The sequence below is a fragment of the Canis lupus genome, chromosome 28 (assembly GCF_003254725.2).
Source record: "Canis lupus dingo isolate Sandy chromosome 28, ASM325472v2, whole genome shotgun sequence".
NCBI classification, from domain to species: Eukaryota; Metazoa; Chordata; class Mammalia; order Carnivora; family Canidae; genus Canis; species Canis lupus.
The window spans coordinates 30,913,771-31,057,949 of NC_064270.1; the positions used below are offsets into that span (position 1 = coordinate 30,913,771).

The 144,179-nt window shown below is 44.4% G+C and overlaps 1 protein-coding gene across 2 annotated transcripts; it reads left to right on the forward strand.

Annotated features, from left to right (window-relative positions):
* The first annotated feature begins 13,097 nt into the window (after positions 1–13,097).
* WDR11 (WD repeat domain 11) lies at positions 13,098–72,334 on the forward strand. 2 transcript variants are annotated; one of them, XM_025467439.3, is made up of 29 exons: positions 13,098–13,251; positions 14,954–15,065; positions 20,237–20,390; positions 21,265–21,438; positions 23,467–23,653; positions 25,816–25,981; positions 26,641–26,755; positions 27,609–27,804; positions 28,093–28,196; positions 31,575–31,751; positions 34,912–34,996; positions 40,768–40,874; positions 42,866–42,941; positions 46,715–46,823; positions 48,506–48,630; positions 49,328–49,475; positions 53,913–54,019; positions 54,634–54,748; positions 55,053–55,224; positions 63,035–63,143; positions 64,433–64,495; positions 65,710–65,775; positions 66,569–66,746; positions 67,741–67,836; positions 68,370–68,535; positions 69,049–69,146; positions 69,616–69,761; positions 70,551–70,630; positions 71,389–72,334. In XM_025467439.3, exons 1-29 carry the CDS (start codon positions 13,166–13,168, stop codon positions 71,544–71,546), a joined length of 3,675 nt encoding a protein of 1,224 aa, XP_025323224.1. In that variant the 5' UTR covers positions 13,098–13,165; the 3' UTR covers positions 71,547–72,334. The 2 variants fall into 2 exon arrangements, 1 of the variants encoding a protein (XP_025323224.1); XR_007406727.1 differs by lacking the exons at positions 68,370–68,535; positions 70,551–70,630; positions 71,389–72,334 and having other exon boundaries at positions 69,616–69,759.
* Positions 72,335–144,179: the final 71,845 nt, after the last annotated feature.

Genomic DNA, 144,179 nt, shown 5'->3' on the forward strand with positions numbered 1-144,179 from the left:
GATGAGATCCCATGCTAGGCTTTCAGGGTGAGGGGAACTGGGAACAATACAGGTCCTCCAGATTCCTTGCTCCACACCAGGCTGTCTGTAGCTGAGTGCTTGTACCTATGTGTCAAAAAGCATAAGGCAGAAAATAAATCAATTTTGGATACTTCCCATGAGAGTAATATAAATTAACATGTCATTTTAATAATATCAAAACAATGTGATATTATAATTAATATGTACAATACATATGGCTATAGTAATTATATAACAGCTAACATTTTTATAGAGCTTACTATGTGCCAGATGTTCTAAGTATGTATTAACTCATCCAGTTTTCACAATAATCTTATGAGGAAACTGACCTCCATTTTACAGATGAGAAAACTGAAGCACAGACAATTAAGAAATATGTATTGATATTGGGGCATGTGTATGGCTCAGTCGGTTGAGCATCCAACTCTTGGTTTTGGCTCAGGTCATGATCTATGGGTCGTGAGATCAAGCCCCAGATTAGGGGTTCAATAAACACTTCATACTTCCTCTTCTTTCTGAGCCCCAGGCTCTGCAGTTTGCTTTCATGTTTTGTTATAAGGAACCTCCAAACCTGGAGACAGCCCAGCTCTCATCCCTCCAGGAAGAAACCATCCTTTCTTGGAGTCCGGCTACTTCTTGAACATCTGTGTCCAGTCCTGGGAGGGGTCTGAGATATCAGGAAACCTTTTAGGGCCTAGAGCTGAGGTCACTGTTGGGTCTCTGGCAAAATTCAACTTCTCTGTCTGCCTCATCCTGCTTCTGCTCACCACCTGACATGGCTGTTGATTTCTGGTGAATCTCTGGTAGGCCAAACCCCATCTTAGCATCTGCTTTAGGAAAACCCAACTAGATCAGCAGAGGCAACAAAGATCAGCAGAGGCTTCCTAAAGAAATGTCTCTTCAGGTAAGGGTGGGAAGGCTGATAGAGAGAAATGGGCAGACAAGTGAGGGAAGGAGGCCACAGCATGTGATGGTTAATACAAGTTCAATTCTGGGGTCACCTGGGGCTCCTCTTGCTCTGAGTCGAAGGCTATCTTGCTAGAGTTTGGGAGAAAATGTGGTTCCTTCACGCAGTTAATGAATACTGAGATGATGTCACAGGAGGACTGGGGAGAGATATATGGGTAGACCTCTATGGCTAGACCCAGAATATGAGAGTATTTGTGCCTTGTGAGAGTTGTCATCAGAAATTATCCTCTGTGATAGAGGCTCTCATTGGCAGAAGGAGGCAGTGGGGTAAGGGCCCTAAGGATGTCAGCTGACTTCCTTCCTCAGCCAGCCTGGAGCCTGCTCATGAAGCAAAGGCTCTGTATGGGCTCAACAATGTGAACTTCCTCTCTCTGGAGGTGATTGTGACGCTGCTGTTGCTGCCTGCACAATCTGAGAGCAACAGCAACCAAACCTAAAAACCCAATGGGGTAAAATAAGCTGGCAGTAGTTTAACTACACCAGACTCATTCCACTATGGAAAAGTAGAGCTTTTTCCTCACTGCAATAGGCCTCTTTCTGAGTTTGGATTTGTTTTTCCTGCCCACGAGTCTTCTGCTGGTACCAACCTCCATGACTTACTGGATGTATCATGGTAGCCTACACAGCATCGCTCCTATTCAAGGAACTTTCTTCTTGATGAGAGAAGTGTCCTTGGAAGATACCAGTCTCAGGAATCAGTATCCCATCTAACAACCAAGAGTTCCACTAGTTTGGAGAAATGGGAGCTGAGCATAATGTCAGTCTGAACCATATGAAAATGATCATAGTCAACCATTTTTTTGATTAAGAAGAATGGCAATTTCATATGATTCAGTCCAGAAACTGGGGAGATTTGGGTGAATCCTTCCTCTGAGTGTACACTGTCATTTTGAGTTAAAAGGAGTGGACCTGCTTGCCAGGAGCCATTATTTATAAGTAGAGGAAGAAGTGCTCACATGTACCTAGAGGAACAGACCATGGTAGATACTTGCTGTTTTTCAGCCTCTAGCACCCAAGCAGACTTTCTGTGTTGTGGGACTACCAAATTCATGACTACGCATGTCCAAGTAGAGGACTGAGAGAATTTTTTCATAGTGGTAGCTGTAAACCAGAGTCTACCATGTGGAGGTGAGTCTTGTAGCAGAGACAGAAATGTCTGGAAGTGGTGGCACCGGTGGCAGTGAGGGGCCAGCTGGGGAGCAGTGCAGTTCTGGGCAGCTTGCTGGAATGGTTTTGGTTATGCTTCTCCTCCTCTACATTCTTAGTCAAACCTCATCTCCCTATCATCTCCTCAGTGTGCTAGTCTTCTAATGCTCTGGGAACAACCCCTTTTCTGGTGAACCACAGAAGGTTCTGTTCTTTGCAACTCGAATGTTAGTAAATATACTATCTTTGGCCATAGGTTTTATAATGGCTGCTGGATAGTGGATTTTATCAATTTCTTAAAAGAATTCAACTGGCAGCTACTCCCAGGTGGAGGAGAGCAGGCTCATTTCTTTGATTCACTTTTTTCTTCTTATTTACCTTTTCTGATTTAAAAAAAGAAATTTACTGTGATGTCAATTTGTATTTTTCAGAAATACCATCGATTTAATTTAGCCTTTCAAGTTGATAATATACACATATGTATGGTACTTAAAGAATTTTAAATGTTTCTATACCTACAGTTCATTCATGTTTCTATTATTATTTGTATTTTTTCCTCATTTTTTTAAAGATTTGCCAAAGGTAATCCATATATTTTTTGGTGTTTTCAAAAGAAGATTGTTTTGATTTATTAATGACACTCTCTTTTTTACTTTCTCTTTTGCCTTTATTATATCCCTCTATTTGGTGGAAAGAATTTTTGTTTCTTTCCTAATGCCCTAAACAAAATGCTTAATTTCTCTCTCTCTCTCTCTCTCTCTCTCTCTTTCTCTTTCTCTCTCTCTCTCTGCCTCTCCCTTTTGTAGCCATAAGATCATTTAAGTGAATTAATCTGGATCCATTCAATAAACACGTTTTGAGGGCCTATGTGACAGGCTGAGAGCTAGGTAGAGAAAAGCATCAGATGAATAAGACATGAACATATGTCCCCAAAAGGTCTGGGGAAGGGAACAAGCAGTTTAAAAGTTTAAAGAAACTTTTAAAATAACATAAATATAATAGTTATCGTTAGATGGGATTAATACAATTTTTTTCTTTCATGCATTTTTATATTTATCAATATTTCAAGGATACATTTTTAAAAATATACCAACATTTCATTCATGAACACATGCCATTTAATATCATCAGAAGAACACAGGAAATACACTTAATATATATATAAACAGTATAAAAATAGTGGCATTAGGCCTTGAATCTGGAGATTTTAGAAAGACCTCCCAGAGAAGAAGATACCAGGTCTGATTCTTAAGAGAGAAGGAAGTGCTAGTCAAAGAAATACAACAGTGTCCCAGACAGAAGAAACATCATGAGCAAAGTTCTGGCAGTGGGGAAAAAAAGAGCATTATCCTGGTTGACAGCGAGGTCCACGCAGCCTGCCACACTGCTGTATCCCCAGCTATCATGGATGAGTAGATGGCCTCCAGCTGGACCCATAGCGCCAGCCCTAACAGGTGCTCTGTGAGCATGTGTGACATTGAATGAGGATGGATGAGGTAGAGTGGGAGAAGAAGGGCAGTAATCAGGGGAGAGCACCATTGCTCCGGGGATAGATTTGATCCAGGAGGGCATTGGGAATGCAGTGTTCAGAACATAAAGGAAATTTTTACTGTACCTGTAATGCTGTTTTAGAAGAATAGGTACTGTTGAGGGATGGAGAATTTCCCCAGTTTAAAAATTGATGTTGTGTTATTATCACTTCCTCGAATCATTAAAGTACATATGAAAGCACCTACTATCTCCTGTTGTAGATTAATGAGCCCTAATGCAAATTCTATAATACCAATATAACGCCGACATGAACATATTACCATGTAAAGACTGTTCTTATGGGCTAAATAAAGCAGAGAAGCGGTGGATTCCTCAATCATAGACACCATAAATGTCTTCCATAATGGCCACTCTCTTCACCCTTTCTGTTTGGGCTCTCAGCAGTAACTCACAGCCCCCACTTCTAAGGCCCCCAGAGAGCACTCAGAGAGGAAAGGCAAGACTTAAAACAAGAACATTTTAATATCACTGCCATTTGCCATATGGCAAATTATGGTAGGAGTTAAAACATTTTATATACATTTTTTATATTTGTGATTTTATACCTATACATATATATAACATATATATAATCAGAAGCACGAATTTCCATTTGCTATACTGCTCCTCAGTAAATACCAGTACTTAGCTCATCAAGTTTTATAGAACACTCCTTTCTACAATTGTGCAAGAATCCTAGTGGCTCTGAAATTTAAGACTGATCCTACAGAGAATTAACTTTTATAACCACTACATTCTACTACGAGAAGATTAATGACCATACTCCTTCTCCACTTTCTGTTGAAACCGTCATGCAAATGAGACAGATGTGAGGAACTTGACACAGCAGAGTCAGGTCTGACTTTCCTAGTTGATTTGGCTGGAAACCCCTGGGCATTAACTTCACCCTCCAGAGAGCATCCTTCAGAGGTAGAAGCCAGCTTGTCATTAATCAGCTTGTTTGGCAACCACCTAGCTAGATGTGTATCAAGGCAGATGCGTGGGTCTGGTGGCAGTCTCTGGCCACCTGAACCAGCCTCACAGGCGAGGGAGAGGCTGTGAAGCTCAGGATCCCTGCAAGGGTCCATGTGGACAGTGACTACGGATTCTGAGTTACAACTCCTGTTACACTAATGCCCCCAGGGGAGCTTGAATAGGCCAGTGAGAGGGGCAAGGTGAGAGGGGAGGAGGGATAGCACCTCCTACACCTGCCACCTGGCTCGTCACCTGAAAATTTCAAAAATGGCTCTTGTTCATTAGTTTCTGTGAGTGACACCTGGCCTAGAGTCAGAAGCACTCTGAACACTGTGTTGTCAAATGGCAGTGGGGCAGTCGAGCAAAGAAAGATTTGCTTCATCCGAAAAGGGCATATAATGGGCAGTGTATTTTATTCCATTAAAAAACATTAAACCTCTATATTTCAAAAAATTTCACAAAATAAAAGGCAGATTAAATTAGGTAAATACTTGTAAATTATGGTAGCTGGTTACCTAGTGGAATATGTTTACAAATGATTACATCTGATTGTTGATTGGGAAAGAGGAGAGTAAAAATATTGCTTGTAGTATGACTGCAATTTTATATATATAAAAAATGTATGCAATTTAAAAGGAAGACATAATCACTCAAAAGAAGCCAACCTGACCAGTGATTATATAATCGACTTTTGTTGCATTCATGCTTTTCTGAAACTCCCATATTTTCTACAATAAGCACCTATTTGTGCTTTGTGATTTAGAAATTTTTAGTAAAACAATGATAGTTATGCTCGCTCCTGCAAGTTATTTTAGGGAAACAATAGAATGAAAACCAACTATAGGTATAAAGATATTTACTGCAGCTTTAGCTTCATTACTTAAAAAATTGGAAATAGCTTAAATATTGGGCAATAATGGAGCCTCGGTGTCCATCGAAAGATGAACGGATAAAGAAGATGTGGTATTTGTATACAATGGAATATTCCTCAGCCATTAGAAATGACAAATACCCACCATTTGCATCAATGTGGATGGAACTGGAGGGTATTATGCTGAGTGAAGTAAGTCAATCGGAGAAGGACAAACATTATATGGTCTCACTCATTTGGGGAATATAAAAAATAGTGAAAGGGAATAAAGGGGAAAGGAGAAAAAATGAGTGGGAAATATCAGAAAGGGAGACAGAATATGAGAGACTCCTAACTCTGGGAAACAAACTAGGGGTGGTAGAAAGGGAGGTGGGCGGGGGGGTGGGGGTGACTGGGTGACGGGCACTGAGGGGGGCACTTGATGGGATGAGCACTGGGTGTTATTCTATATGTTGGCAAATTGAACACCAATAAAAAATAAATTTATTTAAAAAAATAATAAAAAATAAACCATTGACTTGTAATACAAAAAAAATATTGGGCAATAATGGACTAGTAAAATAAGTCCATTCTACCAAATATTGTGGAATTGTTCAAATGATAATTATGATGACTAACAAATATTATAGGTATGATTTTGCTAGAATGTTCAAAGAAAAAGATTGACAAGATGTATGTGTATTACTGCAACTATGTAAAATACATCTTCATTGAACAACTGGGAGGAAATGTGTAAAATATGATAACACATTAGCAAGTATCATTTTAGATATATACATTTCTAAAAATCATATTGTTCTTCACATTTCAAAAGAGTGAAACAAGATGGTTTTGAATAAACACTTTCCATATAGGTCAGGGTGCTAGGAACTCCCTTGGTTTTATGCTGGCATCTGAGGCCTCCTAATTCAGTCCATCCATACTCAAGCCCCATTTACAGAGCAGATCTGAATTATAAGTCAATCAGTCATCTACCCTGGGCAGAAATGAAAGTGTAACACTCAGAGATTCTAAGTTAACAGAGGCAAACCGGCATTTATTTTTAATTGCAACAATTAGTGGATCCTGTGAAAGACAATATTATAGAGTCCCTTCAACCTGTTAGAGCGGCTCACAATCTATTTCCACCAAAGTCCAAGCTTGTTAAGAGTAAGAAATCAATAGAATCATTTTTCCCCCCAGAAATCATGGTCATGTACCAGACACAATCTTGTTAGGTTAATCTAATTTGTGAAATGATATTCTGTGAGCACATTGTTAAAGCACTGTTTTCTTGGACTAATAAAATTCTGATGAAGACACCAAATGAGAAAGTCCTCTAGTTTATTCTTCCTTTAAAAACAGCCAATAAATGGATAAACATGCAATGACATGACCTACATGGCCCCAGGATGCTGGCAGGTCAATTTTGTAGAGCAGCCAGAAAGACATAAAGGGCCAGAATGAGCTACTGAGAGGCAAAGGATGACCTGGGTCTTCATCCTCACTAGCCAGGACAGCCACTGCATTGGAGAATTTTACATGCAGTATTTTTATCCTCTAACATCACCAAAAGTCACAGAGCTCAGGGTGGCATCTCTAACTGCAAAGCCCTCCCCATTCCAAGCAACAACTAACTGCCCCTTTTGTGCAAAGGGTGTAAGAGAAGCACATCCCTCACACTACTTGCTTGGGAGAAGTGCGTTTCACCAGGACTGCTTTTCTCAGAAACGACCTTTCATCTAATAAATTTCTATTACCATGTCACAAAGTACATCAACTAATCTATTGTACTGTCATAAGGACCTGTGGTATGTAGACATGAAAGGCGATCAGTAATGACAGGAGCCAAATGATAAATCAGGCTGACGATCATTCGCAAGGAAGGAAGGGATAGGCAGAAGGTGTTTAAGGAAAAATCCAGGGAGAGACACAGAGATGCCAAGTCTAGGCTGTCATTCCAGTACTCCCCACCATGTGGCCAGTCACCCACTCCCCTTCTAACTTTACCCACATAACTGGGTATGTTTCCTTTGAAATGTTTTCACTGTGTTCAAGTGTGTACTCCCAGTCCCAATTTCATCCCCTATGAGAATTTCACAAATATGCCTATATGTCACGTGGAGCAGCTCTGTAGCCTGGACAGAGCCCTGGCTTCAGAGTGAGAAAACCTGGTGGAGTTTCACCTATGTCACTGGCTAGAAATGGGATCTTAGGTAAGTCAGGTTAAGTTCCTCCATAGAGAACTTGGAGTTGGTGATACCTGCCACTAACGAAACAGGTTGGGTTTGGGATTCAAGAGCTTTTGTTCAAATAATAGAGGATTGATCAATTTAAAAATACAAATATATTAACAAAATAACAAATGTCTTGGCACATATTGATGCCATAGCTGAGTGACCAACGTCCAGAGAAGGTTTTGAGCCTTCACAGCCTGTGTAGGGAGGCTCAAAGGACCCAGGCCTGGAAGCGATATAAGGTAACGTCAGCCTGAAAGGTACTCAGGCTGCAGCCCCCACCCCTTTAAAAGCCAATCCCTGTGACCATGGGAGGCGAGCCCCAAGCAGCATCTGCTGTGAAGCAGGATGTCCCTGTGCATGGCTGCTTGCTAGTGGAGCACAGGTTGGGGCTTGCCTAACAGCTCTAACAGCCCATGTCTTTGCCTGGGTGAGGACAGCTTCACCTTTTAGAAAGTGCTGATCTGGCTCCTCCAGGCCCACTTCATGCAGTGTGCTCTGTCCAGAACTGTAATTTCCAAAAACTGCCTGTTGTGGTTCACTGCTATGACCCCTTCAGCCTTGGTTTTAAAGCTGGTCCCTGTGGTTTTGGCATCCTGATGACTGACAGCACATTCAACTCAACTTGTACCCAAATCCTTATTACGACTTCGCTAGCAGGCTGCCTCACAGAGAGGGAAGGTGTTATAGCTTAGACAGGCCAATGCTGTCAATGAATCAGGAGATCTAGATTTCTTCTTCAACTCTGTCAGCAAATAAGAAGGTGCTTAAGAATCTAAGTGCTATGCTAGGCTCTTAAAATCTACTGTCTAATGTAATGCTTTTAATCATCCAGGGATACTTGCTTCCTCCCTCTAAATAAGAGAAGAAAAAAAAAAGGAGGTTTTAGGTAGTCAAGTAATCTGTCCATCCAAGATCACAAAAAAATACCTTTCTTTTCCTGATGATAACCCTTCATGACTTCCCCCAGAAGAGGGGGGCTAAAAGAAGAAAATCCAGAGCAAGGGTTAAAAGTTTAGCTAACATAGAAAGTCCTTAGCTCCCTGCCTAACACATGGTTAAACCCTCAACAAATGAGACCTAATATTAGTAATAGAAGGGCATCAAAAAGGCCTGTAAAAAAACTGCACACAGTGCATGGTTTCCATGGACTCGTGCACACAGAAGTGCTAGAAGACGTGGTCAAGTGTGAAGATCAGGAATTGAGAAGGACTGCCAACAGCGTGCCTGAAGTCGATCATGATCCTGCCATTTCAAGTCAAATAAATTAAAACAAAAACACAAAGTAAAGCTGCATAAATAGTAAAATATAGAAATAAAACATGATCCGCAGATTTTTCTCTTTGCTTAATTTCATTATTCCTGAGAGGGTACCCTGTTCTTATACACAATGTCTTAGCACCAGAATGATGTTCCCTTCCCTTTCCATAATTAGAACAGAACCAGGCCACCGCTATCTTTCTTAGTTTTGGAAATAAGATTTTGACTGCAGTCCTTAAACTTATTGGCAATATTTGCTCAGCCAAGTGGCTCAAAGTCTATGTTGTCACCTACAGAAAGGGAGAAAGTTTCTCAAGTCTAATAAGAGACTATGTATCTAGAGTATAAAAGAACTTTTACAACTCGGTAGTAAAAGGACAACCAAATCTGAAAATGAGCAAAGGATTTGAATAGACATTTCTCTAAAGAAGATATATAAACGGCCAACGAGCACATAAAAAGATGCTCAACATCATTAGCCATCAGGGAAATACAAATCAAAAACATTTCACATCCACTAAAATTGCTATAATAAAAAAAAAGACAGAGATAAGTAATGTTGGGATATGGAGAAACTGGAATTGATGAGAATATTTCCTCTTTGGAAAAACAGTCGTGCAGTTCCTCAAGAAGTTAAACATAGAGTAACCCTATGAGTCAGTAATTCCATTCCTCAGTATATACCCAAGAGAAATGAAAAGGCACGTTCACACAAAAAAGTTTACAAGAATGTCCATAGCAGCATTGTTTGTAATAACTGGAAAGTAGAAGCAATACAAATGTTCATCAATGGATGAATGGATAAATAAAAGGTTGTATATCCAAACTATGAAATATTATTCAGCAATGAAAAGGAATAAATTACTCATGCATACTTCAACATGAACACAGCTTGAAAATGTTATGCCAAGAGGAAGAAACCAGGTGAAAATGGCCACATGAGGTATGATTCCACTTATATGAAATGTCCAGAAAAGACTTGTGTATGGAGACAGGAGGTCAGTGATTGCCTGAGGATGGGAAGGGGGGCAGGGAAGTTGGGGAGAAATGGGGAGTGACTGTTGAAAGGGATAAAGTTTCTTTATGAAGTGGAGAGAAGATTCTAAAACTGATTAAGGTGATGATTGGAAAACTCTGTGAACTTCACCAAATTGTGCATGTTTAGCAGATGAATTGTAGGGTATATAAATCCTATCTCTATAAATCTGTGTCATTGTTGCATAATCCCATGCTTTCAGGCAGTTGGAATTCACTGCCACTGGGCTGTGAAGTAGGTTGTGGCATGGAGGGTCGCGTGGTGTTGCCAGTAGTTAACAGAATGAATTTTGGAATCAGACTCACCTGGGTTCCAATGCTGGCTCTGCCTTCTGCTGGCTGAATCACTTCAGAAAACTCTGTGAGTCTTAATTTTTGTTGTCTATAGAACACTTGTGATCATGGTCTTGTGACTTTTAGTCAATTTAGTGAGATAATACGGGTAGAGGTAGATCATAGTACCCGACACTTCATGAGTGCTCAGTGATAAGGTATTGACTTCATCATCTTCATCCTCAACCTCTCCATCCATGCTCAAATTTATTTACCTGTGCTCTTTCTGATGTGACCTTGGAAGGTTTATGAAATAAGCGGTTTGTTCAGTTACCTATTATTTCCATCTTCATCCCTGAGCAGAACAGCAATCAGAAATATCACCATTGAGGTGCCTGGGAGGCTCAGTCAGCTAAGCATCTGCCTTCAGCTCAGGTCATAATCCCAGGGTCCTGGGATCGAGCTCTGCCTCAGGCTCCCTGCTCAGCAAGAAGCAAAAGGACAGTCTGCTGTCCTTTTGCAAAAAAGGATAAGTCTGCTTATCTTTCTCTCTCAGCTCCTGCCCCCCTGCCCCTGCTCATGCTCTCTCTTGCTCTCTCTCTCTCTCTCACCTTTAAAAAACAAAAGAAATATCATCATTATTCACTTGATCCTTGAACAATGAGGGGCTTGGAGTGCCAACCTCCCCCATGCAGTTGAAAGTCTGCATATAAATTTTGAATCCCCAAAAACTTCACTACGAAATAGCCCACTGTTGACCAGAAACCTTACCAATAACATGAGCAGTTGATTAACACAGATTTGTATGTTATATTGTATTATATATAATATTCTTACAATTAAGTAATCTAGAGAAAAGAAAATACTACTAAAAAAATTATGAGGAAGAGAAAATACATTTACAGTACCATATTTACTGGTAAACATCTGCATATAAGTGGACTTGCCCAGTTCAAACTCATATTGTTCAAGGGTCATCAGTACTCTTATCGCCACCAACTTTATTTTTTTTAATTTTTATTTATTTATGATAGTCACAGAGAGAGAGGGGGGGGGCAGAGACATAGGCAGAGGGAGAAGCAGGCTCCATGCACTGGGAGCCCAACGTGGGACTTGATCCCGGGCCTCCAGGATCGCGCCCTGGGCCAAAGGCAGGCGCCAAACTGCTGCACCACCCAGGGATCCCCTCGCCACCAACTTTAAAACAAAGAGGGGAAAAAAAAAGTTGTTCTAGTTTAGGGATGCAAATGATATAGCAGTGGATGGATGTGCTGGGCCCCCATTGCCACACTTCAGAGTTGATGTTTTCTGGCATTGGCATGAGGCGAAATAGATTTTCGGGCATGGAAGAGGAGCATAGGTTCTGTCCTATTAAAGAGATCAATAGTCTAGCATATCCAATATTCTGTCTCCACACTGGCCAAGACAGATGCTCCAGAGAAGGCCATAAAAACCCATTAACATATTTAATTCACACTCTTGTACCATGGGAGACATATTCCTGTCCCAGCCCCAGCTGGTCATCCATCCTTGCCCTGAATATTCAACATTCATGTCCTCAAGGTAGCTTACAGACTTAAACTAATTAATCCTCTTCTTCCAAGAGGGTTACTTGCTGCTGTTCTCCATCTGTGAGCACCATCACTGACTCCTCGTTGTCACCCCAAGCCCGATTGACCTTATGCTCGTGGCCATTTAAAACTCCTGCTCCATTAAGAACTGAGGACCGACCGCATGCCGGAGGGAGTGGTTGGCATTGAGGAGACACAAAGATTGGGATTTGGTTCCTTTCCGAAAGGGGTTCTAAGCCTGGTAGAGTGCTATTTTTTTCTTCCTGGATTACAGTTGCCTAAAAATATGTTGGTCTCCCCTGCTAGCCAGGCATATACACACAAATGACACTCACATGGGGGTGTATATACTGAAATAACGCAGTAGGGCACAGAAGAGTGATTTCTCAGAGCCCACAATACAATGGCTCCACTTGCATCACATTGGCCAGAATTTAGTCTTACAGGTTTGATCTCGTTGTGAGGCAAGCAGGGACATGTATTCATTTAACGGAGTGACAATGTGCTCAGATGCAAATTGTGCTTCTGTTTCTATGAAAGAAGGGGACCAATTGGCAATTTTTGTCATGGGAAGCATCAAAGATTTTTTTTTTTTTTTTAGCAAGGGAGTGACCAATTCAAACCGTTGGTTATTGGCATTTCTGGTTGCCCCCAAAAGGCAGCAGTAGGGCAGGCCGTAGGGCTGGAAGAAGACCAGCAGCTGCAACAGCTGCCAGAGAACAACCAAGAGACAGATGCATTCGTTGGTTCAACAACTAAGATGGTGTTGGGGGGGGGGGGGTGATCTTTGAGAAAGCTGTTTCCCAAGAGTGACAAGGTGGACACCAAACCCCTAAAGGATGGAAAAGCACCAATTGCTTCGTTTCTTTTGTTGAACGTGTCGGAGAAGAAATGGACCCGACGCAGGATTCGATCTCAGGACCCCGGGATCACGCACAGGCAGATGCTCAACCCTGAGCCCCCGCCTCGCCCCGGGCGTCCCCGTTCTAGGAACTTCCGGCTCGCTCCCGCCCTGATGCCTACGACAGCGCCCGGCCTTCGGTCCTCGTCCTCAGCGGGCGGGTCAGAGCCGGAAAGGTGACTGGGACTCTCCGCTCCTGCTTCTCAGGATTTCCACGCCCAGGCAGCCCCGGAACCTGCAGAAGGCGGAACCCTGGGACGGGTGGCAGCGCGCCTCCCGCGGAACCAAAAGGCGGCGCTCTCGGAGCCGCCCGGCCCCTGTGGGGTGGGGAGCGGAAGCGCGGCGGCCGCCGCTTCCTGTTGCGGGCGGGCGCCGGGGGCCGGCCGTGGCCGAGGCGATGTTACCCTTCACCGTGAACTTCAAGGTGTCGGCGCGCACCCTCACCGGGGCCCTCAACGCTCACAACAAGGCGGCGGTGGACTGGTGAGGGCGCCGGGCTCGGCCAGGAGCGGGTCGGGGAAGGGGAACCGGCGGTCTCGCCCCCTCGGGACCTTGGCCTCGCCGAGCCTGGGTGCTGCGCTCTCGCTCCAGGGTTTCTTTCAGCGCTGGGTTTGTTGTTACCGTGACAGGGGTCAGAGCGCGCCTGTGCGAACCCTCCCCGTGCACAGCTGCCAGAGGACAGCTGCTGACGCGCTTCTGTGCGCCCTTTCCCCGACCTCCGTCCCCGTCCCGGCCGCCTGTCTTCACCTCGGCTCCAGGCTCCAGGCTCCGGGCTCCGGGCTGCAACCTCTAGGCTCCGGGCTCTAGGCTCCAGGCTCCAGGTTCCAGGTTCCAGGCTGCAGCCTCCAGGCTGTGGGCTCCCGGCTCTAGGCTCCAGGCTGCAGGCTCCGGGCTCCAGGCTGCAGCCTCTAGGCTCCGGGCTCTAGGCTCCAGGTTCCAGGTTCCAGGCTGCAGCCTCCAGGCTGTGGGCTTCCGGCTCCAGGCTCCCGGCTCCAGGCTGCAGGCTCTGGGCTCTGGGCTCCAGGCTGCAGCCTCTAGGCTCTGGGCTCTAGGCTCCAGGCTCTGGCCTCCGGGCTCCAGGCTGCAGCCTCTAGGCTCCGGGCTCTAGGCTCCAGGCTCCAGGTTCCAGGCTGCAGCCTCCAGGCTGTAGGCTCCCAGCTCCAGGCTCCCGGCTGTAGGCTCTAGGCTCCAGGCTGCAGGCTCCGGGCTCTAGGCTCTAGGCTGCAGGCTCCGGGCTCTAGGCTCTGGGCTGCAGGCTACAGGCTCCGGGCTCTAGAGTCTAGGCTGCGGGCTCTAGGCTGCAGCCTCCTGGCTCCAGGCTGCAGGCTCCAGGCTCCAGGCTCCAGGCTGCAGGCTGCAGCTTCCAGGTTCCAGGCTCCAAGCTGCAGGCTCCAAGCTGCAGGCTCTAGGCTGCAGCCTCCAGGCTCCAGGCTGCGGCTTCCAGGCTCCAGGCTCCAGGCTGCAGGCTCCAGACTGCAGGTTCCAGGTTCCAGGCTCCAGGCTCTAGGCTGCAGGCTCCAGGCTTGCGTCTCGCTCCTGCCCACTGGCTATCCACTCTGTCTTTTCCTCCTCTCCCTCTCGTATCCCTGTTTCTTACCTTTAGTCTTTGGACGGCTGGCCAGACTGTGCTAGGCACCTGTTCCTCACCTGTCCTCCCACCTTGACCGTTTTCACTGGAAACCCTGCGACTCGGAACTTTCATGCTTAGCTGTAAAGCTGGGGCCGCTTGCTGCGAATAGCTGGCAGGATGGACGAAACCTCTTGTCCTAGTGTTTTGTCTTTTGATCTGGTTGGAAGGACCAGAGTCTCGCAGAAACAATTTGGGCGCTTTGTGGGTGCTCAGGGTTCGAGGTTGAATAAGACAAGGGGGACATGCCCTTAAGGGCAAAGAGATGGAGAGTCCTAATGGCTGTGCATGTGTGTCTCTTAGAAGCAGTTCTCCTTTATATGCACATAATAAACGAATGTCAACTTTTTTTTTTTAGTTAGGTAGACATTTTATTTAAATGGGATAAGGTAAAACAAAAACAAAAAACCAAAACCCTGGCCTTTATGCTTAAATAATCATTGTATTAGTGGTAGTATGCATTAGTTAGATTTACGATTTATCTTAGCATGGCTCTTGGCAAGAGAGAAGTTACGTCTTTGTTTTGTACTTGACTTCTTAACATCACTGTTTTGTTAGGGGCTGGCAAGGTTTAATTGCTTACGGATGCCACTCGCTTGTGGTAGTGATCGATTCCAATACAGCCCAGACCCTTCAAGTCTTAGAAAAACACAAAGCTGACGTAGTCAAGGTAAGTCAAATCCAGTTTCCACCCTCTAACAGATGGCCTGTTCTGAAATTTCAGGTATCGCTAGATTCTCGTTAGGTCGTACGTGTAAATGTTGAGTAGCTTCTAGAGATGATGATTCATTTGGGGGTAGCCTCACATTTCCATATATATGTGATTTCACAGGCAACCCAGGTTGAGCTATGAAATACTGGCCCTTAGGTGATTTTTTTTTTTTTAATTTATTTACGAGAGAGAGACACACACACACACAGAGGGGCAGAGACACAGAGGGAGAAGCAGGCTCCATGCAGGGAGCCCAACATGGGACTCCATCCCTGGTCTCCAGGACCACACCCTGGGCCGAAGGCGGCGCTAAACCGCTGAGCCACCCGGGCTGCCCCCCTTAGGTGATTTTTAAAGCTGATGGATGGCACCAATTCTACTGTTTACCAGATCACTCATTCATTTGTTAGTTTTGAGCACTTAGTATGTGCTAAGGATATAGAGATGAAAGCCCTCAAGCAATTCATTGTCTTATGAGAAACAAAACACACAAATACGCTATGATAAGTGAACGCTGTGGGAAGGCAAAGGAGCTACCTAACACCTAGTTGTGTGTGGGGTGTTACAGAAGTCTTTCCAGTTTAGGGACCACTAAACAGTAGTTAGCCAAGTGAAGAATTGGGGGAAGGAGCACCAAAGGTAAAGAAGACAACCAGACACAAAGGTAAGTAGTTGTGTCTAAAGATGGCTAAAAGGTGGGATGTGCCTAAAGGGTGATTGAGAGGAGGCAGCCAGAGAAACTCCTCCGTCCTGAAAGTGTTAGAAGATTCTGAAGGAATTTGGATTTTTAAGCAGGCAATTGATGAGGTTGTATTTGTATTCGAGAAAAACCTACTCTGGCAGCTGTGGAGGATTTCTTGGAGAAAGGTAAGATGAGGCTGTGAGATCATTTAGGAGACTTTTGAAGAAATTTTGGCAGGGAATTGTAAGGACCTAAAATAAAGCTGAAGAAGGAAGGAGTCCTATTCAGGAGCTGCTGAAGAAGTAAACTTGATAGCCTTTTAGTAATCAGTTTAAGGACAGTCAGGGACTAGGATGATTCCAACTTCTGTTTGAATAACTGAATGATAGTGTTGCTATGACAAGGGGAGTAGGTGTGAAATCAGTGAGTCTTCAGTTTTCAACATGTAACGTCTGAGACGCCTGGTGTAATTAAATTACAGTGATCTGGTGCTCGCTTTGGCAGCACAGATACTAAGATTACAGTGATCTGAAATTTTAGAGAGGATTAGAGCTTGAGATTTGGGGGTTTGGGTTTGTCTGTTTTAGATAATATCTTTATTGAGATATTCATACCATAAAAACCACCTGTTTATAGTATACAAGTCCATGGTTTTAAATACATTCATAGAATTGTGTAGCCAGCACTGGAATTTCATCACTCTGAGAAGAACCCCTGTACCTGTTAGTAGCTGCTCCCCTAACCCACTATTCCCTTCACCCTTAGGCATCCAGTAAAATACTTGCTATCTCTGGAGATTCACCTGTTCTCGATATTTCATATAAACAAAATCACATAATACGTGGCCTTTTGTGCCTAGCTGCTTTTCCTCTTCTTTCACTCAAGGTTCATCCATGTTTTAGCAATGTCAGTACTGTTCTTTTTTATTGCTAAATAATATTCCACCCTACAAGTATACCACATTCATGTAGTGATCGACCACTTTTTAGACATTATGAATAATGCTGCTATGAATGTTTATGTACAAGTTTTCATGCAAACATGTTTTCATTTCTCTTGGGTATATACTGAGGAGTGGAATTGCTGAGTCATATGGTGACTGTTTAACTTTTTGAGAAACTTCCAGACTATGTCCAAAGAGGCTACACCATTTTACATTCCTGTTAGCCATATCTGAGGATTCCAGTTTCTCCACATCCTCACCAACGTTTGTTATTGTCTGTCATTTTGATGCCAGCCTTCCTACTGTGTGTAAAGTGGTTTTTATTGTGATTTTGGTTTGCATTTCCCTGGTGGCAAATGATGTTGGGCATCTTTTCATGTGTTAATTGGCCATTGTATATCTTCTTTGAGAAGTGTCTATTCAGTCCTGGCCCATTTTAAAATTGTCTTTTTATTATAGAGTTTTTAGAATTCTTTATGTATTCTTCATAGGCGTCCCTTACCATAAATATGGTTGGGTAAATATTTTCTCTCCTTTTTTTTTTTTTTTTTAATTTTTATTTATTTATGATAGGCACACAGTGAGAGAGAGAGAGGCAGAGACACAGGCAGAGGGAGAAGCAGGCTCCATGCACCGGGAGCCTGACGTGGGATTTGATCCTGGGTCTCCAGGATCGCGCCCTGGGCCAAAGGCAGGTGCTAAACCGCTGCGCCACCCAGGGATCCCATTTTCTCTCCTTTTATAAGTTGTCTTATACTTTCTTGATGATATCCAATAAAACATTAAAGTTTTTAATTTTGATATCCAATTTATCTAGTTTTTCTTCTGGTTTCTTTGTTGTTAAGATTTACACCTTTGTTTTCTTCTAAGAATTTTATAGTTTTAGCTTTTACATTTAGGTTCCTGATGCATTTTGAATTAATGTTATATATAATGTAAAGTAGGGAAAATTGCAGTTGATTTTTGTATATTGACCTATATCCTGTGATCTTGCAAAACTCATTAGACCTAGTAACTTTGGAGGGATTTTTTTTTTTTTTAAGATTTTATTTATGTATTCAGAGAGGAAAGAGAGAGAGGCAGAGACACAGGCAGAGTGGAGAAGCAGGCTCCATGCAGGGAGCCCGAGACTTGATCCTGGGTCTCCAGGATCATGCCCTGGGCTGAAGGCGGCGCTAAACCGCTGAGCTACCCAGGCTGCCCTTGGAGGGATTTTTTTACATAGGCAGTCATGTTATCTGCAGATAGTGACTGTTTCTTCATTGATAATCTTTATGTCTTCTGGTTTTTTTCTTGTCACATTGCATTGACTGGGACTGCTGCTGTAATGAGTAGGAGCAGTGGGACGATACTCTTGTCTTGTACTTGAGCCTGTGGAGAGGCATTCAGTCTTTCACCATTAAGTGGTGTTAGGTATAAGGTTTTATTTTGAAAAAATATATTCTCTCTCCTACCCATTTCCCTGATCTTTTTGGCATTTCTGGAGTTTTCATTTCTTTGTGTGGATCCAAGTTTAATTCTGGTATTATTATAGTCACTTTCCCTGAAGAATTTTCTTAAAGTTCTTGAGGTGTATATCTAATATAGATTAATTCTCTTGGTTTTTATTTGTCTAGGAAGGTATTCATCAGTTTTTTCTCATAATACTTTAAAGATATTCCACTATCTTCCAACTTGCATAATTTCTGAGAGAAATTATGTCTTTGTTTCTTTACATACAGTGTATGTTTTCTTGTCTAGTTGCCTACAGGATTTTCTCCTTATCCTTAGTTTTCAGCAGTTTGATTATGATGTTATCTAGGTGATTAAAAATATATATATACACATACACACACTGCTTTGGGTTTTAAATGGAATTCAAGCACTTATATACATACAATCAGTTCTTATCCATGGTAGTTTTATTCTGTAAAGTTGCTGCAAACATTAAAATTAGTAAAAACTAAACTGTTGATTGCTCATAGGGGAAATACAAGTTAGGCTCCTGTGAGCCTCTTGTCACAACGTTTTCATCAACTGATTGGTATATAGCCTTGATTTGTATGTGTTTTTGTTGATTCATTAACATTAACCAACAGCACTAAAACTCATGCCTGAACAGAGCTTATCTCATGTTTTTTCCATAAGGAACATCACAACTTCTTGTGCTTAGAACCATTAGACAGCATGTATTAGATATATTAGAACAGAATAAGGCTTATCGACACTGAATTTCAGAAAACTTTTTGTTTCCTTCTTTTTCGTGAATAGTGTAGGAATTGGTTAGCATACCTCCCTGCCTTAGCATTAGAAATTAATGTTGTTGTTGTTTTTTTTTAGAAATAAATGTTTTACGTATATATACACACACGTCTATATATATGTATATATTTGAAGATTCTATAGTGTTGAGTCCATTTATTAAACACATACTTGTTGAGCACTAGCTTTGGCACTACGTTAAGGTCTGGGAATAGAAATGTGAAGAAAGCCGGGACACCTGGGTGGCTCAGTGATTGAGTGTCTGCCTTTGCCTTCGGTCATGATCCTGGGATTCTGGGATTGAGTCCTGCATTGGGGTCCCTGCAGGAAGCCTGCTTCTCCCTCTGCCTATGTCTGCCTCTCTGTGTCTCCCATGAATAAATAGATTTTAAGAAAGAAAGAAAAAAAGAAACAAAAGAAAAGAGAGAAAAGAGAAAAGAAAAAGAAAAGAAAGAAAAGAAAAGAAAAGAAAGACAGAAAAGGTGAATAAGGCCTGTGTGATCCTGCCCAGTGGAACTTACAGTTCATGGGTTAGTGATAGGTCAAGATGGGGTAAATACAATTACAAATTGTTATTTGGTAAATGCTTTGAAGAAGACAAGCTGGATGCTGAGCTAGAATGGAGGAGAGGTTCTGTGTAGCCACAGAAGGCCATGGCCTAGGGTGAAATGAAGATCTTGTGTTTTATTCAGGACTCTGTCAGTATTTAATGCTCAGGATTAACCTGATTTGTGCTGGAATTCTTACAGTTTTTATTGTAAATATTCCGTCCTTATGTTGTTGCTAGAGGTATGAAGCCTTTTTTTTTTTTCCAGAAAAAATTAACATTTTTTTCCAGTTTTATGAAAAGGATAGCTAGAGTTATTTTATTTATTTATTTATTTATTTATTTATTTATTTATTTATTTATTTATTTATTTATTTTTTGCTTGCATTTGTTTTTTTCCCTATTTTTCCCTCTGCAAAGCTTCGGTAGTTCTAAGTTATCTCCTTTTAATTGGGAGAGTGGAGTACAGAAAACCATTCTGCTTAGCAATTTAGGATTTTAGATGTTTTGTCATGATAGTATTGCAACTTTTAAAAAGTATCACAAATAATAAAAGTCTGATTTTTGAGATAGAAACCAGTTTCCTGTTTATTCTTTCTAAATATTTTTGTAACGTAAGTATAGAATGTAGTTTGGGTTCTGTATGTTTTATGAAAATTGTGTTTAGTTTCATCCAGTGCAAGTATTTACTTGATTTGATTTCTTCTTGATACTAGGTTAAATGGGCCAGGGAAAATTATCACCATAACATTGGCTCACCATATTCCTTGCGCTTAGCTTCTGCTGATGTCAATGGAAAGATCATCGTTTGGGATGTAGCAGCGGGAGTAGCTCAGTGTGAGATCCAAGAGCACGCCAAACCTATTCAGGGTGAGGAAAGTCTGTGCTCTGCTAAGTGTTTATATTAATACACTTACTCTTAGAGTGTTTTTCCCCCTTTTAATATCATCACTTTCCAGTTAGGTCTTGTGTTTAGTATGTTTTATTGATCTGAATCTAGCTTTCTTTTCCTTATCAGTATATTTCTGTGCATATTTCCTCAAATCTCAGCTGATTTGTGCTTTAATAAATTCCATTAATTTTAGCATCAGCCTCAATCAAGCATGAGAAAAATTAAGCTGCTATAAAAATCTTTTAATCTAAGCTACAATAAAGTAAACTTGGCTGAACTGCTATTTTGAATTAGCCCTCAATGCTTACTTTCCATTAATAGAGATGATCCAAATTTTATTTTCATTTTCATATAGAACATTTGTTTATATTACTGACTTAAAACCAATGTATTATTCTTTAGACTCAAGGCTTTGATTGAGTGGCTGTCTTCACTGAGTGAGAGATATTTATTCTGTTTATTATTGTGTAAAAAACATGAAACTGCAAAGTACCGTTAAATAATACCATAAAAATGTTAGGAAAGCCTGACATTGATCATCGCCAGGATAGTCTTTGACACAAAGTTTTAAGTAATGATTAGTGAAAATTGTCTTGTATTTTCTTTGAAGTAATTTGAAAATGTTAATCTTGAGATTCTTATGTCCAGGCAGCTCATTTTAATCTAAAATTGCACTTTTCCTATGCAGTCTTGTCATATATACACACATACATGCAACATAGAAGGAGGGGAAGTTAGGACTTTAAGGATTATGAAAAAAAAAAAAAAAAAAACCACAACTAAATGTCAGGGACGTATTAACCAAGTGTTCTGAAGTGACTTCTGAATTTTGCCTTTATCTGATCCTTACAGATGTTCAATGGTTGTGGAATCAAGATGCTTCCCGAGATTTACTTCTTGCTATCCATCCACCAAATTATATTGTGCTCTGGAATGCAGATACTGGCACCAAACTGTGGAAGAAGAGCTATGCAGATAACATTCTTTCTTTCTCTTTTGACCCTTTTGATCCCTCACATTTAACTTGTGAGTAATAGTTTCTTGTGGAAAATGAGTTATTTATAATATAGTTAATGTTCCATATATAAGGTACACATAACCCACATCATACATCTATAATGTTAAAACAGCTGAGCCAAGTGGAGAAGTCCATATATCTGCAACATCTAATACAGATACTAAATCATAAGCCCATATCATTTGCAAGTCTTTTGATGGTTAGTAATTTAAATCAACAAACTATACCTTCACTGTGTTGAATTTGTAAATAGATTAGCTGGAGAGAGAGTTGCTGTGCTATTCTAATTCAGGCTTAATTAAATTTGTTTTTCTAGGAACATTTAAAGAACCTGAATCAAGGGTTTCATTTAGTATGTGGCCAAATTCAGTTCTTCCTTTTAAAAAATCATTTAAATTCATGTGTGTGTTTTGAGTGCCATAAACAAACGAATATGAGGAGCAGAATAAGCCCAAGGGAATTTTTTCTTGCAGAGGTTGTTTTTGCCAGTGTGCTTTTGATGTCTCACTGAGCTGCTTGTTCTAAAAATTCGATTTGTTTTTAGACACAATTTTGTGACTGAATGATTTGGGCAATATTCTTTATTCATCTAACAGGTATTTCTTGACTATTACTATATGCCAGGTATAAAGGGAATGAAGGGAAATGATGGATGTATTGGATAAAGTGGTCAGAGTAGGCTTCATTTTGATTTGATCAAAAACTGAAAAGAGGTAGGGGAATTAGCTGTGGGAAAGAATGTTTCCCCTGAATTTGAATGACTCAGAATTCTAACTTTTATCTACCAGCATTTGTTATTACTAGTATATATCTTTGTGCTGAACATGGAAGAGAAGGGTGTACAAGCAGAAACTAAAATGGGAAACACGGCTGTGCAGCTACAATAGCATGTGGTTAGGCTTTGTATGTATATACATGTATATGGTCTGTGTATATGAACATGTCCGTACGTGCACTCCCTAGTTTGCTATGAAACACAGTGCTGTGGGAACACAGAGGAGGGCCGCTTTAGCTGATCCAGTGATGGAGGGAGGGCCTCACAAAAGAAGAGGAATGAATGAGACCTTGGAAGGTGACTTCTGTCATCTGAAAATCTGAAAAGGAGACAAGGCCTCAGGCTAACTTACTGCATCTCTGTAATTTAGTTGATGAAAGCGCAATATATTTTAAAGCGTCCATTTACCTAACATCTTTGATTTACTCATATTGAATGTGCTAGGGCTGTCATAACTCATGAATACTTCTTTGCTCCCTGTGTTTAAAGCAGCCTCACTAACTGCAGGGAGCCAGGATAGATGAGATTTCTTTGCTTAGATACCCTTATATTATCCCCAGTTTTGAGGAAGATTATTTTTCAGTCATAAAAGGGCGTAATTTGTATTACTAAATGTGGTGCTGCCTTCTTGAATACTTCTGTTTCCTGTACACTTAGTAAGCCAGTGTTGGCACTCTATTTTTACTCTAGTTATAAAGAGAAAAAGAACACTCTTATACTTCCTAAGGTTCAAGCTGATGCTCTAAAAGAAAAATATATATATATTTAGGCTGAGTAACTCATGATCATCATAAAAAAATTAGTATCACATCAAATATTTGAACTTGAAGTGTGATATGCGAAGCCTCTTATATATAAGCCTCTTATATATATTTTTTTTCCTTCTTTGAATTTTATATTCTGAAAAGTCTTTGGGATTTTGAAGTTACGGGGTATAATGAGGAAATGTTTTTAATGAAAGTCTGTGCACTGAATTTATTTGGAAGAACAAACATTTGTTCTTTCTACCAGTAACCTTCTGATATCTTTTTAATATAAAACATTAATTTAGAATGCTGAGCTTGGAGGCCTCTGGTGAATCGTAATGGACCACCTGTTTCACTTCAACTTGGAGAACATTCCAGTTATGTTATGACTACGTTACACTGCCAGTTCTATATTATTAAAATTATCATTACCTTGCTTTCAAAATTGTATTGGAATAAAACTCTGTGCTAAACTTGATTAAACTTTAATCAGAGTTTTGCTTCTCTTAATATAGTACTCACCAGCGAGGGTATTGTGTTCATCTCAGACTTTTCTCCATCCAAGCCTCCCTCGGGCCCTGGGAAAAAAGTTTATATATCTAGCCCACACTCCAGCCCAGCTCATAACAAGCTGGCTGCAGCCACGGGAGCCAAGAAAGCTCTCAATAAAGTAAAAATCTTAATCACTCAGGAGAAACCTAGGTAAGTTATAAGTGTAAAACTAACCACGGTTCATCCATTTATTTATCATCCATTCATGAAATGTCATTTTTGAAGATGTATTGATACTGATTTTCTTCTTTGCCTTACCCTTTCTCATTTCTAGTTTTGAATTTGTGTAAAGGAGAAGAATGTTTTGTCTCTTATCCCAAAGAGGAGATTCCACTTTTGACGTGGTTCCTTTGTTGCCACTCATTGTGCTAACCTCTCCCCCACTGATTTTTGCAGACTTCTGAGTTTTCTCTCAGAAAATATAAGATGATTCCACAGTTGGCAGTTGAATACATTCAAAAATTGGGGACAAAAGCTGGATTTTCATTTTTAAATACATTTTCCTGACTTAAGAAGTGCTGTGCAGTCTCCTTAGCTAATAAAATATGGGTGTTTTTCTTTTGCATGTAAACATGTTTCTCATACTGGTTAAAGGCCAGGATTCTAGGGGAAATTACAGTTATGTGACTCAGAAAATTGTTTAATCATGCTCAAATTTCACTCTCCCAATCTCTAAAACAGTGTTTTACAGGATTTTATATGGTTGTTACAAGAATTAATAGATACGGTAGTTTAAGTACTTAATGTGGTTGATGACTTAGTAAACATTTATTTGGTAAATGCTACCTATTGTATATTTCAGAAATCGCAATTAAATAGAATTTTAAGTAACTAATTTTATGCATTAGAAATAGATTTCAGTATTTTTTTTTCTGGAGAGCTATGATTATTCTTCTATTTTATTGCTTTGGCAGTTTTTTGGCATTCATTTTAAAAAGGCTCTTAATATGCTGAAATTATTCTGTCTAGGTTTTGTGGGTAGTTACCTGAAAAATACATGGTAAAATACAGATTGCTCCACAAATATATTCTGAATTTATATATAAATAATCATATTTATGTATTAAACCATTGACAGGTTAAGTTCACTAATTTATCCCCCACCCTGTGCCCAAATAATTTAAGATTGCTCCTTATGTATCTTGAGAATTTTCTATTTATTTTTCATTGATTCTGTTACAAATTTTTTAAAATCTAAATTGTTTTATATTATGATTTATATATGTTACATCTTCTCATAGGAGTCATACATTCATTTTAAGTTTGGGGGAAACGAGTTATTTAATCCCTTCAAATAGCACTGCTCCAGGTGCCTTTACATGTGTTATCCTACTACAGTTCTGGGCAGTAATACTGTGCCTATCTTGTAAGTGAGGAAATTGAGCTCTAAATAATCCTCAAGCTTCCCCAACTAGGAAATGGCAGAGCCAAGATTTTAATGTAATCCATGCCCCCTTTTTTAGTCCTCTAATCTAACTTTTATTTTCAGTAAAAGAGGGTGTTTTTATTAAAGCATGAGGATAGGACCCATGGGCAGAAAGAGGTGCCTAACTTTTTTTTAATCATTAGGTAAAAAGAAAGTAGCACATAGTTATATATTTATCCCTATTGAAATATGTTTAATATAAAAGGTTATGATTGAATATAAGTGAGTCACAAATTGCTAAAATGATTCTTGAGATTCTTGAACAATCTACAATCTTTGTAGAGTTTTATTAATTGTATTTACATAGAAGAAAATGCTGTGATAAGTGAATAAAATACCCTACTTTGTTTCAAAAAAGATTTAAGACAGCTTAAAAGTGAATGAAGGCAGAGGGGAGGAAGTGACTTATCCAAGGCTATACAGAAGTTCCATTGACTCCTTATCCAAGGGCCCTAATTGCCCACATTTTTACTAAGTCTTGATTTCAGCAGTCTGCTTGGTACTTCTAATTGCAAAATAAAAATAAAACTATAAAATAAAAGCACTAAAAATATAACTATATAACTAAAAATAAAAAATAAAGGCACTATCTTGTGAATGCTGGTGTAGTTCTGTCACTTACTACGTTATAGACTTACTATTTAAATTTTTCAAAAATGTAGAAAAGTATCTCTATCCAACATATGCAATACTGTTGACATAATTTGGGTTTTGGCACATAGTAGGGATCTGAGTTTTAGATGCTATTGGTCTGTTCAGGAAACAATTGTACCTTCTCATCGACCATTATGTGGAAAGGACAGAATTCAGTCCTTTATTAGCTTTTTCTGTTATGAATACAGCCTAATTCATTTCTTGATGCCTAAAATATCTTTACTTTTTTCAGCGCTGAATTTATAACGCTCAATGATTGCCTTCAGTTGGCATATCTGCCTTCCAAAAGAAATCACATGTTGTTACTCTATCCTCGGGAGATTTTAATCCTTGACCTTGAGGTGAATCAAACTGTGGGAGTGATTGCAATAGAACGAACAGGAGTTCCATTTCTGCAGGTATCTGTGATTTATAAGTTAAATATCACCCCAGGTTGATTGTGAATGTTATATAGAGAAAAAAACATTATCTTCTAAAAGTCCTTAGTTCTGCTTTTCTCTTTTCATTTAAAAATTAACAATGTTACTGTATATTTCTATTTTTCTGCACTTTTGATTAGTTTGATTTACCCTAGAAATTCTTCTGACTGATCTGGAAATATTTATTGAACTATTTAAGTTACCTAGATAAAGACAAATTTTTTTATGATTACAAATGGACAGTTTTTGTTTGTATTTTAGAGATTTGAGAGAGTGTGCCAGTGCATGTGCCAGCAAGCAGGTGGTGGGAGGATGGTAGGGGGGTGCAGAGTGTTTGCTTAGAATCCTGAAGCAAACTCCCTGCTAAGCGCAGAGCCTCATATTAGAGCTGGATCCCAGGACCCTGAGATCATGACCTGAGCAGAAACCAAGAGTCGGCCGCTCAACCAACTGAGCCACCCAGGGGCCCCATAAATGGGAGTTTTTGAATATTCATTTAGTTTTAAAGCTTGCGGACTATGTGTGTGTTTTTGTTTTTGTTTTTTGCCCATATTCTCTAAATACGAGTTTATGAGCTTCCCAGCATATGCTTTTTAATCTTTTGTGTTTTTTAAGATGAATATATTATCTGTTTAAAGGTAATACCCTGCTTTCAGCGTGATGGTTTATTTTGCCTACATGAAAATGGTTGTATAACCTTACGTGTTCGAAGATCTTATAATAGTATTTTTACTACTTCAAATGAGGAACCAGGTGAGTTTATATCTCAGAACAATGTTAATATAATTTTCTTCAGAATTTCATAAACTTTTATGTGGCAAATACCAGCCAAAGCATAGAGTTAATGGTAATCCTGGCCTTGAGAAAGTAGAATATAGTTGTAATATGGGGCATAAAAAAAGCAAAAGCCCAAGGTTAATTTCTTGGTGTTTTAATAGTGCACCTCCTATATGCAGCAAAGAATGTAATATTTTGTAATTCCTTAATTGTATCCATGGGCCAAGTAGATATCTTTGTGAATTTTTCCTCAGCACAAGTAGAACCTTGTAAAATACCTGTATTATTATTCCCCTGACTTCTCTGCTTTAGGAACTTCCATTGTAAAATGACATAGGTTAATAAGTCTTCAGGGTATTCAGTTGTCTGTTTCAGTCTTATCCTGGAGAATAAAAGCTCTGTTTTGTAAAATGATGTACTACATAAAAGCGAAAGTGACTTTCACATCTTTTGTAGAGTACCATTATTTTCAGGCTTATTATAGAGCACTATAAATTACGATGACCTATAGCGTACTGTACATTATTCAGTCATATCACTATTGGTCCTTTTTCAAAGTTATTTTCATTTTTTTAAAAATATTAAAAAACAAGCTGTATTGATTGTAGTTTTTATTTTGGAGCCTAAACTTTGTATAGACAGCCATTAAATTAGTTATATTCTGAAGAAATTAGTAATAATTATAGAAGGAGAAGGCATTTTGGACAAACTTCGCACTAGTGAAGGAATGATGTTCTTTTTAATTGAGGTTTTATTTAAATTAAAGCAAGTAGTAGTGATTTTGCTGTGTTGCTTTCTAATATTTAAAAGAAAACAATGCTATGTTAAGATCCAGATCCTGTGCAGGAGCTTACCTATGATTTGCGAAGCCAGTGTGATGCAATCAGGGTGACAAAAACTGTCCGTCCCTTCAGTATGGTGTGTTGTCCTGTCAATGAAAATGCAGCTGCCCTCATTGTGAGTGATGGCAGAGTCATGATATGGGAACTGAAGTCTGCCATTTGTAATCGAAATTCACGGAACAAGTAAGTGAATCAATAGGATTGTTTTCTGGGTTGCTTTGATTCCTCTTTTTAAAAAATTGCCAGAATCATATGAAAATAGCAGGGACTTTAAAAAAAAATTTAAGTGAGAATTCAAACTTTAGATTATTAGGAAATTATGTAAACCTGCTAGCATAGTATCTATGGGTAAGATTAATAAATAATGTAAAAATGGATAGAATGCCAAGATCTGAAGTTAGTAATTTGGGTTACTAAAATGTGACATAGGTTTTAAATATGTAAAATTATGTAATTATTATGTCTTTGCAGTAGTTCTGGTGTATCACCTTTATATTCACCAGTGTCTTTCTGTGGAATTCCTGTAGGAGTGCTACAGAATAAACTCCCAGACCTCTCCTTAGATAACATGATTGGTAAGCTATTTTTTTCTTCTAACATTTGTTAGGTATTCTTCTTGAAGGGCAAAATTAATAGAAGTAACTGATTTGCAGTTATTATAAAGTCAAAGTTAATACTTGAGAAAACTAAAATATGGGAACATCTTTTCTCAATAAATCAGAGGGTATGAAATATTTAAGCATAAAAGCATAGATTGGCATTAAAGCTATTGGAGTTAGAAAATGTTCATTCATGAGAGACTGATTTAAATGAAGGTGGTGACACTAGGTCTAGCCTACAATGAGCTGTACCCTGCCCCCTCAGGGCCGCCCATGCAGACTGGTCCCTAGGCTAGGAACTGAATACAAACTTCCTCTCTCTCCCTTTCTGCTACTCTAATTTAAAATTCAGCTCAAGTATTGCTTTCTTTAGTGTCCCAAGCCTGACTTAAGTGTTCTTCATTTGCAGTTCCTAATAGTTATCAGTTGATTGAGATTGAGATTTTGTCTGTCTCCTCCAGTAAATTATAAACTCCATGTGGGACATTTGATTCCACTTTGTATCCCTAGGCTCTCAGCAAAGAGCCTTGTACTTTGAAGATGTGCAATAAACATTTATTGAAGGAATAAAGAAACTGAACAGTATTAGAAAAAGTTATTTTAACATTTTGACATACATTTTAAAACTTTCATTTTGGTGATTCTTTCAACAAATATTTATGGATAAAATATTGCTTCAGAGTTATTGAATAATTATAGGGTCAGCATATATTAAAGGAAGAATGGGGATTTGTGACTTAAAATATTGTACAGCTAGGGCACCTGGGTGGCTCAGTGGTTAAGCATCTGCCTTTGGCTTAGGTCGTGATCCTGGGGTCCTGGGATTGAGTCCCACATCAGGCTCCCCAGGGGGAGCCTGCTTCTTCTTCTGCCTATGTCTCTGCCTCTCTCTGTGTCTCTCATGAATAAATAAATAAAATCTTGGAAAAAAATATTTTACAACTGTAAATATGCCAAGCAATTTTGATGTCTTAATTCTTTTAAAATTATGGCTATGGCTTATAAAGGATTTTCTTTGTCATTATTTGTTCTTTCGTAATGTAATTGAAAATACTATTTAGTAAGTTTTTTATTTAAATGCTAAATAGATAATTCTAGGAAAAGCATTACCTTATTAATCTTACTCAGAAGTGACATTTATTGGGTGCTTAGTACAATTAAAATGATTACTTTAATAACTCTACAAGGTAGGTAATACTATTTCTATTTTATAAAAGTGGGAACTGAAATCCAGAGAGATTTTAAAAATTTGCCTCATACCACACAGCCAATAAATGGAAGAGCTAAAATGGGTTCCCAGTCACCCCAAGGGTGAACCTCCTTGGCCATGGTCTTTTGTCCTGGCTGCTCCACTGTGATCTTAGGCAAGATCTGACCTTTTCAGGCCTTGGTTTCCTCATGATTTCTTGCCAGTTGTAAAATCCTTCTGCTCAGTGATACTAACTTGTATATTTAAAGTTCTTTCTCTTCACTTTCCAGACATAAGTCTATACTTATAAGTCCAACACATACTTGTTTTGCAAAATTCATTTTATCAGTGACACAGTTTTCTGAGTTAATTGACCTTGTCTCTACTTAATATAAAATATTAAAGTGAAAAAAAATTAGAAACACTCATGCACAGAACTAATCAGTAATGAAGCCCACAGGAGGTTGAAATTTCATGCTGTTTAGGTGTCTAAGTGAAATGAATTACATTTTCTTAAAAGACAAAAGGATACAGATTGTATACAGTTCCTGACAATGTAGTTGATTTAAAATCATTAAATAAATAATGCTTTGTTATTTGAAAACATTTTAATTAAAACTTTCAATTAAACTTTTAATTTGAAATTCACTGTGGCCTTAATGATAATTGAAAGCAATTCAGTTAAATATAGAGGCCTGATTTATATTCACTGGGTAAAGCCTGCTGCTTTTTAAGGCCTAATCTGCCCTCCCTTGTGAATTGCCTCTTTTTTTTTTTTTTTTTTAATTTTTTATTCATTTATGATAGTCACAGAGAGAGAGAGAGAGAGAGAGAGGCAGAGACATAGGCAGAGGGAGAAGCAGGCTCCATGCACCGGGAGCCTGATGTGGGATTCGATCCCGGGTCTCCAGGATCGCGCCCTGGGCCAAAGGCAGGCGCCAAACCACGGCGCCACCCAGGGATCCCATAAGAAAAATATGGCCATTCCCAGGCGTCAACTCCAAGCTATGGAGAGTCTGTAAACATGGTACCTCTCAGTTGAAATTCACATTCTTTAGACCTCATCTTTTGTTACCAAAGATTGATATCAATCATATGGTGGATCCTAAGGGATTATCTTATTTGGATTAAATTGATGGTCATATTTTCTGTACATCTTATGAATTTTAAAATAACATTGTTATTAAAACAACTATATAACCTGAGGAGGTTAAGGTATTCATAGTCCCATCACCCATTTATAGTAATTATTTACATTTTTTCCCTTTCATGGGTGTGTGTGTGTGTGCGCGTGCATACACACTTTCATGTATGTTTTATTATATGTTTTGACAACTTTATTCCAGTATTCAAGTGGTTTATAGGTAGGAAATTTGTATACCCTTTTTAGTGAATGGTCTTGATTTTGTTTGTTCACATTTCGTTAGAATGGTTTTACTGAATCCTTTTAGTTTGAGACTTAATAACCTAAGTACAAATACTGTATCTGAAAATAATGCCCATTTAAGATTTAACTATCAACAGTGACAGTTGATATATTCTTATATTATGTATTTGTATATTCTTATATTATTTATATATATACAGTTTATTATATATGATGTATTTATATATTTATATATGAAGTATTTAATTATGAAGCTTAGATTTTGTAATTACATTGACACATTGAGAAGATTTCTGATTAGAAATCTAAATAAGTTCTTTGAACCTGCAGTTCGTGATTACCAACATTATGTATATTTTGTAAAGTACATCACATTGAAAAGCAACCCTTTAGAAAGATAGGCAGTGAGGTGGGAATGTGCGGCAGCACCCTGCTCCACGGAAGCTGGTCTCTGACTCAGGTCCCGTGATTTGCCTTGTTTAGTACATAATACCGGGAAACTTTGGCTAAAACAGTACTCTCTAGATGACAAAAGTTCCTGAATTCTGGACAGCAATAGTCTGGAGTAATCTGTCCTTTGAGATGGCAGACAGTGTGGTTTATGACCCAGAGCCAAGAACAGCGTCATTGCTTAGCTGCAGCCCCTGGAGTGCTTCCTGGTACCTTGTAGGTCTGAAGAGTATTTCTTCTAGACCTGAAGAGTATTTCCACTGAAAAGTTTCTGTAAATTTCAGCATACATTATAAGTAATGTGTTTGTACTTTGGATCATCAATCAGGACAAAGTGCCATTGCTGGGGAGGAGCATCCTAAAGGCCCCATTCTGCAGGAAGTGCACCTCCGATTCCTGCTGACGGGACTGCTTTCAGGGCTACCCTCCCCACAGTTTGCCATCCGTATGTGCCCACCCTTGACCACAAAAAACATCAAGATGTATCAGCCACTGCTTGCTGTTGGTGAGTATTGGAGCTGTCCTTTTTTTAATCCTTCATGCGTACTTTACGTTTTATAAGACATTTAAGTTTGCTAGTTACTAGAAAACCCTTTCTTTGAGGATAAAGAGGAAGAGGCCCAGTGAAATCAAGTATATACTCATCTTAAAATATTTTTCTTCCTTTTTGTTTTTCTGTCCTTTAAATCCACCCATCTTTTTATTCATTTATTTTTAATCCCAGTGTTAACTCATTCACCTGACACTGGATGATAGAGATCCTGACATAGTGGGTACCTTTCTGAAATGTTAGGAAGGTAATCCTAAATCCAGATTCCTTGTGCCTTTTTTTTTTGGACCACCCCAGGCTTATTCTGTGCCTATCATTTTATATTGGGTTTTTGTTAACTAATGATATGATCATAGTTAGTAGTTTAATAATAATAATGGTTCTTCATTTGCCAAGAATTATGTGAAACATTGTTTAAAGTGGCTATGGTCTCAGTAAACCAAGATTTGCCTTTTGGGTTGAAATTGCATAGTTTTATGTTGTAAATAGAAAATTGGTCTGAGTTTCACCTTGCTGTCACATCAATTTCATAGTAATATGAGTAATCTAATTTCCTTCATAGAAAAAAGAACAGATTTTAATTTGCTATTGTGTATATGAGGTTAAAAGTATTTTTCAATTTCAAAAAGTATATTTGTTTAAAATTGTCAACATTTTTTCTTAAGATGCTATTTGTTGGCTTCTGACTTCCACTCTGGGTCTATAACATGATTTGTGAATTTTTTTTTCCTAATATGAAAACCTGACCCATGTTTATTTTGTTGCTAGTATGTCTCAGTTAGCTAACTGCCTATTCATGAGTACTAAAGGCTCACTTGAGTAATATTTGGCACTATTCTGATTTTCCCATTTTTTCCATTACTGTCTTCTGAAAGTGGTTTGCATTTTAACATTTGGTAGTTTATGTTTACATTTATATAAATGTAAATATTTAGTTTTTGCTTTAGAAACTATTGACTTATATTAAACCTCTTACAGAGATTTTAATTGGAATTTGTCAATGTAAATTATATGTACATGTATATACAGTATCAGTATACCTAGATTGTCAATTTTTTGGAGAAAATTACTTCTTGCCACAGCTAAATAATAGGAGCTAAGTCAGGGTCTGAAATTTTTATTGAGCGTAAGCTGTATTGTACTGGTATGTTGTGATGATCAAGTCATTTATTGAATTTAATATAATCACAAAGTTAAAGGAAAAAATATAAAATAAGTGCTTAAACTTTTACAGTGTCACTAGGGAAAAGAGGCATAGTGGAATTACTTCTTGTGGTGCCTCTAGAGTATTAGATCATAGGTTCAGCATTATTAAAACTTGCAAAATATAGGGACACCAGGGTGGCTCAGTCAGTTAAGCATCCAACTCTTGAGTTTGGCTCAGGTCATGATCTCACTATCATGGAATCAAGCCCTGTGTATGGATGGCTCCAAGCTGGGTGTAAAGCCTGCTTAAGATTCGCTCTCTCCTTCTCCCTCTGCCTATCCCCTCACCCCCGCTCAAGCACACACATGCATGCTCTCTCTCTAAAAACAACAACAAAAGGCTTGCAGAATGTTAAAATATTTTATTATTATGAAGATCTATTAATTGAAAGGTTTTGGTAATTCTTTAGATATTGTCTCAGTACTAGAAGGTACTATTGTGGAATAAATGATAAATGTAAACAAGTAAAATACTGTATTTTTCTAGAATGGTTTTGTAAAATATTTAATGAAGCTTTATTCAGCACTAAGCTAAATTGGAACTTGCCTAGCATTATTTCTATTATTCTATTATTTCTGTTACTTTGCATGAATCCATTCATTTTTTTTAAGTCATGTGCAGTGAGAAAGTGGTTGTCCAACCAATACTGTTCATTTTTCTTGCTTAACTTACAAAAACATTTTAAGGACTGAAACATTACTTTTTTGAGTATAGCCGTGTTTCTTCAAATTAAATTATAGACACACAAGTTACCTAAGACCGTGAAAATTTAGGCATAATAATAACCACAAATCAAAACAACAGCAATAATAGAAATATAGTAATAATCATGTACTTAGTTTGTGTCAGGTACTGTACTAAGTATTTAAAAATGTGTTTTCTGGGCAGCCCAGGTGGCTCAGCAGTTTAGCGCCACCTTCGGCCCAGGGTGTGATCCTGGAGACCCGGGATCAAGTCCGGCGTCGGCCTCCCTGCATGGAGCCTGCTTCTCCCTCTACCTGTGTGTGTCTCTCTCTCTCTCTCTCTCTCTCTCTCTCTCTCTGTGTGTGTGTCTCTCATGAATAGATAAATAAAATCTTTTTTAAAAAAAATAAAATAAAAATATGTCTTCTCATTTACTCTCCAGCAAGTAGATTTTCTGTTATTCCCATGTTAAAGAAATTAAAAACACAGATTTAATGTGGGCAAGTAATTTTTAAGAGTGTAAGATGGAACCAGAACTTGAACTCAGGCTTGTTTCACTGCAGAGTCCACAGTTAACCATCATACCTGACCATCTCTATGATTGATATAATAGAAAAGACAAAACCAAACCAAAAATCTTTATAAAGAAAAATAGAAAAGATCTGGTTAATGAGTTCTCCTAGGTTGCCTTTTTGAGGACTGGCTAAAGTAAACATTCCAAATCTCAAGAAGTATGAGTTCCCATGTGTAAAAAAGCCTAGCAAAGTGCTTCTTCAAATTTTATGTGTTTATTAAGTTAGATTTTGAAGTCTTTCTGTGAAAACATGTCCCTGGATTTAGAGAAGTTCTCAGAACATATGAGATTAGGCCCATTTTTGCGAAGAGAGAAGACAGAGAAATTCACTCATTCTTAACACATAGCTTGGTTCTCTTTTACAAAAGATAAGTGTTATCAAATGATTAAAATCTTCAGAAAAGACTTGGAAAGGGATCCCTGGGTGGCGCAGCAGTTTGGCGCCTGCCTTTGGCCCAGGGCGCGATCCTGGAGACCGGGATCGAATCCCACATCGGGCTCCTGGTGCATGGAGCCCGCTTCTCCCTCTGCCCCTCTCTCTCTCTCTGTGACTATCATAAATAAATAAAAATTTAAAAAATTATTTAAAAAAAAAGACTTGGAAAGATCTAGAACTCCAGCTAATTAAGACTATTACATTGTTTTGATAGGTACAAGTAACGGTTCTGTCCTGGTGTACCATCTCACCAGTGGGCTGCTACACAAAGAGTTAAGTGTCCACTCCTGTGAAGTCAGGTGAGTATGTATTGTGATACTGAGATCACAAACAGAAAGCATACTGGGAAGAAGTTTTGGGAGACTTTTCTATATTAAATACTCTGAAGTGATTATTTGCCTGAAAGTTTTGAATAATAAATATTTATGTTTAAGTAATGGTTATGTTAATCAGGTCTGAGCACTAATTGTTCGCTTTGTAAAAGAGTATTATGCAGTGGAAAATTTTTTCTAACTTTTATTGCTGCATCTGATTTCTCCTAAGGTCTAGGATATTTTCTCACTGAATATCACTGTGTTCCCTTGTTCAGATTTGTAGAGTTTGTTTTTCATTTCTTTTTTTCTTTTTAAAGATTTTTATTAATTTATTCATGAGAGACAGAAAGAGAGAGAGAGACAGGCAGAGGGAGAAGCAGGCATTCCGTGCAGGGAACCTGACATGGAACTTGATCCCGGATCTCCAGGATCACACCCTGGGCTGAAGGTGGCGCTAAACCGCTGAGCCACCCGGACTGCCCTGTTTTTCATTTCTATAAAGATACATCAGTAGGATGGATCCTGAAAAGTTTGAATGAAATCATTTTAATTATTAACTAATCTCATTTGTTTTTTTTGCTTAAGCACCATAAGAAAGGGACTAAACTATATAGCATTTCGTCTTTCATTTTGAGATGTGATGTGTTTTATGAGTGCCGTGCTTTCAGAGATACTGAGGGAAGAAGGTTGCTTTGTCTTGAAGACATACATATTTGCTCTATAGCATTATTTTGTTGATGGCATGGCTGCTCTCCTCTTTGCCCAGCAATGATGGGTTATGAAGTTATGCATTTGTAATATAAATTTACATTTCCAGTATTATTTGATCTTTTAACAAACATAAAAGAAAGGCAATTTTCTGTCCTCTGTACATTATATAAATATAGATCTCGTGCATACATTAAAATTCATAGTTAATCCTTCGTGAACACATTATTCTGAGTTACTGCATTTTCTGAATGGGAGAAAGGCTAATCCTTTAAGTATCACAACTCCTGATTGTGATGAAAGTTCCAGAAGTTTACATTGCCTTATTCTTTCAAGTACGTTGTTTGTGGTGCAGCCCTGGTGACTATTGGTCACCAACACCTCATGCTGTGCCCTCCAGTAGCTACCCAAATACCTTTACATGGCATCCTAATATCTTTAGAATCACTAACACCAGAGGTGCATGGGTGGCTCAGTCAGTTGAGCGGCTGCCTTCGACTCAGGTCATGATCCCAGGGTCCTGGGATCAAACCCCATACCAGGCCCCCTGCTCAGCAGGGAGTCAGTCTGCTTCCCCCTCTCCCTCTGCTGCTCCCCCTGCTTGTGCTTGCACATGCTCTCTCCCTTTGTCAAATAAATAAATCTTTAAAAAAAAGAAGGAATCACTTTCTTTCAGTGCACTGTGGGTGCAGTGACACGTCTGTGTTTACACCATTTCAGACTGTTGTTCATCTTCTCTCTCTTCTTCCAGAAGCCCTTCTGCCACTAGTGTTTCCTTTTATGAATAACACCCACCAGTCAAACTGCATTTAATCAATACTTGTTCTGAAGATGTGTTAAATATTAATACTTTGCAAGACCATTTCTTTGACGCCCCACCACCACTTTATGTGGTAGGCACTATTTTTATTCCCAATTTATGGAAGAAACTCAGTTTTATAATCTGTGAAATTTAAACTGGGCCTTTCAGGCTTCCAACTTGACCTTTATACTTAGAGTACATGTGCTGTATCTCCAGCTAAAAAAATGCCTGTAGGGCACATTTGGCAAAAAGATGAAAATGTTGACTGAGCCAGGATTCATGCTAAGAATTTATACTTGCTTCTGGAAAATGAAGTACATCTTCACTTTTTCTGAACACAGATCTTTTAATAAAAACACAATAGCCAGTTTATCAGCAAGCTATTAGATTTAAATAAGATGTTTTCCTAGATCATTCAGATGATAGATGTCACTAAATACATGACTTACACAAGCTGTAATAATATTTGTTATTGAGTAATACTTGAAATTACAGTTTTACTTGGGATACCAAATAATGGATATGCTACTCAGGCTGATGTTGTGAGTGATTCACACAAATGTGTTCCATTATTTTATATGAATTTTCCCTCTTAATTGCCATTTTGAAGATAATTCACATTTTATATTCAGTGATGATGCCCAGGAGGATGGTAAAATCCTGATATCTTTGTGTTTCAATTAATGCAATTATAGTATTACAATTAAAAGCCATTATGAAAATTTCACAGATGTGTTGTAAAAATTGCTGAACTTATTAGCAATACACCCAACACATTCTAGATATTCATTGTCAAATGTAAGGCCAACTTTTTAAAGTTATTTTTACTAGATACTAAATGTGTTTTTAAAAAACACTTACTCTAACATACTTGAATTTTATGCATACGCATGGGCAGGAACTGCCTAACTCCAGATAGTTTTGTCTGTGGGTTGTTTTTAAAATCATGATGTTTGAGCCAGTTATGCATTACAGATTCGTATTGAGCATCTTTTGTATTCATGTAAACAAATCCTCTGATGCTTATAATCCAGTGGAAGATACCTAGGAGTAAATGTATATGTAGGTGTTCTTAGATTATTAGATTTTTTTCTAGATAATTAGTTTGTATCTTTGTTCAGTAGGCTAAATTTACAATAATATAGCATGATACTATTTTCAGTGTCAAAACTTAACTATAACAGCAGTTTATGTGGATGTCAGAACATTGGCTCAGTATTGCTTTGAGGAAGTGGAGTGATTTGTGCAAAGTAAAATAATTTCCATTTTGTCTATAAATTGCCAAAAGTTAGTTTCATAGAATTGTAGAACTGCAAAGCCTTCCAAGAGGTGAGCGCTCCTCGTAGCACCCAGGGTTGGAAAGTAGCCTGTGCAGCAGCCCCAGTTGAAGTCAACAGGCCTGACTTGGAAACCTATGGGAGTCAGAACCTCAGACACCTGTTGACAGAGTCTACGGTTACAGTTGTTCATTCATTCAGAACCCAACAGAACAATCCTAGACCAAGTCAGAAAATGAGCTACTGTTCTTAGGAGTTTTTATAAAGAGCTCAGTATGTGGTTGAACCCAGACAATAGCTTTCTAATCCTGAGAGCAGCGTGGTGCTTGCTGAGTTTGACAAGAGGTTTCATTCCTTTCTGTTAAGACATAATCCTATCCTTATCTAATCCTCTTTGAAGTCCCAACTTGATATTTATTTTCTTCATGTTGATCAGTTGGAGTCAGATATAAAAGCAGCTGCTGGAATCAGCTCAAAGGCAACATACTCATAGTTCTACATTACAAATAAGCAGCCATTCCATGTTCTGTTCTGTCCTCAACACTGGGATGTCTTTGTCTTAGAAGCAGTGGGGAAAGGAGGCTGAATGTGTATGACACTAATAACCATATGGAGGAGTGCTAGACTTTCCGTAGACATCATTCTTTTAATCCAACAGCATTTATTGTGGTACCTCCCTTCAAAGAGAGTAGTACAACCCATTGCAGTGTTTCTCAGCCAGTCACAGTTTCCTCTTGTTGTTTAGGCAACCCCTATTTTCCCTTTGGGTCTCAGTGGGCTCTAAAGACCAGATTCTGTGGGACTCTTACAAGCATCTATTGAACTCTGTACCACTGTATTTCGTAATAGGGAGTCCAGAATCCACTTTGTGTAGTGTCTTTTTTCTGTTAAATCATAAGTTCCAGAAGGATAGCAGGCAAACCTCTCATTCACAGTGATACTTCTGCTGCCTAGTGTAGTCACGGGTATACACTGGGTACTTTACAGACACATTTTAAAAATAATGAATGGAGAATGGGTGGACTGGGATTCTTCGTGTCCAGAGATTGTGGCATTACCATACTGGAGCATAGGTGCTCAGATTGCCAGCAACAAGCCTTGGAGAGTATGTCTTTGGTTTCTATGGGTAAACAGATCTGATTGATGCTACCAGACTTATGTAGAATGCACCATAAGTTCAAAGTGATTTTTCACTTTTTTTATTCACTCTGAGTAGAAAACTTAGTACTGTTACATGCTGGGGGAAGGAAAGAGAAACAAGAGACAAAGGGTCTTTTCAGTGAATAATTTTTCATCAGATATATATTGTATTCATTATCGATGTGGTTCGAGTTCAGTAAATGAGGAGGCCTCATTGCAAAAATAGGGCTTGAGTGGGATCTTGAAATTAGAATGATGATGATGATGATAGTAATTGCTAGTACATGCAGCTCTTCCTGTGTGCCAGAATTTCTTTATGTACACAGTGTTACTCCTGCAGCAATAGCAGATAAGGGGACAGATGTAGGGAGAGCGCAGAGCCTGCAACTGCTGGAGCCAGTATATTTGAAGAGGGAAGAAGAGATCACTCCGGACATGGGAATTCTTAAGAGTACTCAGTTTCAAGCAGCCTAATCTGAGTGTTTCAACACAACTTTACACCAAGAGAATTATAATCCTTGATAACTACAGCAATTCCCTTCTCTAACAAATACTATTTTCAGTTCCTTTGGGATCATCTTTGCCCCTCTGAGAAAAGACAAGTAGGCGGGTACACAGGGATAAGTGAGGAAAGTTACTCTAGTATTAATAGTGGACAAGGTTCGGAGGATTAAGAGGTAAATTTGGTTAGGTAGGGTGAGGCAGACAACCGGATGGACTTGAAAGTCACATGTGAGCTTGGATATGATGCAGGAAGCCAGCATATCTTCTTGGGCAAATGAGGGGCATGTGCAGAGCAGTATTTAATGCTCTCTAGCAATAGCTTTTAAATTGAAGTAAATGTGGATAAACTAGGTCAGGGGTTAACAAACATTTTCTGTAAAGGACCAGATAATAAGTATTTTAGACTTTGCAGGCCATAAAATTTCTGTCGCAATTACTCAAATCAGCCATTATGTTATGAAAGTAACCATAGACAATATGTTGTTAAACATGGTTGTTCCATAAAATCTGATGGGCAGTTACATGTAGAGCAAAGGTTTGGACTTTCCCTCTCAACTAGCCTCTATTACCTTGTAAGCAAGGTGGGGCAATAGAATAGTGTTTCTCCTCATGACTGATGGTCCATTTAACCTGTGCTCCCTCTCTGCCACACCCTACCCCCCCACCACCACTACTGGCTTCCATTCTCTGCAAGCCATGGTGGTAATACTCTGTTCTTAACGTCAGTGCAAGAAACTGTGGACTCACTTGTTACCAGACCTCATAAAGGAGACTCCCAGGCATTTGGTGGATAAGTTGCTTGGAGTCTTGTCATCATTTTGAGATTTTTCTTTTGTGCTTTTCTCTAATTAATACACCATTTGGAACTGTCAGCCACTTCCAAATCTGGTAGCTCAGTTTGAATTCTTTACTACAGGAATTTCTGCCTCCTAATCAACTAAGAAGTTTGATAAATTCCTCAGTGTACTCAACTTTAAGCAGTCTGGCTCGGAATATTTCCACACCGCTGTTTCTTAAGCGGTGGAATTCTCAGACACTACTGTGTTGTGTGACTCTCCTTTGCCAGATTTTGATAGTCATTTTAATGCTGCTATGAATCCAGGTAACTAAACTATCTCACCATTATATTTGGAGATTAAGTTTTAATTTGAAATAATTTCATATATATATTGAAAATGTATGGTAATTTAGTCTCGAAAGGTCATGTTAATATTCTTAATTAGCTTGTATAATAAAATTAAGGTCTTAGGAAAAACTTAATTTCAAGTAAGTTGTGCAAACAAAAAAGGTTATTTGACTAAATTTTATTTAATTTCTCATTTTAGGGGTATCGAATGGACAAGTTTGACTGGTTTTCTTTCCTTTGCTACTTCAACACCAAACAATATGGGATTAGTGAGAAATGAACTTCAGCTGGTTGATCTTCCAACAGGTTTGTGTATTTAGACTATTAAAAGTTTGAAAATGAAAAAAATAAAGTTTGAAAATGGTTTGTCATATTGATCAAAGATGTTGCTATTTATAAACTTTCTTTCAACCTGGGAGTTTTTTCTTATATCCTATTTATACATTCATTTTGTTGTTCTGTAATAATTACCCTGGAAAGGCTCATCGTTGTTGTTGTATGCAAATTGTGTTAATACAAGTATATGGTAAATGGAGTACCATTAGCCTGAACAGACAGATTTATAATTACATATGTTACCAGTTCTACCTTTAAGTACATTGTTAGGTGACCAAAAGTACGGTTTTAAAATAAATCTTTGTAGTAGGCTTTCTTAGATTCTCTTCTAAAACTTTTGGCCTTTACAGGAAAACCTTTATAAATTTATAATTTATTTGTTTTTAAATGTTCAAATTTAAGACTTTTGACAGTCTCAGGCTGACTGAGTAGAGAAATTTGAGAGTTTAAAAAAAAGAAGCATTCCAGTTAAGTAACTTGCTCAGAATTTGTTTAAAAACCTACAACCCAATGAGTTTCAAAATGAAGAACTTAGAATAAGGTGAGAGTTTCAAATTATTTTATGACACATGGATGATTTCAAATAGAATTCTGAACAAAATTATAGTGAGTTTCTTTAAAATGGTCTAGCAATAAGGATATATGTAAACAGTTTGAATTCTAAGATATATATATGTATGTGTGTGCACATGTGGGTAGCAAATCGAGTATATTCTCAATATGTATTTCCATGATAATGGGTGTTTTTACTTCTCTGGGTATGGGTATGTTACTAAACCTCAAGAAATTAGTCGCACTGTCTGTAATCAGTCCACTGTAGTTCTGTTCTCATTGGCAATGACGTGCCCAGTAGCCCCTGCCCCTAGATTGGGGTCTCTCTAATTACATGACAGCCCAGGGGCAAAATGCTGTTTTCTAGTATCATTCACTTAAAAAAAAAAAAAAAAAAAAAAGCCTATCATTTTTTCCAGTTAGCTCAGGACTATTAGATAACTTAAAATCTTTCTCAGACTTATTTTTGAGCAATAAATTTTAAAATTTAAGTCATAGATACTAACTTGCTGAGGTGGGATATTTGAGTTCATAGATAATAGACTTTTCTAGCCTTGTCTTCTAAGAAGAGCAGCAGACCAGACCAGCAGAGTTAGGAAAGGATGTGGGTGTTTGTTTGGCAAATAAGAACAGGAGCCCCATTTGACAGCACTGAGGAGCAGAGGCATGCAGGCACTCAGTTGTCTCTGAATTGAGCGTGCTCTCTTTTGTTTAATGTAAATAAAAATGCGGGAAAAGTTATTAAAATGTATTTGTTCAGACATAGAGTAGAATTTGCATTTTTTAATTACAGAAAACCATTTAGCTTCTCTGACAGTTAACTAATTCTTATCATTCCCCAGTTCCGGTGTGTAAAGAACCTTTCAGTAAGAAACAGGTCAAAGTGTTTTAGTTGAGCATTTTGTACATGGGACAGGAAATCTTAAATACCTGTTTAAAGAGTGTTTTTTCCACTGGTTAGTATTTGTGAACATGGGAGTGTTCATATTACTTTAGATATAATATATCTAAATAATAGATATTATATATAATAGTCTAAATACACAAACCTGTTGTATTTTACAGTAGGCTGTTCCTTTACCATAGATGGATTGAAACTTCGGAAATTGATAATTTTGAATTTCTAAAATAGAACTATTTATTTGAAAGAAACCACTGAAAGTATTCAAGAAACTGTAACAAAGGAAAATACTTTTTTATAAGATAGATAATTGAATACAAGTAATATATTCTTGATCTTTAACTTGTAATACTTTTGAAATACATTTTGAATTTAGATTACTTGAAACAGTGTAGAAGTAAGTGGGAGAATAGAGGAAGCACTGATCAGATTCTGTTGGTGTGTATAGCTTTTTGTCTTACCTGTTTCATCTGATATTTCACATTTTCTTTAATATTTTCAATTAAAGGTAGGAGTATTGCTTTTCGCGGTGAACGAGGCAATGATGAGTCACCCATCGAAATGATTAAAGTATCTCATTTAAAGTAAGTGTGAGCCAAAAAAAAAAAAAATCTGTGGTGTTATCACAATGGGATCTTAAAGATTTTTTTTTTAATCTTTAAGAAAGTGAGAATATGCTGAAATGCATATAGAGTTTCTTAGTGATAGTAAATCAAGCTATGCAGCCATCTCAAGAAAATATTTTGATCACAAAATTAAACTATTGCTTTTAATTTCTACTTAAAAAGATAACTTTTCTATAAATCTTAATATCTCATTTGATTGGTAAAACCAGTAATCCTATTTTTTCTCCTATAGCTATATTGATCTAAATGCCTGTCACCCACAAGGAAAATGTAATTTGTCACCTAATGAAATTCTTATGCATTTCTATCTCAACATGGGTTTCTTGAGTCAAAGAACTGATTTTCTTTGTTTATAATTTAGACCTATTTAAATTTCAGAAAGTTTTGAGTTTTTCATTCCAAGGGAAATACATGTAAAGTAAGACTATTAAACATAGAGACTGAATGAAGACCAATCAGAAGAACAAAGAAAGGAGGAGTAAGCTTTTTAAAATAGTTTTCCAAATTTCTTTAGCTTTTCTGGAATCTTTGTATTTCCACATAAATTTTAGAATCAGCTTATCAGTGTTACCAAAAAAGCTTCCTGGGATTTTGATTGAGATTGCACTTAATCCATAGATCAATGTGGGAAAGAATTGATATCCTAATAAGTTCTGTGATTCATGAACATGGTGTATCTCTCCACTTATTTCTTAGTTGTCATTCTTAAAGTGTTACACATCATTTGCTAATTTTTTTTGTTTTTTTTCTTCAATACTAGTATACATGTATTTTTTTCTCTTTTTAATTTCAGTTACCAATTATTCATTACTGGCATAGTGAAATAGTTAATTTTTTAATATTGACTTCGTGACCATGCTAACTTAATTATTATTTCTAGTAGCTTTTTAGTTGGTTCTTTAGTATTTTCTATATAGACATTCCATGTTGTTTGCCAGTAATGACTCAGCTACATCTCTGTTTTCTGGAGTATGGGCTTTTTTTTCCTCCTTGTTTTACTGTAATGAGAAGGACTTCCAGTACAATGTAGAATAGAATGACGAGAGCAGACATCTTTGTTCTGTTTCTGGATCTTAAGGCAAAAGTGTTCAGTCTTTCAACATTAAATATGTTAGTTATAGATTTTTTGTAGGTGACCTTTATTACATTGAGGAATTTTTCTATTCCTAGTTTACTAAAACTTTGTATCATTGAGTAGGTGATGGATTTTGTCAGATGATTTTTCTGCATTTAGGGACATCATCATAATGAGGGATTTTGTTTTAAGTCAGCTAATATGGTGAATTACATTGACTGATTTTTTTGTTAAACCAACTTTATATCCCTGGCATAAATTCTTCTTGGTCATGGTATATTACCGGATTTGACTTGCTTAAATTTTATTCATCTGTGCTCATGAAGCATATTGATCTAGTTTTCGTGTAATATCTTTGTCTGGTTTTGGAAATCATAACTACCAATTTCCATAGGATATTTATAGATACATTATTTAATTTCAGAATATTTAGGGGTTCTTCAGATATCTTTCTGTTAATTCATGGTTTCCATTAGAATCAGAGAGCACATTTTATATTGCTTTAGTTCTTTTAAATTTAATATGATTGTTATATGGCCTAGACTACGGTCTTAGTGAATGTTCCATATTGCACTTTTGAAGATTGTGTTTTCTGCTCTCATTGATTAGAATAATCCATAAATGTCAGTTCAGATTGGTTGGTAGTTATTTAGGTCTCATATTCATACTGATTTTCTGCCTGCTTTTCTGTCTATTACTGACAGGTGAGTGTTGAAATAAACATTGTTTTGCATTTATTTCTCTTTTGAAGAGCTCATGTTCTTGCTTTTGGTATTTTAAAGCTCTGTTACTAGTTACATACATATCTGGTATTGTTATCTCCTCTTGACTTATTTCTTTATCATTGTGAAATACCCTCTTTATTTTTGGTACTATTCTTTTATTCAGAAGTAAGTCAGATTTGCCTGATTTATATAGCCACGTAAGCTTTCTTTTGATTAATGTTTGCATAGTGTATCTTTTTCTTACCTTTTACTTGTGTCTTATCTATGTCTTTCTTTATAGTTAAAGTTGATATCTTCTAGAAAGCATCTGGTTGGGGCTTCTTTTTCTATTTGGTTATCTATGTTTCAAATTGCAGTGTTTAAATTATTCATATTGAACGTAATTATCATTGTGGCTTATGTTTAAATCTGCCATCTTGCTAGTTATTTTCTGTTTTTAAATTTAAAATGAATTAATAAGGATAGTTTCTAATTTTTTAGACTTAATTTCTAATATGCAAAATGTCAGTTGTTATAAACCACATAAACAAAAGTTCTTTGGGGGAGGTCCTTAATTTTTAAAAATGTAAGAATCCTGAGATTAGAGAGTTTAATTGCTCAGTTGCACTATATGGACTCCAGTCTCTTCTGTTTCCAGTCATTCTTGACTCTCATATGCCTGCTAAAATTAATACATCTAAAACAAATCACATTATCCCCCACTACTTTAAAACCTTCTATGATCCACTATAATCTGTAGAATAAATCTGTATATAACCTAGCATGGCATATTTGGGTATTTTAGGTCTTTAATAATGTGATCCAAAATTCACATTTTGATCTTCTTTCTCATGATGATTGCTCTTGCATGCCCTTCATTTCAGGTAGCATATTCCCTCCACTGTGTCCTTTCTTATCTTGGCCATTTGTCACATTTGTTACACTGCCTAGAATGCCATTGCCTAGTTGTCAAAATAAATCTCCTCTTTCATAGTTAATCTTTGTAGCATTCACCAGATTCTGTCTTATATTAGTTATTTATATATAAGCCAGTAGATGGCTTCATGTTAGATATAATAAAAAATGTAACATATTATATTGCCTTTGTGTAACCCGTAATGGTGTATAAAATCCTTCCATGTGTGCTATCCTCTCTCCCCCCTTTTTAGCATTTAGTGAGGGGGGTAAGACAGATGTTATTAACATCATTATAAAGATAAGTAGAATAAAACTCAAAGAGACCCCTGGGTGACTTAGCGATTGACCATCTGCCTTCAGCCCAGGGTGTGGTCCCGGAGTCCCACATCAGGCTCCCCTCAAGGACTCCCTGTGTCTCTGCTTCTCTCTCTGTGTCTCTCATGAATAAGTAAATAACATCTTAAAATAAATAAATACCTACATACCTACCTACCTACATACATACATACATACATACATAAATCTCAAAAAGATTACATGGTTTATCTGAGGCTACAAAATTATCAAATGGCAGACTTTGTCCTGAGCAAGAGAACCTAAGTGCTTTGATACTGAGTATAAGGATCTTCCTGCTCTGTGACATTTTCTCAGTGCTAGCATGATAGAAACTTTGTGAAAACCTTTACTTTTTCATTTAATTTTTACCATAACCCTGCATACCAATCCATTGGGATAGGTGGTAATATTCTCATGTCATATATGAGGAAATTAAGCCTTGGGAGAGTTACCATAAATTGGTAAATTGGTAAAATGTGAACTTGTGCCTTTCTTCATTCTTTCTTCTGACCTGGGCTCCTTGCTTAATTATGGCTATGTGGCTATCTAAGGTCATCTTAGGGCTTTACCTTCTTAATAACTATTAATGATGAGAACTAATGTTAATTTAAATGACTTTTCTGATTTACTCAACCTTTTATTTGTATTACTTATGGTGAAAAGTTTTGCAAAACTTTTAGTAATTTTGTTTATTTTAGGCAGTATTTGGCAGTTGTATTCAAAGATAAACCCCTGGAGTTATGGGATGTTAGGACTTGTACCATTCTTAGAGAAATGTCCAAAAACTTCCCTGCAATAACTGCTTTGGTAAGTTACAATTGAAAATCTAGTTTATCCAGGCATGTTGTGTATGTGGTCAATATTTTTCTTTAGCCTGAATTGAAATCATTACTGTTAATGTATTTTCTTATTAAAAATGTGAGGATGATCTAAGTCCATGGAGATAACTCTTATTTTCTTGGATTGATTAAGCTAATATAGCATTAGTGCAGTTCCAATTAAAGTTTTACTCAGATATTTTGAAGAACATGATAAAGAGATTTGTGAAAGAATAAAAGGTCATAGTAGCTAACTCAGCCTTAAAAAAAGAGGACAGCATTGGGAAAATGGTCTCACTTTATGGAGAAAAATACTGGATCTCTACCTAATACCATATTTAGACGTAGGCTCTATGGGATTAGAGACCTAAATGTAAAAATGTAAATCTGTCAAATTCATAGTCAAAAATAGAAGAATATTTTTCTGTTTTGGGGGCAGAAAAGGACGTCAGGAGCTCAAACCAAAAGGCAAAAAAAGAAAAATGCATTTAATTACATCAAGATTGATGCTCTCTATCCAATGAAGGACACCAGTGTCCAAGTTAAATAGAAAGGACAAGTTGGAAAAAGAAATTTACCAATATCTAAAACCAGCAAAGGACTAACTAATCCTTGTAGAGGGCTAGGCTTATAGGAACTTGAAAAGACAGGAACACCAGTGGAAAGAGGGCCAAAGTAAGTGAGCAGTTCACGAATGGTGGAGAAACCTAAAAGGCCAATAGACGTATGAAGAAATGTTCAAAGTCATCAGTTTTTAGAGATGGGCAAAATAAACTAACAATGGTATAACTTTTAAACTAACGAAAACTGGGGAGCCAGATAGCATCAGTTGTGGGTGTAGTAGGTTGCAGGAATCCTTACCCACTGCTGGTAGGAATGCAGACCAGTGAGGTACTCTGCAAGCAGACTTTGCAGCCCCTGTTCACAGAGGAGCTTCTGTGAAGATATGGACTGCAGTGTTGTTTGTCAGAGAGGTCAGACGCACTCCGGGTGTTCTCTGCTGGGAGAACAGAGAGACTAAAAGTGGATGGATGCACTCGTGGAGTACTGGGTAGCCTACAGAAACAGCAGAGATGGGACTTATGTTGTACTCAATGAAAAGAGTTTAGGAACAGGGTAGGATGTGATTCCTATTTATGTAAGTTATGAATACACACATGTGAAATAACTATCTGTGAAGAATTGATGCATATGAGAGATTATTGGATTGAATGCATTAAAATAGATGGGAATATAAAAGAATAAATAAGAGATTTGAGGTAGATCTGTTGATGACAATGGACCATATTGGAGGAACATAAGCAACTCACCCTATGTATCTACGGGGGAGGGCTAGAAGTAGGGAAGAGAAGATATCATAATTGTATTTATTATTTTCATTTTGTAAAAAAAGAAGGCATCAGAGTTAGACCTTTTGGAAGTTTGCCATTAAACTCTTCTACCTTAAGCTCTCATTAAAGATTAGAGGTAGAAGGAGGTAGAGGGTAGATTATTAAAATCTGCCTTAAGCACTAATTAGAATGCATTCATTCACCCTTTCTATAAATAGATAATACTTAAGAACAAATTGTGAATTCATGTGCAGTAATAAGTGATGCCCAACTGTTCCAGAAAGATTGTTTGATTGAAGTAAACTGAGCACTTATAGGTGTGTCCGTCTTTGCTTCTCAGGAATGGTCCCCATCTCACAACTTGAAGAGCCTGAGAAAGAAACAGTTGGCTACCCGAGAGGCCATGGCCCGCCAGACCGTGGTCTCAGACACAGAGCTGAGCATTGTGGAGTCATCCGTGATCAGGTGCAGAGTGCTGTTCCCTGCCTGTCATTTGTGATAGTCAGTGTCGTGGTAGGGAACTTGACAAGTGTCGTCCAAAGGCATCTATTGTACTCTCTTGTATTTCAGTGCATACTTGGAAGACTGAAGAGTTAATTTTACTATTTCATTGCTTAGTGTAGTCAATAACACATACAGTAGTATCCATATGCCAGTATCCATTAGCGAGTGTGATCATTCTCACTACCCTTCTGTGCCCTAAACTTCAGCTTCTGAAATCCAAATGAATTTAGCATGAACATCCGGATAGTTCATATTGTCATTTATATGCACCAAAGAAAATATATAGAGAATGCTAGATTTAGGGACTGTCCGCATCTCCATCCCCACCAATTTTAGAAATAAAAAAACCTCAGAGAAAATGGTCAAGATAAGGCTTCTTTCTGTAACAGAAACAGTGAACAAATTTCTCGTGTAAAGTCTAGATGACTACATTCCTCTGTATGGGGTAAATAACCTGTTGGGAGTAATTTGTGTTTTCCTCTTATTAACTGAGCAAAGATTAGTGTTAGTGCTTTTTTTTTTTTTTTTTTTTGGCAGATAGTTTTGGACTTTTGGACTTCCTGTTAATGCATCTGTATATCTGTATTTGGGACAAATTAATGTGTGTGTCACTCTAGGAAAAAGAAATAGCTTTACCTTATTCCTCTCTCTTCCAAAGCTTGTTGCAGGAGGCAGAAAGTAAATCTGAACTCAGTCAGAACATCTCTGCCCGGGAGCATTTTGTGTTTACCGATAACGATGGCCAAGTTTATCATCTCACAGTGGAAGGAAACTCAGTGAAAGATAGTGCTCGGATTCCACCAGATGTGAGTCCAGCTCTTGATTACATCTTCGTGAAGAGTTTATCAGAGGTTTTGTTGATTCCGTATCCACTGAAGCCATAGTTAAGTTGTGAAGCTCTTTCATGAAACTTTAAATAATAAACTTGACTATTTAAGGAGATATTTTCATTGATTAGACTTGTCCCATACTGCTAGAGAATAACATTGTAACTACTTAAATTAAATACTAACTATGTGCTACTTATTTTTTATCCCCTTAATAATCCATGAGGAATTCTTTCCATTTTATCTATGACAAAACCAAGGGAGAATAAGTAACTTTCCTAGTGTTACCCCGCTTAGTGACATGGCAGTTGTAAACTCAGGTCTGTTTGATTCCAGTATCTCTCCTCTTTCCACTTGGAGGATTTGACTTACAGTCTAGCATCATTTTGGGGTAATAGTAATCAGGTTATAAGTGCAATAGCATTATTAATATTTACTAATTTATATGTATCCTCCTAGGGACCTTCTGAAATCCTCTGAGGTTCTATAGTTTGTAATTTGTGTCCATATGCATTTCATAGGTTGTTTTTATTTTTTATTTATTTTTTATTTTTTATTTTTTATTTTTTTTAATTTTATTTATTTATGATAGTCACACAGAGAGAGAGAGGCAGAGACACAGGCAGAGGGAGAAGCAGGCTCCATGCACCGGGAGCCTGACATGGGATTCGATCCCGGGTCTCCAGGATCGCGCCCTGGGCCAAAGGCAGGCGCCAAACCGCTGCGCCACCCAGGGATCCCCATAGGTTGTTTTTAAAAGATAGATAAGAAAGTGTTTTTGTTAACTAATACTGCTGTAATGGTTAAGTGGAGGCATGAAATGATTTCATGAAATATATCTATTTACTTAAAATTGTTACATAAAAATAGACTGTTTTAGGGATGTCTGCATGGCTCAGTCAGTTGGGTGTCTGCCTTCTCAGGTCATGATCCTGGAGTCCCCAGATCAAGCCCTGCATTGGGCTCCCTGCTTAGTAGGGAGTCTGCTTCTCCCTTTCCCTCTGCTTTTCCCTCTGCTAGTGTGCTCGCTCTCTCGCTCTCTCAACTCTTACTCTCTCTCAAATAAATAAAATCTTTAAAAAATAAATAAAAGTAGACTGTTTTGTTGAATGCCAAGCCCTATATTTTGCAGGTGGCTCAGAGTCTTACAGGTTGCAGTCAGGATGGTGGCTAAGTTAGCCAGGATGGCTAACTCACATGTCCATTGCAAAGTAATGCTGGCTATTGATGACTGGCCTCAGTTCTTTCTCACAGGGACATCTCCCTAGGGCTGTCTGAGTGTCCTCACCCACGCGGCAGCTGGCTCCCTCCAGCACAACTGATCCAAGAGAGAACACAGAGAAAGCTGCGATGTCTTTTAGGACCTAGTTTGAGAAATCACACTGTCATTTCCTCAGTGTGCTGATGGTTCACGAGTCAGTCCTGTTTGTTGTGGGAGGTGACTGCCAGGGCACATAAAAACCACAAGGCAGAATCAGTGGAGTCTCTTAGAGACTGGCTGCTGCCATGTCTTCCTTATAAACAATGTGAGAAGAGGTGAGGCCATCAAACAACCTTCTCTGCTAAAAATGGAAACTAACATGTGAAAGTACTTTTCAAACCAGTTTCATTTTTTCTATTACATAGAACAAGTCATACCTGATACTTAGTAATGTCTGTTTTGGACTTTCTTTAATTGTCACTAGTTTGAAAAGGTGAAAGTAATGCAAATGTGAAAGGTTGGTATTTGATCACAATAGGAAAAGGAACTAAATGTATAGAAAGAAAAAACTAAGCAGACATAGAGTTGCAGTATAATGTAGCTGTCCTTTGGAAAATCAGTTTGCTGTCTTAATAATTCAGAGTTCCTCCTCTAGAACCCCAGATAAGGCTCCTTCTGAACTCTTTTCTTGCCACTCACAGGCAGCTGTCTGTCTCTGATCACTTCACACTTGGGATTAGGATATAGACACAATCCAGTAATTTTTTGAGATGCCAATTCTTCCTTACCCCAGAAAAAGTTTAAAACTTTTGGGCATTAGACCCTAGTTTTCCTTTTTATAAGAGTTTCTTTCAGGATGGCAATTGTGCCTCACAGTTTTTACGATTTTTTTTTCTTTTTATGGAGGTCCGAAGTCTCTACTTGCCTGCCAGATCCTTTTATTCCACAGCTGGAAGGAACTTTCTCAGGGAGAGACCAGCCTGATACAGATCCAGCCTCCAGTGAAATTAGCACATATTTTAGAGCAGATTGGTTTTAGGGAAAGGGATTTGAGCAACTACTGTATAATATGTGAAGAATTGGCTTTGATTCATTGTTTTTATTTTCTGTAACTTAAATATTTTCTAGGGACTGATCTATATAGATACATAGGCATAGGTTTTGTTTGCCTATTTTAATCCAATATTTATCTTACCCTCTTCCCAAATGTAAAGTATTAAACATTTGCTTTGAGTTGAAACTTTCCCTCTCTCGATTTTTGGCCCACAAACTATAGAATGTATAAAAATGGTAAAAAGAAGAGGAAAGTTTGACATATTTTAAGTAGTTGACTGCTTTTATTCAGAAATCTGGAATAGTGGGAGAGAATGAATATTTCTGCTTTGCTCTCAGCCTTACTTCTGATCTTTTGAACATGATATTTTATATACAGGAATGTAACAGTGTCAACAAATAATACTCTATTGAGTTTTAGTCTTGGCTCTCTCCGGATTGTCTGGAGCCACAGAGCAACTTTATGCCACATCCTCTGAAAGCACCTTGGTATCTGCATATGGCCTGTATACCATCAACTCTTAGGTAGAAAGATCTGGATTGCTTAATTACATAGTTGTATGAATATGTCACTTATAATTCTAAGCTGATTTCTGAGCTTATTTAAACTTTAATATTTTGATTTTTAGAAGTTAGAAAGTAAGATTATAAAATGTGAAAGTTTTCAAGACTAGGAAAAGTAAACTTTGAAGGCAAATTTTTAAACATTCTGTTAATGATGTCAGGAAATAAGATCTTGAAGTGTGGCTTCATATCATACAGAATTCTATTTATTTAACATAGCTTTCTAAGATTTTTATCATTGAATTCTTTAAAATACTCATTTTTAATTCAGGTTTTTTTCTTTTATTTCTTGACTACCATTAGGATTTATGCAGTATTTGATGTATGGGCCAGTTTATAATAGTCAGTTTGGCCAACTTTGAGCTTTCCTGCGGTGGGTAGCTTGAGAACTGAGCATGTAAATTTTTATTTTTATTTGGTTCTATAAATGCAAAAAGAAAAAAAAAAGAAAGATTTCTTTTAATAAGTAGAGAAATAATTGAGCAGTGATATTTTTTAATAGCAAACATGTATTGACTACTGTGTAGCCAGCATTGTTTTGAGCCCTTTCCTGTATAATTTTGTTAATACTAATAGGAGCTCCTCAACTTTCATGAGCTTAACATACTTTTTTGATTATAAATCTGAGATGCAGGAATATTAGGTAAATGTGCCACAAGCCACACAACATATGTGATGAAACTCAGATTTGAGCCCTGGCAACTGACTCTAGAGCCTAGGCTCCTAAGGTCTCTGTCACACTACCTCCTTGGGTTTGTTAGAGCTGTAAGCTCCGTTCTCCCCCACCCCTTGGAGTTATTGCAATAGTGTTTCATTCTTACACTGAGGTTTCCCTATGGACCTTCTTTGCAAAGCTTTCTGTGAATTCAGATTGTGTACATGCCTTTATTTCTTTATCTTTTTTAGAGATTTTTATTCATTCATGCGAGACACAGAGGGAGGGAGGCAGAGACAGAGGCAGGCTCCCCACAGGGAGCCCAATGTAGTACTCCATCCCAGGACCGAGGAACACACCCTGAGTCAATGGCAGACAGATGCTCAACCACTGAGCCACCCAGGTGTCCCTGTGCACATGGCTTTAATCTATAGTATCTCTTCACTGTCATTATTCTAGAAGGTTCAGTGAAGCTCTCAATCCTCTTTTCAGTAGAAAAATTGCTGCACAATTAATTATGAAACAGCTCTGAGTTTCTTCTGGGACAGAATGATTTATCCTTTTGCAGCAAGTGAGAAGTTGGAGACAAGAGCCCTCTAGAAAGGGTTTTCTTTCCTTCTCTTTACTTCTTTTAGTTTGCTTTCTTTAAGGTATTTTTTCCTCATACAACACCTCTTCTCTATAAAATCAGTTCAGGTAACTTAATGTCTGTCAAACTGAAATCTTCATCATTGAACTTGATAAGTTAGGTATTTCTTTAGTGTCCAGGGTCTCTTAGTATTTGATGGCATTCATACCAAAGCAAAACCATTTATAGTTAAGTTTTACTAAAATATGTTGACTATTTTATCACATTTATTAAGAAAAACATTTCTCTGCTATGATGTCCTATAAGTAGTAAAAAAATATGTATGTTTGTATATTTATTGCTTTTGTTTTCTAGGGAAGTATGGGTAGTATTACCTGCATCGCTTGGAAAGGTGACACATTAGTTCTTGGAGATATGGATGGAAATTTAAATTTTTGGGATTTGAAAGGCAGAGTATCCAGGTATGATTCAAGAATGCAGTGTTATTTGGGGCACCTAGATGTTTCAGTCAGTTAAACATCTGACTCTTGGCTTCAGCTGAGGTCAATCTCAGGGTCCTGAGAATCTGGAGGAACCTGAGACTCTGCTTTTCTCCCTCTCCCTCTCTCTCCCCACTCATGCTCATGCACTCTCTCTCTAAATAAATAAAATATTTATAAAAAAAAAAAAGAATTCACTATTATTTGTTTTTTTAAAAAAGTAACTTCTTGATGGTTCCATTGAAGGCTGTGACCTGCTAAAGTAGAATATTAAACATAACCAAGTATAGCTTGGACCCTTGGGTCTCTTGTCACTGAACTTGGGAGGAAAGGCGTTGAGCAGACTCTGGGTCATTCATAGGAGACACTTATCTGCAGGTGGCCCATGCAGAAATGCTGGGACATCATTCCAGTTGTCGTTAAAGGCCAGACCATTTCTGTCAAATGAGACCCTTGTCCCAGAAAGTAAAGTGGTTCTCACGTCACCAGACCTTGTCAAAAGCAGACCTAGAAAGAGTCATTGGACAGACTTTTCAGTGACAAGATATTATCCTACTGTGTATTGATATTTTGTTTTGTTTGTTTACCACCCTCAGAGGAATACCTACACACCGAAGCTGGGTCAGGAAGATTCGTTTTGCTCCTGGTAAAGGAAACCAGAAATTGATAGCAATGTACAATGATGGTGCTGAAGTGTGGGATACTAAAGAGGTAGGCCCAGCTCCCTGATAAGACACTCAAACCAAGCTGCTGGTCACAGGAGCTCTATTTTTTTTCTTCTGTCTGATTTAGAAATGAAGCCTATATGATGGGTTTGACAAGCTTCTTAAAATAATTTTCTTGCTTTTAATGGTATCGTTGTCTTTGGGATCTTTAAAATATATCTGTATGTAGAAGATAGGTTGCCAGAACTGTTCAGTTTTAACTTGCACTGGGTCTATGCCACTGGCATTGTCTCTGATAAACATCTTCCTTTTCTTTCTGAAAATGACCACCACAAAATTCACTTTTGAAGGTTCAGATGGTGAGCAGTTTAAGAAGTGGAAGGAATGTGACCTTTCGGATATTGGATGTGGACTGGTGTACGTCAGATAAAGTGATCCTGGCGTCAGATGATGGGTGTATCAGAGTCTTGGAGATGTCTATGAAGTCCACTTGTTTTAGAATGGATGAACAAGAGTTAACTGGTATGGAATGTCAATGAAAGGATCTGTGACACTTTATTTTGCACAGGCTGCTCTCTTCTGTTTCATTTCAGTCTTTCTAACAATCTGAGTATAAGGAAATGGATTAACTTCAAGCTTGAGTGTTTTTACTGCTAAGATACTGGGCTCTGTTACTGCAAATGTCAATCATTATCTACTCCAGCTTGGCAAGTGCCCCTTCTTTGACCCTTTGCGTGGAGTGCTTTGTGGAAAGATCAGAGATATTTGCATAAAAATGACTCACTTAGAATTTAGGAGAACTCTGGTGCCTGGGTGACTTCCTTGGTTAAGCGTCTGCCTTCAGGTCAGGTCATGATCCCATGGTCCTGGGATTGAGCCCCACATGAGGCTCCCTGCTCTGTGGGGAGAGTGCCTGCCTCTCTCTCCTCTCTCTGCCCCACCCCTCTCCGGATCAGGAGTTCTCTCTCCCTTGCTCTTTCTCTCTCAAATGAATAAATAAACTCTTTAACCAAAAAAATAATAATAATAATAATTTAGAACTCATCAGAGGACATGAATCTAGTGGTAAGGTGCTGCTGGCTTTTTAAGAATGAGCTTTTTATCTTTTGCTAGCATATATCACTGGGGGCGCCTGACTGGCTCAGCCAGAAGAGCGTGCAACTCTCCATCTCAGGGTTGTGCATTAGAGCCCCCCTATTGGTTGTAGAGATTACTTAAAAAAAGAAAAGAAAAGAAAAGAAAAGGGCAAGCAGATATCATTAAAAAGTCACTTTGGAAAGTGTTCTGGGTATCATGAATTTTGATACCTATTTTAAGACTTCTTAAATGGTCAGTGAAAATAAAATTAGATGATTGTGCTGCTATACCTTTTCTGTAAGTTGTTTTAAGATTTTTTTTTTTTTTTTACCAGAAAAAAGAATATTTTGGTAACTATAACCTCATACGTGACTTTTTGAAAGCAAATGGGACTGTGAATGTGCCCGTCAATCAGTTTGAAAGGCTGCTTTTGTCTTATGAAATACAGTGTCCTCCATGCCAGACACTTGTGAATGGAGATACATTCTGACCCTAACTGGAGCAAATCAAGCATTCCCCAGGCATCCGTTTGGTGTGCATTCCAGTCTGCTGAAAAATTTCAGAAGAGACTTACTTACTTCCTTACTGGACTTCAGCCTAAAACTGTCCACTCTGGGAACTGGCCATACCTTTGTAGAGTCAATCTTTGGCATATTCAGAGGCAGTAAGATTTTGAAAACCTGTGTTTTCACCTTGTGTTCGTGCTTGAGGCACTCTTAGGTTGTTGTTGATGCTGGCTGGGCTCCCTGGAAGTTATGTTAGGTGTGCGGTTTTTTTTTTTTTATTGTTGCCCCAGCCCTGTCTGGTGGCTTTGGTCCCACCGCTTCATCCTGTGTAACCCTAACTACCATCTCCTGAAGCCAGAAGTTGTATGTGGCTTTCTCATGTGTGTCCTTGAGATGCTCGCCAGCTCTGCATAAGTGGCAGTGTCCCTTCCTTCTATAACAAAGTTATTAAGGAAATCGAGGGAACTTCAAAGCTCATTTCCTTTTAATTTAGCTACTAGATCTAGGTTAAAGAGATGTGTAAATGTAATCAAAATCTTTGAAAAGCTTTCTATCACCTTTAATTTAAAATTTGAGTCTACCAAAGCCCAGATAGCTTTTCTTAAAGTGACTATAGAATTGGAGCCCATCATTAACACCATACTTGAATATCTGACCTACAGATAGATTTTAGGTTACATTTCTTTTAAAGTTTTCCAAATAATAATAATAGTAATTCCTATCTAGTCTCTAGTTCTGCAGCCTCAACCAGAAAGGGAAAATTTTGAAATAGTAACAGGGAAAGGTCAGTATTGACCCTTAAACTCAGAATGTCATTCGATACATGTTAAAGAATAAAAACTGGTGGTAGTGTAACTATGGAGTTGCCAAAAAGATGTCTATATTTTTATCTGTAGTTACATGCAAATTTGGTCTTGGAAAAATACGTTTGATAGATTTTTATTCTGGGGACTTACTGATAGGGGATGAAATCATTTTAGGTCATATGCAGTTATATATTTAATGAATTGTCTTTAATTCCCCTTAATAACAAGTAGAGAGTATCCAATACTGGTTCAAATCTGTCCATTTTCTTAGAATAGCTTAAGTGGCCTACTTTCTGTCCCTATGCCCCATGTTTACATTTGTCTCAACCCTCCACACCTCAGTGAAGGAGGTCAGATAAATGTAGAAGATGAGGATCCCTGTTTTTGAGTTGTTGAACCCTTCTTGTCTGCTGCCTTGTCAGGGTCATAAAACCACATAAAAATACTATAATGCTTTTTTTAGCAGCATCTAGAAGGAGTCCCAAGAGTGTAAGACTTTTTTAATAACATTGCAGTTTGATATGGTTTCCACACACTTTAAATAGTATCAGCAGAGTGTTAGAGAGATTGTCCAGTCTGACTTCCTCCCAGCTGCTCAGGCCACTGCCGAACAACTCGCTTTTCCTAAGGGAGATCACATAGAAGGAAACTTTCTACAATCAAATTACACACAAACCTTGCCTCTTCGTCTGCCTCTGCTTTCTACTCATTTCCAGTGGTTTTCATTTGGGCTGTTTGGAAATGTGTCACAATGTGCAGGTGTGTGTGTGGGGGTGGTGGGAGTGGGGAGTCTAGGGTCCCTAAACAGCATGCAATGCATGGAACAACCTAGATAATGAAGAATGATCCTACCCAAAATGTCAGTAGTGTCCCTTGTCTCCCTTCTTTCCCCCTCATTGCATCACTGTAACAGCATGACCAAAGCAGAGTCCTCTCCTTCCCAGACTGCCTGCTCACCATGCCATGTGCCACCTCCAAGTGGTGGAGGAGCAGTTTTCCTACTGCTTTTTTCTTGGCTCTTCAGCTCCTCATTTTCTGCATTGCTGTCCCATAGGTAGCCAGCAGTCTGGGCAAGTTTCTGTTTAGCATCTCAGATAGCTGTAGCCCAGACCAAGCAGAATGTGTGCAAGAGAAGTAGCAGTGATGCCAACTGCCTCTTCATTCTAATTGTAATTTCCAGAAGTGAATGAGCTCTTGCAGGTGAGTTTCTCCAGCTGTGAGATGATCACCTATTCGTTTTTCATGGCTGATTATTTGCCTTTGAGAAGAAAGATCTAAACTCATTTGAAGGAAAAAGAAAAAAACTAATTTGAAGGTAGGGAATAGAGTTCACTTTCAGCTGTTCATGCTCATTGGGATGCTGTCAACAATGTTTTGTTTTGGAGAAAATAACACATTTGTTTATAAAAATCAGATGTTTCCCTCAGTTTACTCTGGCGTGGTGAATGTCTTGCTCATGTTACATAATAACTCTGGAGTGCTGCTCTCTAAGAACATTGTCTTGTGTCTTTTCACTGTTCATTGATTAAGAAACTACACATAGCATGGAAGCTTTCTCTGTCTCTAAGCTTAATCTTTTACTGTTAAGGTTTTATTCCCTTATGTTAGCTATTTCCAAACATTTTTAACCTAATGCTAGCAGCCCCTACTGTCTAAAAGTGTTGAGGACCAGCTTGAGAGCTGGAGAGTCCTGTGGTTGTCGTCTAGCAAGGATGAGGAGAGAGAGCTAAGTAAACCCACCTTTATCCTTTCCAGTGCTGGTTTTAATGGTTCTGTAGGTATGTAAGTGAGTCTCATTCTTCTTCCTTTTTTTTTTTTAAGATTTTATTTATTTATTTGAGAGTGACAGAACAAGCACAAGCAGGGGGAGGGGGAGAAGCAGGCTCCCCACTGATCAGGAAGCCCAATGTGGGGCTCCATCCTAGGACCCCAGGATCATGACCTGAGCCAAAGGCAGATGCTTAACCAACTGAGCCATGCAGGCACCCCAGTGAGTCTCATTCTTACCAGGTACCATTCCTCCCTTTATAACCTGGCTGTAAAAGATAAATGTGACTGAATGGAAAATTAAAACAAAACAAAACAAAAAAACTTTCATAGCAGCAAAAACTATAAGCAAAGCTAAATACAAATAATAACCTGGGAGAGGTATATGCAAGTCTTTAATGGGCTATCCACAGAGAAGAAAAAAATGCATAGTTGGCTCTTAAATATATGAAAAGATGCTTTATTCATAAGAGAAATATAAATTAAAACTACACTAAGAAACTGCTTCTCACCTATCAGATTAATAAAAATTCAGGAGCTTGAAAATATGCTCCTGGAAGTTTGAGGAAATAAGCACTCATGCATTGCTCATGCACAGACCCTATAGGAAGGAATTTGGCAATACTTAACAAAGCTATATGTGTATTTACCTTTTATAATCAGCAGTTCCACTACTAAGAACTTAACTTGACCATCCGTATGTGTGACCATAGCAGAATTGGGGAAAGAATAAGTTTGAAGACAAGAGAATAGTCTACAGTACTAAAGAGAATGAGGAATTTCTCTGTGAGCTGATCTGGAGTGATAGGGTATGTATAGGTGAAAAATCCAGGTGTTAAAGTGTGTATAGTTTGCATATACATTTGTTTATTTTGCAAAAGACAAAAACAAACAAACCTAGAATCCAAGAACTAAGGAAAATGATTATTGATAAGAGGTAGAAAAATTGAAAGAACGGGGATTGGGTGAGATGTCTGTGAACATACTAATATTATATAATTTCCACTTCTGAGTCGTTTAAATGTTGTACATATTCAGAAGATACAGGTGTCCCTTGTAACAACATGGGGGTTAGGGCTGTTGACCCCTCACACACTTGAAAATCGGAGTATAACTTTTAACTCCTCAGAAACTTTCCTAATGACCTACTGTTGCTGGAAGCCTTGCTAATGATGTAAATGGTCGATTAACACATATTTTATATGTAGTATGTGTTATATGCTGTATTCTTATTAGTTAAGATAGAGAAAAAACGTTACTAAGAAAATCATAAGAGATTTTCATAAGATCGTAATAATTTCATCAGATCATAATAGAAAATACATTTACAGTATGATGCTATATTTATTGAAAAAAAATCATCTGTAAGTAGATCTACACAGTTAAACACATGTTGTCCAAAGATCAACTGTATAACGAAAACAAAAAGGATGAAAGAAAAAACAAACCCTAAAATTGAACAAAGAGACTACTGAACCTAACTATACAACAGATTGGTAAGACTAGTTCACGTAACTGAAATATAGAACTCTCACTGTGGCCCTTAGTGGTTCAGACCCTGAGAACAGAAAGAGTCGCAGTGGACTTTTCAGTTAGTTGGCAGTAGCGCTAGTTATTCTAAAACGGTTTTGTGCATGTTATCAACTGTAACAAACTAGTACATAAATTGCAATTTAGGGGAACCAGGGTTCCTAATGAGGGAAGAACGAGGTACAGATGTGGAATGGGGGGTGAGGAGAAAGAACCCTCCAGGATGGATTTGCATTGGAGATAGCAATATAATTAATTCATGACTTTTTTTTTTTAAATCCATTTCCTTATTTCTTGGCCCTATACACTGATTTCAGGCATAGAAGCAATGACGTTTCAATGGCAGTGAGCACTCTTAGCACCCAGATTTGGTTTCTATATTCCATTTCCTGACTAAAAAGAACCGGGGCTCCTTGGGCAGTTTATTCCAGGAGAGAGGCAAGGAAGCTGTAAGATGAGTCTGGGACATGTTGTGGTGCCAGAAACTAAGGAAGGAACTGAAAAATCAATGAGGACTCATCATAAACATACAGAAACTAGCATTTAGGGGCTTCCACTGCCACACGTGGGGCAGTCTGAGCATCATAAAGAAAAACAGTTGTATTGCTATCAGTGTTGGACTCTTTTTAATCCATTATTCCATAGCAATATTTAAAGGGAAAGAAGAAGGGGTCTGGGCAGGAAGGGAAAGCTGTTTACAGAAGAATGCCAGTCGATAAATATAGACAGGGTGATAGAATTAGAAAATCACCAATTCCATTTCTTAATGTAATAGTTGATTCAAGCCAAGATCACTAGTGAGTGTCAGATCACTGATAGAAGGGTGTTTGGGAATAGGAAGTTCGGTCTCAACAGTATCTCGCTGTTACCTATTAATTGAAAAGGGGAGAAAAGTGCCCTGACAATGAGGGAGCCTATGATCAGATTTAGTGTTACCAAGAAGCCAACTAACATGCTCCCTCTGATGCGATGCAGTGAGAAGTACACAACATCCTGTGTCATGTTCTTGCTCACACAGATCACAATGGAGATAATTTCCTAGGACCTTGAATGGACCAGAACTTTTCAAAATTGAAAACATTGTTTAAGACCAGAAACAAAAAGGTTGAGAGGACTGTTCTAGATGAGAGGAGACTCAGGAGGATGAGAAACCAGTGTGGGTAGAATATAGCTGTCAGGATAGGGAGTAACAGAGGACCTCTGAGTATGATTTTAGTGAATCAATATTAAAACTCTTGGGTGTAGGACACCTGACTGGCTCAGTGGTTGAGCGTCTCAGGTTGTGATCCTGGGGTCCTGGGATCGAGTTCTGCTTTGGGCTCTCTACAGGGAACCTGCTTCTCCCTCTGCCTATGTCTCTGTCTCTCTGTCTCTCATGATTAAATAAATAAAATCTAAAAAAAAAAAAAAAAAACTCTTGGGTGTAAAAAAAAAGTAGTCCTAGAAATATTTCTGACCATTTTCCAACTCTGAAAAGTCCACATAAGATATTTTATCCATTATTTAATACTTAGCTAAATACATAGAATGACATTTTGTAAAGCAGTACTGTCTAACAAATGTAATGTGAGCCACATACATTTACATTTTCATATATTACCCATTTTAAAAAATAAAACATGAAATTAATAATTTTATTTAACCCAGTATATCTAGCTTTATTTTTTTCAGCATGCAGTTAGTATTAAAAATTACTAATGAGGTATTTCATATTTTTGCATGCTCAGTTTTCAAAGTCCAGGCTGTATTTCACGTTAGAACACGGATCAACTTAGGGGGCATATTTTCAGCAGAAATACTTAAGCCATATTTAGATTTTATAAAATTTACAACTGAAAAAATAGTTACGTATTCCTAAGTAGACTTAAAAGTTCTCCAATGACTGAATCAAGTATTAATTTTTAAATTAAGTTAGTTAAAATTAATTAAGGTTAATTAGTTAAAATTAGTTAAGTCCCAAAGAACTTTTATCAGGTCAGGTGTCTGAGTCGGCCATGTAAGGCAGCCTCAGCACAGTTGCCTGGGCACTGGGACCTTTGGGCCTTCTTTGCATTAGAACGTGTTGAAAAAGAGGCAAATCTTGTGTCTGAAGTAAGCCAACTGCTGCATGTAGGGGATGCTGGGGCCCATAGTCTAGGAATATAATCCTTTTTCTTCAAGGCCTACCCTTGTGAGACCTGAGAATGCCTTTGATCAGAGATGACCTAATCCCTTTAGTGACAAGCTCACTAAAGGTCCGAGTTAGTTTAATAGTCTCAGAAAAGCAAAGATAACAAGTGGTATGATACAGGTAAGTATTATTTTTAGTATTTTAAAATAATGAGTTTTATTAATATCTGTTGAGTTGATGCACTGAATCTTTTACTCACATAGGATCAGTGTTTTTATACCATATAGGACACTTAAATTTTAAAAAGGGGAAGGAAGAGATATTAATCAGTTTGGATGAAGAGAATCGCTCCATTCAGGCTGTTTGTCTTTAAGCAGTGATTACACTGAATATACTCTCTCAGTTGCCACCAGATTTATAATTTATTCTCTGTTGACTTCTCTGTGAACGGCTGTGGCTGAAGCTTCAGAGTAAAACTATAAAATTCTATTTTATTAAAAGAACTAATTTTTTTAAATTCTTTTATTTTTGTCTAGAGCCTGTGTGGTGCCCCTATCTCCTTGTTCCAAGGGCCTCCCTTGCCTTGAAAGCTTTCTTACTACACCAGCCGTGGAATGGACAGTATTCTCTGGACATTTCTCAGGTGTAAGTTTTTACCATTTTTGTTTTCCTTTCTTAACTTGCTTGGGGTTGAAAATCAGTAGGAGCCTATACTCTGGCATTTAAAAGGATTGGAACTATAAAAACAAGCTGAGGCTGAGACAGCAGACACCCTGAAAGAACCCTTCATTTGCCTCTCTGGGGCCTTTGGGAGTGAGCATGTGTTGGGAGCTGGGGCACCTGAGCTGCTTTTGGTAACCTTTGTCTGAACCCAGGATTATGACATGATGAGTGTGAAGAAGGCCAGTTAGGCCAAGAGGAATTTGAGGCCAGCCTTCAAATTCTTTTTAAAAACAACAAGAGGGGCCCCAGGGTGGCTCAGTTAGTTAAGCGACCAGCTCTTGATTTCAGCTTAAGTCATGATCCCAAGGTCTTGGTTTCAAGCCCCACGTCAGGCTCCCTCCTCAGTGTGGAGTCTGCTTGTCCCTCTCCCTCTGCTGTTCCACTCCCCCACTCTTTCTCTCTCTCTCAAATAAATAAAATCTTTTTTAAAAAGCAGCAAGAATGGGCTTATTGCAGATATATTTTCTGTTTTATGAAATTTCACTTATTATAAAGACATTGACAGTAACTATTATTAGTAGTTATTAGTTAAATCCACAAGTGTTACTGAACTTATGCCATGTGGAGTGCACAGGTAGGTATGGGTTAAGGAATAAGAAAAATAATGTGATGTCTGTTTTCCAAGAAGCATCTACTTAGAGAAATGAATGTCCATTTTGCAGAGCAGAAAGAACAAGTTCCTTTAGTCATTGCTAGGTTTCTTATTAACATGACTCTTAAGCATGATAGTTTTTAGAGCCCACTGATAAATTTTCTGGTTTCTTGAAAGCCAGAGAGACACTTTAGTTATGTCTTTGTTTTAACTAAATAGGATAAAAGCAGACATGAAAGATGGCTGGTGGGTTCTTGGGTGGTTGCTGTTTGATCTATAACCAGCTTTTTTTTTTTTTTTTTTTTTAAGATTTTATTTATTCATTTGAAAGAGAGAAAGCACAGCTGGCAGGGGGAGAGGCAGAAGGAGAGGGAGAAACTGGCTCCCTGCTGAGCAGGGAGTCTCACGTGGGGCTCTATCCCAGGACTCTGGGATCATGACCCGAGCTGAAGGCAGATACTTAATTTGACTCAGCCACCCAGGCACCCCTATAACCAGCTTTTTAAACCAGGGACTGCAAAGAGGTTATTTCTACATTGGCACAGCTTTTTTTCTGGTGAAGAAATGCTTGATTATAAGTGAAGAGAGAATGAGCTTATTCAAAATCTTTTCTGTATAGTGATTATCCAGAAAATGAAGAAGTAAAGAATCTCCTTCAAGAGCAGCTGAACTCGTTGTCAAAGTAAGCATCCTGGCTATGTTTTATTAGGGATATGACTGTGAGAAAGAAAATAGAATAATTAGGCTTTTTGAAGTTAAAGTAACTTGTGTTTTAGAAAACATCAGTAACCCAAGGAGAGACCATTCTATTCACAAAGGCTCATTTGATCTTTCATATCTTCGTGTTGTAGAAAGTAGTTATTTAATAGTTACAGTGACAGCTCCACCTTCACCAGTTTCCTACGTGTTGGATGGCTGTGGTCCCATGTCAGGAATGGAAGCTGTGCTCTGAGCGTCCTGGTAGCTCAGCCTGCCTCCGTCACAGATGCCCCAGGAAGCCTCAAGTTAGAGGCCATACACAGCACAGTTCTTGTGTGGCAGCTGCCTTTTCTAAAATAAGTTCTCTGTGTCAGGTGCTATGTGTGCACACTTCTGACTAAGAAATTAATAAGTTCCCTAGAGCCAAGAGCATTTAAAAGTACATATTGGGAATAAAGCCAAGGAAGTAGAAAAATATGGGTTCATGGGGAGTTCTTGGTAAAACAGAGTACATTTTGCAGTCTTAGAATCTGTCACATGTAATTACAATATTTAATAATTTAGCGATATTTTATTGATCCCAAATTCAAAATAATTATTGTTTCTGTATCCAAAAGTTAATATTTGTATTTAAGTGGAAAAGATTTAAAGAACATCTTTCCTCCCCCGATGTATGAATATTCTGTATGTGGCTATTTTAGAAATATCAATTTATAAAAACATGCCTTTCTCCTTAAATATTTTATTTTTTGTAATAGTTTCTGAATTTATCTCTTCTAAAGTATACACTGTTTCTGATCAGTAGCAGAATCATTTTATCAACAGTGACATTCTTGTTCCTATAGTTAGGCAACTGTTCATGTTTTCAAAACCTTGAGTTGAACTATTGCAAGGATGTTATGTAAACCAGAATCAGAGCCTCACCCCCGTGTGGTAGTTGACAGGTACTAGCTCTCTTGACCTAGATACACTCAGCCTTTGCATTTATGATTTCAGGGTCCTGGCAAAGTAACTTCCTTTGGAAGTTCTAAGTGTACTAACTAGTTAAAAAAGGAACAAAACATTTCAGGAATAGCAAAACTTTAAGTAGATTAGCAATTTTGAGTGGATTTCCCATTTCAAGAATATATTGATTTATCTCCCTTATTGTTTTATTAAAAAAGTATGCCTTACCTTTGTCTGGATTCCTGTTTGCAGTGACATAAAGAAGCTCTTACTCGATCCAGAATTCAGTCTCTTGCAGAGATGCCTGCTTGTTTCAAGGTAACACTAAGTGTTCTGTGTAAGAAACAGAATGTCAGATGAACTCATTTCTCTTATCAAGGTTTTGTAGTTAAGACCAAATAAACGATTTTGATTTTAGAACAACATATCAGTTCATCCTTTAGATTTGCTTTACAGTTAATTTTGGAACTAGAAAAAAGGAAATAGGAAAAAATAACTACATTTTTAATGTGAGATCTAGACCTTCTCTACTGGAAATGCTGCCTCCTCCAGATAGCTTTTAAAAATATGTATTTTAAAATATCAGCTATAAAAAGCATGTCCTTAAATATACTGATAGGTTATATTTAAAGCAATAATCTGTACTCCCTCTCTGCAAGGTAGAGTTGTCACTTACAAAGAAAGGCATTTCCATCTATTCCCCAGAGAATAAATTGTAGTGACTTCCATATCTTATTTAGCCAGTTTTCCAAGAGGAATTTCTTCCTTAATGTGAAGCTGTGGTCCCGATTGAAAGGTGTGTGTGCTGCTGACAAGCCGGGTAAATCATTGCCCAGGCCTTGGAACCATAGTGTTGCTCTTAACCCAGCACAGAGGGGACTTGGGGGCAAAGGGGCCTTGCCCTTAGGCACCTGTATCATTTGAGACTCGGTAACAGGGCTGGGGAATGTGCTACTTTTTCTTTCACCCCACCAGGCACAGGCGAGTGTCCCAAATGGTCTTTCATGTGACAGCGCTGTGCTCCTGGTACTTGAGGCTTCTATGGGGAGGCCCTGTCCACGCCCAGGTCTGCCATGTGGGGTCAGTGGGATTTTGGTTTCACCTTCCTCAGGCTTTACGGCGATGAGTCGGAGCTGCACTTCTGGACAGTTGCTGCCCACTACCTGCACAGCTTGTCCCAGGAGAAGCCAGCAAGCAGCCCCACCTCTAAAGACACCGAGCCTCGGGACAAAGTGAACAACCCACTAGATATATGTTATGATATACTCTGTGAAAATGCCTATTTTCAGGTATTATGTTTTGTGGATTAAAATCTTGAAAGCTCCCATCTTGTTGACTTATGTCTTTGTAAGTGTCTTAAATTTGGGAAACTTTCCAGCTAAATTAAGGTCCACATAATAGAAATGAGTCCTTCGGCACCTCTGCATTGAAAAGGCCTGACTCAGAACTTGAGAAGCTCATAAATGCTTATTGAGTTTTGTAATACACGAGTTTTGTAATTTTATTATTAAGTCTTTATTTTTTTCTTTGTCTTAACAATTGTTAACTTAGAAGATTCATTTTTATTCATTTTCTGTAAAAAAATATTTTTCACTTGATATCTTATATACTTTTCCATGTATAAAAAGGTACTTTCACAGTGTATTCACTGCAGGAAAGAACTTCAGTGCACAGAGGGCTGGCTTCTGGAAGCAGGCAGAGTTGCACACAAATGAGAATTCATTTCGGCACTTTTGTTTGTTTGTTTGTTTGTTTTAAATTTTTACTTATTTATGATAGTCACAGAGAGAGAGAGAGAGAGAGAGAGAGGCAGAGACACAGGCAGAGGGAGAAGCAGGCTCCATACACCGGGAGCCCGACATGGGATTCGATCCCGGGTCTCCAGGATCGCGCCCTGGGCCAAAGGCAGATGCTAAACCGCTGTGCCACCCAGGGATCCCTTGTTTGTTTTTTTGAAGATTTTATTTATTTATTCATGAGAGACACACAGAAAGAGGCAGAGACATAGGCAGAGGGAGAAGTAGGCTCCTTGCAAGGAGTCTGATGCGCAGGACTCGATCCTCGGACCGGGATCATGACCTGAGCCAAAGACAGGCAGTCAACCGCTGAGCCACTCAGTTGTCCCTCAACACTTTTTTCTAGTCAAATTCTTATTAAATTTTTGGATTTCTGTAAAGTTGATTATCTAATAACCTCAGGAGTCAAAATAATATTCATAAAATGATTTTATTAAATATAGTAAAATTTAAAATCTTAGAATTTTCTTTTCTTTTTCTACTCTAGAAATTTCAGCTGGAAAGGGTTAACCTACAGGAAGTAAAGCGGTCAACTTACGATCATACAAGGAAATGTACAGACCAGCTACTCCTCTTGGGTCAAGTATGTCAATCTTTATGACTCTTTTCACATTTCATGGAGTTGCTCGTTGATGAGTATTTCAGAGCATCATGTAGCTCACACACATGCACACATGCGCGTGCACACACACATACAGACAGATAGGTAAATCAGTATTTTTCTAAAAGTATACATGTAAATTTAGGCTTTCTTTCAAAATAAGACCAACAAACCTTCTGAGAAAGCAAAAAAATCTGTGGTTGACTAGCTTGGATTACATATGTCAAACGAGACCTAACTGGTTTGGTTTGGTTTTGTGTCTCTGAAATGACTGATGCTAGAGTAAGCAGTTTCCTGAGCATCTGTGTAAACCAGATTGTGGTTTTCCCTTTGTTCCAAAGAAGCAGTAGGACACTTTGTTGAATTTTTGTATATATAAGTAAAGCATTGACAAACAAGTTTTAAAAATGAAAGTCTTCTCGAAGCTATAACTTCAGTGTTCCAAATTGCGAGTTCAATAACACTGTGTTGGAAGAAAATGGTCTCATAATTAGAAGAACTGTTTCTCTCATTAGACAGACAGAGCTGTGCAGTTGCTATTGGAAACAAGTGCGGATAACCAGCATTATTATTGTGACTCCCTGAAAGCCTGTTTGGTTACAACTGTCACCTCATCAGGCCCTTCCCAGAGCACCATTAAGCTGGTGGCAACTAACATGATTGCCAACGGCAAGTTGGCAGGTAAGGTGTGCTTTGTGGGTATATTTGTCAGTACTCTGGGAACTCAGGCCCATTCCCAGCAAAGTATTTGATTATTAAGATAGTTCTTTTCTTTTTTTAATATATGCTGGAGAAAAGTAGGAAGATTGTTGCTAGCCATTAACATGGTGACCATATCACTTAATCATTTGAAGCAGAACACATCTTAAGTGTGAAAGAGGGCAATAGTCATAATTACCAATACAGCAGGCATGAGTTGGATGAACCTGAGCAGGCTGAAACAGTGAACACAGGTGCGCAAGCCCACACTTTCCCAGTTTGCTTCTTGGACTATATTGCTGCTGCTGCCCTCTTGACTCAAGGGTAGCATTGTAAAACTATTTTTGTATTTTGTTTTAAAATTAAAGTCAAGAATGTCTCCAGTAAGTATATAATGCACAAGAGCAGATGACATCAAATAGTGGTTTTTACCTTGTAGTGACCTGTTAGAGAGGGCTGTGGTATCACCTGAGGGGCTGGTGTTCTGTCTTCCAGAGGGTGTGCAGCTGCTTTGCCTGATAGACAAAGCTGCAGATGCCTGCCGCTACCTGCAGACATACGGCGAGTGGAACCGGGCAGCATGGCTTGCAAAAGTAGGTGACTCTGGCAGGTGCTTAGAGCATTTGGGATAGAAAGTTCTTCTTTAAATTTGGACTCCTGATTTAGAAGCAATTTTTTGGCTGCACAGCTGCTATGCAGATATTTTCTTGCAACTCTAATGCTCTTGTTCTTTATGAATATAAATTGCCTTTCTTCGTATTGAGAAATGGATTGCCTTGGTAGCAATTTAGTGAAGCAGCTGGCCCCTTTCCCTGCTGGGGTGCTGGGGTGTGCCCCAAACCCCAACACCAGCCCAGGAGTTGCTGGTCCCTAATTCCACAGACTTGGGTGGTTATCTCTGCTATTCATGGTAAGCAGCAAAGCTAGGGCAGTGTGCTAGCAAAACCAAGCCTAGCATTTGTTTCACAGGAACAGATCCCATTTTGATTACATTATATTTTTTTTTTTTTTTTTTTTTATAGTGCAGGATGTCTTTGTTTTTAACACAGGTATCTTTCTCAGGTCCGTTTAAGTTCTGAGGAGTGTGCTGATGTTTTAAAGCGGTGGGTTGACCACCTTTGCTCTCCACAAGTCAACCAGAAGTCAAAAGCCCTCCTCGTCCTTCTCTCCCTGGGCTGCTTTTTCAGTGTTGCTGAGACACTTCACAGGTACACCCACAGTGCATCACAGGTGGTCAGGGTGACTAATTCTTCATGCTCTCTTGAGGCTCTGCTGGGTGGATAGAGCACTCACTTTGTGGAGTAAAAGGAAAAGCTTACCTTTTAGGTTTATAAAAAAAACAAAAAAAAAACAAAAAAAAACCCTACAGGGAATGAAATAGTCCATAGTCTTTATTTAATCATCTCCATTTGGTCTAGGAGCTTTATTTTCCTATCAGTATATTTGCCACACATAATAGGTAACCTATTTAAAAAGAATCTAAAAAAAGTCTGTAGAGAATTTAGCTTTGAATAGAGCAACTAAGATGAAGACCAGAGAACAGTAGGAAGGCTGACAGCGTTGTCAGTGTCCCCTCTAAAAATAATACCTATCATTTAGGGGACATTTTATTTATTTAAAACTAAGGGAGGCTGAGGCAAATATGAAAAGACTTCTGGATAAATCTGGACAGTGGGTGTGTGGATACTTGTCCCATCTCTGTAGATTTGTGTATATTTCAACTCTGTCACAGTTTTTGTAAATATGAATTAGTCGGGTTGGGGGGTGATGACCCACCCAGGGGGGCTATGATAACCCCAGGTGGGGGGCTATGATGACCACCCAGTTCTCATAGCCTTTCCTCTATGAGCCAGGGCTTGGAAAAATGCTAATGTAAACTTGTGCTTGGGTTTCTAGGGAGAATGGGTACAAGTCTCTATATGAAAATACACCCTCAGGTGGGTCTGCCCCAAATGCCATAAATCACAAAGCCTAACTCACTTTGTTCTCTTGAGCAGCATGAGATACTTCGATCGAGCTGCCTTGTTTGTGGAAGCTTGTCTCAAGTACGGTGCAGTCGGAATCACTGAGGACACAGATATCCTTTGCTGGGATGATTATGCAGCAGGAGGCTGACGGCATGAGTGGGTTCCTCTTAGTGTACTGCCTGGGCAGGAACTGTGTTAGGGACGATCCACACTCAAATTCACCAAAGTCAGGAAAGAAGGAGAAATGAGAGAGAAAGACAGGAAGAAGATGGTTGCATAGCTGGCATCAGTTCTAAGATGGGTGGGGAGGCAGGAAGGACTGTAAAGGGATGGGACTCCAAATTTTGAACTATATCCAGGCACTGGTGAAGTTGACTCTGGTATAACAGGCTACTTAGAATGTCAGAGCACAGGAAAACAGGGCTGTCTGAAAACCTAAGACCTCAGGGCAGACTTCGTAATCAAAACCTCTGACTAGGCTGTGTCTGCCCCCAAATTGCCTACCACTCAGCCTTTCAGGTGCCAGAGGGTATGTACTTAAGGCTTCTTTCTTTTTCTAGTCTTTAGTGTAGTGTTAGGCTTTGAGACAATCTAAATCTAGGAGGATGTTAACTAGGTCTTCTGGAAGGAAACACTTTGCATTCAGCTCTTGCAGAGGGGAATGGGTGACATTGCAGATTGAGACCTTGCCTCCCCAAGCCAGGAACCCCCCTCCCCCGTGGAAGGGTGTCTGTGTTTTGCTTGGCCCTGGCAGGTCCTTGCATCCCTCCTGATTTGCCCCATAGAGGTGGTTTCTTCCTGCCTGTGGGAACTTGGTAGAGTATAATCACATTTCTTTCTGCCCTTTTTCCCCTTAACTATGGTTTACAGAAACTCATCTCTGCTATATATGCAGATTATGCCCGAAGCTTGAAGAACCTCGGTTTTAAACAGGGTGCAGTTCTTTTTGCTTCAAAAGCTGGAGCAGCTGGCAGAGATTTGTTGAATGAGCTGGAATCCCCCAAACAAGAACGGACTGAAGAGTGACAGGTCGATCTGTGCTGGGGAACCTGGCTTCGCATGCAGGGTAGGGGGTCGGTCTAGCAGTGCTCAGGGTCATGGTCAGGACCACTGAGGATACTGTCCTTCCAGGGTCCCTGTGAGCTGCTCAGCATTTTCCCATGGCTGTGTGTGCACAGCAGCAGATGAGCTTTTGCAAAGTTAGGAGCAGATTCCACGGCCTTTGTTTATCTCAGAAAAAAATGCGAATGCTTCAGATTTTGAAAGGGTATAACATTTTATACTTTGGGAGACAGCTTTAAGAGTCCCTGGAAATATTTTAATTTTTTTAATCATAAAATTCAAGTGACTGAATTGCTTTTCTCATTGAGTGGAAAGGTGTTTGAAAATCTAATTGTAAGAGGAGTTTGTGAGACCTATCCTCAAATATGTACTATGCCTGTGTTTCTCTACAATCATTCAAGAGACAGAGCAGAGAGATTTCAACAGTAAAGATGACTTACCAAAGCATTCCTTGTTTCTTATCTTGAGAATATAGATCTCTTGATTCTCTGTTTTACGCAGTTGCTAAATTTTGTAATTTCAGGCTCATAGAGAAATTTTAAGCTTTATGTTTTATTCTAGTTTGTGGGATCTTGGGTATTTTGAATTTTAACTCTTCTGACGTATTACAGTAACCTCCTTTTTGAACTCTCTGTGCTTTAGTTTTCTGTCTTTGTGTTTGTCCAACAACTGAAATATATGAGATGTGACTATTATAAATTATTGCTGTCTAGAACTTACAGAAATGATAAATAAAAAGGAAATTTCAGCCAGGTGTTTGTGTTTCCTGAGCTGCTGTGCATGAGGTCAGGGGCTGTGCTGGCTTCTCGGGAATCAGTCCAGCTGCTTCCTCCAAAGTCCAGGCCACTTGCTGAGTCCAGAGAAATTGGAATGTAGGAATTCCAGGAGTGTGGGCCCAGGATTGGACCGAACACCTGCGCCCTGGGCAGATCTGCCTCAGACCTCCCAAAGGAACAGGAGTCAGTGTGCAGCTCTCAGAGGTGAGGTGAGGAAGTGGCATTCCTGTCTCCCCTCCTGCATGTCCAGGGTGGCCCATCTCCTCACATCCACTAGGAGATACGATTTTTAGATAAGAGTCATAGCCTCTACCCTTAGATATCGACAATCCTCTCTGACAAGGAACTGTGATCCATAGAGAGGATGGATTTATCCCAGGAATGCCTGTTCCCTAAACAACACTTTGGCTAAAGTTCTAGAAGAAATCCAGGATGCATTCATTAGTCCTGTAACTGGCTCCCCTTACTTGTCCTTTCTGTGCCAGGCCAGATTACATCAGAATTCCTAAAGGTCATGGGCAAACAGATCTCTCTCTATTGCCTGTGGTTAAATGATCACCCATATATATTTTGTTTATTCAACCATCAGCTAGCTAAAGGAAAAAAGAATGCTGCCCTTAGTAAGCAGAGAGGAAAAAAGATATCTTACTCTGGAGTGGGGCATTTTGAAAATGTAATATGCTTTGAGTTTGAGGCCAACAACTAAGTGATGAGGCCCTGCCTGACTGTGGCAACAGAGGAGAGGACCAGGCCCAGCAGCTTGGAGGGAACCAGCTGAGCACCTGAGGCCGACGGACCCAAAGTCTGTCACAGTCCAGCGGGTAGGATGGCGGTCCTTACTCTTCACACAGGACAGTGACCAGGTCTGTCAAGGTACAACTGGGAGTCCCACCCAGACAGAACCTGGGAGCCCCTCCTCGTGGTGACCTGGTGGGCCCGAAGCTGAGCCCTAGCTGAGCCTCACCTCTGATGAGCACCCAGAGACAGCAGCGGATGAGGATGAATCCCATTCACAGCCTGCACTTCCACTTTCTTTTCATGAAGGGTCTTTAGGAACCTCATGTTCCTGATGCGTTAGCTGGGGAGACTTCCCAGGGCGAAACCCACAGCCAGGATGAGACGAGAGTGACCATGACTTCAGGGCTGCAGGGGTCCCCCTGTGCCCATCCCCACAGCCGTGCCATCAGGGCCCTCCCTCGGCAGCCAGGCCAGTGGAGCTGGAAGACCTGGTGTGGGGGACCCCTGTGACCCCTTTCTCCAGGCTGGTCTCTGCAGGGCCGTTCCCTGTCGCTCACTCTTACCTTTTTCCTGCTCTGTTGCTCATGTTCTGCCAACAGTGGCGGCCTCCCCACCATCTTGCTTTAAGTATTTTCAATGCTTTGAAAGTGGTAGCAGGACATTTGGTTCTAAAAGTTATCAGAGCAGCCTCTGTACAAGCCTCATATCCCTCACTGCTGTTTCTGATCGGAGATTTTCCACGGACCAGACTCTGGCATAAAAACAATTCACCTCCCAACTGTTTATTGCCTGGAGACATCCCACCACCTGGCACGAGGACAGTGTTCTGTTTCAGTGACTCCTGAGCTTGGGGATCACCCACCCTATCTCACAGTGCGCAGCAGCGGTACGTGACCTAAGGAGAGTGTCAGGCGCAGACCTGTAGGTTGTGCAGCAGTAAAACCCTGGCAGGCAGAACCACTGCCCAGAGCATATTCTGCTAGCCAGTAGGGCTCTGGTTCCTGTTCTGCTTGGAACTGATTTGACGGATTCCAAACAACTTGTGAAAGAAAGAACTCTTTCCGTTCAAATGAAAAGGCGTTTTGAGTTGATTACACTTTAAGGTGTTGCTTTTTTAAAAGAAGGGCAGGGAAGAAGTTGGGCTTTAGGATCCAGGCTGAGAACTGCTGGAATCCCACTAGACGGAATTGGATCGTCCTGCTGTCTTTTCTGGCCTTAAAGAATCCTTCCATGTGTTTGCTCTTCCAGCCCTGCCTCATCCACTGAAAATAACCCGCCTGAAAGCCCCGCATTTCTCTCACTCAGAATGACCCATGAGTCTGAAGCTCTCAGATGAGTCCCTTCAGGCAGTTTCAAGCATTTTCTGTCAGCATTTGACTCTCTTGCCTAAAAAGGCCAAATAAACGCCACCACCACCCCTGACTTTTTGGAGTTCACTAAGAAACAAGACATAATCAAGGTAATAGTAACTGTTCTAAATACCAGAGGAGGAGAGACATTCTGGGTCCCACAGGCAATTTGGGTTGGTTTTTAGCTTTCCCTTCTTCCATATTTATGTTTAGCACAGCCAAGTGCAGTTAGGGAAGAGGGTGGTTCCAGACTGCGTGTTGTACTGCTTCAGAAAGACTGGGCGGGACAGAGTAGTTGAAAATTTAAGATCAGATAAGACCTTCCTCAGTCACTACCTTAAAAATGTAGCCAGGGGTCCATTTTCTCTGCAGGTACAGTATTTTTTAAAGCTGAGGTGAAGTGGGCTAGTGTGGAGGCAGGGGGAAGAAGAGAGCAGCCCAAGAAGGGGCCTCAGCGCTGTGACCGTCCCTCTAGGTTAAGGGTCTGCAAACTAGCCTGCGGAGCTAATCCTGCTCATGGCCTGTTCTGTAAATAAAGTTGTACTGGAACACAGTTGTGCCCATCTGTTCTTTGTCTGTGGCTGTTTTCATTCAACAGAGACAAGTAGATGCAGCAGAGACCATCTGGCCTGAAAAGTCTAAAATATTTACATGTCTGACTCTACAGGAAAAGGTTTACCTACTCCTCAAGGCCCCCGCGTGCTTCCTTGTGATGAAATTTCAGGTGTCCAGCTGCCCTGTTGGCACAGATTCAGGATGAAGCCCGCTGTGATTCTCCTGTGACCACGTGCACTAGAACCAACCTCTTTCCAGAAAGATGTTTCAGCTTCATCCCATCTGGCTCCTTTACAGGCCCAAGTCCCATGGCCAAGGGTCTGGGGAACTACATACAACGTGAACCACCTGGGGTGACCTCAGGTATATTCCTGACAATTCTGAGATAAAAGGCATCAGTAGTTGATAGAAAAATTTAAATCCAAGAGCTGTTTCATAGTTACATTTTAAAGCAAATCTCAGCTTTACTCCAGACAGCTGCTAACATGTTCTTCTGTGATAAGACCCTCATTGTACTCCAGTCTTTGGACATCCTACCAGCATTTTTAAGGCATAGTACTTCAGGCAGGGTAGTAGATGAAAAATCCTTCTGTCTTAAGCCAGTGATAGGCACTACTCTTGCTGATGTGAATCCATAGGGTGCATACACTTAAGACTGTCCCGTGTAGGGAGAGACTCCTGGGTCGGGGGAGCCGCAGTCGCTGATGGCTAGGGCTTCATGTAATCCACGTGGAGGGACTGGGGAATGAAACAGCCGCCAGAAGTGAACGGACGAGTCTGCAATAGAATCAATGGATGAGCTCTGGAGGAAATCAGCAAATGACTAAGCTTGCGCAGACACGTTATGGAAGGGAATGAGGAAAGGAGAAGGCCCAAGAAACAAGATTTCTCAGGCTGATTTGTGGGACATGACCGAGTTCTCTTGATGACTATCTGTCCAACAACATTCAGCTCTACAGATTGTTTGCTTCCTAGAGGTCTTCTAGAATGTGTGTCAGTCGGGAATTTGAACGACAGGCCCTTACTTGTCTTGAATTACTGATCTTTGCCAAGAGGAGGCCAAAGAAAAGACATTGTGTCCTGTCAAGCACTTAGGAAGCTGTCCCAAGAGGATAATGTTCTAGCAACACTCCAAGGCAGGTTAATTCAAGGGGTGGTAAGAATCTGATCCAAAGTCTGTGCTTTGGGAAATACTAATGCACATTGCAGAGGGCCTTCTGGAGCCACACTCTGGCCAACAGAGTAAACTCTACCGCACCTTGGGCTTTGCTTCTTGCCAATGAACCCACTCAGCGGTGCTTGTGAACACCAGTGCCTGAAATGTGGAGGCAAGGGGAGAGCAGAGCATGGGGCAGCGTCTTCCTGTCATCTGGCTGCCTGGCCTCAACTGTACGAAGGTGGCAATGTTGCCGACCTCAGGGTGGTTGATAGAGGATGACAGATGCAGAGACTTGTCCGTCTAGAGGGTGCTCCAGACCTCAGTCAGGATCCAGAACAGGTGCCATCCATCCACTTCTCCACTTGTGGAGATGAATGAGGTGGTTGCTTTCGCTCACCATCCAGAACCTGCTGCCTGGCACTGCAGGCAGGAGCTGGGATTTGGACTGAAAGAAGGAACGGTAGACTCTTACCTTCTCTAACCTCACCCACGCTGGCATTGTGGAAGACTTGTGAGCAGAAGGAACTTCATCTGGAGCCCAGTGGGTTGCCGTCTATCTCTTGAGGCTTCTCTAGAAACCTGCTCCAGCGGCTTCCAGTGGCTCTGAAAATCTCCCACATGCAGCGGATCTCCTGCCTGAGACTCAGAATCCCCTTCTGAGGATTATATCCAGTCCTTTGTTGCCCTATCCCCTGCCCTGTCGCCACCTGTGGGAACCACCAAACTCCAAGTACTTAGCCACCACCAAGGCACTTCTGGAAAACTAGGTAGGACTGGGGCTGGAAGGGGCAGAGAGGTGAAGAGCAACCCTGTGCACAGGAAGAAGTTCTCCTTGACCAGAGAAGGACCAAACACACAATTCATGGGAAGCGATCATAAAAGGACATTCCACATCAATGGGGGAAAGACCAGGGATGGTGCCCCGCAGGTGCAGTGGGTTCAGAAAGGGGTAGCAGACCGAGGCCCCGGAAGAGGGCAGAACTAGGGCAGCAAGCGTGAGCCCGGGGTGTCCAGGCAGATAACACAACACAGGAAAAGGCGTCGTGAAAATGGTCCTGGAACCAGCACCAGCAGCTGGTTGTATTTTTCAGGAATGCTGGAACACATCCCCCAGGCTGGGTGGGAGGAGCGGGGGCCCGGCTGCTAGGACGCCTGCGGTGGCTCAGCTGGGGCCCAGTCCTGGGTGCTCTGCTCACCGGAGACGGGCAGTGGTTTCCATCAGGTAAGGGGCGCTGTGCTCTCAGCACAGCATCGCTACCCAGGGTGGGAGGGACAGACGGGCAGAGAGGGCAGCTCCTGACCCTGCTGGGGTCCTCAGGCCACGAGTGGGACCCAGCTTGAAAAGGAAGTTCAGATCTGGAGGCGGGAGACGGGAGACGGCAGCCTTGCTGGCTGCTTCACTGCTAGCCCTGGAGTCTGTTCACAAAGCCACCAGCGACGGTGGTTCAGAAACAGGATTCTCATCATACGCAGCCCTGACCACATCTCTCCAGTGTGTACCCACGGGCAGCAAGCTATGCCTCTCTGTGCCTCACCTGACTCACCTGCCACATGGGGATCACACAAAGTTCATCCCATGGAGCGGATAAAATAAGCCGTGTGAAGCTCCTACAAGTGCTTGGCCCCTGCTGCTTTTACATGTTTGATGTGATTCTTTTCTAAGTTGACTTAGGACACCCAACTGCTTCATCTTTTCCTGGGATCCTCTGCTCAACATGTACAGGTCTGTGAGTCCAGGGGAGCACCAGGCACCAAGACTCCTGGCTCAGACTCACACTCAGGCAGCCAGCTCCCCAAGGCACGGCCACTGCATCAATAGGACCAGTGAAAGGGCTGGGCAATGGGTGCTGCTCTGGCCACAGTCAGTTCTTTTGCCCAAAGCCCAGGTCCCTAATCCCAACAACTCTCCCTTTGGGATGGTGACCTCTCGGGGGCCCTGTCCTCATTTCCTGCTCACATTAAGACTTCTAGTAACCCCGAACACCACATGGAGGGGTGGTGGGTCTCTGCTTCCCCCGTCTCCGGGGGACTCTGTAGCCAGCAGCGATGGAGAGCATCTCCTAACTCTGCCCACCACCTGCTTCCAAGCCTCAGGGCCTGGTGAAGGAACAGTGTTTCCAGCAGCATTCCCCAGGGCCTCGGGGCCACCCCTTCGAGGAAAAAGAGTGCATCCACAAGGTATATTATGGAGACTCTAGTTACCTCCTGAGAAAGAACTAGCTCACAACTTCAAGGACACAGCAGCAGATTAAAAGAGTAAAAAGGGCAAAAGGAAAACTAAAAGTCCCATCTCCACTGGACCCTGCCCCACTCCTCGTGTTTGAACCAAACTTGATTTCCACCAAGATTTTAGCCATTCATGCCTCTGCCTGCTGGGGCCAGGCAGGACATCCTCCATCCCTCTTGCACTTCTTGGACAACAGCCCTGCAGACATCTGAAGGCACTTCCAGTCCCCAGAGACGCGTCAGCAGCTCCCTGCCTGTCCCTCTCTTGGGATTGCACCAGGTGCCAGTGTCCCCATTGGAAGCAGCTAGCTGAGGGCTGGGCATGGCAAAGATCTTAAGCTAAGCAAACGTGGGTCAAAGATGGGAAGTATCTGGGCGGCCCTGGTGAGTCTGCTTTGGTGAGCGGGCGCCCTCCTGGGAGCTCACGCATCTGAGCCCTCAGGAAGCCAAGTTCCCATCTGCAGACACTTGCCCCACCATCCACCATCCAATCCTCTGACTTCATGGTTGACAATCTTGCCCCTTTCACAGAAGAGTAAACTAAGGTTCGGAGATGTTGAGGACGATGACCCTCTTCCTTGGACTGTCCCCAAATGAGGAATTTCTTGAGACACTGGATTTGGGATGCCAAGGCCAGGATGGTGTCAGGCAAGGGACAGTTGGTCACCCTACTGGTAAGTGACAGACTTGGGATGTAAGGAGAAGATTCTAGAGGGGTTCCATCTGCAGCTGAGCCGATATCCTAAGCCCTCTCTTCATCTGAGGGGAGGCTGGGTTCGGTCGGTAAGCGAGGCAGAAGGTGGCCTGGAAATCAGCTGGGGCAAGAATTAAAGAACGGTCTTCTTAGCCATCAGCTGTTGGAAAGAATGTGGTTTCAAAACACCATTTTAAAAACTTTTTTGAATGTTTGGATGCTCCAACTAGATTGATTTGCGACACTGGAGCAGGTTATGCCAGTTTGGTTGGGAGCACTCTCCTTTCAAAAGGAAACTACTGAAGAATGCTGTTGCTTTATTTTCTGGCCTTATTTTTAATGAACAGCAGGTGCCTTGGGGGAACTGACGCATCACACGTCGGCTAAAAATCTAAATGTCGGTGCAGCGTGTGGCCCACCCCTCCATCACGGGCTTTGGGACAGACGGTGCTTCTTCCTGCTACCTCTGCGGCGGCTCTGTTTCCAATTGCGATGCAGGCAGAGGACAGCATTTGGTCCCCATCCTGGCATGGACAGGGCCTGTGACTGCTGGTCCTTGGAATCCTGGTCTCAGACATTCTCCCGTTCAGGGCAGCTTCTACTGTTTGGCCTACCTGGGAGTCCCGGTGGGGTTAAATTCAATCAGCGAATCTCCAATAGCCTCACGGGCCCGAGCCTTCTGAACCAAGACTACCACCAGGCAGGGCTTCTGCTTTCACGAGTGGGAGGACGCTGCCTGCACCTGCCACGGGAGGGGGAGACCTGAGATACCCTGCTCCCTTCACTTGCATTTGCCTCCGGGCCCACCCTCCCCACACCCTCCCCACGCCCTCCCCCTGCCCCAGCAGCTGCAACTTGGCAGCTGGCCCTGCTGGGTGAGAACTGAGCCTAAGGAAGCTGCTGGAAGCCGCTAGGACACTAAATGGAGAAGCAAGTCTCTACTAACACAGAGCGGCCGGACCTCGCTGCCCTGTTCCCAGAGCGGGGCAGAGGCTGGTCTGAGCACCCATAAAGACTTAGCTCCCATCTGAAGACGCAGGGTGGGAGCAGCTCACTTCTGCCCTTGGAGAACCAGTGGCACGGAGGGGAGCCGGGGGAGGATGTCCGTTTGTGAGCCTGGGTCTGGTCCGAGCAAATGCTGCTTTGTCCCCTTGATCAGGAGCCTGACCTCGTAGTCCACTGGCCTTGAACTGTCAGTGGTTACGGCAGCTTGATTCTAACACCATGGTTGGGGGGGAGGGAAATCGAAGTGTCACGGTGGGGAGGTGAGTGGCCAGTGGCTTGTCATAAAGTAGTCACCATGCTTGGAGACTCTCAGGGCTGCGTGGGCAGCCTTGCCCCTGATCTCCCAGACCTCCAGGCTGTGACTGAACCCAGTGGATCGCAGCAGAGACTGAGCACACGGCCATCCTCCCACGCCCCGGCCGCACGCACAGCCTGCTGGCTGCCCCCCGCCCCCCACGGGCTGAACAAGGTCTCCCAAAAGTCAGGCCCACCTGGACCTCAGAACGTGCCCTTATTGGGAAATAGGGTTTTTGTAGACCTTGGTGATCGGATCATCACTCCATGTCTAGAGTCTATGAGAAGAGGAGAGGCACAGAGAGGTGCAGAGAACGTGGCCCTGGGAAGAGACTGGACTGACGGAGCGGGGCTGAAGCCACCGGAGGCCAGGGAGCCTCCAGAACGGGGAGAGACCACGTTTCTGCTGCCTTCAGCCACCGAGAGTGTGGTAATTTGTTACGGGGATCCTAGGACACAGATATGCTGCCACTGACCAGAAACCGAGGACCCCGGATTCCTCAGGGACCTCACACGGTCGGGCTGGCACCCCTTCTTCCAGAACAGTCAGAATTCTGACTCCACGGTCCTAGCGGACCGCCTTTAGCTCCCATTTGTTTCTCTCAGGGTCTGCTTTCCAAAAAGGAAAGAAAGGCTTTCAGTTGTACCTCTGGACCTCGGAATTCCCTTTTCAGCCAGATTTACGGAGCCAGGCTCCCTGCCTCCTGCGTCCCCCCCTGGCCTCAGCAGCTCTCCCCACGCCCGGCTGGCGTTTCTTTCTGCTGCCCGCTGCTGATCGGCGGGATCTGCGGGCACCAGCAATGCCTAGGCCCACACACAGCCCAGGAGGGTCCTGCTTGGCTGTCGAAACCATCCAGACCCATGACTGTGGCTTGGGGAAGATTCCAGAGGTGGGACACTGCGGTTTTAGCTTTCCAGGCTTCCGAAGCCAAGAATTTTTTTTCCCCCCAATAATCCCAATCTGTGTTCCTTGGAACTGTAACATCCTGCAAAATATTAATAAACATTTTTAAAAGCGTCATAATCAAACAAGTCCGGGAAATGCCAAAATAAGTATAGTTTTAAATAAGTTCTTTGTATCGCAGACCTTCTCAAGACCTTTAATATGCCAGATGCACATCGTGCCCCTCCACGCAAAGGATTATGGGATTTGGGATTCCTAAACCTATTTGATCACGGTTCTTACCGGGTCGTGCCTGGCCCTGGCTGACTGTGCTCTTCTGCACCCCGGCGCTGAGGATGTCCCTCCCTCCCTTCCTTCCTGCCAGAGCTTTCTCTTCCAAGTGCCAGAAAACCACCCTGCCCCTCCAGTCTCACCCCCCCAAAATCAGCGTAGTGTGCGGGTCTCCAGCCCAGAACCCTTCCGAAGTCTCTCCCCCGCACACTGTTCACTTTCAAGTGACCTAAAAGGTCCTCCGTGAACCGGGGCTCAGCCCCCTCTCCCACTCGGCTCCTGCATCTCCCACGCCCCTCCTGCCTCACCTGCCCCCCCTCCTCCCCAACTCCCGGCTCTGAGCTCGCCACAAGGCCCAGACCTCTGGTCCGTGATGCACGTTCCTCAGCGTCTCCTCCACTGGGCTGGAGGCCCTGGGAAGGCAGGACGGGTCTCCCCCAGGCAGCATCTCCAGCATTTTCTACAGTGACAGGCCCCTCCAGGTGTCCGTACACCTGCCGCTTCATGACGAGGTCAGGGTCCAGACAGCCAACAGGCCATGTGTTCCTAGAGCGTGAGGTTCCTGCCCTGGCAGGCTGTGGGGTCCATACCCCACGGTCCCCGGGGGGCTCGTCGCTTCTCACCTCGCAGGCCACGGTGCACAGCCACGTTGCTTTTCCCTTCCTTGTGCCCGTTGCTTTATGCTTAGCTTTCCACGTCCCCACATGCATAGGGCGTCCTGTCCCTTCTAAGCGCCACGTAACTTGGGTTTTTGGTTTTGATTTGCTCTTTCGGTTGGAGACCTAGACCGCGTACACACAAAGGCGTGACTTACTGTGATGCCGTGGAAATCTGCTGTCTTTACGTCGTCTTCAACTTTCCCCACTCGTTTTACATCCTTCCCCCCCAACCCCGCACCCCGGTCTTTCGGGTTAGTATTTTTTAATATTGCATTTCCCCACTATTATCTTGTTACTTATATATTCTGTGCTATTCATTTCATAATTACCTGGGGGATTACAACATTCATCCTGACTCATTATTAAAGTCTAACATAAATTAGTACTTTTGTCACTTTCCGGACAGTGAAAAGGACGTGAGAACACGCTAATTCTGTTTATCCCTCTTCTGGCTCGTGAGCTATTGTTATCATGTATTTTAATTCTATGTATATTTCAAGCCTCCTCAAGACATAATTATTATTTTACGCGGTCACTATCCATTTAGACTTGCCCACCTGAGTACGGGTCCTTCCTGTCTTTCCAAACTGCCACCTGGGACCCTTCTCCGTCGGCCTGAAGAACACCTTCCAGTGGGGTCTTTACTCTGTGTCCACTGGTGATGAATTCTCTCTGCTTTTGCTTGTCTTCACTGTTTCTATTTTGCCTTCATTCCTTTTATGGGAAATTTCATCTCTCAGCTCCATTGTCCTAAAAATATGTTCACCACAGAGTCAAGCCTGGCAATTATTTTCTTTCTGAAGACACTCCATCATCGTCTTCCCGCGGCCGCTGCTTCTACAGAGAAGCCAGTTGTCTTATGGATGCTTCTTTGAATATGCCTGACAATTTTTGATTGTCAGACATTCTATATATATATAAAAAAAAAAACTTAGATATAATTTGAAGTTTGGGATGGGGCTGTCTTCCTCCGGAGGCTGTTTACTTTTGCCTTTTGCGGGCAGCCCAGTGAGGTGCTCTAGCAATCCCAGGTTGTCTTGACCCAACTGGGACCTGGGATGATCCCAAATGGGTCCTGATGCTTGGGAGGGCTGGCCTATTTCCAGTTGATTCTTATTTTTAGAGTGTAGTGAGCCTTTCAGGCATCCCAATCCCACTCTCCTCACTGAAACCTCCATTTAGATTCACAACCTCTCCATCACCTCTTTTACACACAGGAAAAAACAAAAACAAAAACATTTTGGACACTTCCTGAAGAAGGTGGTAAGTCAGCGGCCCCGGTGCCTCCACTGAGTGGGCCACAGGCCACCGCCAGCCTGGCGGTAACTGCCAGATGGGGCGCCTTCCTCCCGTGCAGCAGAGAAAGCATGTGGCGATCAGATCTGTCACTGGTTCCACGATGCTCACCTTCTGCTCCTGAGCAAAGCGACAAGCCCGGTGTCTAACAGACCACTCGGAAATGACCAATAATGTCGAGGCCCACAGCCTTTTTTCTAGATTTATTTGTGGTTATTCGTATTTAAAAGAGGAAAACATACAGTGTCACTGGCTCAGAGGTGGAATGAAGTGCACACACACATTTATTTCCAGCGTTGCACAGAGCCCACGAGGAGCTCGGTTTGCGTTGCTTGCTTTTAATACGGACAAAGTTCAGATGCGCCAAAACTTTTTATTTTACAGATAACGGGGACCCACAGGCCCTAGGACAAACCGGAGAGTCAGATGCTGCCCCAGGGGTGGGGGCAGTCGTGTGAGACAGGCAGGGTGCAGTGCTCCCACCCGCCCTGTGTGGGGGGGCCCTGGGCCACAGGCTCAGGAAGGAAAAGCAGAACAGCGGCCACCCAGCGCGAGCTGCCTGTTGGCGCAGGAGAATGGAGGCCCTGAGTGTCAGAACCGATGTTTCAGAGGAAGCTGAAGGTCCAAATAACTTCACAGGATATTCAGATCTTTAAATGTTGGCTTGATTTAAAAACAAAAAACAGAAACAAAACAAAATCCAGTGCAAGCCAAACAAAATACACCTCTCGTCCAAAATCCGCTCTCGTGCTGTTTGTGCTTTTCATAATCATAATCATAAAAAGCACCAGCATCATGTTTTATTTTGTGGCCTCACTACATTCATAAGCCAAGAGCTAGAAGATGCACAACTCTTGGGAGCACCTTGGTCCTACTGCTCTACTCCGCACCCCCGCACCCGTCACCCCATGCCGCCCGGCACACTTGGGCTGCCAGCGTGCGTCCCACGTGTCTCTGCCTCATTCCTGGCCACCTGAATTGTAGGTGCCAATTTAAAAATACATGTGACCCCACAGCCTCATGCGATTAGAGGACCGAGGGGTGGGGTCTGAGCATCTGAGGTTGGCACGGGGCCCAAACTATTTCAAGGTGCAGTGGGGGGTGCGTTTACTGTGCTTACTGTCTCCTCCCCTGCTGTCGGAGTGACGGTGGCCGAGAGCTGATGTGCCCATGACGGCCACCCCCTTCCTCAGAAGCCCCGATCCCAGCAGAGGGGTCCCTCCGCCTCTCCACAGACTCCTTGGCCCCTTCTGCAGACCCATCACAGGGACGGGGAAGAGCATGAGATGCGGCATCGGGACCCTCAGGGTGGCGTCCCTCCTGTCACTCGTCAGCTCATCCAGCATCTTGCTCCGCACTCTGGATTTCCCCACTTTCAACATTTTGGTGAAGCTCATGCTGATGAAATGCAGATTTCTGCAGGCAGCTAGTGAGCTGCGGGGTGCAGCGCGGACCCTACGCTGGCTTGCAGTGTTCTCCTGCGCCCAGACCTTTCCGTGTGTCCGGCTCTGCGCGCCTTCCAGCAGGCCCTTGCACTGGGGGTGACCTCCACCCTCCCTCGCTCCTGCCCGCTTGTCACCAGAGCCTCGGGCGAAGGCCAGGTCTGGTCCAGGGCGCACGACTGGCACGTGGCTTCACCGGTGACCCGCACAGCCTGTGGAAAGGACGCTTTGGTCCTTGTCACCGATGTCGACACCTTACCAGCCCTCAGAGAAGTCAGTGTGCGGTGAACACCGAGCCCCACCTCTCTGCCCACCTCCCAGGCTCCGGCTGCTCTGGCTCTCCCACTGTGACCCCCTCTCCCTGTCCCTCCTCTCCCAGTCTCTGCCCTCCTCTTGCCCGGACCTCTTGGAGCCCGATTCTATGCTCTCCTGCCCTTGGGGCGTTGTTATCTCTGAAAGCATATGATCATCGCCTCGCAAGAGCCCCAGCACACGGCCACTGTCTTCTTAAAGTCCACATACTTTCAATCAGAAACATCCCTGCAGTGCAGGCTACACTGGGGAGTGGGGGGCGGGGACAACCGGGCAGGTGTCGGAGTGAAGTGAGCACTGCAGGCACCTGGCACGGCCGGGCACTACGCACTGGTACTCACAGGGGACTAGAGGGCAGAAGCAAGAAGGCCCGGCCACACTGTTCACTTAAAAAGCAAATGACTGGGGTGCCTGGGCCGCCCCGTTGGTTGAGCAGCCAACTCTTGGTTTCGGCTCAGGTCATGATCTCAGGGTCGTGAGATCGAGCCTTGCATTGGGCTCTGGACTGAGTATGGAGCCTGCTTAACACACTCTCTCCCTCTCTCCTTCTCCTTCTGCTTCTCCCTCCCCTTGTAAAATTAATATAATGTAACGTAACATCACATATACTGACATAAAAAAAAAATCAAGCCTCCACAACAAACACTTGCTGATGGTATGTCTACACAGTAGGATGACAGGTGGTTTAAAATGTGCACCTTATCTGCATTATCTACATTTTCTAAATTTCTAACAATAAAAATTGTCCCACAATAAGTGATAATTCATTGTTCCGTTCTGATGACTCAGCCCACCAAGCCCCAACTTCTGCGATGTCTTTTCTCGGGGCTCCCCCTGCAGCCCACCAGGGAAGGTGGAGTCTGCTGTGTCCCAGGCTCCGCCATGGCACCGGGACCACGTCCCTCAGAGGATGTGCCATCACAGGGCTTTATGATCGTCCCTGGGGCCCGGCGCGGCCCTCCTGCCTACCCGCACCGCGTACGACTGCTGGGACCAATTCGTGTCCGCTGAGTCATCATCTTTAGGTGCGATTTCTGGCCGACCACCTGTCTTCCCCACTGTGCTGCATCTACAGGGGGAGGAATCAAATGGCCCACGGCTAGCTCAGTCTTTAGAATGCGTGGGGACTGCTCGATCAACAGTCCCTAAGTGAGTAGATGAATGCATTCCAGTCGGAATTTCTCTGAGAGTCCAAAACCTTTCTCCGATGATGCGGGCTGTCAGGTGCGTCTTGCTGAAATGCAGAAATCCTGCTGGACAGCGGGGGCTCTTTGTCACTCTGAGCGGCACAGCCATCACCCAGGTCAGAGAAAACATTCTACGTGTTTGTCCCTGAGGAGTCTTGCTCTCCGACAAGCTCGAACTGAGCCCACCCTGTGTGATGTGAGGCCCCCGATGTTCTCAGAGCACCGGCCTCTGACAAACTAGTCAAACTCCTACATTTTGTTCACGTCTTATTTCAAATTTGGAGATGCACAATACAATTAAAAATATAGAGAGAGGGGATCCCTGGGTGGCTCAGCGGTTTAGTGCTTGCCTTTGGTCCAGGGCATGATCCTGGAGACGGAGGATCGAGTCCCGCATGGGGCTCCCTGCATGGAGCCTGCTTCTCCTTCTGCCCGTGTCTCTGCCTCTCTCTCTCTCTGTGTCTCTCATGAATAAATAAATTCAATCTTTAAAATATATATTATACATATATACATACATGTATGTACATGTATATATGTGTGTATACACGTGTGTGTGTGCATATACTCCAGGCTTGTGTTCCCAAAGAGAGAGCAAAGGGTCTCCGCCACCGTGTGCATCCGAGTCACCTGGAGGGCTCGCATGCTGAGCCTTGAGCCCCATCCACAGTGTCTGACCTCGAGGCCTGTTCCCCGAGAGGCCTGAAAAGCTGCCTCTGCAGCCTGGTCCCCGTCCCGGGGGAGGCTGATGCTGCGGGTCCCCGCACCGCCCGCGAAGCATCCATCCATGAGCCCGAGGACTCTGCCCGGCTGGCGGGGAGGCAGCAGCCCTGCTTCCCCGTGCTGTGTGGCCTGGAGGAAACCCCTGCCCCTTCCGAGAACCCCTTGGGTGGCCTGTGGTGCCCCCGCCTTGTCAGCACGTCCCATCCGGCCCTGGACAGCAGAGGGCAGCAGAGATTGGGAGATGGAGCCGCGTGCGACCCAGCCCTGCCTGGGACTCTGCGGGGCACCGCTGTCTTCTGTGGGACCACTTGCCTGGCAGCTGGGCGCCCCAAGGGCCATTAATTAGGCAAAGGAATAACAACAACAAAAATGTCCTGATCCATGTGTGCTCTTTTGGGACTCGGAGCAGTAAGTTGATGCTTTACATGGAAGCTGATTTATTAGTCCCGCACGCAGGGACACTGAGGCCTGGATGGAGAGAAAGGCCCCACGGCCACGCGCTGCGGCAGGCTCAGGATAACGCCCAGGCCTAGCGCTCCGTCCCGTTGTGAGTTTTACGTTCCCTCCCAGGAGAGAACCAGGCCAGGTGGCCTTGGAGGCTAGCTTTCTATGAGCCTCCTGGGGTGGGGGTGAGGGGGGTCTGGGAGAGGCCCAGGGACTATGGGCACGGGATGCTGTGAGTGGTTTGCGTTGGGCCCCGTGAATTTAAAGCCTCTTCCTTGTGCAGCTGGAAAAGGGAGTTGCCTACAAGTATTTGCCCCGGGGCCCCCCCACATCTATTCAGAGACAGCGGATGATCCCGGTCTGGCGCCCCTCCCGCTGGTCTTCCCGCAGGGCACCCCATGCTCCTTCTCCAAGCGTGGATGTGTCGGTGTGGGCCCACGGGGGGGCAGTGGTTCTCCCATCCCCCCGGTGACCCTGAGCCACCTGACCCCACTCACCAGGTCTGGGGAGGGGGGCGCCTGGGACCTGCATGTTAAACAGGCTTACGCAAGACTCAGGAGGATCTCCCGCAACTACTCCTGGAGAGTCACCGCGTGGAGGTGAAGCCTGGGTGCAGGGGGGACTAGAGGCCTGGCCGGCTCTGGAAAACTCCTGTCTCCATCCTCAGAATCTGCCACATCCGTGAGGAGCATTGCCTGGTGCCGGGAACTTCCTCCAACTGTCTCCGAGCTTCCTGATGTTTCGGTTGCCCAGGACAAGAGCAAGAGGGGAGGCCCCATGAGTGTGCCCATTACTAGAAAGTCATAAATCAAGACAACAAGCTGTTAGATAAGACACGTGTTATGTTTCTACCTTGATAAATATATCTTCCTCATCATCGGGAAGGCCAGGTTTGAATTTAGAAATTCCAGGAGTGGCTACTGGAAGCTGTAGTGCAAGAGTGGGGCTTCGGCCCACCCCTTTGAGGTCTACCCCCCCAGCTCTTTGTTGGGGCACAAAGGGCCAGGAGAACAGGTGTGAGCGCTCACCTGTGTGCACCCACAGCCCCGCATGTCCAGGTCCTGTCCGTGACCCCATCCCCACCACCCACACATCCAGCCGCGCTGGTACCCACAGGAGAAGGGACCCAGAGAGAGAGGTCCACACAGACCTGGAGCCGGCCCGGAGCTCCAGGTACCCGAGATGAACTCTGGAAGGTCAGGATGAAGCGCCCAGGGAGGCACATCCCGGTCCTGGGACACATTGGCCCGTGGCCATGCTGGCTCCTTCTGCAGTGCTCAGTCCCTATCACCACACCCCACTCCTGGAAGGGCCAGCCGATCCCCTGCCCCCCGCCCCCCAGGGCCCCTTAGTCTGGGCGTGTCCTCATCAGACCCTGAGTTCCCATCTGCTACCCCAACTCCCACAGGGGGGCTTCTCAGTTCTTTCTCAGAGAAAACAGATGTGGGGTCCAGGGAGCTCTGGGGACCTCGCAGGGCTTGAAGGAGTCTAGCCTAGGAGGGGTGGTGGCTGGACGGGACAAGTGAGTGGCCCCCCAACTCCGCCCCCAACACTAGGAGGCTTTCCGAGACCCCCTGGAGCAGAGGGCCAGATCCACTGGCCACTTCCAAGGCGTCATCTGGGGCTACAAGCCTTGGGTGTGCTCAGACGTCACAGCCATGCTGAGGCTGGGGTGCTGCGGGCAGGGGAGGAGGTGAAGGGCCGGGGTTATGAACAGCTCCCAGGCCAGGCCTGCGGAAGCCACGCCGGCTTCGGGCACCCACAGCCGCGCAGGGGCCTTCTCGAATCTCAGGGAGCCCGAGGGGCCAGAGACGGTAGCAATTCATCCAATCACCGGGTATTTACCCAGGGTTCCCTCCCTTGAAGGAACAGCCAGCTCTCCCCAGGCGGGTTCCCTCCCTCCTGGCGTCGCCACTGCAGCTTCACCCCGTCAGCGGCGCCCCTTCCAAAACGGCTGCCACGTCCAGGCCCTCTCCACCGTGTCCCCTCCTTTAGCTCCTCCTCGGCCTGCACCGCAGGCCCCAGCTAGCTCGCTTGTGGGGTCCTTTTACTCATTGCTGCATGTCCCTCTCTGGAACCTAGGCCCCCCTCGTGCAGGGGCCTGATGTACCGAGATCACCCCTCTCTCCCCGGGGTGGCTGGCGCCCAGCAGGCTCCCTGGATATGATGAAGGGGGCCACCGGGCCTCGGGGAATCCCTGTCACTCCCTGTAAGGAGACAATGGGACGGGCGTCTGGGGCACAAAGAGGCCGTTTGAAATGAGGAGAGGTGTAGGTGGTAGAGGCCTGGCGTCCTGAAGACCCGGCGTGGCCGGCCGCCAGCCCCGCTCTGGGGGTGCGCTCATGAAAGGCAGAGAGGAAGAGAGACCAAGACAGGGGGCGTCCCCCCTCGTGAGGAAGGATTCAGGGCTCAACACGCTTCCTGGGGTCGGGTCTGTGCACGTAGGAGGAAGAGGCCCCAGTCGGCTCCCAGGCTGGGCCCGCCCCAGGCCTGGCGGGAACCTTCCCTTCAGACCTGCTTGTGCGGACTTGCTCTCCTAGCACACCTTGAATCGGTTTTTGGCTGCCTTCTTAGGAGATTAAGCTTTCTTTTAAAAAGATGAAGAAGAAGAAAAAGAACCTCCAGCCAAGGCTTGACTAGAGCTGACCCCTGAGGAGGCGGTGGCAGTAACTGATGGCGCTACATTTGTCTAATTAATCTTCTTGTCAACAAAGTTGTTCTTTGCGGGTGCCAGCCCCTGACATCACCCCGCAAGCCTGCCACACGGGTTCGTACCCAACTACAGAGGCCGCCTCGGACCCAGCCCCAAGTCACCGGCCACCGCCAGCACGCTGCTGGACGGGACACCCAGGGGGGAGAGCTGGATTCCGTACCCGCTAGCTTCCGGGGGGCCCTGAGGAGTCACAAACCCGAAAGGCTCAGGGGGACCTCAAACCGTCAGGAGCCTGGCTTCCCAGTAAAACTCAGGGATCCCCAACTTCGGGTTAAATTCCAACAGGTTCAATCCCGTAGGGCGGATGGCGGCTGCCAGGACCGGGCGGTCCCGGTGGGAAAGCTGCAAAATCAAGGGACTTCAAGGCCCAGGCAGGGCTGTAAGTGACTCTGACCCGGGCCTTAGGAACTTGGGGCGCTGAGGTCAAAAGGTGGACACAGGTCCTGGGGTCGGGAGTCCAGTCTGCAGACTGCGCAGGTGATGGGCTTCCCTGCGCCCCCTGGTGGCCACCTGCTGCCACTGGTAGAGCCTCTTCACATGACATGTCTCCTCGCCCAGGCCTTTTGGACCGACTGACCAGTGCCCTCTGCTTTTATTTATTTTGTTTTATTTTGTTAATTGTTTTTTAATTAATTAATTAATTAATATTTTACTTTTTAAGAATTATATATATACACACACATATTTTTTTTAATTGAAGTTCAATTTGCCAACATATAATATAGCACCCAGTGCTCATCCCGCACCCTCTGCTTTTATAGTCAGGATCCCCCTACTGATCTCCCGCAAAGCATTCAGCACCAGCCGTGCAAACCCTGTTTATTTACCTGTTAATAGAGCTGCTCACCCACCTGCTTCTTAACCAAGTCGTCCGTGGATGAAATCCAGGAGCTCCGTGACCTTGGCGAGGAAGCGTTTCCGTCATTCCTTTTGCCAAACTCCAACATTTTCTTCAATTGTGAATATAGGCAATCCGTCACATTGTGACTTTGTCGCTAACGGAAATCATAGCCGTTTGCGTATCACACTGCAGTTGGTGCACCGGTCTCGAAATGTCATTTGTGCACATCGCAGTATGAAATGACAGTACTTAGCAGACTGGTCTGTAGATCTAGATCTTGCTACATCATATATTAACCAAGAACATGACTATTTCACAATTTTAAAAATTCTTCGGGGACTGTGGTTTAGGAAAATTGGCTGCTTTGTAATTCTCTGTACTTTATTTTACATGTTTTCCAAAGTTTTGGAAAGAAAACTTTGTTCCAAAGAAGAAGCCCGGGGAGGCTTCCCTGGAACACTAAAGGGCCCACCACATTTTAAGCCATCCCTTCAGTCCTCTTTCGTTTTTTTGTTTTGTTTTGCTTTTTAGATTTTATTTATTTATTCATGAGACACACACAGAGAGAGGCAGAGACACAGGCAGAGGGAGAAGCAGGCCTCCTGCAAGGAGCGAGATGAGGGACTCGATCCCAGGACCCCGGGATCAGGACCCGAGCCAAAGGCAGCTGCTCAACCACCGAGCTCCCCAGGAGTCCTGGGTCCTTTTTCATCTCATCAGCTTGCACCTGAGGTCCCGCCACGTGGGAGGTGCTCATTACATTTTTGCTGGCTTCACTGAATGAACCATAAAAACCAATGAATGAATAGTGGTGAGAGTCTCGATATGACCTTGCGTGGGTTCAGGGACCCATGCATCTCCGAGGAAGCGGAAGGTCCTCGGGATCCTTCGCCACCTGTGCTCCTTTTTCAGGAGATAGAAATCCATTGCTCCACCTGGAGACGTGGGGGGCCTTGCTTCCTCCACGGAAGCCTTCGGGACTCACCCCGCCGGGCCATGCCCCTGCCGTTGCAGCCGCACGGGCCGCTTGAGCCCAGAGCTGGAGATCAGGGATGTTCCCCAAAGGCCGACGCCCTCCTGCTCCGCCAGCCGGCATCACCCGGGCATCACCGATGACTCGCGGGCCTGGAGCAGGTGGGAGCCCGCGGCCCCCGCTGCGCTGCCCGCTCCGGCCACGCGATGGCGCTGTGCGCCCGGCCGCGGAGCCTTCGCGCGTCCAGGCCCGGAGCGCTGGCGGGGGACTCCGGCCCGGCTTCCCGGCTTCCCGGCTTCCCGGCTTCCCGGCTTCCCGGCTGGGCTCCCGCCTCCGGCCCGGGCCGGGGAAGGGCGCTCGCCAAGCCTCGCTCAGGTGCAGCAGCAGCCGGTCCGCTCCCCGTCGTGATGCATCAGTGCCCGCCAGCTACCATCCGCAGGGCCGGGGGCCCGGGACCTGGGGGCAGCGGCCTGGCCCGGAGGGAGGGGCTGAGACCGGGCGGCCGGGCTTGGAGAGCCTCTGCGGTGGGAGCAGGGTGGGCTTGAGTTCCAATTCCGTCTCCGCCTCTGCTGCCCTTTCCCCTTTTGCAAAGTGAGAATAATAAGGGTCTCCACCAGTTGGCAGGGGAAGAGGATGCTGGAAAAGACTGACCTGGCATAGCCCTGTGCTCGAGTACAACTTGGGGGCCGGTAGCCCTCTGTGGCCTGGCAGGCCTCGGGTCGTCACCCCAAAGAGGTAGAGCCGCCCTGGACTGTTGTGGGATTGGGGGAAATGCATGCAGAGCTGGCTCAGTGGCAATCAGACAGTTAACCCTTACGTACTGTGCCCGGTAGGCAGACACCAAGAGGACCAAGACGGTCCTCTTCCCCCTGCTAGCACGGCCCCCGGGCCCTAGAAGTTGATGCCAGGGAGATGGGGTGCAGACTGCACCAGGCTCTCCCGCTTCGAAAGAGAACTGGGGCAGTGGGGATTGCTGCTCAGAAAACTCCAGACGGTGGCAAACACCCACTGCCGAGACCTTTATCAACCGGGAGGTTTATTCTTGGCGAACTGGTTTCTGGTCAGAGGCTCAGCACACACCCAGCCGAGCTGTTGCAGGGAAGCAGTGACCGACCCGGACGGGTCCTGCGGCCCGTTGTCGCGGGCAGTGTCCCCAGCACGCAGCAGCCCCTGGCCTGGCCCTGTGTGTGCGGTCACCCGGGCGTGCAGGCCCCAGCCCGGCCCTCCCCGAGCCAGCCAGGGCCCAGGGTGTCCGTAATTAAGAGACACACGTCAAGAATGTAAATTCCTGCGGTTCCCAGCCTAGAAAGGGTTCATTTGGCGCCTCAGGACAATCACAGCCTGAGAGAGTCTGAAAGAGCCAGTGTTACTGTTTAAAGTGTTATCAGTTTAATGAACTGCTTATGAACTGTTAACGCATGCAAGCGTAAACACGGCATCTGGGCTTGTGTTTTATTTGTAGACTTCAAACCCGGTGCTTGGGTGTTTTGAAAATGCCAATTAACGGTATAAAATCAGAATTTCTAATAGGGAAGAAGGAGATTCTTTTGTGGTGTCTCCCCAAACTATCTCAAAGCAGATCTGATCACATACGATACGTACGCACACTCAGATATTCACAACACACCCCCCCACACACAAACAGTATGGACACAAAGACCCAAAAGATTTTATTTACTTATTTATTTTTAATTGAAGAAGCAGGAATTTGCCACGCTGTTCTGTGCTGTTTGCACAATTTGGTGTATTTTTGCTGGAGGAAAGAATGAAGAATTTAAAATCAGCGGTACCATCAACACAAATTTCCCAAAAGTTATCCTAGGAAATCTGTCATTTCTACCCATTTCTTCCAGGCCAGAAAACAGACAGTCGACAGTAATATTTACTGCGCTTTCATGAGAAGAATTTCCAGGCGACCCCTTGCAGCAATGAAGTTGGATTCGGAGCAAATGGAAACATTTCGAAATTGCTTGTTTTCTTCCAAAATGTGTATTTTTCTTCCTTCTTTCCTGTTAAATCAGTGCCACTCATTAGCAACCATATTTTTACATTATATACTCAGCAGAATTTTCTCTCCATGACTGAATTCCAAATTAAACTTGTAATTTTCCAGGAAAAGTGTAACAAATGTTTGAATCATTCAGAAGCTACACTAATGAGAGATTGAGAGAGAAACAGACACACGACTTTCTTCTTCTCTTGGAGGGCTGTGTTCCTTTTTAGCTGCTTCCCACTTTGGGGGTGCTTTTATCCCGGGGATCTTGAAAGGACTGTTCTCAAAGCAAGAAGGCTCCAGAAAATGTGAAGATGATGTCCAAACTCAGAGCTGTCGATAAGTTCTGACAGATGCCGGCTTCAGGGAAACCAAGGCAAGATTCAGAGGGGGGCTGCCTACAACCGGTTGCCCTGCATTCGAGGTGGAAGGGAGTCCAGTCTGGAAGCCTCATGTTACAGATGGTGCAGCAGAGTTCCAGAGTGTGACAGCAGTGTGCCCAAGGTCACCTCGCGATAAAGTTACAAGTAGACCCCATACCCTAGGCGGAATGTTCTTTGATGAGCAGCCACTCGTCTCACTTTTGGGGTCTCTCTCTGCCAGGACGTGGTGGAGACATAGCTAAATGCAAGATGTTGCTTTCCAGCAACGACAGACAAATGGCCTTTCGTAAGAAGGAGGTGACGACACAAACTAATTTCATGTCGCGGTAGCCTCCTAAGGCCCAAGCTCTGTCTTCACTCGCTCTTGTTTGTTTCTCCAGCCCAAAGCCAAAGGCCAGGATGAGCAGGGAAAAATTAAGAGTGGCTTCCTGGGAGAAAGTTGTAGACTTGCTCAGGTCAACAAGAGTTGTATTCGGAGGAGCTCGGCGGTAAGAAATTTTAGGGGCTTGATTCAGACTATTTTGATAAGGAAAGTGTATTAAAAGTATCAGGTTGTTGAGGGAAAAGAAGAAAAACACAGACATTATACAATGGCAATAGCCAGATCAAATCAGCAGCAGATGGAAGAGGAGAAGAGAGTCTCAAACACACCCCCTAATGGAAACACTATAGATAAAAAATTAGTACACGGTTAAGATCTGTGAGGAATGGGAAGTCAGTCAACAAGTGATGTGAGGACCAACCATGTGGGGAAGATTAAAGACAATCCCTGGTTCTCCCCACATATCAAAATTAAGTCCACAGCCCTTTAACAGCTGTATGCAAAAATAACATAATCATAGAAGACAAACCTCCGATCTCGAGAGAAGGGCTTTGTAGACATAAAATTCTTAGATGTGAGTTAAAAAGTTAAGAGATGATTGCACGTGACCACAGAATCTGGAACTCGTATGGTTCTCAGTAATGCCGGGAAGATGTCTGTGCTAAATATCACAAAGAATTTTATGTTGATGTGGAAGGCTATTGCAAAACATCACCAAAGTGCTGAGATGTCTGCAAGAAGATGGACAAAGAGCACAAGTCCACGGCAAAAACACACACGCTCAGCAAATGCGTGCAGTGGTTCCACGCAGTCATCAAAATGGCAATCAAACCAGTCATGGCAAATTCACGTTGCCCCTTACGCTGCCGTAGGAGGTGCACTGGTCCGCCTTCCCGGTGGGAGCTCACGCTGAGAGCAGCTTTCTGTAGGACAGTGATGTTCATCAAGAGCCTCAGCAATGCCCCTGTCATTCCATGATGTTTTCCTGTTGCTACAAGCACTCTAGAGTCCGATAAGAACACGAAGATTGACTTGCACCTTTTTCCATCATGGAAAAGCAGAGTTAGCCTAGATAGCCAGTGATCCGAGTTGTTTTCTTCCAAATGATGGAGTATTATGCACCCATTATTATTTTTAAAGTTATTTATTTGAGAGAGAGAGAAAGAGAGAGAGGACAGTAGGGGCAGGAATACAGGGAAAAGGATAAGCCGACTCCCCACTGAGCACAGAGCCCAATGTGGAACTCAATCCCATGGTCCTGAGGTCATGACCTGAGCTGCAACCAAGAGTTGGATGGTCAACCCATTGAGCCACCCAAGTGCCCCACACCTGTTATTATTTTTTAAGATTTAAGACTATGGGGAGATGACCAGGATGTAATGCTAAGGGAAAGACTTTGAGTGTAAAACCTGAATAGACTGTATATTCTAAAAGACTAAACAAAGCCAGAGTTTTCAATGGAGAGAGTGGAAGATGAGGTACAATTTTTAATTCTCCTTTTATATGTTTTTTTTCCCCCAAATACAATATGTTAATTTAAGATAGAAACCAAGTCATTGCAAATAGCATGGCCTTCTCTGTCTGGCCCCCTCACGCAGACTCTGGTGTTGTTTGGGGGGGTGGGTATTTTCCCAGGTGCTGGGGTGCCAGTACGTTCTCTCACTAGAAACAGGGCCACACTCTCACAGAGTGGGCCCAGCCCTCCCACGGCTTCCTGTGTACCAGTTTGCTCCCCTCAGCCAAATTCCTCAGGGCAGGTTTTCCCAGCCTTGTCAGGGAGACAGGGCCTTCAAAGCCCCCGAAGAGCTAATGGTTGAACCTGTCCACAGCCATCTGCGTATCTACCCCTCAGGAGGTGAGGGCGTGCTCCACTGCATTCTTCTGTATCATGGCAGGATACTGCCAAATTAGGTGTCCTTTGGGGTCACTTAGGGGTTTCAGTTCTGTTTGCCCACCATGAAGCCAGAAGGGTCTCATTACTATCTTGGCCAGAGGCAAACACAGATAATATCCCCACATTTCTGTGTTTCCTGGCCCCGAGCTCCATCCCTTAAATGGGAAGGAACTTTGGAACACATTCAGGAGCTCCCGCTGGCCGTGCAAAGCTGACCTGTTGTAGGGTCAGCTCCAGTTCTATGGATGGTGTGTGCTGGAGCCAGCGTGCCCATTGTGTGCATCACTTTTCAACTCTACATTCACCACCTTGGCCATTGTGCGAGTATTTACACGACGGAAATGATCAGAGTGCTTACGTGGTGAGTCAGGACTCTGGTGAGAGTGTTCGACTCACATGACGAATCGAATTATCTTTTATGACCTTACACTGAAGTCCAGCAGCATCACTTCCCTGCATTGTTGGTTACAAGTGAGTCAGAAACTCATCTCCTTTCAAGTGGAAGGGGACTGGAGTCCACCTCTTGGTGGATGAGTGTCAAGTTTCTTGGAAAGTATATAGGATGAGAAATATGATGAGAGATATTGCATTTGGAAAATATAATTTACCATAGAGGTTTGGAATCTACTTAGGGATGTGCCTTCGGAGGCTACAGCACATTTTTCTAGATATTCTGTAGGCATGGTTACTCTTCCACTGTGGAGCTTGTATTTGATTTCTGAGAATATACAAAAGGTATTGAAAGCCAGCTCTAGTAAACTATCTAGTAGATAACGCTGCTGGATAACAATAGTACCAGAAAAGGAGACATTACAATGGTAATGGGGTCAGCTTTCAGATGCGTCCTTACTGAGGGCCTGAAGATATTTCCGAAAGAGGATGCCAAGACCCTTCTTAGCTACATCTCAGAGATAAGGGCGCAGGGGCATCTGGGTCACTCACTCGTTGAGCATCCAACTCTTGATTTCAGCTCAAGTCATGGTCTCAGGGTCGTGAGATCGAGCCCCATGTCTGAGTCCACACTGAGCATGGAGCCTGTTTAAGATTCCCTCTTTCTCCCTCTTCCTCTACCCCTCCACCCCTCAAATAAATAAATAAAATCTTTAATAAGACTTCTAACTTTTAAAACAATCTCTTTGAAGGGCGAGTTCTCCTGGGCTATGTGTAAATATTACAAAAGTGGCGTGTTTCACTACAAAATCTGCCTCGTTTTCTTGTAACGCACTGTACTTGAATTTTGCAAACATCAAAGTATTAGCATTGTACCAGGCACATGGTAGGGACAAAATAAATACCTGAGTGGTAGATTGCCATCCTGACCAAACACAAGCCAGCCTCTGGTTCAACTAGGTCCTTAGGTACTCATTGGAATTGGCCAACCATAAAAAAGAGAAGCTGAACATTCCTCTTCAAACCTGTAAATGAAATCTAATGTGTTTAGATTGGAGCACTCAGGATATAAATAATAATGCACATTTCTCTTGATACATATTCTTGAATTCATCTCTTTCCAAAGTCCATAAATTGTGTGTGTATTTCCCCTCAAACTTATGGGAGGACCAGAGTGGGTAGAGGAGTGGGTGGGCATCAGAGGGGCTGCTCCAAGTTTCCTTGTGGCCTGGAAGGCAGAGACAGATGGACCAATTGGCTTATTTCTCCTCAGGCCACCAAGTATCCTCTTTTAATTCACAGGCACCACTTGACTAATTGGTCCTCAACCATCAGATATTAAAATATTAAAATCTTAACCCATCCTGTCACTGGGACAGAGATGCCCTTGGAAGTCCTTATGCATCTGTGCTTTTCCATTTATTGGAGCTTAGAAATTTCCACGTGTCCTCACCAAAAACTAAGAACTCAGAATATGTTTTAGCTCATGACTGTAGACATGTTGATGCCTACATGGGATGGCAGAGACACTTCCAGCTCACCATATACCTATCATGTGCCTCCTCCAGGCTCCTTGGAGATAGGTGGGGTCATGTGAACAGTTCTAACCCAATGGGTTATGAGAGGAAGTGACCTGTTACTTCTGAGTTGAAGCGTAAAACAGAGGGGGTGGGATATCTAAGTGTTCTCTTCCCTTTCCATGGTAATCATGGAGATTCTATGCTCCAGAGAGTATAACTGTAGGATATGGGGGCCACCATTAGCCTGAGTCTTTATGTGACTATGTGGAGTACTAGCTCCCTTGAATATTTTTTGGCCTCTGGCTGTCCCACACTGGGAGCAGATTAAACCTTTGTTAAGGCACTAAACATTTAGGGTTAATTAGTTATTGTAGTATGGCCTAGCCTAACCCAATACAATGATCTGCCACAAAAGAATAGGACTGGGAGCTAGCCATGTTTTCACAAAAGGCTAGCTGAGTGGTCCTTTTTAAGCAGGACGCCACAGAGTGGGGGTGGTGGGGAGGGGTGAGAAGCTGTTCTGCTGGAGGGAAAAAGTGCCACCTAACTTTTGATTTAGGGAAACTAAAAATGGGACTGCCACTGGCTGCTAAAGGATGTTTTTTTTTTTTAAATTAGTTTTTTTTTTAATTTTTATTTATTTATGATAGGCACACAGTGAGAGAGAGAGAGAGGCAGAGACACAGGCAGAGGGAAAAGCAAGCTCCATGCACCGGGAGCCTGACGTGGGATTTGATCCTGGGTCTCCAGGATCGCGCCCTGGGCCAAAGGCAGGCGCTAAACCGCTGCGCCACCCAGGGATCCCTAAAGGATGTTTTCTTTGGGTACAGTAGAAGTGCAATAAATAGATTTTATACTTGACATGATTGTTTATTATAGGACATATTTGTGGGCTTAGGATCATGATCAGTGTGTAGAGAGTCTAAAAGCCAATATCTGATGAGCTAGGAGGACACCGAGCATTCCACTCTGAGATGGATATCAGTGTTTGCATATATACGTACGTGTGTGTGCATGTGTGCCTATACACCTATCAGCTCACACGAGTTGAGAATATAATAAATAGAGGTGTCATTGCCCTATTTTGTAATTGGCAACCCGGTGGCTCTGCTCCAGAAGCTAGTATCAAATACTAGCAGATTTTTATAAACAGTAAATGAAGGAAACCAGAAAACCAACCTCTAAAGGAAGAAGGCCAGTCATTTATTGAAATAGTGGGGAGCAAAGTATAGTTGTTAAAAGCCCCAGGATTGGAATTCTGACTGCCTGGGCCAGAATCTCTGTTTCAGCCTTCTTTGAGTAGATGGCCTTGGGTTCATTATATAATCTCTATCTGCCTCAACTGGAAAGTGTTGATGTCATACTTTTGTTATAAGGATTAAAACTAATGACCCTCAAAGGTCTGTATTATGATTATATTTAATCGTAACAGAAAGCAGTGGCTTAAACCAAAGGAAAGATGGTTATTTCCTTCAAAAGACCACAGCCGGCAGTCCAGGCTGGTATGTTGCTGAGTGTCAGGGACCTGAACTCCTTCTCACTTGTTGCTCTACCTTCTTCAACAAGTGGCTTCCACCATGTGGCTCGAGATGGTTGTTGGTGCGTCAGTCATCGGATCCTCACTTTGACCAGCAGGAAAGAACAAGAGAGAATCCAGAGGTACAGGGCTCAGTCTGTACATCTCATTGACCAAGACTTAGTCCTGCGGCCACGCCTGGATAGGAGGGAGGCTTGCAGACCTTGTCTCTATACTGGGAAGCCATATGCCTCACTTAAAACCATGGCTTCCAGGATTAAAGGAAGGGGGAAAGCGATTTCGAGGTGTACAGTTTGCAGTCTCAAGGATCTGAAGCGCTTGAAACAGGGCTTGGTCCTTAGCGAGTGGACAGTACCTCTAGACTCATGCTCTCGTCCAAATCCCACTGCCCTGGAAGAAGCAAATCATGCTTCACAGAGGTCACCTTCATGCTCAGAACACTTTACTTTTGGCCATTCTTCTGTCTTCACAGAGTTGTAACAGCAATTTAAAAATGAAAAAAGCAAAAGCAAGCAGGAGAATAGACTGAGTCTCATGTTCTGCATGAGAGAAAATAGGATTACGAAGACACTGGTGCAGCGGGCAGGCTAGGGGAGCCCCGAGAAAGGACCAGAGATGCAAGCTCCAGGGAAGTGGCTCCTCCAGCTGAAGGAAGGATCTCAGACAGACATGTCCATGGGAAATGCAAATGGGAACTTCCCTGGTCCTTCCTGAAGACACACAGGGCGACGTGTCACCTGGCTTCTCTCCCCTCAGCTCATAGAGAGGGTGAAAGGGAGAAGAAATAGGGAGGAAGATGGAGGAGGCTTCTGGAAAGGCTGAGACCAGGGAAGGAAGAGTTGCCACCTCCGGAGCCCCACCTGCTTCTCTAATAGCTTTGGCTGCTGGGGCTGCAAGTGAATGGCTGGTCCCACCCCAAGTTTGCGGGACAAGTGAGCGGATGGCCTGGGTTGTCCTAACCTCCTCCATCTCTGAGACTTTGGTTACCTTGTGGGAAGTGGGGGCAAAGGTGGTCCTCTTGGCTCCAGCTCAGTCGGCCCTCGTTCAGAGACTTCACCCTGCAAACTGTTATATACATGCCCTTGTGTTTCTAAACTAGTGGTTCTCAAAGTGTGGCCCAGGGACCCACGGGGTTCCCCCAGGAAACTTTCAGAGGATCCACTATGTCAAAACTATTTTTATATTACTACTAAGATACTATTTGTCTTGTTCGCCCTCATGGTGTTTTCCAGAGGCCTTGTCATGTGTAATATTGCAACAGAGTGAACACAGAAACGATGAGAATCTCCCTGTCTTCTATTAACCCAGATTTTAAAGAGATTTGCAAATACATAAAAACTATGCCACTCTCCTTCACTGACATTTTTGTTTTGAAAATACAGGTTTTTTTCCCCCATAAAAATGTGTTACGCATGTTAATATGTAGTGGAATTGTGTTATTTTGAGTGAACTAATAAACTTTTAAGTGTTTCATAGATTTAATTTCAAATACGGCAACTATCAATAGATACAACCCACATTAAGCAAAAGCTCTTTTAGGTCTTCAAGATGGAAAGGGTTCTGAGGCCAAGTAGTTGGAGGACCACTATTCTCAACAGGAGAATTTTTCACAAGTGTCTGTGTGCACACACAGGTGCACTTAAAAGAATGTTGTGACCAAGTATCCTTTTCTACTTCCTTCTAGAAGTTGGTGAACTTTCCCATAAGGGCCGGAGAGTAAGTATTTTTGGGCTTGTGGGCTGACAGCCCTTCTCCGAAACAACCAGTCCAGTCCATGGTAATACAGCAGAATCAGCCATAACTGATCGGTAACAAATGGGCGTGGCTGTGTTCCAACAAAATTTTTTATGGACACTGAAATTTGAACTCTGCATAATCTTCACATGTCACAAAATATTATTCTTCTGCAAATATTTTTCTTCTTCCACATAAATAGATTTATAAATCAGATAACGTCCTCATTTCCTACTTTTTAGTTGGGAAAATATGATTTTCCATGCTACATCACCACTTTTCTCAATGCCATTGGTGGCCTTCACATTTAATGAGCGGTAAAAGATCAAGGGTGACATCTGGAGTTTGCTTTTCTGTGAGGGGTGCTTGTGCCTCAGAGAAACGCTTATAAGAACCAGCTAAAGGCAGGACAGGGAAAGATCCTGGTTAAAAAACAAAAAAGAAGAAGAAACAGAAAATACAATATCCTGTATTGTATAACCACCTCTGACTTTTTCCCATTCATTCAACACACACTGCATTTATTGAGTGCTTACTATGTACTAGGGGTATCACAAGTGAAAAGATAAAAAATTTGAATCGCCTTTTCTATAGAGATTTTGTGGACTAATTCTTGTGAATCCATGAATAGTGAGGATCAATGCATGTCAGTGTGCTGTTGAAACCCATAAAGATGTTGGGAAGAAAACCGGTGTGTTCATTCTGGAGGAGAGTTGGGCCCTGCGATCCTAAAAGCTTTAACCCCGAGAATTCCAATTCTGAGAATTTTCCAGAGAAAACGATCAGGCAAGTGGGTGAAGGGTGTGCGAGCGTGTGCGCCGATGTGCAAGGACGCTTGGCAGAAAGCTATTATTACAGCATGCCCTGTAGTTGTGAAAAATAATGAATTAGGTGAGTACTCGTTAACGTGAAGAGAATTTTAGGAAATGCTGTGTAGTGAAACTATAGTCAAACAATACGTATGCCTCGATCTCATTTTTGTGAATAAATATATGCCATTTATGATGTGTGACATCGTCATACCCAGTTTATATTATAGGTATATTGAGTTTATGGGCAGAAAAATTTTTGGAAGGGTATCGATCCACAAGGCGTCATGCCCGGAAGTTTGGATTATAGATGAATTTAATTATGTGCTTTGTACTTCTTGGGGTTTTACAAATTTGCTTATAACAGGGGAGCTACCTGTATAACTCGAGATGTATTCTTTTGATAATGACTACTTTCGGGATGCTTACTCTATGCGGGGCACCAGGTGCTGTTCCTCAGCTCTTCAATCCTTATTAAAACTTGATGAAGGGGCCCCTGGGTGGTTCAGCAGCTGAGCATCTGCTTTTGGCCTAGGGCGTGATCCTGGGGTCCTGGGTTCGAGTCCCACATCAGGCTTCCTGCCTGGAGCCTGCTTCTCCCTCTGCCTGTGTCTCTGCCTCTCTCTGTGTGTCTCATGAATAAATACATAAAATCTTTAAAAAGGAAACCTTGATGAAAAATTAGTCGTGTCTACTTTATGATTTGGAGTGATAGTGGAAACAGACACCGGAGCCCCGAGCCCCGAGATTTGGAAGGCTCTTGAGGGCCGGCTCCCACCGACGGGCCTTGCTGCCACTCTGGGAACCAGAATCATGGGAGGAGATTCTGGCCCGAGTCCCCGATGCTCAGGAAAGTGCTGAGGTCTGAGTCTTCCCCGCCAGGGAGGAATTCCTGGGGCTTGGCCACACGGGCAGGGGGGGGGGGGGCACGGATTCAGGCAGGAATTCTGTCTCCTTCTTTGTTTTTAAAAGAAATAGCCACTGCCTAAACCGGGTTGAGCCCAGTATTACCTGGTTTTCTTCAAAGGCTGAGCTCAGATGAGTTGCTGCTACTTAGTTACGTGGGACTGTCTGGGATCGGGGTTTCGAGGGGAGCGCGGGCTGGGCGCGGGCCCGGGTCGGTTGTCACCAGGACCCGTCACTGCAGCGGGGTTCACTGGGCACGGGGCTGGCCAGACGCAGGTGCATCGGCGGCCTGCGCGTTCCTGCTTGTGATCTACCCTCCGGAACGAGCCTATATCCCCAACCTGCATTTTTTCGAGCAGTCAACAAATCAAAAAAGTGACCAAGGGTGATAACGGGAAGGGACATCAGGCTCCAGCCTTTTGTGCGTGGCGCCCTTCCCCACTACCAGCCTCGGCAGCCCGATGCCTGACAGGTACTCTGCCTTCCAGCTTCGGCCTTTTAGTCAATTTTTTAGAAAGTGCAGAGTCTGCTGGACTTGAAGCCAGGCTTGGCTGCAGGTCCCGCTCTGCCACATTTCTAGAAGCCCGTGTGATCTAGAATGAAGTCCCCGGCCCTTTCTGGCTCTCAGGGTACCCACTTGAAAAATTAGACCTAGTAGGTCACGTTTTGACTTGTTGGCTGTAAAAAAAAAAAAAAAAAAAAAAAAACAAGACAGGTTGGGATCTAGCGATGAGGGCCCATCCTTGAGATTGGGCTCTTCTCCTTCCCACGGAGGTGTAGCGTCCGGGGAGGCAAGCGCAGTGTTCGGATTTGGGGGATGCTAAAAGCACCGGAGTCAATGAGCTACCCGATTTTCAGCACCAGTGCGCGGAGCTGGGGTATTTCCGTGGGCAGGAGCCAGGGAGGGGGCTTCCAAAATCACGGCACACAGGGGTCCCCTGACCTACATAGAACAAGTCAGTACCCCCTGGGGGGCCACCGGTCTGGAGCGCCTCACATCCCGCGGCAGAATTAGGCACGCTTTATGGTTCTTTTCAGGGAGCAGATTCTCCAAGAAAGGGGTAAATGTCAGTTTCGTGAAAATCCATTTGAAAAGCCCCGATGAACTTCTCAATCATCTGCTCCCCCCCCACCCCCCCAGCTCTCCCAGGGCGCCCGGGCGCTTCTGAGATCAGAGAGCGTAATTACAAATGCACCAGGGGCTCCGGGGATGCTTTACAGCTTAATTAGCTCCCGTCCCGCGCCCCTCGCTGTCTGCTGCTCGGCCTCCTCGGCAGAGCCCCGACTGCCAAAGATTGAGAGCCAGAGCCTCCTGGCTGTTAACACGCTCTCCCGGGCCCTCCTGATGCTCGCATCCAGGTTGCAATTAGGCCCCGAGAGGAGAGGCCTCTGTTTGGGCATCCGGAGCCGGGGGAGGACGGGGCGGGGTGGGGGGTGCTGCTTGTCTGAGCCAGCCCGGAGGTGAGGCTCGGTGGAATGCAGAGTGGCGGCGGCTCTGCAGGAGTGTGTGCACCTGCCGGGCCCAGCCCAGGTCAGGAGGCTGCAGGCTGCAGGTGTGCTTCCTGGGGCGCCTGGCAGGGGCCGGGCACTGAAGACACCTGGGGTTAGAGGGGCGCATACCCTTGGGCCAGGAGGGAGGGATGGCTCCTGGGCGGGAGCACCCTGGGCAGCACCAGCCAGGCCCCTGGAAAGGGGCTTCGTTCTGTGTCACAGCGACAAGCCACTACCGTGGCACCTGGAGGGCCCCTCTCGAAGGAAGGTGCAAACCAGAAGTTGATTTCTTGGTCCTCCTGGCTTCCTGGTGGCTGTCACTGAGGTCCTGGCTTGAGCTCAGCTACTCTACCCTGAAGGGAGCTCACTTCCTTCCCTCCTGGAGAGGAGGGAGCCGGAGAAAGGATGGGGGGCACGGGGCAAGGGGGTGCAGAAAAGGGAAGCCCTTAGCTGGGCACCGCTGCCTATCCAAGGAGACAAGAGGAGAAGAGAAAAGTGTTGCCTTCCTGCCCTGGAGCCCCAGCCTGAGCCCCCCGGAGCCCCGAGCACCTTCGCCCAGCCCCGATCCCCAGTTTGGGTGTGTCTGCAGGGGCTCAGAGGCCCTGGGCTTTCTTAAGACCCAGACCCGATGGAACGACTTAAGTCACACCTCTCCTTCAAAGAGAGGGAGTGAAAAACAAAAACTAAAATGAATGCATGTGGAATTTAACGCCTACACAACCTATCCCATCTAGAGTCGACCCTCACTCCACTTCAGTATTTATACAAAGATGTGTTCGACTATTAGCAGAGATGTAGTTTAACCTGTTGGACATTCCCGGGGAAGGTCTGCCCTCACTTTGTGAAGGGAGCCCTCAGCGCTCCCCCCATCAGGTGTCCACAAACCTGCTGGTCCCAGGGGCCTGCCCCGCAGACATGGGGCTTCCTCCTTCAGGAGAGAAGATGGGGGTGGCGGGGTGTTGGAGTGAGCGAGAGAGCTTTATATCCAACTCCTCCCTGGGCAGTAATTCTCCACCCCGCTTGCACTCCTGCCCTGAGAATGCCCTTTATGCCTCCTCCAGCTCTGAACCAGGCTGCATTTCCCTTTCTTGTTAGGGAGAGATGGCTTCTGTGCACACGGGGAAGCCGGAGTGACTAGATGCTCGCAGGATTTATGCTGTAAGCAGGCACTGCCTGGATGCCGACCACATGCCTGACAGGTGCTATTTTTGAGGTACTTGGAGGCTGGAGGGGAGATAAAATGACAGCACAACAAAGAAAGCTCCAGATCAGACGGGGGTCCAAGGTGTTCCAAGGCCTGGAGAGCACGAGACTCATTCTGGCCGAAGTTGGGGAGACCACACACAGAGGAAGTGTCTGTGGCTGGGGCTCTGAGATGATGGGGTGTCCCTGGGCTCAGGCCTGGGAGAGAGTGGGATGCAGGCCAGGGGTTCAGGCTGGAGAGGTGGCCTGATGGAGGACCCCCAGTGTCACTCGAGGAACGGGGCAGGGATCGCCTAGTGTATGGGAGCTACAGATGGATCCAACGAGGGAACAGGCTTTGATTTCCATGCTGCAGAGTAGAGGCTGGGAGGGAGGGGGGAGAAGACGGAGGCTGCCTCCACTGACCGCTTTTTGGCAACATCATCGCTACCTGTGAGCCACAGCCACGTGGGGCATCCTTCCACGGCACTCCGGGGCTCCCTTTGTACCCTCCCACCTAGACACTAGAGATGTCTCCACAGAAGCTCCAGCTGGGTTTGGGCCTAGCTCCAGAGCCGCTCAGAACCCCCCAGGCCTTGCTGCCCAAAGTGTGGTCCCGAGGCCAGCAGCAGCAGCAGCCCCGCCGAGCTCGTTAGGAACACAGAACCTCAGGCCCAGCCCCAGACCCACGGGATCCGATGGCTCTGGCTCACCAGAGGGATGTGACTTCCTGAGGGCTTCCAGACCAAGGGCGGGGGTCACTGTCTGGGGCAATGTGACCTCAAGGAGGGACCCTCCCACCCCAAGCCCAGGCTCAGGCCACAGAGGACAGAGCACGGGCCAAACCAGGAATTGTCTCCAGGTGCTAAGCAAGCCTCGAGCTTAGGCTTTCCAATATTCCAGGCAGGAGGCCAGCCAGAAGGGGCTCGGTCACTCGCAGGCACACGGCGTCAGGCGTGCAGTCAAGACACACATCAGCCCAGGAATGCAGGTGAGCTCATGCCGCCGAGCAGCAGTAACTCATGCTCCGACAAGTTACACGGGCTTCACTGAGGAGGCGACCTGTACAGGTGGAGTCATGCGCCCGTACCTGTCAGCACTTACATTATCCACGATTATCTGGATTTTCTTTCCATTTGGCCCCAGAGAAGGAGCCGCCACACAAAGAGTGTAGCAGGGTGAAGTCACTGGCTTCGCACTGGATAGAACAGTATCCACGGATGCAGAGGAGAACCAGCTGAACGTGTGTGTGTGCAGGGCGGGGGCGTGCGTGTGTGTCGGGGTGAGGCTGCTGAAATATGACGCACCTGGTCAAAGGGAAGCTCGCGGGGGGAGGCTGCTTTTCTGCAGGTCAGAGCATGAGGAAAGCCGCTCGTCACATTCGGGGCCTTGAGCATTTGAAAATAATAAAAAGGAAAAGTTTTGAATTAAAATTTATGGTTGAGCCTGCCTGTCTGGGAGGAGCTGGCTTCGTGGGCAAACTGACGCCAGCCAGGCTGCAGGGGCTGGGAGAAATTGGACACCGACGTCCCTGGGCCCCGAGAGGGACGATTCTCCTGCTGCCCGGGGGGTGGCCGCTCTTGGCCAGCGGCTCCCAGCGCTTCCCAGCTCTGGTCCCGGCCGCTCCTGCGGGAGTGTTTCCAAGACCCTGGTGGCCAGGCCGCCCCGCAGACCGAGCCAGTCTGAATCCCTGGGGTGGGGGTGGGGGGCACTTGCTGGAAGGCCTTCAAAGCCCTCCATGTGATTTCAGTGTGACCACAGGGTTGAGAACCATGGGCCGAGGTCAAGGACCCCAGGGTTGGAGCTCCTCGTGTCTGTCCCGTGGCTTCCCCCTCTGCTGGGGACGAACGTACCTGCCTCAGTGGGTGCAGGAGGGGTGACTTTGAGCATCTAGGTCTTTGAGAGTTTTCTCCACCTGGAGAGGGCCCCAAACAAACAGGGGCGGTCAGTGTGACAAATTCATCTGCAGGGATGCGGTCTCAATTCAGCAGACGTCTCCACCCCTCCTGGCCTCTGAGCAACAGGGACTCTTCCAATTTCCGTCTAGATGGCACTTTTCAAAGAACTCGTACATCCACGATCTTGGAACCCAGGTACTAGTTTTCTATTGATGATGTAACAAAACCTCACACGCGTCCTGGCTTGAAACAGCACAAACCCATGTTACAGGCGTGTGGGCCTGAAGTGCAACCCAGGCATCAGGCGAAACGCGAGGTGGTGCAGGGCGACACGCCTTCTGGAAGCTCTAGGGAGGAATACGTAGAGGCCTCAGCTCTTCCTTTCACCACCCCTCACCCCCTCCCCAGAAGGAGAGGGCTGTTTCGACACTCATCAATGATGCCCTCACCCAGGGCTCAGAAAATTGTAACTACCCTGTGCTTCTCAAGAGAGTGTAGGTCCCGCACCCCATCTTCAATCCATAGGTTCAAAGATGACCAATTTCAATTGTTAGACTACCCTAGCGAAATGAAGACAATTACTTTTTCCTGCTTTTGCTTACATATTTTTAGATTTTAAGATCAAATAATAGCGTGCCAAGCCAAAGCTTTGGGTGTGTTTTGGACCGGCCTGAGCCCTGTTGGCTGCTGCTGCATGCCAACTGGAGCCAATGGACAGGAAGGAGCCCACACATGGAGGCGTTCGGGCTCCTCTGGAGGCGATCACCGCCATCACTGGTGTTGGGGGGAGATTTCTTTTTCTTGCTAGTCTCTGGGTACCTCTGAGGTGGCGGGTGGGGCTGGGACTGCCATTATTATCTACAGAAGGTCTGAAATATGGGAACAGGCCTTGCCTCTTTCCTCAGAGCTTTAGAAAGTTATTTACAAAGCCCTCCAGTTCCTAGGTCAAAAGTGCTCACCACAAGACCTCAGATCTCCTCAAAACAATCCAGGCCCCAGTCAATATTTATAACCCGGGACTTTGGCTCAGGTGGCTTCAGGAGACTGTTTGAGCTCCCCACTTAACTTCTGTACATTGATCATCTGCAGGAGACCTTTCACCCGCTGGCCCCCCCCTCTCTTTATTATACTGCGCAACTGGGAATACACTTGACTTTCAAAGGCTCAACTTGTGCCATTCAAAGGAAAAATACCCACCTCATTTTTAAGCCCTATCTGGTTCCCCTGCAGTCTGAATAAACATTACTCAATAGCCAAAGTTACTTAAGCATCAATCACTTCCACTTCAAGGAGAAGGTAAAGGGAACAAAGATGTAACAGCACAAAAAGATTGAAATTTAACCACTGCTGGGTGCTTTCCAAGCTTGTCCAGATTAGTTCTTCAAAAAGAAGCCCCAGAGAACTGGTTACCTCAAGTTCACTGAAATTCTCTTCCTCTCAAGGATTACACTTGAGTGTGTGAAGCAAGTCATCCCGGAAGCCCCGGGCAGGTGGCAAACTGGGCCAGTGTGTATTTGCTTTCTCTCTCTTTCTCTCTCTCTCTCACTTCTGGAGAAATTTCCACACACCTTTGACATTCCTTTACTCTTTGAAGTGCTCCCCCTTGAATGGACCGCTGACCTGGCCCCCCACCGCATCTCCCTCTGATACATGTCCAGGTCCATGAGCTTCCATGTCTCTTTCTCCTTCCTTCCTTTCCCTCTACTCACCCACTTGCTCGTATTTCACCGACTAACGACCTGTTAGCTGTGAGATGCAGAAGTCCTACCTGGTAGAGCCAGGGACAGTGGTTTTCCAGATGTGGCCACAGACCTCTGACACTCCACTCATCTGGATCTTGTCAAGCACGAACACTCCCGACCTCACCACCTCTACTCGCCTGGACTCCGGGGATGCCACGCAATCTGTATGTGTAACAAGCTCACTGGTGACCCTTCCACCCAGTTGGGGATCCATTTTTACTGAGAGGGGGTATGGTTTTGAAGTCAGAACAACCCTGGTGGGATTCTGTGTTTTGCTCTTTACTAGTGGCATGATTTAAAACAAAACAAAACAAAACAGCTTTATTGAGATATATATATACCAAGCATTCTGCCCATAGACTTTGTATATAGCAATTCATAGGTTTCTAGTATATTCGCAGATCATCCCTATGATCAATTTTAGAACATTTTGATTACCCCATGTAAAAAAAACCTGTGCCCGCTAGCAGTCACTGTCCATTTACCCTTAACCCCTCAGCCCTCAGCAACCACTAATCCATCTTCCATCTCTATGGACTTGCCTGCGTTAGATATTTCATATCGATGGAATCACGCAACAGGTGGCCATTTGTGTCTGGGTTCTCTCACTCAGCATAATGTTTTCAAGGCTCATCTATGTTGTCGTGTGTCGCTGCTTCATTCTTTTTTTATGGCTGAGTAATATTCCATTGTGTGGAAATATCTTTTATTTACCCATTTACTTGTTGATGGACATGTGGGTTGTTTCCATTTTTTAGCTATTACGAATAAGGCTGCTGAAGACATTGGTGAGCCACTTTTGGCACGGATGTATGCTTATCTTTTCCTTGTCCCTGGGAGTGGAATTGCTGGGTCGTGTGGTGACTCTACATGTATGCCATTTTGAGGAACTGCCAGATTGCTTTCCAAACTGGCAGCCCCACTTTACATTCCCACCAGCAGTGCATGAAGCTTGCAATTTCTCTACAGCCTTTCTAATACACGTTATGTCTTTTTTAAAAAAAATTATTATTATAACTATCCTAGTGGGTGTGAAGAGGCCTCTCACTGTGTTTTGGGTTTGCATATCTCTAATGGATCATTGCATTGAGCATCTTCTTATGCACCTATTGGCCATTTGTGTGTCTTCTTTGGAGTAGCTACATGTTTTGGGAAGGTATGTAATCCTGAGCTTTAGTTTCCTTGCCTGTGAAGTAGACATAACTGCAAGGTGATTGAAGGAGGTAATAAGTAGTAAGCACTTAACAAATGCTTACTCTTCCACACCATTGATTTGAAACATATTAACCCAGTTAGGCTCAATCATGAGTCCCAGAATTCCCCTTCCTGTATGATTCTGGGCTCTGGTTGACCACAGGACACACCTGTGGCAAATTTGGAAGACACAATGGTACAGTGGACATTCTATGCTCTCGAGGGTTGGTATAGGCACTTTGTTGGCCTGGGGCAGCCTTGTCAGTGCCCTCTGGGTCTCCTCTTCAACATCTCCAAGTCCTGGGCTGGGTGCCCATGACTTCTGTGGCTCAGGGCACAGTCCCTATGGCAGGTCACTGTCATCAAAGCTGCATGGGAGATAGTTTGGGTTCCAGCCCACTCCTCACCCCTCCCCATTGGTGGATTCCAACGGATCCCTGCTCTCCTGCACTCCACATCATCTTTCCTTCCTCACTGCTAGTCTGGCTGACCTAATCAACTTCAGACTCAACATTAGAGGCCACAGTCTTGCACAGAACTTTCCACCAGATTCCAGTATTGCATAAAACCCAATTCCTGGAATAAATCCCCGATTCCCCATCCCTCAGCGTGAATCTACTCCTCTGAGTGAATCCTGCGTAATACAATCACCTCCTCCTCTAGAGAAAGCAGTGACCAAGACTCGTGAAATGGGGTCTTCCCACAGCAAGTAAATATGGTCACCTGCAGTTCTTCTAGGACTAGTAACCCCAGGTCTCCCCAGGCAGAAGGAGGCAGAGGGAACTGCCACCTGTCCCTCCTGTGTTAGTTATTACTGCTATAAGAAATTACTACAAACATAATGGCTTAAATCAACACAAATTTATTATCGTGCAGTTTTAGAGGTCCTAAGTCCAAAGCAGGTTTCATTGGGTTAAAATTATGGACTCCTCAGGGCCACGTTCCTTCTGGAGGCTCTAGGGAAGAATCTTGTTTCTTTGCTTTTTTTTAGCCTCTAAAGGCCACTCGCACTCTCTGGCTCGTGGTGTTTCTCTCCATCTTCAAAGCAGTAGCATTTTCAAACTCTCACAATGACCTTCTTGCCTTCCCCTTATAAGGACTCTCATAATCATATTATGCCAAAGCATATCAGCCAGGACAATCTGCTCCTCTCAAGGTCCTTAACCACAGCAGCAAGTGTATTCAGATTGTGAGGATTAAGACCAGCAGATCTTTGGGGGCTATTATCCTGCTGGCCACACCCCCAGATTTACACTCCGCACCTCCTCCAAGTTGCTCAGTGCCCCAGGAGACGGACCTGGAGCAATTGCATCTAGTGGTTCCCCTGTTCTCTCGTTTGGGTGGGACTCAGCCAATGGAAGCATCAGCAAAGATCAGAAAACAGAGGAGATCCCCCAGCTTCTCTCCGTGTGGGTTGTGGATGGGTGCATCCCTCCCCCAAAGTACACCACACCAGGTAGTCAATCCCTTCCCCTTCCACCCAGCTGCGGCCTTGATTCCACCTGTTCCTCTCTCTCTTCCGTCTCCAGGCTTATGGGTGCTAACAGCACCCCTGCCTGCCTTGCCCCTAGGTTCTGCACCATTTCTTATTGGTCCTCTTTTACTCTGCACACACCTCTTGAAAATGTTCCTGTTAGACATAAATATTGCTGCTAAAACTATAAAACTCTTAGAACATATGGGTAAGTCTTCATGACCTTGGATTTATCAATAGATTCTTAGATAGGACCAAAAAAAAAAAAAAAAAAAGGGTACAAACAACAAAAGAAAAAAATAGCTAGGATTTCATCAAAATTAGAAACTTTGGTCCACCAAGGAACACTAGCAAGAAAGTGAAAAGACAACCTTTAGAGTGGGAGAAAGCACTTGCAAGTCAGATATCTAAGAAGAGTCTAATATCCAGAACATATAAAAAATGGTTACAACTCAATAATAAAAAGACAATCCAATTAATAAATGGGTCAAGGGTCTGAGTAGGCATCTCTCCAGAGAAAATATGGCCAGCAGGCACATGAAAAGATGCTTAATATCCTTATCAACAGGGAGATGCAAATCAAAACACAGCAAAATATCATTTCACATACACTAGGATAGTTATCCGAGAAATAAAAGAGAAAAACCAAGTCTGGGTGAGGCTGTAGAGAAAGTGGAACCCTCATACCTCGCTGGTGGGAATGTAAAATGAAATAGCCACTGTGAGGAACGGTCTAGTAGTTCCTCAATAAGTTAAACATAGATTTACCATATGATCCAACAATTGTATTCCCACGTATATACCAAAAAGAATTAGAAAAAAAGGGGTTCAAATAAAAATTAGTATGAACGTTCAGCGGAAGCATTATTCACAATAGCAAAAGGTGGTAGCAACTCAAATGTACATCAGTAGGTGAATGGATGAACAAAATGTGTGATATCTATACAGTGGGATATTATTCAGCAACCGAAAGGCATGATGTCTTGATAAATGCTATGAAATAGATGAGCCCTGAAAAGGGGTGCTAAGTAAAAAAAGCCAGACCAAAGTGGCCATATATTATTATATGATTTCACCTATATGATTTCATCTATTATATGATTTCACATATATTATTATAGGATTTCAGACAACTTGCCTATTTGCCAGGATAGGCAAATCCATAGAGCCAGGAAGCTGATGGGGGGAGATGAAAATGGGAGTGATTGCTTAACACATACATGGTTTCCTTTTGGGGGGATGAAAATGTTCTGGAATGGTAATGGTTGCACAACGTTGTGAATGTACTAAATACCAATGAATCATACACTTTAAAATGGGTTAAATGGTAGTTTCGTGGCATGTGTACAAAAATTCCTTTCTAAATTACTTTAAATGTGCCATGTGACTCCTGCCAGGACTAAGCCCCCAGACTCTGGAGATCCCGCCAAGGTGACATCACTGCTGCGGCTGGACTCTACCTCAGCTGATCCTACCCATTATGGGGACCACTGCTGTTTGCTTCTGGGAGGATCCTTTCGGTAAAAGCATGTCTTCTTCTGGAAATGTAAATAAATCCTCTGCAGAAGGTCAGTTCTTCTCAGCAGCCTTTACTGACTAGAGCATGGCATGGAGAACAGAGCAGCTGGTTTGAGGCACATAGTCCAGAAACATCTTGAGTAATATTGGGAACATGCTTGAGGCCACCCTGGGCACTTCTGACATCTCCATCGGGGAGATGAGGACAATCTGTTCTGTATTCTCCTTCAGGGTCAAGGGTGAGTAACCAAGTGATCTCACACTACCCCAGACAAGCTGCCCAGAGGAAAGACTGTTTTGCTAGCGATGTGACCTGGGCGGAAGGTAGGAGGCATCCCCTGGCTCAGAGGCCAGCTTAATGGACAGCTCTTGTCTTCTAAGTCCTATGGGATTCCTTGGCCAGGGAAGTCTTCCCTCACTCTCTCTCTACCCCTCAAGGACACCAGGCCCTTCTCAGCTGGGTATTCAGGTGGAGGCCCTGGCTCTAGCCTGACGTGGCTCCATGGGCAGGATCTTCTCTGTTACCTCTCCTTCCTGATTCACTTACTTGGAATCTCTAGAAATACTCTCCCCTCCCAGGCTCAGCTTAGGCCAATCTTTCCTAGTTTATAACATTCACCTCCTGCCCTTCACCCCATTCTGGCCCCATCTGTCTCCCTCACTGTCATTTCTGACCTGTAGTCAACCATATTTCTATTTCCTTGCTCCTTGGCAAAGAGGGCCAACCCTGCTCTTCATCACCCATGCGTCCTCTCAACCAGCTCCGTCATGGGAGCAGAAAACACCTGCTCTTAGATGCTCTCACACTAGATAATTGCCTGTGTACTACAAAAGAGCCGATGCACAGAGCCTACAGAGTGGAGGCCTGTCCACTGTCCGGGGCTGTTTATCACAATGTGACACAGAGTTCAAGGCTTCTGCCAGCTGGGTTACTCCCCATTGGGCTGGAGGGGGGTGCACTTCAATGCCTAAAGAGACCTCCAATTTATGGGGGTAAGACCAAAACAATATCAGAGGGAAATTGGATGACCCCCTGTGAATCCAAACTGATTTACACTAAAATAGGTAGAGGGGAGGGGGAATCACAGAAAAGGGAATTTCCAATTCAGTGTCTGATGTTCCATCTCCCCCAAACAGGCAAACTCCTGGGCTCTAGTCTTGGCTTTTTCTTTGCATTGTCTCTCTTGGAGCTCACGACGCAGATGTTTCTATGCTAAATTTCTACCTGACTGCTGCAAAGCCTCTATTCAGAGGCATAGCACACTTCAAATGCACTGTATCCCTAACTGAATTCATTCATTCATTCATTCATTCATTCATTCATTCATTCTGCTTCATTCATCATTTCCAAAATCTCTGCATCCTAATTTCTCCAGCGGACCACCCCTCCCCCCCAACTGCCAGCCAATGCCAAAGGATCTCTGCATCCTGGTTCCCCCTGCTCCAGTCTACCCTAAGCCTAAAGTCCAATGGCTCTGGGCTGTCTGTCCCTGCTACCAGTCTTCAGTTCATTACCATGAAACATCCATTTCATTCATTCTACATCTGATATTTCTTAAATATCTATCATGTGCTGGAGCATCACATTAGGAGCTAGGATCAGAATGGTGACCAAGACTCTGAAGGCTCATGATCCAATGGGGCAGACAAACAGGAAGCTCTACTACAGGGTGAAGAGTTTTGTAATAGGGAGGGAAGGAGAGAATATGCTAGGGCCACAAATAAGGATGCAGACCCCAGACTCGGTGGGTCAGGAAAGGCCCCACTACTCACAGGACTAAGTCCAGTTTCCTCAGCAAGTGAGAAAGGTGGTCCATACCTGGCCTGAGATCCCTTTCCTATCCTCTAGACTCCTCACATGTTCCAGGAAAAAGCACCTATAAAGAGCTCCTGCCTCCTTCCAAACAGGCCAACCTTCCTACTTTGAAACTTTTTTTTTTTCATTTTTCTTTCTCCCTGGGTTATCCTTGCTTCCTCACCTCTACGTGCAAGTCACCACTGAGTCTTCAAGAACCGTAGAAACACCACCTGCTCCGTGCAGCTTCCCCCAGTTTCTGGATTCACACATATTCTCTCTCTTTACTGCCCTTACCTGTTTCTTTGAGGTCTACTGGAGTGCTCTGTGCATTTCCTTGTGCTGCTGAACTCAGGCCAGGACCACATTTTGTTCATTTTTGAGAGTCCCAGAGGACCTACCTACCATAATTCCCTGCACTAAGGTGAAGGTGAAGACAAATTAAGGAAGAAACCCAACAGTATTTTGGTCGCAGCCCCACTGAAACATGAACGAGCCACACACGGTCGATCTGGACTGTTCTGCATGTGCTGCTTACTTGTACCGAAACCCTCTGCCCACTCATCCGCTACAGCATGAGTTTGGGAAAAAATTAAGGACAAGTCACACGCATCTGTGTGTTCAGAGGGAGGTTGCACTCAACCTGCACTTTGCAGGCCCACAGGAAACCTTTCCTGACCACGACAAATAGTAGATACTTTTTGACTTTGGTCTGTCATTTCACCACCCGCCATCTCTAATGTCCCATGCGGAGACAAAGTTAAAGCTCGTGTAAAAAAATAAAATAAAAAAAATAAAAAAAATAAAAAGCTCGTGTAAATACAGGCACACCTTTCTCTCTCACACGTATGGTGAAGGAGAGCTTGATTGTATCCTGGGCTCCTTGCTCTCTGTCATCCCTTTAATTTCTCCTTCCCTGCTTCTCCCACACTGGCAAATCTTCCCTCCTAACCTAGTTTAAATAGAACTGGCCACAGCCCAGTCCATGCAACCTTCCTCCCCTCCCCGCCTCCTGCACTTGGGCACCTCACCCTGGCTTTGCTTTGGAGAGAGTTTAAAAGGCTAATTTCCTCCATCCCCTTTCATTATATTTGGCTATTCCGATCAGCATTTTTATTTTGTATTAAGCGTCCTGCCTTGAGTTCTGACTTCTCTGGGGGAGGGGGGAGGGCTGGAAAGAGAACTGCTGGTGATGGCTATATTTTATTATGTGTGATGGTCATGGGTTAGACATGCAGTTCATCAAGCTGGGGGCGGGGGTGGGAGGGGAGAGAGGGGCACGAAATGCCATAAAGTCCCAGTGCAAAATATTTTTCAAGGAGACATCAAAGCCTTTTTCCATGGTGCCTTGCCTTGACCCCATTTCACACTGGCAAAACACAAACTCAAGTTAAAATAAAAATACCAGGCTGGCTCCGTTTCGCCAGTTGGGCTGTTGGGCTAAGTGACCGATTTTATTAAAGTCACCAAACGCAAACATTCCAAGATTTATTTTCCTTGCTTATAATTTTTCTGCCTTTCCACTGGTGGGCTGTTTATTTCTAATAATTTGGTAGGAAAAAACATGCGCTCATACCATTGGAGGTCTTATATGCCAAGCTGCAAACCAGAGCACATTTTATTGTGGAATAAAACCCTTGGAAAACAGGCTCCAGGGGGGCCTGCTGACGGCAAGTTTACAAGCATAGTACAATTGACGCCATTATAATTAGTTCCCCCCAAAAGTCTTATTTTTTAAGGCAGAGATCTGAATCTTTCTCTTTGCACATGAATATCTCCCGACTAGAGCAAAAACATTAAAGCGAGTGAGTCATAGACCAGCTTTGGGCTTTAAAGACTAACGCAGATCCTATAAATCTAACCCACATTCTTTTACTGGGAATGACTGACTTTTATGAAAACCGAGGATTGTAAATCAGAAACCTAAATAGCTTACTTTGCAGCAGATAAACACAGATTTATGTAGTGGCTGAGTCCTAATTTAACCCTTTTGTGGCACCACAGAGGACCTGGGGGTACGTGTGCAGCAGGGGTTGCTCACACCTAGCACTTCCTTTTCTGCCCGAAAGCTGGAGTAGGGAGATGAGAGGTCTCAACAGTCTCCAGCAGTTGCAAGTGGGTGCCACGAAGAGAATGTCTTTCTGTGACCAAGTGTGCTTTCGATTGACCCATCTCAACCAGATACACCCCAAGCCACCAGGAGTTGGCCTCTGATTGTTCCAAAGGACAGTCCCCAACTTGCTGTGTGGCACACACACCAAGAAGCTAACCTAGGAGGGGTTTCTGTGTGGGTGCTCGTATTCGAGGCTGTCCCAGCCTGGGCTTCTCATCCCTCCACATGTGACTTTTGGCAAGACACCAAATCTCCCTGAACCTCACTCCCTCCACCTTGGCATCCACAAAATGGTGTATCTGGCATGTTGCACGGATTAAAAAGAATAATTATACAAAGTGCTTAGAATGATGCTGCTCCTAATAGGCACTCAACACACCTTCCCCAGGACTGTTACTCTTACTACGAGAACCACTGGTTAGGTAGGTAGGTAGGTAGGCCGTGCTCCCCGGCAGTGGCGTCCACAGGAGTCACCTGGCAATCCCAGGGAAGCTCAGGTTCTGACTCCGCGCCCAGAGATCCCACATTTCTAACAAGTTTCTAACAAGCTCACAGGCGATGCCAGTGCTGCTGGTCCCCGCTCCCCGCTCCGAGCCGGTGGGCGCAGAATTCAGAATTCACCAGCGGCGCCTACATCCTCTCCCATTCGGTGGCCTTGCTAGTGCACAGGTCAAGCTTTCTCCCTACGGTCCGTGTCACTGTGATCGCCACCACCTCTTGGCTGAGAAGCAGGCCCGCCCTGAGCGCAGCGCCGTGGGCTCCTGGCTGCCCAGGCCCCGGGCCACCAGCCACCGGCCACCGCTTGCTGCTCCTCATGTCCCCTGACCCATGCGGCCCTGGTTGCCTGGAGCTTCTGTGTTTAAGGGTGGGGGGCGCACCCGACTTCAACTTTAAAGGGAAAGAGGGCCTGCCAATCCGGAGGGAGGAAGAGAGCATCTATCATTTTTACGTGGCATTTCAAAGGAGGAGGCTCCTAGGCGGCCTGGGGACAGAGGCTGGCGTGGGTTAATGGAGAACCCCGGATTTAATCATTAACGCTTAATACTAAAGCAGCCCCAGGAGGCCCGCCCAAGTGGGGGCGGAGGGCGCCCTGGCTGCTCTGGCTCAGCGCTCCGGGTGGGGGCCCTGCGGGGCTCCCGCGGTGGCCCGTGGATGGGGCGCCCTGCTGACGCAGAGGGTGGGCAGGTGTGTCCTTTAGGTTCCAGGCACCTGAGAACCTGGATGTGAAGGGGGGGCACGGAGGTGTTGCCAACCTGGGAAACTGGACCCCTTCCGCCGGCTGGCCCAGGCCTGGGAGGGTGGAGGCATTAGCCCACTTCTTAGGCCAGATAAGAGATATGGGTGCAGGTGACACTGGGGAGGCTCCAAAGCCAACCTGGGGCACCGCCCTCCTGCTATTCCCAGCCCTCCACCCCACTTGGCCCCTGGCACTGCAGCTTCAGCTCTGACGACCGCTGGTCCCCCAGCCCCCGGCCTGCCGTCTGCCACCTGCCACCTGCCCCCTGCACGCCTGCCTCCCGCTGCGTAGAGTCCCCAGCTCTCCACCCGGACCTCGGACCCCGCTGCAGGCATTTACCTGGAGCAGCAAGTGGCCTGCCGCTGCCTCCTTCTGTGACTTCCCAGGTGCTGGGACTCGAGATCTCTCCGTGAGCAAGCCATGTCCTCCCTAGTCCTCCTCCGAACCTTCTGAGGAGGAGGAGCAGACCCTTGACTCCTCTTCTCTGTGGCAGGGAGCCCTGCTCAGGCTCAGAGCCCTTAGCCCAGCATGGTCTCCCCCTAGGATTTAACAAGCACCCATGCTGGTTCCCTGGGTTTCCCTGGTTTTTAACTTTTTAAAAATATCGAAGTTGAGCACCTCAAGTGGTGTTCAACTGGGTGAATTATCACAGACTGTATGATCTGAGAAACCAGCGGCCAGATAATTCTGAATTCAGAAAACAAAATGTTCTGGGAGCCGGGGCGCCCTGGGCCTCATCCCTCTGGTGTCACCATCTCCCTCCCCAAAGGGTGACCACTCTCCTGGCTCTTGAGAGCACAGGTTACATCTGCCTGTGTGTCACATCATTCATACGAATGGACTCACCGGGGCCCAGCTCCTTTCCTGAAGCTTCCAGGTTACTGTGTGTATCTGGAGATTGTTCATTCTCATTGCTGAGCGGTGTTCATCGCACTTATTTTTATGGTGACTCTCTGTGTATGATACATGGATACTGGTACAGGTTTGTCCCTTGACCTCCACTGATACTTTTAAAAATTACCAAGGAATAAGATAATCGACTTAATTAAAAATGGAAACAACCACACTAGGGGAACACAGAAGTGACAGAAATAGTGTATGTAGTGTGTGAATTGAGAGGAGGTGGCATTTCAGACCCACTACTCTAGGGTGATGGAGTGTCTCATCCCGCACCCATGTTCAAGGTTGAGCCAATTTTAAGCGTCGTCAAATAAGAGCTTAATAACACCTGATAATGATTTTCTTTTTTTTTTCTTACATATTTTTTTATTGGAGTTCAATTTGCCAACATATAGCATAACACCCAGTGCTCATCCCATCAAGTGCCCCCCTCAGTGCCTGTCACCCAGTCACCCCCACCCCCCGCCCACCTCCCTTTCCACCACCCCTTTTTCATTTCCCAGAGTTAGGCGACAATGATTTTCCTCTGTCTTGCGGGCCAGGTGCCGTGTTGCTACCGCCCACTCCGAGCTCGCTGGTGTGTCTTAGGAGGACACAGGGTCGCGCGGTGTACCCATGCCTAGGACGTAGGCCCTTTGCAGCAAAAGGCACTGAGCCTACCCCCAGGCCCCCAGGCCATCCACACAGCTGACCTTTCCCACATCCCCATGGGATCATTCCCCAGGAGGAGATAAGATCCGCATAGTTAGGGCCGTGCAGGGGGCCTCCTGCCCTGGGAGCAAGATAGAGGGAAACAGTTCAGATCTGGTTTAAGCCAAGTGCCCTCAGGGCTCTCTCCCTCTGAAGTTGCTGTCAATCTGTTCTAGTTTCCCTGCTGGAGGTGGTGGTGGGGGGTGGGGGGGGGACCCTCCTGAGAATAGCACCCAACCAGGACCCCCAGGGGTTTGGAAGCAAGTGGGCCCCAGGAGAAACCTGAGCCCTTGCGTTGGGCTCAATTAGGTATAGATTTCCACCTTTCTCTCCGGAGGGAGGAAAAGTCACTCACAAACCCTAAGCGGGAGGCGATACTGACTTGTTTACCTCCACATAGGGCTTTGAGAGTCCCAATGACTCATTAATCTTGGAGACCTGATCACCCAGAGGTTGATGGCTCACACTTAGGAAGCTGAGAAGAAACCCCCCCTCAGGTTCTCTCCCTACAAACCCAAATTAGAATCCCATCTCCCCTGTCCCTTCTGCTGCGTGACCTTTTGCTAGTCCCTTAACCCCTCCCAACCTTAATTTCCTGGTCTGTAATGTGGAGGTAATAATACACTCAACTCCTCACAGGGCAGTGGTGAGAATTACACGGGCCAGTGCCAGCCGAGCCTTTAGCAGAGAAATTCAGCAAGCCAGTGAGCGGTGCTGGTCTCCTGTCCGGGGAAAGAGGGATGGGGAAACGGCTGAGGCCAGAGCCTGAGCTGCCTTTTTTTTTTTTTTAATTGAGGTGCGAGTGACATACGACATTACCTTAGTTTCAGGCATGCAACATAGTGATTCAATATTTGTATATATTGTGAGATGATCACAGTAAGTCTACTTAACATTTGCCACCACACACACAGAATTCTGTTTTTCTTGTGATGAAAACTTTGAAGATTTACTCTATTAGTAACTTCCAAATACGCAATACCGTATTATTTAACTGTGGGCACCATGCTGTACGTCACATCCCCATAACTTATGTATTTTATAACTGGAAGTTTCTACCATTTGACCTCCTTCACCCATTTCTCCCACCCTCCCCCTTCAGCCTCCACCTCTGGAAACCACCAATCTCTTCTCTTTATCTATGAGCTTGGTTTATTTTTATTTTATTTTTTTTAAAGGTTTTATTTATTTATTCATGAGAATACACAGAAAGGAGAGAGAGAGAGAGGCAGAGACACAGGCAGAGGGAGAAGCAGGCTCCATGCAGGGAGCCCGATGTGGGACTCGATCCCGGGTCTCCAGGATCAGACCCTGGGCTGAAGGCTATGCTAAACTGCTGAGCCACCCGGGCTGCCCTATTTTTATTTTTTTAATTTTTGTTTTTTTAGATTTCACAGACCGTGAGATTATACAGTATATATATCTTTATCTTATTTCAATCAACATAATGGCCTCACAGTCCATCCATGTCTTTGCAGATGGCAAAATTTTATTCTTTTTTATGGCTGAATGGTATTCCATTGTGTGTGTGTGTGCGTGTGTGTGTGTGTGTGTGTGTGATCTTCTTTATCCATTCACCTACCGATGGACACTTAGGTTGTTTGTATAAATCTTGGCTATTGTAAATAATGTTGCAGTAAATGTAAGGGTGTAAGGGTGCATCGATCTTTTCGAATAAATGTTCTCATTTCCTGTGGGCAAATACCCAGAAGTGGAATTGCTGGATCATATGCTATTTCTATTTTTTATTTTTTTTAAGAACCTCTGTACTATTTTCCATAGTGGCTGCACCAGTTTGCATTCCCACTAATAGTGTGAAAGGGCCCTCTTTTCTCTACATTCTTGCCAACACTTGTTATTTCTTGTCTTTTTGATACTAGCCATTCTAACAGGTGTGTGGTGATATCTCATTGTGGTTTTGATTTGCGTTTCCCTGATGATTAGTGATGTCGAACATCTTTTCATGTGTCTGTTGGCCATCTGGATGTCTTCTTTGGAAAAGAAGCCAGTTGCTTTATTTTTAACCCCAATTCTGGGCATTTCTTCACTCAGATTCAGTTTTTCCTTTGAACAGAAGAGAAATGAAAGAGGTGGAGCTCCACCTGTCATGACAAGGGTGTCTCTGGTTGGTTTAGGATCTCAGGCTCTCCCCACAGCAGGATCCTCTGAGGGCTTATTTCTTTCCAGTGCAGTGTCTCCAGAAGGAGCTGGGGTGCTTCCCAAGGGCTGTCTTAGCATCCTCAGCAAAGGCCCCAAAGCAGGAATCTAGCAAAAGCTTGCTGAAGAGGAGAGCCGTTGCTACTCAGGAAACCCTACTCTCTACTCACTAAGAGCCTCCTTTGTACTCTGTGACTTGTAAACAAACATGATTTAACCCTTCAAATGCTTTTTTTAAAAAAGTACACCCATGTTGATGTATGTTGGTGGCAGCATTTTTCCTAAAAGCCAAGAGGTGGAAGCAACCCAAGTGTCCACTGACAGATGAATGGATAAACAACATGTGGTCTATCCCTACGGTGGGGTATTATTCAGCCTTAAAAAGAAATGAAGTTCTAACACATACAGATGACACACTGATGACATTTGAAAGCATTATGCGAAGTCACAAAGAGACAGATACTGTATAATTCCACTAATACGAGGTACCAATAGTTGTCAAATTCATATAAGTAGAATGGTGATTGCCAGGGGATGGGCGGGGGGAGCTGTTTTGGTTTAAAACTGAAAGTTCGGGGCAGCCCCGGTGGCCCAGCAGTTTGGCTCTGCCTTCAGCCCCGGGGTGTGATCCTGCAGACCTGAGATCGAATCCCACATCGGGCTCCCTGCATAGAGCCTGCTTTTTTCCCTGCCTTTGTCTCTGCCTCTCTCTCTCTCTGTGTGTGTGTATCTGTCATGAATAAACATATAAATAAATCTTAAAAAAAAAAAAAAACCCTGCAAGTTTGCATCCTGGAAACCCTCCCAGCCTTGGATAAACAGGGGACTGGCCACCCTAGCAGAACTGCTTTATCATCTTCTGCTCTAGTTACGGCCCACCTGCCCCTAATCGACAAGTATGTTCCTGAGTAGAGGTTGTGCTGAGCACACATTCTAAACCACTTCCCTTGATTTCTCCAATGATCCAATGAGGTATTACTATTACTGACACCAACATACTTTACTGTTGCTGTGCTAAAAAAAAATACTGGGACAAAGCATGCTTTCTGGGTTTCCTGCTGACATAAAACTGGACCATGCAAAATAATTTAGCTGCATGCTCCATGAAATACTTGCTGCTGGCAATAGGCTGCAGACTGATTTCTCTGCTTCTTTCTTTTAAAATTTATTATTCATTCATTCATTTATTTATTTATTTATTTATTATTTATTTATTTATTTTTGAGAGAGAGAACATGAGCAAGGGGAGGGGCAGAGGGAGAGGGAGAAGCAGACTCCCTGCTGAGCAAGGACCCTGCCATCAGGAGCTGGGTTGAAGGCAGATGCTTTACTGAGCTACCCAGTTGCCTCTAGGCTGATTTTCTTATCTAGACCACATGCTTGCTCATGGATACTCAAGACCCTCACCTCATGACGCTCATCAATCAAGAAGTATTACATCATAAATTCTGCCCAATGTTTCCAGTCCTTCCAGAACTGCCTTAAAATCACCCTGAACTGGGCAGCCTGGGTGGCTCAGCGGTTTAGCACCACCTTCAGCCCAGGGCCTGATCCTGGAGACCAGGGACCGAGTCCCACATCAGGCTCCTTACATGGAGCCTGCTTCTCCCTCTGCCTGTCTCTACCTCTGTCTCTCATGAATAAATACATAAAATCTTTAAAAAAGAAAAATCCACCCTGAACTTCAAACCCTATCACTATGCTCCCCCAACTCCTCCCCTTTGGAGACACTGTTAAGACTGTCGATGTGGCGTGCTCTCTAATAAGTTCGCCTGATGTTTGTTTTGAGAAATTTGACAGCTGGCATTGTTTTTCCTGTTGTAGAGGTGAGGCATCTGAAGCTCAGAGAGATTGTTTCTTTTCTTTTCTCTTTTCTTTTATTTTTATATGTCTCTTTTCTTTTTTTTTTTAATTTTTTATTTATTTATTTATTATGATAGTCTCACAGAGAGAGAGAGAGAGAGAGAGAGAGAGAGAGAGAGGCAGAGACACAGGCAGAGGGAGAAGCAGGCTCCATGCACCGGGAGCCCGACGTGGGATTCGATCCCGGGTCTCCAGGATCGCGCCCTGGGCCAAAGGCAGGCGCCAAACCGCTGCGCCACCCAGGGATCCCCATATGTCTCTTTTCTGATGAGCACTGAGTATTTACTCTTGAGGACCTGCAGGGTGCTGGATAATGTGAATAGCTTACATGGTATTTCATTTGATGGTGACAAGAATTCTGAGAGTATTAATTCCAAGTGTTAATCCCTATTTTGTAAATGAAGCTATTAAGGACCAGAGAGGCTAAGCAACTCGCTGAAGTTAAAGCAGCCAGTAAGTGATAGAGCAGGATATAGAAACCTCCATCCAACTGGCTCGAAAGCCTCTCCAAATACCCCCAGTGGCTCCCTAGAGGCTTCTTGACCACCTGTGCCTCATCCACAGCCCAGTGTCCCTGAGGGTGGCTCACAGGTTAGCTATGAAACCTGGGTCAGTCCCTTCCTATCTCTGAACCTCAGTTTCTCATCTGTGAAATGGGCATGATGATATCACCTCGCGAATCAATCGTGAGACCCTGCCAGGTGATGTCTGTGAAAATACTTTCAATTCTGATGGACATTTTGATGAGGTTTCTCCCTCACAGCAACACCCCACAAGGATGGGACAGCCTTATGGCTTGTCTACGCCCCCAAACTCCTTAGAGAAAACTCTGGCCCCTCCAGGTCAGGGCTCTCTCAAACTCCTGTGTGGTCAGCTCAGGTGTGAGGCGGGGGGCAGTGGGAAAAGCTGTGCGTTGTCCCTTAAGACAGGACGAGCGAGCGCTAACACCTGACTGAGTACTGGGGGCTTACTGTTGTTAGTAGGCCTTTTATTCTGTATTTTTCATGGTTTGACATATTGCGGCCTTGCTGACCCTGGAGGACCGCCCCTCCCAGGGCTTGCCAATTCTTAGAGATTGCAAACAACCCGCCCCTGAGTCAGTTTTTCAAACCATTTCAATGTCCACGTGCCCCACAGCTCCTTTATTGAGCTCCACACTCAGCCCACCTGCCCCTGCGCTAATCACCCAGGGCCAGCGACCTTACAACAAAGACAGCCCCTGTGCCCTAGAGCCCACTGAAATTATTCCAACTACTGGTTCTAAGCTGCTTACCTTTTGTCACCTGTTCTTTTTCATGGAAACTGCAATAAAGACGCTTGCCTGCATCTTATCCCCCCACCACTGCTTCTGCAGCCAGAACAGTGCCCCCTGGGACACAGCTGGGCTGAGCCCAACCGGGCCAGGGGGCCAGGCCAAGTGGGGTCTGCAGGAGTACCCCTCCCTGCAGAACCAAGCACTCCAGGAGGGCTGGGAGCTTCTGTCCATAAAGGCCAAAGTCAAAGAGCACTTCTCAATCCCATGCCCTGCTGATGAGCACTAAACCCTGCTCTGACCCCGGCACACCTGACTCAGTTCCTCCCTCTGGGGACCACCAATCATAGGGACCCCAGGCAGCAACATCACCCCCATGGTTTCCGTGTCTCTCTTGGGCTCCAGTGAGCTGTCATGTCTGGATTGAGTATGAATGAGAATGGCCTGAATTTACACTTCTGATTGCTCAGCCACCAACCCTGAGGATGGTTCCTGAACCTCTACTTTGTTTCCACATCTGTAAAATGAGGCATCTCAGGGGCACCTGGGGGGCTCAGTGGTTGAGCGTCTGCCTTTGGCGGACGGGGCCCTGGGATCCTGGGATCAAGTCCCACATTGCACTCCCCACGGAAAGCTTGCCTCTCTCTGTGTCTCTCATGAATAAATAAAATCTAAAAAAAAAAAAAAAAAAATGAGGCACCTCTACTCAGTGCCTTGCCTGATGGGATTATAGACAGAATGTGCAGAAAAGGCCTTATAGGCAGAGGAGCCTGAGACAGGAAGGGGCTGGTATCAACCTTACAGTCAAGTTGCTTGAAACTGGCCTTGCAGGTTTTGTGGGGTTTTATTGTTTGTTTGTTTGATTTTAACTGTAGCTGCATTTTTATTCACTTAAACCCTGTATGTATTTCCACATGGTTAAATACACTTTGTAAAAAAATGTTAAGATATATATATATATTTTTTATTATTATTATTCATGAGAGACACAGTGAGAGAGGCAGAGATATAAAAGGAGAAGCAAGCTCCCTGCAGGGAGCCTGATGCAGGACTCGACCCCAGAACCCCGGGATCACGCCCTGAGCTGAAGGCAGATGCTCAGCCACTGAGCCACCCAGGTGCCCCTTAATACACTTTTTGAGTGTACACGCAGTCCTGTTGTCACTGTCAAGACACAGAACACTTGCTCCATCCTGAAAGACTCCTTGTCCTGCTGCTCTGCTCTCAAACCCCTCTCCCCGCTCTGGACCACTGATCTGTGTTCTGTTCCTATAATTCCTTTTCCTCCATGTTATGCCCGTAGAATCATAGAGCATGACTAAACATGATACAAATGAAATGTAAACGGGTGGTTTATAGACGGAATCACATCGTATATGCAGCCTTTGGAGACTGGCTTCTTCCCCTTAGCATCATGCATCTGAGGCCCGGCCCAGTGACTGTGGCTCAATAGGCTGCTCCCCTTTCCTACTGCACCGCAAATAAGGTTTGGCCCAGGTGAAGGCTGTTTGGGTTATTTCCAAGGTGAGATGGTGATGAATCAGGCTGCTCTACACACTTCTGTTTGGGGTTTTGTGCGAGCATAGATTTCCTTTATCTTGGGTAGACACCTGGAGGTAGCACTGGTGGGTCACTCAGGTATATTGACTTTATAAGGACCTGCCCAAAGTGGTTGCATCATTGTGCGTTCCCCCTGCCACCTCCACAATGTGTGAGAATTCTAGTTGCTCTGCGTCCTTCTCAATGCTTGGTAATGTATTCTTCCCTCCTTCCCTCCTTTCTTTTTCCTTCCTAGCCATTTTTTTTTTTTTGAGAGAGAGAGAGAGAAAGAGAGAGAGAGGAGAGGGTGGGGAAGGAGAGGCAGAAGGAGAGAGAGAATCTTTTTTTTTTGAGAGAGAGAATCTTAAGCAGACCCCACACCCAGCGTAGAGTCTGATGTGGGCTCCATCTCATGACCCTGAGATCATGACCTGAACCAAAAATAAGAGTCAGATGCTTATGGACGCCTAAGTGGCTCAGTCATTGAGTATCTGCCTTCAGCTCGGGTCATGATCTCAGAGTCCTGGGATCGAGCCCCACATCGGCTCCCAGCTGGGTGGGGAGTCTGCTTCTCCCTCTTCCTCTACCATCCCCCCTGCTTCTGCACTCTCTCAAATAAATAAATCTTTTTTTTTTTTAAAGACATTTAACCAACTGAGCCACCCAGGTGCCCCCGTTCCTAGCCATTCTAATAGGTGCATATGGCCTTGTAACCTAAGATTGGGGTGCAGCATTAGTTTGCTAGGGTTGCCATAACGAAATATGTCACATTGCGTGGTTTAGGAACAACAGATTTATTTTCTCACTGTTTTAGAGCCTGGAGATCTGAAATCAGGGTGTCAAGAGGTTTGATTTCTTCTGAGGACTTTCTCCTTGGCTTGGAAATAGTCACCTTCTCACTGTGTCTTCACATAGCCCCTCTCCGCATGTGCACGTTTCTGGTATCCACCCTGTGTCCACCTTTCTTCTTTTTAGGACACCATCATACGGCAATAAGACCCAGCCTAAAAACCTTATTTTAAAGTAATGGCCCCTTTTAAGACCATTACATTCTGCAACACCCAGAGTTAGGAGTTCAACATGGGAATTGGAGATGGACATAAATCAGCCCAGAACAAGCAGCGTAAATTCATCTCAGCCCAGGCACACGGAATGGGAACACTAGTGAGCAAGAGGCCTTTATGGGGGAAAGGAGAAAAACTTCCTTAAGCCCAACTGGCTCAGAGTGGGATCCATCGCCTTGGGACAACATGCTGGAAGCTTCCTTCCATTGGGAATGTGAGCAAAGCCTCAGCTCTAGAATCAAGCCCCAGGTCTGGTCTCAGCTTTGCTGCTTCCTGGCCACACTGACCCCTCCTGCCCTGGAGCAGGCCACCTGGTCTTAGGCACACTTCATCATCTGTAGCAGCAGAGAGATGACCTGGTGGGGAAGAGGCACTTCCACCAGCTGAGCTGTATGGAAACTGCAATTTGCTTTATTATTATTATTCGAATTCATTTTTGCTTCTCCTTAGCTGAGCTGTAGGGAAACTTTTGGCATTTTCTCTGCCTCCTGGGGTTTGTGTCAGGGTCCAAGTGCTTAATAAGTGTCAGCAGTTGGATTTAAAGATTTGGTAAAATTGGCTACCGGAGACTCACAATGTGCTCACACATTCGTACGTGATTAGAAATCTGTCGAGCCCTCTAGAAAGCTAGCCCTCGGGATAATTTGCCAAAGGTCTAAGATGTCTCCACCTCTCTGCCTCTTCCCGTGGCCTAAGTTCCCCTCTCCACCTGCATTTCTCAAGGAAATAGGCACATGCTCAGTGAAAATGCGTGAGATCCATCCATGTCCCTAAGGGGCTTGATAGGCTAGGGGAGGGAGGCTGGACAAAGCCAGGATAGAACATGCCAGCGCCTCCTCCCCCTTGCTGGGCAGGGACTGGCCACTGCAGAAAGCAGGTCCTTCCTCCATCCCCACATAGATCCTGCTGCCGCCCAAGCTTGGAGGCTCGGGGCCAGCTCCAGGATTCACCAGCATGCCAGGAGTTCACAGCCGAGGACATGGTCTCCTCATGATGAGACCGAAGCTTCTCTGTGTTCTCCAAGCCAAATCGGAGCGTGTTTTCTTTTTTAAAGCCTCAGGATCAAGAAACATGGAATTAAAGCCAAGAGCTCAGCCCTGATCACACAATCTGATTGTCTGTCCCCTGACTCAGCACGCAGGCCTCCTTACCTTGCTCGCCCCGGGGCCTGCCAAAGCTGTATCCTGAGCCCCTGGAGTTATCAGCCCAAGGTGGCAAAATAAATGTGCATGTGTCTGCCTGGAGCATTCGGGCCCCAATTTTATTTGAAGAAATGAAGGAGAAGCCAAGGCACTTTACCCAGAGTTCCTGCAAGCGTAGCATCCACGGCTGAGAGGCCCCAAGATGGGGCCAAGCCACTTCTCCAGGGCCACCGGCCACCATGCTCCTGTAGGGACTTCTTAGCTCCACGAAAAGCGGGCACTGTGACCCCCTGCAAGCCTGGCCGTCTCCCTCCTTTGCAGCTCTGCTCACCCATTCCCCTCCATGCAGCTCAACAAATGTCCCTTAAACACTTGGGATCTTCCTAACCCAGGCTGGGCAATGGGGATGCGGAGGGGGACTAGAATCAGCGACAGCACTCCTAGACCTTACAGTCCAGGGGAGGAGGAGGAGGAGGCCGGGGCTTATACAGACCAATACAGCTCAACGCCCTGAGGACCAGAGGGCAGGGCGCAGGCACTGTGAGAAAGCAAGGCCCCACCCAGCCTGGAGGGGGAAGCAATCAGGGGAGGCTCCCTGAAGGAGGAGAGTTCTGAGCAGGATAGGAGGCCAACCAAACAGAGGGAGTTGAAGGCCTTATAGACAGAGGGGGTGAGGGAGGGGTTGGCCTTCTCCACCTCAAGGCGACCACTCTTCCCTGGATCTTCTTACTTCAGTGCAGCCCGAATCTCTGACTACCCACGGCTCTGTGGAGCAGTGTGTTCACCCAAGACTGTTGTGTGTGTGAGTGTGTGTGTGAGTGTCAGCAGATCTGTAGTCCCTTTAAGCCTCCCTGCCACCCCCACTGAATCTGGCTGAGCGAATATAAATCACTGTGTCTGCAGGGTGGCCCTCAAGCCTCTGGCCCCAGCCCTGCAGGCTCTGCGCACCCCCCCCCCCCACCTGCTGTGTTTCTTCCACTGTAACAAGGATAATCATGGCATCGTCCTCAAGGGGCCCTGGGGCGACGGGGTAACATGATGGGTACGTACAGAGCATTTAGCAAGCGCCTGGCACACAGAAAGTGCTAAATACATGGCAGCTGTTACTCTGGGTGGTACCTAGGGTTTCTGGAGCCCCCGCACCGGGGCACTGGCTGTCACTCCGGAGGCCCCAGGGCACAGCGAGAACAGCTCACGTTGGAGGGCCAGGTGCTGGGGTGAGCCCGGCCCTCGCTCTGCCCCTGAGGACTGGCACCCAGGACCTCTGCCTTCCAGGGCCGCCCAGCCCGGTGCTCTCAGAGCTTCCCCAGAGCAGCGAGCCATCTCACTGCCCCTCTCCCCAGCACCCATCGGGTCCCCCATCGGCCCCCTGCTTTGGAGTCACCGAGGCTGGCCCAGGGCACCTGACTTGCGTGCTGGGAGCCTCCCAGCCTCTTCCACAGGCCCACCTCCAGCCTAGCAGCAGCTGCCTTAGAATTTCCCTCTAAGGGGGGGACACCCCTGCTGCTGGCACTGCTCCGGGGGAGCACTCGGCTGCCTCCCACCTGGCTGCCCAGCACCTCTGCAAAACCTGCAGGGCTGAGAAGCTGCGAGTCCTCCAGGAGAGGCTGCGGCAGGTGGTCCCCGGGGAGGGGCACACGCTCCTGGGCCCAGGCAGGCAGAGTCCACACCCCAGCTCTGCCCTTACGAGTCAGGAGACCACACACAAGTCCCTCCTAATGAGGGTAAAATTGGGAAAATAATGGTGCTGCCCCCCGGGGCTGGTGCATGTGAGATTTTCGTGGTGCCTGCCAGCGTCTGGCCTGTGTCGGGGAGCAATGATTAGTCTTCTTCAAAAGGACATGTGATTAGACCAAAGCCACCCCTGAAGGGCCAGGAGCCAAAGGCCCTCAGGACAGGCCATCTCCTGAACCAGAACTCACGGCTGTCCCCACAGCTTCATGCGGGGACCAGAGCAGAGGCAATGTGAGCTGGGTCTGGAGACGAGGAGACGCATTTTTTACCTGAACGACAAGGTGGGGGTAAAGCTGGTCTGTGGGAAGCTTGGGAACCACTGGCCAGAAGCCAGGTTCATACGGGATACACCGCGGGCTTGAGCAGCAACACGGTTGGACAGTTCGAAGGACCTGCTGTGTTCCTGCATTTGGTGCCACTGGGGAGAGGGGACAGGTGCTCTGTGTTTGCCATCCAGGCAGGGAGACGAGGGCTCAGGCGCTCTAGGACTGGGACAAGGATGAGACCCGAGGACAGCGTTGCCCATGCCCTCTGAGCACCGGGCAGGTGGGGAGCTCCTACTCCCCCAGCCCAGGAAACAAGGCCGGGGGGGCACCCCACAGGCTGCCCTGCTGGGAGTCAGGCGGTGTGGCCACAGGAGCGGCACACGGGCTGCTGTTTTCCTCTTTGCTGGGACTTTTGCAGACAGGGACCATGGCCCCTGGGACTCGCAGGGCAGAAAAGGTCAAGAGCAGCTTCACCATGAGGCAGATGAAGGAAGCCTCAGTCCTCAGGGCCTCACAGGGTCTTAGGGCTTAACCCTGCAAGTAAGTGATTTGGGGACAGGGAGGCAGAGGTGAGGTTTGGGAGGATGGGCAGCCTTAAGAAGGGGAGGGTCTTCGCCTTCTCCTGCTCGGGGGCACCGCTGCAGCTCCACTCCCTGATGGCAGGTGCACCCAGATGCCCCACTAGAGGATGGGGAGGACAACAGGCTCCCCTAAAGGACAGGACCTGAAACCAGTTTGGCCTGGCGGGAGATGTGCCTGGCATGGTCTGTGAGGCTGAACTGGCAACAGTGGGGGGATGCTCAGAGGCATGGGGACGAGCTCTTCCGTCAGCGGAGCCCCTGAACTAGGGCATTCTGGGAGAGGGGGCATGACCAGTCAGTGAGACAAGGCAGGAGAATCTTCCAGACCGTAGGTGCCCACATGGAAGCATGTATTTGTGGGTGGTGGGGAGGGGTGAGGGCGAGGGGCTGCCGGAAGTCAGGGCACAGGTCCCTGTTCATTGGCTGGGCCGTGCCAGGAGGGCCGGGGCTGGGTGGGCCAGATGGGGGCCTGCAGTCGGGTTGGGGAGGCACGTGCGTCGAGCTCCTGTAATTCTAGAAAGAGGCAGAGGCGCAGCTTTTCACCACCGAGTTGCAGCCTGTCACTGTGGGGTTGCAACTTGCTTCCAAATTCATGGGTTTCTCCCCGGCCGCTCTGAAATCCCAAAGCAGCAGGAAAGGCAGGGGACTGGGCCAACCAAATGCCCCTCTTGCCCCTGGGGCCAATTTCCCCTCTTGTGGTTCTGCAGTTGCTGCCAGCAGAGCACACGCCCCCCGCTGCTGTGAAGCCACAGAGGCCCCTGCACGCCCCACCCACAGCTGAGCACCTCCAACCAAGTCAGGGGCAGGGGGAGCTGCCCGTCCTCCCCGGGGCTGCTCTCTGCTGCTCTGGACGTCACAGTGGGCCCTGGCCTGTCCCCAAGGTCCCAAGGGTGCTGATAACCCAAGGAGTGGAAGGGGACTGAGGAAGATGGGGAGTCCCTCCCAGTCGCTGAATCCAGAGAAGGGCCCCCACAATCCTCAGGCCACCCCTTTCTGGATTTTTAGTGCAACCCCCCACCCCCCACCACCCTGTGAGCAGCTGCCCCTGCTCTGAGCCGAATCGTGTGGAACCCCGTAGCATTACTCAGCCGACCCCAAGCTCAGGGCCTCTTGGCCATTTCTTCTGGTTCCAAGTAAGCCGCCAAGGAGCTGGGTCCTGAGCACGTTCTCCTTGCCCTTCAGGGGCCCCTGGCACCCCCAACTCCACGTGGGCATCCCGGGCTTGCCTGCGGGCCAGCAGCCCTGGATCAGAGGCCTCCCCCGCCCATTCCACTAAAAATGCAAAACTTCTGTGTTGAGCGCAGGCCTGTCAGTCAAAGCAGAACACCAGACACACCAAAACCCCATCTCTGTGGGTGGCTTTGGGACTGTGCGGCTGCCAGGGCCGCCTGGGTCCACCTGGACTGTGGACTTTGGCTCCGTGAGGGGCAGCCTGCTGCCTGGGCTCCTGTTCTGGAAAGGTGGGCCGGGAGCAAGGAACAGTCCCTCATCGATCCCTCCCCACAACCCTGAGGGGCGGACTGTGTTACCCTCCCACTTTACAGATGAGCAAACGGAGGCACAGGACCTCTCCGGTGCCACCCTCCTTACCAGGCCCAGGGTCAGCACTTGAACTCGACGTTCACCCTGGCACCCCCCATCTTATCCAAGCGGGGGGCAGGGGTGCTCCCTCAGTGGTAGCAGCTACTCCCCTCACTGCATCACCAGGGCACACTATCTGGGACAGGGGCTCAGTGTTGGGGACCAGGGCAGGCCTGGAGAATGGCTTTGCTGGGACGCCACCTGCGGGGCACGGTGCAGGCCCCGACCCTCCCCTGTAACTCCTGGGGGACTTGGCACCTGGATCCTGCTGCCCCCCCACCCCGGGGCTGCCCGGGTCTCCACCCGCAGGCTCAGGTGGTGTCTGCTGGCTTCTGCACAACCAGGACACCGCTGCCTGGCATCTCCCCCGACCCCTCGTCTCCCCGCTCAGCCATGCCAACATCATCATCGCAGGTCTTTGCTCCTTCCCCTCCAGGCTAAGCTTTTAGGATCTGGCTTTCTCTGCAAGCCAAGCCTCCGTCGTTGGCATCCATCGTTGCTGCCACAGGGCTTCTCAGGAGGGGCACCCAGGGGCACCCAGTGCAGGCAGGAACGTGCCCCCCGTGCCATCTGCTGAGCCCCCAGAGGTTCCAATTCTATAAAACTACACCAGAGCCCCAGAATTTGCTTGTTAACAGGCTCCCCCGGTGACTGATGCTGGTGGTCTGGGCGCCACACCTTGAGAAGCTCCCAAGGACGCCAGGGCAAGCTTTCCAAATGGTTCAACGCTCGACAAGAGAAAGTGCTTTGGAAAAAGGGGTGCACAAACCACGAAGAGATGTGTTGGAGGGGGGGCAGGCGTGCAGAGTGGGCTCACAACCGAGCGAACAGAGCTCCACCTTGGAGCTGGTTGTTTAAACCATTTCATCACCTGTGAACCCCACAGCAGCCCTGCAAGATTGACCTCATTAGCACTTTGCACAAAGGAGGGACACTGAGGCCCGGAGAGGTTAAGATCCTGCCCAGGTCTTCATGGCTATCAGTGAAGACCCAGAATTAGAAGCCACGTCTGGCTGATTCCGGAAGAGTCACTCATAAATATGGTTCTGCTGGTGACTGAGCAGGGATCTGGTGCCACATAGAGACCTTTGTGCAGGCCCAGGCACAGAGTCGGCGTGAAAAGCTGTTAAGTGATGGACAAATGCATGAATGAATGAATGAATAAACGAGAGAACAAAACTGCTTTGAGATGAAGGAAACCAGCCCCAAGAAGTTCCCCCTATGACTCATGCCCAAACATCCCCTCCGGTGGTTTCTTTTAATCTGAAAAGTGACCTGGCTGAGTTTGCCTAGTTGATAAGGCCAAGCAACTCACCTGCCCCTTTAATCTGCAACCTGAACCCAAACAGGAAGCTGGGGCCCGAGATAAGGTCCAGGAAGGCAATGCCTGGCATCCTTACCAGGCTGGAATTAGCCATTTAACTGGATGTCTCAAATTGGAGGTGGTTGGGCACCTCCTAACTGCCAGGCTGTGTGCTAGGCCCCAGGGGTGCAAACCAGACGGTGCCTGCCCTGGGGAGGCTTGTGGTCCACTGGGAGTCCAGAGGTCAGAGATGAGTGATGCAGAGAGGAGGGGCATGAGGCCTGGGCTTCAAGCTGGGGTCCTAGAGGTGAGAAGCATCTGAGGCAGGAGCAGATGGGTGCTCATTGGGTTCAGGTTTCCTGGTTTTGGTCTTGGTGGCTTTCCCAGCCCATGGTCTGTCCCCACAGCTTAGCACAGGGGCAGAGAGCACCTGCTCCCCTGCCGTGTGTCAGCTTTGCCTCGAGGAGCAGCTGCCCAACCACCCAGCGTGGTCTTTTCACTCAGGCCTCCCCTTTGCCTCCCCACCCCCCTCAGCCAGTGGGCAGCCGAGCACCACCCCCCTCCCGCCCCCCAGTCTGGGAACACTAATTGGTCCTAGGTGTCCAAGGATTTGGTGAGCTGGCTAAAGAAAGTCACATGAAAAGTTAAGGTATACACAAGATGTATTCCATCCTTACAGTCAAAGGTAATAAATACTCAAAACTCATTATTTCCTAGCTATTTAACCTTTCATCCACTATAAAATAAATAATAAAAGTAAATATATAAAAGATTTTATTTATTCATTCATGAGAGACACACAAGGAGAGAGAGAGAGGCAGAGACACAGGCAGAGGGGGAAGCAGGCTCCCTGCGGGGAACCTGATGTGGGATTCGATCCCAGGATCCCGGGATCATGACCTGAGCTGAAGGCAGATGCTCAACCACTGAGGCACCCAGGTGTCCCAACTTTTATGATTTAATATTTATATGTGCATCTATTGTATCTGTAGGGTGGAAATACAGTGTAAGGGCAGTGCTGAGAAAATGTTAATGATAGTGTAACGTAAGTTTGATGTCTATAGCGCTTACATTGTGAATAGGACCAAAAAAAAAATCAAGAAAATACTCTTGCACTATTAGAAAACTATTATCTAAATAAAATCTTAAAAAAAAAAAAAAAAAAAAGGCAGCCTCGGTGGCCCAGCGGTTTAGCGCTGCCTTCAGCCCAGGGTGTGATCCTGGAGACCCAGGATCGAGTCCCACGTCGGGCTCCCTGCATGGAGCCTGCGTCTCCCTCTGCCTGTGTCTCTGCCTCTCTCTCTCTCTCTGGGTCTCTCATGAATAAATAAATAAAATCTTAAAAAAAAAAAAAAAAAAGAAAACTATTATCTGACTCAGCAAAGAAGTCGGTCACATCGACAAATGAGTGAAGCTCCAATATCCATCTTCATCGTGTCACGTGCGTCTCATGAAAACACCAACCGGCATGTGCTGGTCGTACACTCACTAGAAGTACACTCAGTACTCATCAGTGTCATCATCAGTGAGGTGACATACTTTGCTGATTCAAATTGTATTCGAGTGTTTACTCATAGCCTGATTTGATGACACTCTTGGATAATAAATTATAAGAACTGTGGATTTTGCAATAAATTGAAGGTCACGTTGAAGTCTAAGGTGTAAGGAATTTACAATTAGGATTAGTGAATATTTTATTTTTTGTTAATTGTGTGCTGGCATCCTTTGTATCGGTTTGACTCTTAATAAACTTATGTACATACACGTGCATGCTTCTTCTGGAGAGCTGGGTTGCCTTCAGCCTGTAGCCTACGGTTTGGAGAGTTCCATCCCTTTACTGTACTTGAGACATACTTCTCCACCAGGCAGTTCTCAATCCCCTTTCCAATCCTTCCCTTTATGGATAAACAAAACAAGTTTTCATTTTTAAGGTAAGCTCTCGCCCCTCACTCACAATGCCTGAAAAGAAAAGAAACAAGAGAAGAGTATAAATAAGACCTTCTGGAGAAGCCCCATCCCACAAGGCCTCAAAGCAAACCTCAGGTGCCCTGGACACAGGCTTTTCAGAGCCACCCTTGTCCTTGACCCTGAGACATGTTGGCCTGTGACCCAGACCCCACACCTGGGCCTTCACACATGCCACCTTGTTACACATGCTCATCAGGAAAGACGATATGGCCATTCTTCTGGGCTATTTTCTCCAAGGCCCTGCTTACTTCTCTAGGAGTTTCTAGACTGGCTAGAAAACATGGGGAGGGTTTGATATGCTGGGGCTCAAGTACACCATCGTGGAGCTGAACCTGATGGAGGCAGCACGTTGTCCACCATTTCTAGATCCTGGACATCACCAGCTTTTCTCACTGTGGTGTCAGGTGATATAATTAGGCCTCTACAGAAATTTCCAGAAGTAGCTTAAGTCTTATATGGGTCAGGAGGCTCTAGTGGCTAAGGTAAGGCTTAGAGCTCTTAATTCAGTGACTCAGAGACAGAGGGAACAGATCTGAGCTAATAGACACCTTGCACTGAGTGAACACAGTTAATACATTCCCACTCAATCCTCACGGAGGCCCCCACGAAATGGATCCTACTGTTATCCCTGGTAACTGGATGAGGACAATGGCCCAGAGAGGCTTCCCACTTGCTGGGCTCCCATAGCAGATAAATGTAGACTCAGGATATGAACCTGCTGGCTCTCCCAGTCGCAAGGACTCGCTGCCAGCTGGCCTCACCCTCTGGGCTGTCCCCCTTCCTATCGTGGCCCAACGTGCAATTCTGTAGCTTATGGGGCGGCCCAGATGGGGCCCAGGGCTTGAAAGGAATCACTCTGCCAGATGTTAAAAAACACAATCGAAACACAAACAAATGAAAGCAAATTAATCAACTTCTCTGACTTAGTTTTTCTGTCTATAAAATAGGTTATTAAGAAGCCTAAATGAGAAAAAGCTGTGAGAAGTGCCTGGCACACAGAAAGAGCTCGGTAGGGTCAACTCTAATTAATAACACACAAGGTGACTCACAGAAACCACCCAGAAGAGAGGCCGGCATACACAGTGTATTCAACAGATAATATTACTTATCATTACTAACATCTTCTATCCCTTATGAGAGCTACAGCGAGCCTCCTGCTTCTAGAATACCCATTTGTGGCAGCAATTCCCCTATCTGTCCCGGTTTTTCCAGGACACGGTGGGTAACAAGCAGGCCTGTGTGGATCGGTTTAGGGTCCGGCCTACAATCTTTAATATTATTTCTGGGAGAGGGCAAATGTGTTCTGAGTTCCAAGTAACTGACTTATACATTGTCTGAAAACAGACTCCATTTGTAGCTATGGCTGGGCTTCTCTTGGTTTTCATATATATATATATATTTTTTTCTCTTTATGTTTAAATATATATATTTGAAAACCAAGAGAAAAAAATATATAAAATATATATATATTTGAAAACCTATATATATTATATATTTTTTCTCTTGGTTTTCAAATATATATATATTTTATATTTTTAAATTTTATTATATATATATATATATTTTTTTTTAATGCTATAGCAACCTTTGTTCCAGTAACATCTTACATGCTGGCCCCGGATAAGGAACAGATTTTACAATCAACAAGTGCAGTTGAGAAGGAGGGGACGGAGATGGCCTAGAGCAGGCCCCGCGCAGCAGGGTCTGCCAAACTGAGTATAAAGCCCCAGCCTCTTCTGCTGTCAGCAGGCCCTTCTGAAGACCAGCTGGATCATTCGGTTTATTGAGAATGGTTTTGTGTCCACCACATGGGACTGTTTAGGACGCAGGGGATGCCTTTGGTGGAGGGCTTCGGTCTCGTTCTAAATATGCCTCTGCTTAAGCAGAAGTAATCACTTCACTGTGATGTCAGGTTAATGGGCTACTCCGCTGAACCCTGAGATATTGATGATATTGCTTTTCTATGGATCAAACACGGCAGATCAAAGTCAAGATCTTCAGAATTCTCCTGTAGAAGGAAATTCCTTCAGGCAAAACTTTGAGGTTTTCAGAGTCTTGAAAACTAGCCTTGACTTTCTTCTGGCAACAACAAAAAAAAAAGATCCTTTTGTTTGTGCCAAGCAGGAATAGATTTCTTCTCAGAAACTATTTTATAGATTACGTGTCATTTCCTACTTTCCTTTTCGTTCTCATAGTAATTATCTTCCTTTAAGAGAATGCCTGTGCGGCATACAGTAGGCATGTTTCAGCAGATAAGCTCTGCAAGCCAACCCAGTGGGGAGCACCATTGTTTCTGTAACCCTTCTAAATCCTGGGCCCCACGTGGGCAGCATCTCATTCAAAGAACCATAGTCTTGCAGCCAAGAAAGTAATTAAAAAAAACAATTCCAAACCTTATCCGGGCTTCGCAAAACTGTGAAGAGGATCCAAATTTAGAGCCTACAGCAACAGTATCTAGTGACATGTACCTCACCAGCTCCCATGTCCACCCTACCAGGTGTCTGAGCATCTTGCTCTCCATTGGTCTCCCAAGCCTGTCTCCACACCAGCCCTGTGCTGGGATGACAATTTGGGAATTATCTTGGGTGGGAAGAGGGGAGGTGGTGGGGAGGGAAAATCTGGAGACTCTTCTTTTCATCATCATGACTTTGGGTTTGAGGTTTGCTGCACTCCAGATCATAGTCTTATTATTGTCTGACTTTGTGCACAGTGCACATAGATGATTCAAGTTGATGTACTATGGTACCTGAGGCAACTGGCTCAATGGAGCAATATTTATGAGTCTTAGGAGTTTCTTTTCTTACTTTATGAGTTTCTAGTAGCCCATATAGCAAAGAAAATTTCGCCCCTATATCAAGAACAGAATTATCATGGCCACTCTTTCTCATAAGACAAATGAGAGCCTTCATGTATACTTCTCCTTGCACCTGGTTAATTTACTGTAATTAAGGTTACATAAAGTGGAGGAAGTCATTCCTCTGAAAATCCATTGAAAGGCAGCTGCTTGATGGTAAAATCAAAATCTCCCTTTGCTGAGAAGTTAGTGAAATTATGGGCAATTGACAGTGATTGGAGTAAGAAATATCTACTGGATCTGTTAAAGACAGACCCTTAAAAATCAGAAAAATCTTCAGAAAATAACTCAATGGAAAAGGAAACCCTTATGAACAGGTCTGAGACCACACGGGTGCTTCTTGACAATCATGCTCTTATTCACTTTAAAATGAGACTTTCTCTGCAGCAGTACCAGAGAGATAAAAGGATTAATGAAGAATTGATGGAACTGATGACATCCCCGGCTTCAAGAAGTGCCTGCTCCGGAGGGATCTTGGTCAAAGGCAAGCAGACACTGACCAGATGCAGTGATCTAAGTAGACCAGGCTGTTACTGGTCTAGAAGCTGGTATTGTGGAAGCATAAAGCAAGGGCGACTAAGTATCCCTGTGGGTAATGAGGGTCAGTGGAAGCCATGCCAAGAAAAGAGGATGGGGAAGAATGTTCCAGACTGAGGGAACATCATGCACAAAGGATCAAATGCATGAGTGTCCACAATGGGTTTAGGAAATGGAGTACTCCCATTGAGACTGGAATATGAAAAGCAGAGAAACAAGCCTATGGGTGGAGGTGAGGATGTTCCAGGTGTCTGTGGAGGACAAAAGCAGCGTGATGTGACTGGAAGAGAAGGCTGAGGTTAAACAAACACAGAGGACTGACATTGACAGTTTATCCTGTGTAACAGAGACACCCAGCTGGTGGATTGGACTCAACCATGACCATCTGAAGCCTTACCTTCTAGCTCTGCAAGTGGGCCTCCACCTCCACCAAGCCCTTCCTCCTTTGTAATTATGTTAGCACTCAGATATCAAGGACTTTAGCAGAGACCTCGGGTTTCTAGGAAACAGAAAACCAATACCCTCTAATCAAAGATTAGAAAGCTTTGGGGAAGAGAATGTAGGACTGCAATAACTACAATTTAATGGAAGAGGCCCAGAGCTGTGTGTGCAGTTCAGGCCAGAGCAGGGAGAGAGGCAAAGCAGCAAGAGGAGTAATTCAAGAGAGAAGCCCATGAGAAACCCAACCTCTTTAGATAGATACACAGATAGATGACAGATACATAGATAATAGATTGATCCATGCAATTTGTGTCACCCACTTGTCTCTTAGAATGTGAGTCAGGAGTCTCTTGTGTTGATTGTCTACTGGCAGTTAAAAGCAAAAGTGTGCTTGCCTCAGAAAATGCTTTCTTCTCTGGTTCTTTCCAACGTGGTGCTAGATTCAGTTCAGAGCAGAATGGCTTTCATCTGTGACTAATGGACCACTCTCAACCCCCAACTTCCCACAAACTCAACATAAAAATACAGGAAGGTAATGATCAGAAATTCTCTCAAGGATTCCATACAATAGTGCCTCCAAGCCAGGGATCCTTAGACCCTGGAGGAGTATACCATTTCCAAGTGGTGAGAAAAGCCATAAACAGTCCACATTCCTTCCTCATATTGAATTCCTTGATGTTTGTAAAGTTTCACCTATCCTTAAAAAATGTCAAGATTTGAAAAAAATAAATATTCAAACCTCTACATACATAGAGTATCCTTTTCAACAGTAGAACAATAATTTCCACAAGACGTTTTACAAGGAACTGAGGTCATACAAAGTACTATTTATTAAAAATTGCCCCCTACCCTCTTACTAACTGAATTTTCTTTTTAATATCCGATTACCTTTTATTCCACTGTGCTTTTTAAAAACAGATTAGAATAAGAGCAATGAAGTCAGCCACTTATAACAATGCTTGAGTATGTCAAGAACCTAGGTTTTTCTTCTGGCTTTGCCACCAACTGGTGTTTGAACTCAGGCACAGCTTTTGACATCACTGAGATTTTAGTTCTCTATCTGGAACCTGACGAAGATGATCTCTAAAGTCCTTTCTGCTCAAATATCCTACAGTCTTATCCACCTTTGCATCCTCTTTGACTAGCATTTTGCTTGACACATAGCAGGTGCTTAATAAGTATCTTGAATGGATGAGTGTGGATTGATTCTCTGCTATGCTTAACAAAGACGATGTTTATAGTTTGAGTTGCTTTGTTCCCACTTATGTTGGTGCATAGTGGTTTGAGCGAGCACATGTCCAGGTCTAAGGGGATATTCACTATTGCCTTGCAGGCACTTGGGACTTATTTCCCAGCAACCAATTAAAATCTTGTAAAAAATACCATGTGGGCCAAACAAAATATTTCTATGACCTGTATTCAGTCTACAGAACAAATTTGTCCTGCAAGATGTGTGATTTGACCTGTGCATTTGATGTTTAATATGTGGCTTGAACTTGGAAATGGGGACATGGATGCAGCCCACACTATCCTACTTTACATAGATTCATGTGTGCACGTGTGGACTCTTACCTGATAGGCACCAAAATCCACAATTATGAAACGGGCAGTGATAATTTCCTGTGAGGCGCACTGGAGGCTGGCAGAAACAATCCTTGTAGTGGTTATTCTAAAACAGCAGAACATTCCAGGGCAAAGGCTCACAGTTAAATAAAACACCCTGTTGGTGATATCGCTCCCCTCAAGCTCCTATAAGGCCTGCCTCTTGGAGACTAAAGTCCTAATTGATGAAACTGTGGCTGTGTCAATCTGCAGTGGGAACTAGAATAGCAAAACCACAGGAAGGGGCAAACTCTAGCAAATCAGAGATTTGACCCAGGAACTCAGAAACCTAGACAAGGATGATAAGATCGCCAAGTAGTAGAAAATGTGCAGGGGCCTTGTAAAAAATATAAGAACTTATTATACCCTAAATGTATGGAAAAATAGAATAGGCATAGAGCCAATCTTCAGAAGAGTCTAGGCATTTTTTAAAGTCTTATAAACCTTAAGAGAAGTCATAGAATATGATTCCACGGGTCCTGTTAATCTGAAGACTTGTGTCTCTTCTCAAGCTCTGGGAAATTCGAAATATCAACTCAAATTATTTTTCTTCTCTCTGGTTTCTTTGTTTTCCTTTCTGTGAATCTCTTACTAGAAAAGGCTGACATGTTAGAATCTGTCCTCTAAGACTCTTTCCTTCATACCTTCCACCTCTTTGTCCTTTGGAACTGTATTCTGGAGTTGATCCTCTAGCCCAACCGTTCAACCTTAGGGTGGACTTGTTACTTGGCCCTTTTAAAAAATTTTAATTATTTTTTGTATATATATATATTTTTGGATTTCGATATGCCAACATATAGCATAACACCCGGTGCTCATTACTTGGCCTGTTTAATTGTGATTATCACAGTTTAACTTCCAAGAGCCCTAACTGTTTAATTATATCAGCCTATTCTTTTTTTTTAATAAATCTTTTTTTTAAATTTTATTTATTTATTCATGATAGACACAGAAAGAGAGAGAGGCAGAGGCAGAGACACAGGCAGAGGGAGAAGCAGGCTCCATGCAGAGAGCCCGATGCAGGACTCGATCCAGGGTCTCCAGGATCATGCCCTGGGCTGAAGGCGGCACTAAACCACTGAGCCACCCGGGCTGCCCATATCAGCCTGTTCTTGTTGTAGAGATGCAAGTTCTGCTTAAGACACTCTAAAGATTATATATTTTTAAAAAGCCTCGTTCCATGCTCTTAACTCAATTTACTTGGATTTTAAAGTTTTGAGTCTCTGGTCTCTCTTGCATGGTGTTGATTTTCTTCAAGTGTTCCAGGTGCTTTGGTTGCATGTGAGGTTTTGCTGAGATGCTGGGCAGCCAGGTGGGAGGCAGCTGAGCACTCCCCCAGGCTCAGTGTCAGCAGCAGGCCAGGTGTCCCCCCGAGAGGAGAGAGAGGCCAGGGTGGAAACCAGCAGGGAAATTCTGTGGTGGCTGCTGCTA

Excerpts from the sequence above, each read along its gene's own strand:
- WDR11 (XM_025467439.3), top strand. The coding sequence starts at position 13,166 with ATGTTACCCTTCACCGTGAACTTCAAGGTGTCGGCGCGCACCCTCACC. Across the intron at positions 15,066-20,236 it reads ACAAAGCTGACGTAGTCAAG|GTTAAATGGGCCAGGGAAAA; the intron begins GTAAGTCAAATC and ends TCTTGATACTAG. Across the intron at positions 20,391-21,264 it reads GCACGCCAAACCTATTCAGG|ATGTTCAATGGTTGTGGAAT; the intron begins GTGAGGAAAGTC and ends TGATCCTTACAG.